The 144179-nt window shown below is 42.8% G+C and overlaps 4 protein-coding genes across 4 annotated transcripts; 1 reads left to right on the top strand and 3 right to left on the bottom strand.

Moving 5' to 3' along the window:
* Positions 1–5430: 5430 nt before the first annotated feature.
* Positions 5431–35056, bottom strand: LOC120031096 (mitogen-activated protein kinase kinase kinase 5-like). The gene is made up of 28 exons (XM_038976674.1): positions 34608–35056; positions 34297–34436; positions 33356–33543; positions 32899–33067; positions 29743–29849; positions 29260–29430; positions 28708–28820; positions 28000–28159; positions 23302–23452; positions 22798–22902; positions 22342–22394; positions 20455–20550; positions 19688–19772; positions 18861–18994; positions 18020–18147; positions 12149–12285; positions 11731–11836; positions 11405–11562; positions 10935–11127; positions 10402–10561; positions 9884–10055; positions 9156–9341; positions 8531–8636; positions 8082–8325; positions 7665–7777; positions 6800–6897; positions 6410–6486; positions 5431–6141 (listed from the first exon to the last, which is right to left on the bottom strand). Exons 1-28 carry the CDS (start codon positions 34936–34938, stop codon positions 6033–6035), a joined length of 3990 nt encoding a protein of 1329 aa, XP_038832602.1. The 5' UTR covers positions 34939–35056; the 3' UTR covers positions 5431–6032.
* Positions 35057–38486: 3430 nt separating this feature from the next.
* Positions 38487–44846, bottom strand: LOC120031391 (smad nuclear-interacting protein 1-like). The gene is made up of 4 exons (XM_038977118.1): positions 44560–44846; positions 40787–40910; positions 39985–40613; positions 38487–39724 (listed from the first exon to the last, which is right to left on the bottom strand). Exons 1-4 carry the CDS (start codon positions 44724–44726, stop codon positions 39472–39474), a joined length of 1173 nt encoding a protein of 390 aa, XP_038833046.1. The 5' UTR covers positions 44727–44846; the 3' UTR covers positions 38487–39471.
* A 378-nt stretch (positions 44847–45224) lies between these two features.
* Positions 45225–50542, top strand: dnali1 (dynein, axonemal, light intermediate chain 1). The gene is made up of 6 exons (XM_038976221.1): positions 45225–45305; positions 45554–45690; positions 45834–46003; positions 46248–46426; positions 46949–47113; positions 50507–50542. The coding sequence occupies exons 1-6, from the start codon at positions 45225–45227 to the stop codon at positions 50540–50542; spliced, it is 768 nt and encodes a 255-aa protein (XP_038832149.1).
* A 2510-nt stretch (positions 50543–53052) lies between these two features.
* Positions 53053–91127, bottom strand: LOC120031419 (nucleolar GTP-binding protein 2-like). Its single transcript, XM_038977158.1, has 16 exons — positions 90969–91127; positions 90459–90549; positions 90142–90236; positions 89680–89819; positions 75738–75922; positions 75385–75451; positions 74588–74746; positions 69461–69574; positions 68679–68807; positions 63385–63489; positions 62476–62634; positions 61679–61786; positions 60633–61129; positions 54247–54323; positions 53589–53671; positions 53053–53406 (listed from the first exon to the last, which is right to left on the bottom strand). The coding sequence occupies exons 1-16, from the start codon at positions 91030–91032 to the stop codon at positions 53263–53265; spliced, it is 2217 nt and encodes a 738-aa protein (XP_038833086.1). The 5' UTR covers positions 91033–91127; the 3' UTR covers positions 53053–53262.
* Between the last annotated feature and the right edge of the window lie 53052 nt (positions 91128–144179).

Consider the following 144179-nt stretch of genomic DNA (forward strand, 5'->3'; position numbering starts at 1 on the left):
CACACAAAACATGAAACATGACATAATAAAGAACATTAATAGACAAAAACAGCTCAAGGACAGAACTACATACAATTTCTTTTAAAGGCACACGTAGCCTACAAATCAACACATTCAAACTATCTAAGTCAAATAGGGGAGAGGTGTGCCGTGAGGTTTTGAGCAATATGAGATGGAACGGAGTTCCATGCAATAATGGCTCTATGTAATACTGTACACTTTCTTGAATTTGAGGACTGTGAAAAGACCTCTGGTGGCATGTCTGGTGGGGTAATTGTGTGTTTCAGAGCTGTGTTTAAGTTGACTATGCAAACAATTTGGGATGAATGTTTCTTATAAAAAGAAGAAGTGATGCAGTCTGTCTCTCCTCAACTCTTAGCCAAGAGAGACTGGCATGCATAGTATTTATATCAGCCCTCTAATTACAATGAAGATCAAGACGTGCCGCTCTGTTCTGGGTCAGCTGCAGCTTAACTAGGTCTTTCCTTGCAGCACTCAACCACACGACTGGACAATAATCAAGATAAGACAAAACTAGAGCCTGCAGGACTTGCTTTTTGGAGTGTGGTGTCAAAAAAGCAGAGCATCTATTATGTACAGACCTCTCCCCATCTTTACAACTATTGAATCTATATGATTTGACCATGAGTTTACAATCTAAGATAACACCAAGTAATTTAGTCTCCTCAACTTGTTCATCAGCCATACCATTCATTACCAGATTCAGCTGAGGTCTATAACTTAGGGAATGCAATGCTCTTAGTTTTAGAGATGTTCAGGACCACCCATTCCAAAACAGACTGCAACTCTTGGTGATGGAAGATCCTTCCCATGGGAAACCGTCCAACATCATCAGGACATCTTCGGACTTTGGCTCCTCAAGCCTCTACTTAGAATTTGTATTCTGAGCTCCCATTGAGGTACAATAGGACACTGGAAATGAAAGAGACACTACCTGTATAGAGAGCATAATTTATAACTCTTACATTGGTCATCGTCAGTCATTGACTGAGAACACTTTGTTTACTCAAAAAATGATATGTTGGTTTGTATTACTAATATGGTTATTCACCGGACTCGAAACTTGATGTAAACCCTAGCAACAAACCCTAGAGACACTATTGACCTGGACCTATCAGAGAACAGAGGCACACATATTAATTATGCAATAACTTCTCAAATATACCGTGTGCAGTCCTTATCTACAGAACACTATTGGGTGACATTGTAAAAAAAACTCTGTGCTTATTGGGTTTGAGAATAGCCTCATTAGATGTGTTTGCTGAAGGCAAGAACAACTATTGGAATCCAACATACTTATTAGTTTTCCTGTCACCTGTAGTGCCAAAACAGTAAAAGCTATCAGTACCAAAACAACCTTAAAACATGAAGACGGACACTGGTGCTGTTGCTTGAAAGAAAGTCACACCCCGAGCACACTTCAAAATCCACAACGAAATGGTTAATTGGCCATAAAAATCAACATTTCCAATGGCCATCTCAGCCTCCAGACTTGAAACCCATTAAAAACCTGTGGTTTGAATTGAAGAGGGCATTCTATAAGTGCAGGCAAAGCATATCAAGGATCTGGAAAGATTCTGTATGGAGGAATGGTCTAAGATCCCTCCCTATGTGTTCTCCAATCTCATAAAACATTTTAGGGAAAGGCTCTGGCTGCTCAGAGCAGTTATCCTTGCAAGGTGAGGTATAGAAAGCTATTGAGGGGTGCTAATAATTTTGACGCCTATCTTTTAGAGAAGAAAGATTTGAGCATACATTATAGCTCATTATTTTGTATTATTTATTTTATACAGTGTTTTTTGCGCATCTTTATCAAGGGTGCCAATAGTTCTGGACCTGATTGTACATATTTAGACATTGGGTCAAATAATTGATGTCCCATGAAACCCCTGCGCCTTGTTTTCCAGTGATGAGTAATTCTATGTTCTTACTTCATTTCTTGAGTAAGACTTAGGCTATCATGGGGTTTGCCACTTAATTAGGAGGGAAGCCGAGGGTTAGATGTTGACATCTGAATAACCTGGGGAACCCCAAGTTGTGCACGGTGTACAATCCTAAACAATTCAGCACTATGGACTGTGACGCAACCATTTATCACTGATTCAGCTCCACGGTCGTAGGCAGACTTTATTGACACTGCTGCCAGTTCCCATTCCCCTTCCACCTAAACTTAGGTTGTAAAATGGCGACACGCATCTCTACGTGCCTGGCCGATATCTCAGCTTGGATGTTAGTCCATCACCTCAAGCTCAACCTCGACAAGACCGAGCTGCTTTTCCTCCCGGGGAAGGCCTGCCCACACAAAGACCTCTCCATTACGGTTGACAACTCCACAGGGTCGCCCTCCCAGAGTGCAAAGAACTTTGGTGTGACCCTGGACAACCTTCCCAAATTCTCCCATGTCACCCCGCTCCTCTGCACACTCCACTAGCTTCCAGTCTAAGCTCGCATCCACTACAAGACCACCTCTGGTCTCTTGGCCCTCCTACCCCTACAGGGGGGCAGCTCCCACTAAGCCCAGTCCAAGCTCTTCTCTGTCCTGGCACCCCAATGGTGGAACCAGCTTCCCCCTGAAGCGAGGACAGCGGAGTCCCTGCCCATCTTTCGAAAGCACATAAAACCCTACCTCTTCAAAGAGAATCTTAAATAATAACCCTCCTCACCTCAACCCCCCCCCCCCCCCCCCCCAAAAAAAACTACTTCCTAAACCAACACTTGAACTTGACTGCCCCCCTTTCTAGCTCTGACTTGGCTGACAATTACTTAGAGGAAAAGTGTACTTACTATGCCTGTGATATGTGGTTGTCCCACTTAGCTATCGTAAGATGAACTGTAAGTCGCTCTTAATAAGAGCGTCTGCTAAATGACTAAAATGTAAATGTACAATTTTTTATTCTGAACTAATTTCTCTGGATGTTTTTAATCATGTACCCATGTGCCCTCATGTGCTACATGCAATAGAAATATGAAGAAAAAAAAACACTCATATAGAGAAGAATAGAAAGGAAAAAAACATTTATCTAAATAAAAAACAGACAATACTGATATGCCTGTGTTGGTATTATTCATACATTAAAGTGAACCAAGCCCAATCCCTAAATGATTTAATATCCCTTATGACGCAGTGTTTGAGTAGACTTGTACTTCACTAGCCCTCTAATATTTCCATCACTTATTGTAGTTGTGAAAATAACTGACTTCATTGTCCCATCTCACCAATTGCATATAGGACCATAGAGAATACTGGGGAATAATTACACAACTAAATGGATGAAACACACACACACACAGTGTGTAGCCATATGGCCTGGGATAACAGGAAGGACCAAACACTTGTCTCCAAGGTGATGTCAACAGTATGAAAACAGATGGGGAAGCATGTGTGGAATTTTACAGTGTGGGCACCACTGCATCACTTCTTCCACCAGACTGTGTGTTTGGATCTCTCTCCATCTGTGTGTGTGTGTGTGTGTGTGTGTGTGTGTGTGTGTGTGAGAGAGAGATTGAGTGAGCAGGGGCGTGTGTACACTCACACGTACACAAATATGATCCTCTTTCCTTCTATTGATCTTTTAGCTTACAACAGTATTTTACAACAGAATTTTAGACCATTCCTCTTTACAAAACTGTTTCAGTTCAACAATATTCTTGGGATGTCTGGTGTGAACTGCTCTCTTGAGGTCATGCTACAGCATCTCAATCGGGTTGAGGTCAGGACTCTGACAGGGCCACTCCAGAAGGCGTATTTTCTTATTTTTGATGCCATTCTGTTGTTGATTTACTTCTGGGTCAATGTCCTGTTGCATCACCCAACTTCTGTTGAGCTTCAATTGGCAGACAGATAGCCTTACATTCTGCTGCAAAATGTCTTAATAAACATGGGAATTCATTTTTCTGTCGATGATAGCAAGCTGTCCAGGCCCTGAGGCATCAAAGCAGCCCTAAACCATGATGCTCCCTTCACCAAACTTTACAGTTGGAATGAGGTTTTGATGTTGGTGTGCTGTGTGTTCCTTTCAAACAACACAACTTTAGTTTCATCTGTCCACAGAATATTTTGCCAGTAGCACTGTGGAACATCCAGATGCTCTTTTGCGAACTTCAGATGTGCAGAAATGTTTTTTTTAGACAGCAGTGGCTTCTTCCGTGGTGTTCTCCTATGAACACCATTCTTGTTTAGGGTTTTACTTATCGTAGACTCATCAACAGAGATTTCTGTAAGTCTTTAGCTGATACTCTAGGATTCTTCTTAACCTCAGTGAGCATTCTGCACTGTGCTCTTGCGGTCATCTTTGCAAAGAGATCTTTGCAGGACGGCCACTCCTACGGAGTAGCAACAGCGCTGAATTTTCTCCATTTGTAGACAAATTTGTCTTACCGTGGACTGATGAACATCATGGCTTTTAGAGATACTTTTGTAAACCTTTCCAGCTTTACGGAAGTCAACAATTCTTAATCTTGGGTCTTCTGAGATCTCTTTTGTTCGAGGCATGGTTCACTTCAAGCAATGCTTCTTGTGAATAGCAAACTCAAAATTATGTATTCAATATAGACAAGAAAAATATAATAATTTGTGTGTTATTAGTTTAAGCAGCTTGTGATTGTCTGTTGTGACTTAGATGAAGATCAGATCAAAATCCAGATAATTCCAAAGGGTTCACATACTTTTTCTTGCCACTGTATGCATAGTTGTTTGATGCGCATTTGATGTCTAGCTGTTTAGTATATAAGGGGACATTATAGACCCATGGGGCGGTGCACAATTGGCCCAGCGTCGTCCGGGTTAGAGGAGGGTTTGCCCGGCAGGGATGTCCTTGTCCCATCGCACACTAGCGACTCCTGTGGCGCGCCAGGCGCAGTGCACGCTGACACGGTCGCCTGGTGTACGGTGTTTCCTCCGACACATTGGTATGGCTGGCTTCTGGGTTAAGCAGGCATTGTGTCAAGAAGCAGTGCGGCTTGGTTGGGTTGTGTTTCGGAGGACGCACGGCTCTTGACCTTCGCCTCTCCCAAGTCCGTACGGGAGTTGCAGCAATGAGACAATTGGATACCACGGAATCAGGAATGTTTAGCAGGGCTATAAATTATAGAAAAGTTGACTAAAGCACAAACAGACCTGGCTACTAGGCATGACAAAGAAACATGCAGTGTCCATATTTCATGTGACATTTTGAATTACATGTAGATGTTTTGTTGTTGCTAGGTGGTGTTATAGTCAGTATGCCTACCTAGACTTTTATTCCTGTAACTACCCATGTGAAACTGAAAGAAAAATCATATTTAAACATATGACATTTTTAACATGAACATTGGCCCCTTTCTTTATCGAAAGACCCATATACATATATTACAGAAACCACCAATATGTACACCACTATTCCCACTTATTTAAGTGACCAATCCAGAGTGCACATTCTCGCAAAAGTGTATATTTACCATCAATAACACACCTTTCCTTCAAGTCCGAGGCCCTGCGAAGATCTCAGAAATGGTGTACATTAAATAGGTTCATTTTGTTTTGTACTACACACCAAACAAACAAAGGAATATAAAGTATCATGGAGGCATGGAATGTCTGTTGAGGTAAAAATATGACAGCTGTTGGCACTAAATATTCCCCCTCCCTCCCTCCCTCCATATGCATTGTGAATATCAGGGAATTGTCAATGGTTTAGAACCCCATTTCAGCCAATCAGACTGCAGATTTCCCAGAACACGTTTTATAAGTATAGTTATTCACAATAAGAAATGACAGAAAAACACATCCTTTACTGTTCATCTATCTTTCTGTAACCATTTCAGTTTCAATATAACAACTTTGGGGAAATAGTAAGGTAGCTCCACTTTTTATGACATGATTATCTCGTTCTCAGAAAACCGCACATGCGCACACACACTGACACACACACTAATTCCTGCATCTTAACTATGAGACAAATTCACAGACTCAGTAAATGTGTACCATGTTGTGCTTATAGTGCCAGCCTATTAGTAGAACACGTGACGACCAATCAGAGAATGGTGTCCTCGCTCTCTTCAGAGTGTGTGCTGAGCTGAGATTTGAGCCGTGACTTCCTCCGTGTCGTGATGGCCGCCCAGACACGACACAGCATCCCTCCTCTGTGGAGAAACAGTAACAGTAAACAACCAACCATTACGGTACAGACCCTTTGTGTGTGGGTGGGTGTCACATCCGTACACCCTCCTACTGCACAGATCCCTAGTCACACACTGACACATCTCAGCGATTCACAGTACTTCCGCAGTCCTTTGAATAACGACACAACAACCATCCAGACAGAAAACAATGGGTTTTCCTCAATAGCGCAGATCAGTTTCCTGTTTCTGCTTTAAGGATGTGCAAACATGATTGGAGGAGGAAGTTCACCTTATGGCACAGTACATCAAATCATCCCTGCAGGCCATGGTGAGGAGACAGTCCAAGGTGAACTCGTGAGAGAGTAACTAGAAACAAAAGCACAGCGTGAATTCTACTTACGCAACATCAGTGAGAACAAGCCTCACGCAAACATTGACTGAAACTGAGCCACATTATAAAGAGAATTTTGTCATAATGGATTACTTCCTATTTTTTCAGATTTTTCGTGGTATAGACTTTTGTGACTCGTCATATTTTTATAATGTGAATAAGGCTCACTCTTTCACCAGTTAGATGGTTTATTCCATGCATGTAGTTACCCATCAATCAATAGTCACACCATATTTTGATAATCAATCCCACATCATTAAATCACAAAGTCGTTTTGAAGTTCCTTACCTTGTCTATGGTGTCCTGATCTACTGGGATAGCCTTCAGCCAGCAAACCAAGGACTTGACTTCTGGGTTCGAACTTATCTGCAGGGACAACTCTGTATCTACAGGAGGATGAGAAGACAAGTTGGTATGATCTGGTCACCAGTTTGCACCATCATGCTACTAGGCTGAACATTATGAGTATTTCAAATGCAGATTTTCAGTAATGGTTAAGGTGTTAGACTGACAGTCACAGGGACTGAGGTTTTGAGTCCCAGTCGGGGCTGTTCGCGACAGTATACGTTAACGGTAAAGGAAGTAAACCTGACAGATACTAAGCAAAAGCGTTAATTAGGGTCTTATAAACAAAAACAGGCCAACATTTTCCGATGCCAGTTTCTAATCATTATTATGTCTGACACATCTGGTTCGAAGTCTCAAATCTCCGCGGCAATGAGCTACACACCTGAAACTCAAACCAGTAGAGCAGAAACCCACTGTCTGAGGGTGAGGTGTGGAGAGAGATCTAGAAACACAGGGTGTGAATCACAAAGCCTACCAACTGTCTCAATGGCATTCCATCTCTCCATTTTAGGAACATTACAGTAGGCAAGCTGTGACTTGTTGGGCCACTGTCATACCACAAGCTACAACCTCCAGTGTCTACATGTATACAAAAACACGTCGGATTTAACGCCTGATATTCATTATTTATTAGGCAAAGAGTGTTCGGCCTTGCTACATACTAAGGTGTGGCAGAGTGACAGAATTTGGCTCACTAAGGTACTTCACCCAAACGTACAATGTTTACCAACACACCAGCCTTAAATGGGCTGAGATGAGCAACAGTCAGACCGCTTTGGGACGGAGTAGGAGCTGAAAACATTACCTGTGGGTTCTGATGTGTTCCTGGTAGTGTCGATCTGATCCTGTCTCCTCTGGACAGAGTTCCTCAGTAGCTTCTGGTATTCCCTCTCTTTCTCACTCAGCTGAGTCAGCAGTCTGAAACACACAATTAGTCATTATGGACCAGGCCTGAAGTAACAGTACATTTCCCTATTTACACATATCGATTCACTGTCCATATTGTAACTGGTTGCAATTTAATCCTTGGTGGTGGGCTGGCACTTTTCACTGAATCTGTAGGAATGACTTTATTTTCTTTAAATTTTAAAGCCCATTATACTAAAGTGGAAATAAAAGGAAACCCCAGGTTAAAAGGTGGAATAAAGAATAAAATTTTTGCATTTTTTTGTCCTGACAATAAAGCAATGTAATATAAACAGCTAAGTAAATGGCACTGAACCTGCGAGTCTCCAGCCGTAGATCTGTCAGTTCCTGACTGAGGGGACAGTTAGTGTTGTACTGGAGGCCATTGGGTAAGCAGGGGCTTTCTGAAACCCCCTCTGTGGTCTCGGTGTCGGCTGGCGCCGCCACCTGGTCATCTGAGAAAACTGCAGGCAAAAGCTTTACTAGCTCACTGGGCCGCTGCTCTCTCTCTGGGCTACTCTCCTCCGTCTCAAAGCAAGACTGCAGCTGGAGCTTGAGCTCTGAAAGACATTGAGGTGTGTGTGAGCAAGTGTGTGCGTGTGTGGGGGTTTGGGAGGTGGTGAGGTCTTTGAATGGCGGGGTTAGACTCAATTCCAAAACCCAGAGTCATATCATGAAATTGAACTGTAGTTCTATGAGGAATTTCTATGTCCAATACAACTGATAGAAGTTGAGATGGAATTAGGCCTGACTGCTGGTTCTTACCTGGTAATAGTACAGTGATGGCGTCCTGTACAGCCTGCCTCAGCAGGTTATCCAGAGCAAACATCCAGTGAGGTTTCACCTGCTGCTGCCTCAACACCTTTTTCACCTGCACACACACACACACACACACACACACACACACACACACACACACACACACACACACACACACACACACACACACACACACACACACACACACACACACACACACACACACACACACACACACGAGGGAGTGAGAAGAATGGGTTAGCACAATACTATTGGGTATGATGCAGAGCCTGTGGTAAAACTCCTGGCGATTTACACATATACGACTCCCCCTGTTCAATCCCACGTCCACCCTTGCCTTGTGATTACTATCTATCTAATACTTGAGGAACCGTGTGTGAAATATATGGCCAATCAATGACAGTACGCAATCTTTTACGTGCCAGGGAGAAATGGAAACTGGCAGGGCTACTGTCCTCAAGGACTGGCGATGCAACTCCTGGGTAATGTTCATTAAGTACCAACTGAAAAAGAACAGGGAGGGACTACTCCAATAAGATGTTGCAAGATGTTTTATAATGTTTTCCGTTGCATACCCGAATGAACACAACCGTGACCTTCAGTGACCTACCGCATCCTGGAAGCTGAAGAGCACCGCTTGCAGGTTTTTGAGGGGTACTGCAGTAGCAAGCAGTGTGGAGCGCAACTTCACCAATTTGTTGGTCAAGTGCCTTCTGTCTGGAGAGCGGATGTTCTCGCGCAGGCAGCCAATCAGCTCAGAGATGTGCTCGGAGGTCACGGACCCAACGTCTGTTTGCTTAGAGGCAAGGAGAGAGGAAACGTTCTAAAATAATTATAGGCAAAGACACCTACAAATGTAAAATGTAGACATAAACACTCATTCTTTCACACCTAACATGTACAGCAGACTCCTGATGAGGGTAAACACAGTTTAAGTGCCTTGTGGCCCTGTGTAGCTCAGTTGGTAGAGCATGGTGCTTGTAACACCAGGGTAGTGGGTTCACTTTCCCGGGACCAACCATACGTAAAAGTCTGCTAAGTAGTATATATTATTATTATATCACCATACATTGTCTTTAATTGCTCTGGATATATGCATGCTCCGATCGGTTGAGTGCATGCCCTCATAACCATCCTAAGCCATTGCATTTATCAGGAGTTGACTGTATTAGGGATAGATCCTTCTCTGGGCCCATATTCAAAAATTGTCAAAGAGCAGAAGTACCGATCTAAGATCAGGTCCATCCTGTCTTATTCATTATGATCTAAAAGGTAAAACAGATCCTAGATCAGCACTCCTACTCTGACACATACAGCCCAAGATCTCTCTCTCTCTACCTGAGGTAGTGTGTTCTGGATGTTGTGCACCACGTCGGTGATGTACTCAGTGAGGATCCCGTGCAGTGTGGCCCTCCTCTCGCTGTCCTTCCTCAGTAGGAACAGGCCCAGGTTCTCCCCTGACGTGGCTGGACTAGCCGTCATGTCCACAGCACTGGGCTCCTCTGACACCCTGGCCACCACAAGGTGGAGACGAGATACACCAATGTCACATAGATAAAACATTCTGCCATACAAATATGGTCTTGGCAATTTTTAGCATGGGCTCCATCTCAATTGTTTGAAAATCTGACCTCTCCTCTACTCCTCCCCTCTATCTGCAGTGACTGGAAAATAAGACAATATGGTGGAAGCTCATCATGGAGCAGCTGGCTTTTTCAGACAATTTAGAAAAAGCCATGGTCTATCTTGAGATGATCTATTGCATTAACAGTAAGGCAATGATCTACAATGAAGTTGTTTCACAAATCGGATGTAATCGAATGGGGAATCAGAGGGTATAGGATGTTTTTCCTTACGACAGGGAGCCTCTGGTGCTGGGTGGGCTCTTTGTAATGTCCTTTCCTCTGAGGGGGGAGATGGTCCTCCGGAGGTCCCAGGAGCACGACAGGTCCATCCTGTCTGTATCTGTCACTTGTATAGACACTGGGACAGACATACTGCGCTGGTAGATGTCACCTACAGGACACAAAGCAGGGCCGAGTCATTACCCCAATAATGGTGACGGAATGGCGATGAGCATAGTGTTTCTGAATTAGGAAGACTATACACAGACAAAGGCAATAACAATTCATATTTCAGACAATTATGAAAATAATGAGTGTGGTGATAGAAATTAGGATCCCTTTTGTATTTTTGAAAGAACAGGAGAGCGAGATTATATATATAGGAGTGGCCAAGAAAGGGCATGCGTTCCCATTGTCGGGGGGTAAGTGGTCAGGAGTAGGCAGTGTTGCCACAAGACCAGACTCTGGCACTGATGATGACTATAAAAATGATGACGCTAACTATGATGATGAAAATAACGCTACCTATGATTATGACGACTCACCAGCATCCGTAGGCAGTGTCTCAGGCTCTGGCTTGGCCTTCCTCCGGGGGGTGGACTTGAGGAAGGAGTCCTTGAGCAGCTCAGAGGCCGTGGCCCTATTGTCTGGGTCCGGTGTGAAGCAGCTCATGATGCAGCTTTTGGCCTCACCTGACATACACTCCGGCACCTCCGGGTGGATCTTGAACATACCAACCTAGAGGGAGACGGGAACAGAGTACGTACTCTTCAGGGTTGTGTTCAGTAGGGCACGCAACGTTTTGCAACGGAAACTGACAGTTTCTTATTGGACAAGTTCAGGTTGTCCCTCCCTGTTTCAGTACATCTTCAGTTTGATGCTTTATGAACACAACCCTGGATTCAGCTGGTAAAATGCTGTACAGTCCAGTATTCACCAGGTACTAACAAGGTATAGGCTACAATGTAATAACATACTAATTGTCAAACCTTTAGGTTTCTAAGAGAACGATTACCTTGAACATGGCTGCCTGTGGGCTGCCCAGCTCGTGGAAGGGTGGTTTCCCCGTGGCCATCTCTATGATGGTACAGCCCAAGGACCAGATGTCTGCAGGCTTCCCATAACCCCGCGGGCCCTGGTCGATGATCTCTGGAGCCATGTACTGCAGTGTCCCTAAAAACACCACACAGAGACATTTAGACACCTGCCTACACAAACATGTAGACAACACATGTAAATAATATTCATACCAACAAAGTCAAATACAGTGTTCATATGCAAAAAGCATGGCCACATACCCAACCACACTCATACAAAAGCACCAAACATACACCCACACACCTGTAAAGGTCTCTGTGCAAGGGTTGATTCCCGCCAGTCGTTTCGAGGTGCCAAAGTCAGAGATCTTGAGAACACCACTGTAGGTGTTAATCAACACGTTGTCACCCTGTGAGAAAATGACTTGTTTCTTACACTAGATACACTTTCCCCACAACACATTGTGACACATTGGTAGTTGAGTAAGCAACATACACCAGGTTCATGCTCAGTAGGCCACAACGTAGCAAAACGTTTTGAAATGGAAACCAAAAAGGAGCGTTTCTTAAGTCCAGGAAACGCCTTCCTGTTTCACTCCATTTTCCGTCGTTTAGTACCTAATGAACACAACTACCTCTGACCGTGAGAATTTAAATCCGCTGTGGCTTTGGTACTTATAAAAAAAAAAAAAATACATTTATTTAGCAACAACAAAACTCACCTTGATGTCTCTGTGGACTATCTGGTTGTCATGGAGATACTTAAGCCCTTCCAGGATCTGCCTGGTGTAGAAAATGACGGTGGCCTCGTTGTCTTTCAGGGGTCCCCATTTGGAACGCAGGAGAGAGGACAAGCTCCCTACATGGGAGAGATGACATTGGAATGGGTTACGGTTAGATATGTAAGCGATTCTATTTAGGATTTGCAACACCTGTGGGCCTCGTTTCCCAGTTGCGATGTAACTTAAGCGTTACGATGACGTACCAGACGCATCATTATATACGAGCCAACTTCTTAAGAGAGTGTTTCCCAAACAACCACCCGGTGAGAACGTTTGTTTAGTGCCTTGTTATACCACGTGTCGACACTGATAGGATCAAAAGAAAAGCAGCGCTTGCTTTCAGATCAGATTTCGCCATTCAAATCTTAACATTAAAATGATTTCACAATACTGACCAAGGATCAGCCCCTAGAGAGATATTACCACCTACGGCTGAAAATAGGCTATCGAGGCAGCTTATTATGCTTACCCAAAAACAATGCACTACATCACAGATTGGGCACATCATTGACCACGTTGTCACACATCATGAAAAACTTTGAAGCAAAAAGTACAGACAATAGCCTAGTCGAAAAATAGAACTCAATTGATGGAAATAGCCTGCGTAGACCCATGTAGGCTAAGCATCTTTTAATGCAGTTATCTCGGTTTTCATTCGAAGCATAATTTTATTCTTCACTTGTTTGTAACAATTTCAAACACTTTGGCAACTTTGTATTTGTAGTCAACTTAGTTCTGAAGGTAACGGTAGTCACAGTCAGACAGAAAAAAAAAAAATCGAGATGTTTATGCTGTTTAGCGAAGACCTGTGAATAAAGTGACGCGAAAGGACAAAAGAAATGCATATGATGATGCACCTTGGCTGCGCTACGAGTGGTCTGGATCACTAGATGTGCCACGTTACCAACGAAGGAACTGGGAATCACCTCGGCTACTAAAGATACATCGTAAGAAGGTTCTAACGGTGATCTTAACGCTACGAAGGCTCTGGGAAACAAGGCCCAGAATATTCACAATGATAAAATGTCGGAAGCTGAAATAAAACATGAATTTCTTAAGTATTGTCACTTTAACACGGGTACATCAGTGACTTAATTGCATTGTGAAATCCATTTTTCTCAATCGCTGTGATAATGGAAACACCCACACTTCCTGTGTCATATCCTGCCTGTAGCTATTGCACTGAATTAGACACACACACACACCAAAAAGACCTCCAGACTTCCTGGAAATTAAAATACGATCATTTTATAATATTCCAGTGGATTTCACTAAGCCTTCACAGCGCCAAGTCTGGGACCAAAAGGCTCCTGAACAGCTTCTACCCCCAAGCCATAAGACTGCTGAACAGTTCCTCAAATGGCTACCCGGACTATTTACATTGACCCCCATTTTTTTGTACTGATATTCTTGCACTGGCTCTATGCACCCTCACTGGACTCTACCCCCACACTCACTGGACTCTACTGACACGCCAACACACACACACTATTCTGTTTATTATCTATCCTGATTGCCTAGTCACTTTTACCCTTACCTACATGTACATATTACCTAAATTACCTCAACTACCTCATACCCCTGCACATTGACTCGGTACCGGTACTCATTGTATATAGCCTCGTTATTTTATTGTGTTAACATTTTCTTTTTTTCTATTTAGTTGTAATTTTTGTATTATTATTTTCTAACTCTGCATTGTTGGGAAAAGGTTTGTAAGTAAGCATTTCACGGTAAAGTCTACACGTTTTGTTTTCAGTCTGACTGAAACATGGCTTAAGCCTGATGAATTTACCGTGTTAAATGAGGCCTCACCTCCTGGTTACACTAGTGACCATATCCCCCACGCATCCCGCAAAGGCGGAGGTGTTGCTAACATTTACGATAGCAAATTTCAATATACAAGAAAAAAACGACAGCGTTTTCATCTTTTGAGCTTCTAGTCATGAAATCTATGCGGCCTACTCAATCACGTTTTATAGCAACTGTTTACAGGCCTCCTGGGCCATATACAGCATTCCTCACCGAGTTCCCTAAATTCCTATCAGACCTTGGAGTCATGGCAGATAATATTCAAATGTTTGGTGACTTTAATATTCACATGGAAAAGTCCACAGACCCACTCTAAAAGACTTTCGGAGCCATCATCAACTCAGTGGGTTTTGTCCAACATGTCTCCGGACCTACTCAGTGCCATACTCATACTCTAGACCTAGTTTTGTCCAGTGGAATAAATGTTGTGGATCTTAATGTTTTTCCTCATAATCCTGGACTATCGGACCACAATTTTATTACGTTTGCAATTGAAACAAATAATCTGCTCAGACCTGAACCAAGGATCATCAAAGGCCGTGCTATAAATTCTCAGACAACCCAAAGATTCCTAGATGCCCTTCCAGACTCCATCCACCTACCCAAGGACGTCAAAGTACAAAAATCTGTTAACCATCTAACTGAAGAACTCAATTTAACTTTGTGTAATACCCTAGACGCAGTCGCACCCCTAAAAACAAAAACATTTGTCACAAGAAACTAGCTCCCTGGTATATAGAAAATAAACTCACTAAAAGTGGCAGTAATAAAGCCTGTCTTGAAAAAGCCAAACCTTGACCCAGAAAATATAAAAACTACCGGCTTATATCGAATCTCCCATTCCTCTCAATTTTTTTTGAAAAAGCTGTTGCGCAGCAACTCACTGCCTTCCTGAAGACAAACAATGTATACGAAATGCTTCAGTCTGGTTTTAGACCCCATCATAGCACTGAGACTGCACTTGTGAAGGTGGTAAATTACCTTTTAATGGCGTCAGACCGAGGCTCTGCATCTGTCCTCGTGCTCCTAGACCTTAGTGCTGCTTTTGATACCATCGATCACCACATTCTTTTGGAGAGATTGGAAACCCAAATTGGTCTACACGGACAAATTCTGGCCTGGTTTAGATCTTATCTGTCGGAAAGATATCAGTTTGTCTCTGAGGATGGTTTGTCCTCTGACAAATCAACTGTTAATTTTGGTGTTCCTCAAGGCTCCGTTTTAGGACCACTATTCTCTTCACTATATATTTTACCTCCTGGTGATGTCATTCGGAAACATAAGGTTAACTTTCACTGCTATGCGGACAACACACAGCTGAACATTTTGATGAAACATGGTGAAGCCCCAAAATTGCCCTCACTGGAAGTCTGTGTTTCAGACATAAGGAAGTGGATGGTGGCAAATGTTCTACTTTTAAACTCAGACAAAACCGAGATGCTAGTTCTAGGTCCCAAGAAACAAAGAGATCTTCTGTTGAATCTGACAAGTAATCTTGATGGTTGTACAGTCATCTCAAATAAAACTGTGAAGGTCCTCAGCGTTACTCTGGACCCTAATCTCTCTTTTGACGAACATATCAAGACTGTTTCAAGGACAGCTTTTTTCCATCTTCGTAACATTGCAAAAATCAGAAACTTTGTCCCAAAATGATGCAGAAAAATTAATCCATGCTTTTGTCACTTCTAGGTTAGAGTACTGCAATACTCTACTTTCCGGCTACCCGGATAAAGCACTAAACCAACTTCAGTTAGTGCTAAACACGGCTGTTAGAACCTTGACTAGAACCCCAAAATGTGATCATATTACTCCAGTGCTAGCCTCTCTACACTGGCTTCCTGTTAAGGCAAGGGCTGATTTCAAGGTTTTACTGCTAACCTACAAAGCATTACATGGGCTCGCTCCTACCTATCTTTCCGATTTTGTTCTGCCGTACATACCTACACGTACGCTACGGTCACAAGATGCAGGCCTCCTTACTGTCCCTGGAATTTCTAAGCAAACAGTTGGAGGCAGGGCTTTCTCCTATAGAGCTCCATTTTTATGGAATGGTCTGCCTAACCATGCGAGAGATGCAGACTCGGACTTGACCTCTAAGTCTTTATTAAAGACTCATCTCTTCAGTAGGTCCTATGATTGAGTGTAGTCTGGCCCATGAGTGTGAAGGTGAACGGAAAGGCACTGGAGCATCGAACCGCCCTTGCTGTCTCTGCCTGGCCGGTTCCCCTCTCTCCACCGGGATTCTCTGCCTCTAACCCTATTACAGGGGCTGAGTCACTGGTTTACTGGTGCTCTTCCATGCCGTCCCTAGGAGGGGTGCGTCACTTGAGTGGATTGAGTCACTAACGTGATCTTCCTGTCTGGGTTGGCACCCCCCCCTTCGGTTGTGCTGTGGCGGAGATCTTTGTGAGCTATACTCGGCCTTGTATCAGAATGGTAAGTTGGTGGTTGAAGATATCCCTCTAGTGGTGTGGGGGCTGTGCTTTGGCAAACGTGGGTGGGGTTATATCCTGCCTGTTTGGCCCTGTCCGGGGGTATCGTCAGACGGGACCACATTGTCTCCCGACCCCTCCTTTCTCAGCCTCCACTATTTATGTTGCAAATAGTTTGTGTGTCAGGGGGCTAGGGTCAGTCTGTTATATCTGGAGTATTTCTCCTGTCTTATCCGGTGTCCTGTGTGAATTAAAGTTCTCTCTCTCTCTCTCTCTCTCTCTCTCTCTCTCTCTCTCTCTCTCTCTCTCTCTCTCTCTCTCTCTCTCTCTCTCTCTCTCTCTCTCTCTCTCTCTCTCTCTCTCTCTCTCTCTCTCTCTCTCTCTCTCTCTCTCTCTCTCTCTCTCTCTCTCTCTCTCTCTCTCTCTCTCTCTCTCTCTCTCTCTCTCTCTCTCTCTCTCTCTCTCTCTCTCTCTCTCTCTCTCTCTCTCTCTCTCTCTCTCTCTCTCTCTCTCTCTCTCTCTCTCTCTCTCTCTCTCTCTCTCTCTCTCTCTGAGGACCTGAGCCCTAGGACCATGGCTCAGGACTACCTGGCCTGATGACTCCTTGCTGTCCCCAGTTCACCTGGAAAGGCTAGAACCTCGTACTGCTGCTCCAGTTTCAACTGTTCTACCTGCGGCTATGGAACCCTGACCTGTTCACCGGACGTGCTACCTGTCCCAGACCTGCTGTTTTCAACTCTCTAGAGACAGCAGGAGCGGTAGAGTTACTCTGAATGATCGGCTATGAAAAGCCAACAGACATTTACTCCTGAGGTGCTGACATGTTGCACCGTCAAAAACCACTGTGATGATTATTATTTGACCCTGCTGGTCATCTATGAACATCTTGGCCATGTTCTGTTCTAATCTCCACCCGGCACAGCCATAAGAGAACTGGCCACCCCTCATAGCCTGTTCCTCTCTAGGTTTCTACCTAGGTTCTAGCCTTTCTAGGGGGTTTTTCCTAGCCACCGTGCTTCTACACCTGCATTGCTTGCTGTTTGGGGTTTTAGGCTGGGTTTCTGTACAGCACTTTGTGACATCAGCTGATGTAAGAAGGGCTTTATAAATACATTTGATTGATTGATGTGACAGTTTCATAATTAGGGGAGCAGAGAAAGATGAGTAGGACTGGAAGTATTGATGAGAGAATGAGTGAACACAGTACCAGAGTGTGAGTGGTGGGGAGAGATTGAAGGAAGGAGAATGAGTAGTAGAGAGACACACAACAACCGAGAAGTGAATACTGAAACCAGTAGCTATGTGGCAGTTTAAAAAGGTAAAGCAGGACAAGATTACCAAAACTTCCGTCAGTGAGAGAATGAATGAATACTGTACATACCAAGTGAAGGAATGATAGAAAGACTTGTCTAAAGACTACACATTTGTAGTAGAGAGGCACAAAAGTTGAAATCAGAAACACTGAATAAACTGGTTCTATTGTGACCTGGTTTATGGGACCATAGAAACAGAATGAGATTTAATATAGAATATAGAATGAAATAGATTCTATTTCTATGCACTGTACCTCCAGGAACCTCCTCCATAAAGATCTTGATGAAGCCGTCCTGACTCATAGAGCCCAGGTACTGAACGATGTTCCTGTGCTTCAGCCTCTTGTGCAGAGCCATCTCCTCGTGCAGAGGCTGGGAGTAACTGAGATTCACACACAGATGGGAGAGAACCAACAGTTAGCATTGGCACTAGATTAGCAATGCATTAGCAAATGGGACAGTGTTCATCTGCCGTTATAACAACATTGCTACAAAACATAAACAACATTAGTGCTAGCTGTGCCGTCATTGAAAAACAACATAAAATCCACTCCAATATTCCAGTTGTGCTGACATGGTGTAGCTGTGACCCACACGTACTGTATGAATTTGATGAGAGCTTTACAAGCACCCGTCATGTGCTGCTTTAACCTATGTGGCCATTAGTTCTACAGAGGAACTAAGTACTAACATTTCTTGAACTATGGGGCGAAGCTCTTAGTCGAGGTCGAAGGCTCGTAAACAAGGAATGGGGAAATCTAAATAGACATCCATCTCTTCAGGGAGTAGATTCCAGTGTAGCTATGGGGACACTGGGCAAACATGACACATTTGGCATGCTGAGGAAAACATCTGCGCATTCATTATTCTCATCATTAATCGTGAATCGTTTCGCTCACATTGTATAATATATTACACATATTAGGCTAAAATAATCATTCGGATTTATGGTATCATGTGCAAAGGAAAGTAGCCTGGTCCCAGATCTGTTTGTGCTGTCGTGTCAACAAGTATGGTCATTGTTTGACAATACAGCAAAACAGAACTGGGACCAGGCAACAAAAAAAGAAGAAGGGGGAAATGTGTTTTCCATACGCGCAGTCTTTCTCTGGGATCTCCTTGATGGCGATGCGGACTTGGTTGCTCAGGTCCCTCCCAGCATACACCACGCCATAGGTTCCTTTACCCAGAACCACCTTGTCTCTGTTTTCGCTGGTCTCATAGATAAACTGCAGGTTGTAAGGGAGGTTTAATTCAACAGGAAGACGGGTGTGAAACTAAATGTGCGTGTGTGTGTGTGTGTGCGTGTTTCATAAAAAATGTGTCTAAGAGAGTGTGGGTTAGAAATACTGTAAAGAATTTCACAAGCAACCACAACAGAAAAGGTTGAGTGAGAGCACAAAGCAATGGAAAAGGATGTTTATTTAGAAACCCTCTGCTGCTCTGAACTGCAGTGAACTGAAATACTATCTGAAATTATTTCAAATAGTATTTGAACCCAGGTTTGCTAGAGTGACATGCTGGACTGAATCCAATGTTCTGTGAATACCAGGAACTTGACACACACAAAAAAATGAGAGGTCGGGAATACGGTAACCATAGCACTACTTGGGCAACGGTTAAGGGAAACTTTTCGCCTATTGACCCCATCATGACAGGGCTTGTTTGTGTACTGGTAGGGTAGAAGGGGGGGGGGGGGTTGTCAAATGGAAAAGCAGCCTCGAGAGGGAGGACTCTGCGGCCCTATCGCAATTTGTGTCTCCACAACTCCTTGAATCCTTTCTCCTCACCTCCTTTTCAACCGTATTGAAGGAGAAGGTCCTATGTCTCTCCCCTCGAGCCCTGGTTTCCAAAGCGTTTTCAGAAGGAGGAAAGAAGAGAGGAAATCGAGGAAATATGGATTGAGAAAGAACCTAGCTGACCTCCAGTAATCCTCCAGTGAGCTCGCTGGGGTACTCCACTGGGGATTCTGCCTGGCTTAGAAGAGAGTTGACCATCTCACAGAACCTGATGGAGAAACGGCACACACAAGAAACTAAATCATCTGGAAAGACTGTTCAAATACATGGGAGCATGTCACATATCAGTCAGTCATGTATTCATGGACCTCACAGGCAAATCATAGATAAAACCTGCAGAAACTTACACAAACAAAGTCAGTACACAGCACTGTTATCAATCTTATATGTCATGAACTATTAAAGGGGACCTTTTGATTGCCAGTTACTCGCCTTTCACTGATTCCACAAATACTACTATGAAAACCACTTCCTACTTCCTTCCTTCCCAGAAAGTCTTGGATAACACCTGGGATTTACTGTATCCCAATACACAACACCTAGTTAATAATGTACTGTATTAGCACACAATGTAAAATGCACATCCATATCAATCCACACCGAAAGGGGAGAGAGAAGCAGGCTCTATTTTCACTAGGCCAGAGTAAAATAAACATTAACAGTTGTCATGTCAACACAATCAAATCATGCGATAATGGTTGAAAGAACAGGCCCAATCTGTACGTAGGTTTTGTGTGGAGAATGTGGGGAATGAATCAATGGTTGATATGGTTGGTTGTTACACCCCTTCCTGCAAGACAGCTGGGCTAAAAGCTCCCTTTTGATGTGCGTTTGTGCGTGAGCGTGTGTGTGTCTATGTACAAGTGTGTTTGTACGTGTGTGGGACTCACCCCTTACAGTGCAGCTCGCTGGGAAAGCAGAGTTGGAAGTCATCCGAGTTCTCCAGGACATACAGGAAGCAGCTACGCTCGTCAAACTTGGAAACACTGAGCAGGTCAAAAGGTTAGAGGGGCATTAAGAGCTACACAACCCTTCAGAGCTAACAGCAGCATCACAATGAAATAACAACAAGTATTCTCAAAATACCAATGCAGGCAAACAAAGGGAATTTGAATAAAGACAAGAAAAGCCAACAATAGTACATTCAATATGTGGCTCTCCAATTCAGAGAAGGACGTTTTCTTTCTTTCTTTCTCGTATAGATTGAAATAGTGATACGTTTGAAGCCACCAGGTGACAGTAGGGCTGGGCGATATGACGATATATATCGTGTGACGATAGAAAAACGTCTATCGTTTCATATTATGCTCTATCGTTTACTTCGTTGTGTCGCAAATCACACACTTCACGGCAATATTTTTCGTCAAACGTGCCGTGTGGAATTAAATTTGTAACACAAACAAACATGGAGGAGAGTGAACGTGACACAGAGCACGGAGACACGGAGCTCGTACCTAAATGAGGGGCTACTTCGGTCGCATGGACGTGGTTTGGGTATGAAAAGTCTGACACGGACCAGAAAACCGTCCTCTGCATAATATGCCGCAGGCCGGTCCCGACGACAGGCTCAAACACCACTAACCTCTTTTACCACCTACGTAAGAATCATGTGAAACAGTGCGGAGAGTCTACGGATGAGACCCCAAAAAGTACAGTCAAGTGCTCAAACAAACCCCCGACTCAGACGTTGCAAGAGGCTTTTGCCCGCGGCACACCATATGGAAAAGAATCACGACGATGGAAGGAGATAACAGCTGCCGTTACAACTTACATCTGCAAAGACATGGCCCCAATTTACACAGTCGAGAAACGGGGGTTTCGTGAATTGGTGCTAACCTCGACCCAAGGTACCAAATTGATATGTGACACGTATTAATGCCAAAATAACATGCAAAACAGGCAAGCCCCTAAAAATGTTTATTATATATTTTGTTTGCAACTACAGTTGAAATGTTTTCTATTTACCTTTTTAGATTATATACATCCATATTTTATATTTTGTTACATGCTTAATTGAAAATTTGCACAAAGGTTCTAAAGAAAAGGAGAAATAATCAAATATGAGTAAGTACCTTTTATTTGTTGCGTATAATTCTAAATGTAATAAGAAATAGGCCTCTACATGTGGTCATTTTATATCAACTATTTATTCATTGAATTTACAGAAAATGTGTATATCGTGATATGTATCGTTATCGGGATATGAAATGACCTATAAATCGGGATATGAGATTTTGGCCATATCGCCCAGCCCTGGGTGACAGTGTTGCAAATATAAACTGAAAGAAAATAAATCTATATCGCCCTGAAGGCAGTTCGGTAAGCAAAACAAGGGTAAAGTACACAGTGACCTCCACAGCCAAATAGACACGGACACACACACACATCCAGTCACAGTCTTTGAAAACAACACAGACAAAAACACCCTGTGTGGCCAGTGGCCAAGTCCACCAGACAGATAGTGTTTAGACTCAGTAAACCTCAACATGGCTTCAAATACTATTTGAAATCCTTTCAAATACTTTAGCTGGGCTTGATTGAGCTTGCCTTGGTTCAATGGAACCAATAGAGTAGTCGCAAACCTGCAAACTCTGCCCATCTGGAACTCCAGGCAGGCTAAAGGAAAAACTGAAATATTTCAAATAGTATTTGAACCTATGTCTGGTAGACTAGCCCTGGTGATGTGTAAGGGCTGCAGGCGTGAACACGACACACATCACAGGGCCAGGAACTTAGCCCAGAAATGTTAGCACACTCTGTACTGTCCGTTACCGTACCTCACTCCCCGGATTTGCGAGGCTGGGAAAGTCCACTGGGCTTTCTGGCCTTTCTAGGGAAGGGAAGACACGGCAGACTGTCAAAATGCTCACTCAACAGGCTAAACACACACACAAAGTATGCACGCGCCTGCACACACACACACAAAGTATGCACTCGCCTGCACACACACGCGGGTGCACACATCCTCATTAGGCAATTATAGGCATGTCTTCTTTCCCGTCACTGACGTGGTGTCGTTTTGAAAACACCCCACGCCTATTCTGGTTAAACACACCATTCCTGAACTACCATTTTCTATGTCTTAACAGGTTGAAAACTGTAGACGTGTACAGTATAACTCAGTAGTTCAATATCTACAAGGCGGTAGAGGGGTCTGTTTACCTGGTCCCAGATCTGCTTGTACTACATTAGCCAACTCTTATGGTCATTGTCATACCAAACATGGTCTGTACCTTCAGGGGTGTGATGTGGTTGAGCCGAACCGTGCAGCTGTCGTCCTCCTCACTCACACACACTATGGTGGGCTGGAGCACTTTGGTCTGCTCCAGGATCAGAACCTGAGGAACGGCAATGGTTAATGGTGATAACCGATTTTGGCGTTAAAAGGTTACTTTCCCAAATACTTTTGCTGCAGAAAGGTACTGTGCCTTGTCAACGTGACAAACTCTCCCGGCAGGGTGACGTCAAGTGCCAACATCATTAGCAATTATCTGACCATGACCGTGCAGTTAAATGCATGTAAAAGCAATTTTTTTTTTTTTTACTGCACTGCATTTGAATGGCCAGAACTGTTATATACTAGGCAGAGAGAATCTATTGAGGTCTCACAAAGCAATGTGGGTTTGAGGAACTGGGAGTACTTGGAGCGGTAGCGTCTGACTGAGTGACTTGGAAACATGCCGCTATGCTCTAACTAAATAAAGTTGAATGTACTGGGAGCTGTGGTGAGGTCTTACTGGGCAGCGGTCAGTGGAAACAGTGGGCTTGCAGATTTGCAGCATCAGCTCCATCCAGAAGTCCACAGTCTCCTGTTTAGACGGTTTCACCTCCGGGGGCTTGGTGAACTTATGGTACAAGATGAACGTCTCCATGATCGAGCCCACATACCTCAAAAGAAAGATGCGAAAAAGTGTTTGAAAATCAAAATAAAGGTTCAAAACATTGACCTTAAAAGAGGTCATACCAAACTTTTGCTTAGGGGAAAGGGGTCCTCTAAAATGGACAGTATCTTTAACATTAAAGATCCCACAGTCAAAATCATGTTTTTCATCAAATGGATTATAGTTGGATGAAACCAAATCAAAGTAGGATGAACAAATTAGGAAAAATTACTGTTGCTTATACATTGATCAAGTCTGATCATAAAGCTACTAGTCCCCTCCTCGTGTCAAAAACTTGAATTCAGGTGGCGGGAAAATGTAGGGTTACGTGTGACATCACATAAAGCCCTCCTTATAATACACCAATGGTAACGTGTTATTCTCTTGCCTAATTTAAATAAGTACCGACTCGTAACCATCAGCACAGAAGGTGTGTTTGCAGAGGGGTGTGGTTTACATAGCTAGCTAGTGTACTGGTGCAAAAATTTGACTGCAAGGTGACATCAAACAACAGGTTTCTCCTATTCATTTACGGCAAAGATAATTATAGGTTTCCCCTTTCATCTGTGTCTGGTGTTTGCTAGTTACTGGCTAGCTAGTTCTTCAGCCAGCATGGAACAAAAGGGGGGAGGGTCGTTCAAAACTCAGACGCAATTGTCATGTCAACATTCGAGCGTTGGACTAGTAACCGGAAGGTTGCAAGATCGAATCCCCGAGCTGGTAAGGAAAAATCTGTCGTTCTGCCCCTGAACAAGGCAGTTAACCCACTGTTCCGAGGCCGTCATTAAAAATAAGAATTTGTTCTTAACTGACTTGCCTAGTTAAATAAAGGTAAAATAAAAAAATATCTGTCAGTTCTGCTGCAAAATGCAACAGAAGAGACATGCCAAATGGGAGATCCTGACATCATTGATAGTCATGGTTTATGAATATGGTCTGGCAGTCAACATATACACATATATAGTTGAAGTCGGAAGTTTAAATACACTTAGGTTGGAGTCATTAAAACTCCTTTTTCAAATACTCCACACATTTATTGTTAACAAACTAAAGTTTTGGTAAGTCGGTTAGGACATCTACTTTGTGCATGACAAGTAATTTTTCCAACAATTGTTTACAGACAGATCATTTAACTTATAACACACTGTATCACAATTCCAGTGGGTCAGAAGTTTACATACACTAAGTTGACTGTGCCTTTAAAAAGCTTGGAAAATTCCAGAAAATGATGGCATGGCTTTAGAAGCTTCTGATAGGCTAATTGATATAATTTGAGTCAATTGGAGGTGTACCTGTGGACGGATTTCAAGGCCTACCTTCAAACTAACTGCCTCTTTGCTTGGTATCATGGGAAAAATCTAAAGAAGTCAGCCAAGACCTCAGAAAAAAAAAATTGTAGACCTTCACAAGTCTGGTTCATCCTTGGGAGCAATTTCCAAACGCCTGAAGGTACCACGTTCATCTATACAAACAATAGTACGCAAGTATAAACACCATGGGACCACGCAGCCGTCATACCGCTCATGAAGGAGACGTGTTCTGTTTCCTAGAGATGAACATACTTTGGTACGGTTTGCAACTGCACATGGGGACAAAGATTGTATTTTTTGGAGAAATGTCCTCTGGTCTGATGAAACAAAAATAGAACTGTTTGGCCATAATGATCATTGTTATGTTTGGAGGAAAAAGGGGGAGGCTTGCAAGCCGAAGAATACCATCCCAAACATTAAGCACGGGGGTGGCAGCATCATGTTGTGGGGGTGATTTGCTGCAGGAGGGACTGGTGCACTTCACAAAATAGATGGCATCATGAGGATGGAAAATTATGTGGATACATTGAAGCAACATCTCAAGCTATTAGTCAGAAAGTTAAAGCTTGGTCACAAATGGGTCTTCCAAGTGGACAATGACCCCAAGCATACTTCCAAAGTTGTGGCAAAATGGCTTAAGGACAACAAAGTCAAGGTATTGGAGTGGCCATCACAAAGCCCTGGCCTCAATCCTATAGAACATTTGTGGGCAGAACTGAAAAAGCGTGTGCGAGCAAGGAGGCCTACAAACCTGACTCAGTTACACCAGTTTTGTCAGGAGGAATGGGCCAAAATTCACCCAACTTATTGTGGAAAGCTTGTAGAAGGCTACCCAAAACGTTAGACCCAAGTTAAACAATTTAAAGGCAATGCTACCAAATACTAATTGAGTGTATGTAAACTTCTGGCACACTGGGAATGTGATGAAAGAAATAAAAGCTTAAATAAATCATTCTCTCTTCTATTATTCTGACATTTCACATTCATAAAATTAAGTGGTGATCCTAACTGACCTAAAACAGGGATTCTTTACCTGGATTAAATGTCAGGAATTGTGAAAAACTGAGTTTAAATGTATTTGGCTAAAGTGTATGTAAACTTCCGACTTCAACTGTATATACACTGCTCAAAAAAATAAAGGGAACACTTAAACAACACAACTCCAAGGCAATCACACTTCTGTGAAATCAAACTGTCCACTTAGGAAGCAACACTGATTGACAATAAATTTCACATGCTGTTGTGTAAATGGAATAGACAACAGGTGGAAATGATAGGCAATTAGCAAGACACCCCCAATAAAGGAGTGGTTCTGCAGGTGGTGACCACAGACCACTTCTCAGTTCCTATGCTTCCTGGCTGATGTTTTGGTAATTTTTGAATGCTGGCGGTGCTTTCACTCTAGTGGTAGCATGAGACGGAGTCTACAACCCACACAAGTGGCTCAGGTAGTGCAGCTCATCCAGGATGGCACATCAATGCGAGCTGTGGCAAGAAGGTTTGCTGTGTCTGTCAGCGTAGTGTCCAGAGCATGGAGGCGCTACCAGGAGACAGGCCAGTACATCAGGAGACGTGGAGGAGGCCGTAGGAGGGCAACAACCCAGCAGCAGGACCACTACCTCCGCCTTTGTGCAAGAAGGAGCACTGCCAGAGCCCTGCAAAATGACCTCCAGCAGGCCACAAATGTGCATGTGTCTGCTCAAATGGTCAGAAACAGACTCCATGAGGGTGGTATGAGGGCCCGACGTCCACAGGTGGGGGTTGTGCTTACAGCCCAACACCGTGCAGGACGTTTGGCATTTGCCAGAGAACACCAAGATTGGCAAATTCGACACTGGCGCCCTGTGCTCTTCACAGATGAAAGCAGGTTCACACTGAGCACGTGACAGTCTGGAGACGCCGTGGAGAACGTTCTGCTGCCTGCAACATCCTCCAGCATGACCGGTTTGGCGGTGGGTCAGTCATGGTGTGGGGTGGCATTTCTTTGGGGGGCCGCACAGCCCTCCATGGGCTCGCCAGAGGTAGCCTGACTGCCATTAGTTACCGAGATGAGATCCTCAGACCCCTTGTGAGACCATATGCTGGTGCGGTTGGCCCTGGGTTCCTCCTAATGCAAGACAATGCTAGACCTCATGTGGCTGGAGTGTGTCAGCAGTTCCTGCAAGAGGAAGGCATTGATGCTATGGACTGGCCCGCCCATTCCCCAGACCTGAATCCAATTGAGCACATCTGGGACATCATGTCTCGCTCCATCCACCAACGCCACGTTGCACCACAGACTGTCCAGGAGTTGGCGGATGCTTTAGTCCAGGTCTGGCAGGAGATCCCTCAGGAGACCATCCGCCACCTCATCACGAGCATGCCCAGGCATTGTAGGGAGGTCATACAGGCACGTGGAGGCCACACACACTACTGAGCCTCATTTTGACTTGTTTTAAGGACATTACATCAAAGTTGGATCAGCCTGTAGTGTGGTTTTCCACTTTAATTTTGAGTGTGACTCCAAATCCAGACCTCCATGGGTTGATAAATTTGATTTCCATTGATAATTTTTGTGTGATTTTGTTGTCAGCACATTCAACTATGTAAAGAAAAAAGTATTTAATAAGAATAGTTCATTCATTCAGATCTAGGATGTGTTATTTGAGTGTTCCCTTTAGTTTTTTGAGCAGTGTATTTTATGAGGCATACCCAGGCCTCACCCTGTCCAGTTTCAACTGAAATTGTCCAAGATGAACTAACTACAAGATGAACTAGCTAGCTATGATGATCGCACTGCAACACTGCTCATTACCTCCAAGTTGCTTGTCATAAGTATTTTAAAGAACTGTCAGTCAAGGCGAGCTCCCCCCCACTCAGCCTATTATCTCCCCGCCCACTCAGCCCGTCTTTTCAGCCTTACTGATAGTTAGACATGAGAGAAAAAGTGAATTTCCTCAAATTTTGATCATTTTTTAAATCGTGAAAAAATATAAAGGCTATTTTACATTTAATCCGGATGACTGTACTTGCCCTTTAACAGGATATGTTGAAATGTGCCCTCTCATCCTGGTTTCTAATCATCTCATTCTCAAAAACCAGGTTCATATAAACATCAGTGTTATTGAGGAATCTGTTAGAATGATATGCTCATATATTTCACATCAAGAATGCCTGCCTGGTCCCAGATCTGTTTGTGCTGTCTTGAATGTTTGCAGTGACAATGACCATAGGATCTAACAAGATGAACTGTGACTCCTCTCACCACATGGGTGCATTGAGCCGGTAGAGTTTCTCTGAAGCCTCGATGACCTTCCTTTGTTCGCTGGCCAGGATGCTGGCTCCCAGGTAGAAGCCTACATCCCAGTAGTCCTGCATCTTCTCCAAGCTGCCCTTCCTCCCTAGCAGGCTGCTCAGGGACACGCCTGGAAACACACACAACAAACACAAAGACGGGCGCAGACAGACACAGAGGTTAGATAGTGAGAATATGATAGGAGAGAATCATCTGTTGATTGAATGATTAGAATATTCCACCCTGAAACATATAACTGTATGGAATTGATTAGAATGTATAAAATCATAATCAATAAATGTGTAGTCCTAGTCAGAATTAGGGTAAAGACAATATGTCTTTATGGTATTTTAAACACGGACTGTCTGAGCTTGGTGCCGACCTGACTAGAGATTTGGGAGAGAACGGGGAGTACGTGTCAAGGACAAGGTCACTAATCTCTGTCGGCTGGGTAGCAGGACAATTGTGTGCGTATGGTTGTGTGGGCGTGAGAAGTCAGTATAAAATGAATTGTTTTGTATTCTTGACTTCAGAACGTTCCCGTGAATAAACCTTTTTGACTATTTTAGCTGGGCCAAATTCTGGTTTGCAGACTGAGGAATGTAATTAAATTGGGTTATGTACCTTGAGAACAAGGTACTGATTAAGGGCAGTGGAGTGTCGGTGAGAACAATGTACCTATTTTGCGCAGCTCGATGGAGGTGTCAAATTCGTGGCCGGCAGCCATCAAGAGGACAACGTTGTTGATGCCGGAGTGAAGGGTTTGCTCTGTCTCGAAGGCTTTGCCGTACCTGGGGGAGAATCCATGAAGGGAGATTCAAATGGATTAATTAATTAACACATATTGCTGCCTAGTCAATGAGCTGACCTAACCAATGATTTGTTTAATAACAGCGTATCATATAGTATCAGGTGTGTCAGCTGTCATAAGCCTGACACCAGGTGTCATGACTGTTTATGCCATCTGCTATGTCTTAATTCTAACAGTGTTATGCAGCCTTTATGACAGAGGACTCAAGTGTAACTGAAAAGGATGGAGGGAACTCAAAGGAATAACATAACATAGACTGATGTAGAGCCCTAGTAAGGAGGACTTGACTGGAGTGAGTGAAGGGATGCTGTGCGTACGGCGTGGATATTAGGACGAACGACAAGTCCGAGTGGCTTTGACACCAACTCCTTGTGACTCTAAGGCTGTACTAATATGGACACCGTAATGGTAGGTCTCACCAGTAGCAGGCCTGGTCTCGACTGCGATGGTCTTTAAAGCCAGAGCTCATGAACATGTCTTTGTAGATACGGCCGCAGAGGCAGTGCACGTCCGACGCCACCCTGTCACCTGACTCCACAATGGGCAGAATCAACTCCAGGGCCTTGGCACGGTCACCTGGACGATTCCTCCTGAAGGTCAAAGATTAGGAAACATTATGACAGATGGAATCCTCAGAATCAACAGCCTGTGTCGTGCTGAAAGTTAAAGTGTCGGGTAAATTTCTTGAAGAAAATCTGTGTTCTTGATTCAGTCGTCTAAAATAATAAAGATAGGGGAAAAACAGTACTGTGCTTTCAGCAAGCCCCCTAATTATGTGTTAAAATGGGGGTTGGCTCTCACCCATTTAGTGTTGTATACACATTATTTCCTTTTATGATATCATGTGAAAGACTATCGTCAAACAGAATATGTGAGCAAGACAAGTGGAGGAACAGTGGTACCTGTTTAAAGCAAATATGTAGTGAAAATTGATACTCTGCTGGGCAGCCACCAAGCACGTGGGCAAGTTGTTTAGGCTCTCTACCAGTTTGATAATGGCATCGTAGTCCTGAAGTCAGAAAGAGGACTGGATTACAGAAAACCCTTTATCAACATTATAATAACATCTCTGATTTCAAAGCATTATAAATTAGGCATAGCTGCAGACACCTTTAATATTTTTAAATAGACATACAAAGTGAAGATCCTCCCTCAAATTGATTTACTTTAACCCCTGCAGTACTTGTTATACATGCATGTAGGGTTGGGCGATGTCAACCTTTGTTCAAACGTGATTAAGTAGCCGTAACAAATGGTAATATAAAATTAATATCCCCCTTTATTTGCCAAGCCAAAAATATATACAGTACCAATCAAAGGTTGACAACTACTCATTCAAGGGTTTTTCTTTATTTCTACATTGTAGAATAATAGTGAAGACATCAAAACTATGAAATAACACAAATGGAATCATGTAGTAACCAAAAATGTATTAAACAAATCAAAATATATTTGAGATTGTTGAAAGTAGCCACCCTTTGCCTTGATGACAGTTTTGCACACTCTTGGCATTCTCTCAACCAGCTTCACCTGGAATGCTTTTCCAACAGTCTTGAAGGAGTTCCCACATATGCTGAGCACTTGTTGGCTGCTTTTCCTTCACTCTGCAATCAAACTCATCCCAAACCATCTCAATTGGGTTGAGCTCAGGTGATTGTGGAGGCCAGGTCATCTGATGTAGCACTCCATCACTCTCCTTCTTGGTCAAATAGCCCTTACAGTCTGGAGTTGTGTTGGGTCATTGTTCTGTTGAAAAACAAATGATAGTCCCACTAAGCGCAAAGCAGATGGGATTGCGATGGTTTTTAAGACTGCACTTGAAGAAACGTTCAAAATTCTTGAAATTTTCCGGATTGACTGACCTTAATGTCTTAAAGTAATGGACTGTCAATTCTCTTTGCTTATTTGAGCTGTTCTTGCCATAATATGGACTTGGTCTTTCACCAAATAGGGCTATATTCTGTAAACTAACCCTACCTTGTCACAACACAACTGATTGATGCAAACGCATTAAGAAGGAAAGAAATTCCACAAATTAACTTTTAACAAAGGCACACCTGTTAACTGATATGCATTCCAGATGACTACCTCACGAAGCTGTTTGAGAGAATGCCAAGAGTGTACAAAGCTGTCATCAAGGCAAAGGATGGCTACTTTGAAGAATCTCAAATATAAAATATATTTGGATTTGTTTAACACTTTTTTGGTTACTACATGATTCCATATGCGTTTTGACTGGTACTGTATATTTGTTTACATTTACAATAATACATAGTTATAAAATGGACACTAAAAAGCCTGCTAAAACATATTTTAGTAGCCTATTCCTCTCTGTTGGAGCTGTGGCATAAAATAAGTGTGTGTCTGTGTGTGCCGACATATATTATGGGTTGTAAATCATAAAGGGCCCGGCTGCAGAGCACGCAACTCTGATGTCCCCAGAACTGGATAATTATTCAATGATTTGCATTTTTGCCTAATCTTCCTCTCTTATTAGGCCTAGGTTTCTATACGTTGTAGGTAGGTTCTGTACATTGTTAATAATAGGCTATTGAAGTAGGCCTACTCTACACATCATTTCTTTCATAAGCTTTGCTCAGCGGCCTACTTGGGAAATATCTTTTATAACTTTAACTTGTCTTAATGCTTTTGATAGGCTATTTTAATTAGTAGGATTTGGCTTTTGGCCGTTTGGTTCGCAACGGCATGTAGGAGGGATGAATAACTTATTTTAGACTAAGGTTTGTTGAAACTACTCATTCTATTTTTCTATCTTGCTCTCGTATGTTCTACCTCTCATTATTACCTTAGGACTATCATGTTAAGTTATTCAAAAACAACTTGAAACTGTCTGAGAACTCTGTATTTGATCATGAAGTAGTACGACGGGAGGAGACAGGAGAAAGCCAGCATGCATAAAAACGGATGTCATATTCAAGTCAAATGGAGAGAAAATACAAAATTTGGATTTAAAAATAATTAGACACCAGATTGTCCGCTATAAAAAAAATGTATAGGCTTCGGCTATATGCCCATTGAGAAAGAAAAAATATGTTTCTGAAAGGACATTTTGCGCTGCTTTGGTGAAAATCTTAACTGTCTACATCGTTCTTTTGCATTCTGTAAATTCTTTGTAACATATTTATTGAAATAGGTTATGCAGGCTATAGCAAAGAAAAAGCCCACTTGGCACGGCCCTGCTGTGGGCTGCCCTGTCAGCTCTTTGCTGCGTGGAGCCAATCAAGTTGAAACAGGCTATACATTGTCAGTCACATCACGATGTCATCACCATCAGCGAGAACTTTCAATCGTCTTCGATATCCGATACTATCATAATATCACCCAACCCTAAAAGTTCTTGCCTATAACTGAGACCCCTGATAAGATGAGTTTATTTTTACTTAGAATGACCTTGGAGGGCTGCTATCTAATCATTGTTAGCATTCAATCCCCTTTATATTGGTCTTTGTGTACACAGAGAAAGAGCATTAATGTTTCAATGAAGGTAGTCAACCAAACACAGGCAAACATCATGCAGACTGTAGATCCGCAACACTAACACACAGGTTTTAAAGGTAGATTCGGCGATGCATGAAGTAAACTGCAGAGTTGGGCCAATTTCCACACCAACTAAAAGTACGAGGCACGGGGCTAAAATGCTCAGCTATTTTGGTCCCGCAGCTATCACATTGCAGCAGTTACTCTGCGAGTGAACTGTCTTGCGTCACGCTTGTCTGCAATATGTGTGGTTCAGTCTTCTGCTCGTGGTCATATCGGCGATTCTCACAAAAGCATTCCACAGTCATAAAAGTGAGCCCATGCCAAAAAATCTACTGCCCAAACACAACAGCCACCATAACATAAACAAGGCCAGTCTTGACACTGGCAAGCACAGAACCACTGAGCCCTGGGTCGTGTTCATTAGGCACCAAATGGTAGGGACTACCTGGACTTGTCCGATAAGAAGCGCTCGTTTTCATATTCCATTACACAAAGCTTTGCTACAGTGTAACCTAATAAACATGATCCAGGTCCCTTGCTCCCATAGCTAAGCCCACCTGGACATCCCGGTACGACAGCAGTAGGTTCATGATGATGTCTGGGCTGAGCAGCTCCACCGTGTCAAGGCGCTTCTGGATGCGGCCCAGCTCCTGACTCAAGTCCTGGCCACTGAAGCGCTCCCGGGCCGTGCGGATCTCATGCCGGATGGACTCCCGGAAGTACTCACTAATAAGAGAGTCAGTTTTACACTTACACTTAACCCCTGAAAATGCTTGTGATCCAGGGGCATATATTGTATATAACACAAATGACTGATAATAGCTCATGTCTAACTGAAAGACATTTGCAGTTGGGCAGTCTAGACATTTCCAAGCTTAACCATGTACTTTATTTGCTGCTATTCTCCCACCCAACCAAGCAGATTGGTTGGGCAAAAAAAATAAGTGAAAGACACAATGAGGGAGTCATAAGGGAATAACTAGACATGCAGCGTGGGTAGCATGACATGCTGACCTGGCATGAACGTGCACATTATCCAGCAGTTGAATGAGCCTCTCTACCAGTGGGGTGAGGAGGGGTTCCAGTTGGAAGCTTGGCTGCATCAGTTCTTTGATGCCGCTTAAGAGGGTCGCGTCGCAGGCAAACACCTTGCCCTGTGGCAACACTACATACGGGATGAACGTGTAGCTCCCACACTGCTCCTGAGGGAAGACACACATACGGGCATTAACATACAAGCTCTCACACACACAAGCGTTATCTGTATGCAGCACACATAAACATATGATGACCAAACCCCGGCACACTACTAGCAAACAGAAACATATACAATATTCACCTTGGAACCACTGTATTAACGTGTGTTAAAATATTAGGAAATGTTTTTGCTTAATCCCATCTCTGCAAAAGCTTTATAAATATAAATGAGGTGATGAACATTGTTCCATTGTCATATGCCTGCTTGAGGATTTATGACAATGGAGTACTCATCTTGCTACCTTATCCATTCCAGAGTGGTATCATGCGCTAATAGTGGCGCTGCTTTAAACACACATATCTACTAAACACACACATCCGCTTGATAGGCCTAAGGAAATCCATTTCCCTATAAACCGATAAAAGACTGCAATTCGACCTTTGTTCAACAATGCAGAGAAAACAACCTTAGGATCAACCTATATCAGAGACATCTGGGCTAAAAAAGTCACAAATCCTTAAAAAAAAAAAAAAAAAGTACAGCAGTAGTTATTGGCAATATTATGCAACTGGTGGTGGGATTGTTGTGGCAATGGAAGGGACATTTTTATGGCACTGTGGCCTACTTCTTCCAAAATGTCACACCCTAAAATCTGTTTACAACCCAATTTGCCCCCAAAGTGAGCTGGAAAAAGGCCCACTTGGTCCCTTCTTCAATCATTTAATTATTGTAAACTCTCACGATGCCCTGCGTGTACCTTGAGTGCTTGCAGGTCACTGTCCTGCTTGTAACAATACAGGATGATGTTATTGGTCATGCTGAAGCTCTCTCTTACGCCCAGGTGATAGAAGAGTGACTGCTGGCAGCAAGTGTCACTAATTTCCACCACTGCCACATCTGTCAAAAGAGAAGGGTCAAAATTCGAAAACACCCGTGCAGCGCAGATACACACTTAAAATACCTGTGTGTGCAGAACACACAGTAACTTTTTGGCCAACAACAGTTTAGAATAATTTAGTAGTGTGGTGTCGCAAATGCCTTGCTGACAGTCGACATGACTATACTTGCCTGCATTGTAGAAGATATCAAGAACGTCAGTCGTCCCAAGCGATATCCTCTCGAAAGGAATGGTTTTGAACACCGCGTGCGTATCCGCGCAGGCTTCTTTCACACACTTCAGTGACAGATTATCTTCTGTCTGTGGCAGGGATGCATCCTCAACGATAATGTATGCAACAGCAACAGCCCTAGTCCGACTCCGGGGTGAAATAATGTGCTTATTCGAGGTGGTGAGATCAATAGCCAAGGGGTCCTGCCATAAACTTCCAGCTGATACCCAAACAGGATCCTTTCTCTTGACCTCGTGCAGGCTCATACGCCTGCGTTCGGTGGTATACATTTTCCCAAATATTCAAGAACGCATATTCCAGTGTGTCATAGACAGTGGAGCTCTGTTCCTGTAAATTCCCCAGGTGCATCTCGTCTCGACCCGTCTCCAGTGACATTCCGCGAACTGTTCCCTTACACGCCTTCAACCCCTCCCATATCCCCGGCTACGAACTCGCCCAATGTCTACACGCAAACTTCAAACACAGGACACGTTACAATATGGATATAAACAAACTTATTTGTCATTGGTGTAGCAAGTGTTCATGTGCACCTGAACATCGCATCCCCTTTGGTATTTTATTAGGATCCCCATTAGCTGCTGCTACTCTTATTGGGGTCCACACAAAACATAATACAGAACATCAATAGACAAGAACAGCTCAAGGACAGAACCACATAAAACATTTTTAAACGGCATATGTAGCCTACATATCAATGCATACACACAAACTATCTAGGTCAAATTAACTGTTGGATTTACAGCGGCTCCTCTACGACCTCTGCTGGCGTACCCAGAAATTCGTTGGGTGGGCCTGCAGAAATGTTGCTATTTAGATACATTTTGTCGTTTTATAGCTAATCTCATGCTATTCTACACATTTTGCTATGATGCTGATAGAAAATATTGCTATTTTAAAGCTAATTTCCTGTAATTCTACACATTTTTCCAAGGGAGAAAGAAGTGTGTTTATTTCCATATTGTAATGTGTCCTGTGTTTTTTAGTTTGTGTGTCTCAGAGCTCCGTGTCTTATCTGTCACGTCCGTGCGTAATGGGAGCACGGGCGACTCCATAAGTAATACTTTTGCCACCTATTGGTCTGTAGAACTATTGTTATTAAACATGTATTCATTAAACTGGTACCGGGGGACCTTCAGATAAGTCTTGTGAGGCGTGTTTGCCTCTTGAGCAAAACAACCGACATGTATGTAGCCCCAACTGTTCGGCTGCTACAGACAGAAGTCCCGTTGAAACTTCTGGGGGAGGGGGTAGATTGAGACACATCCCATGCAGAAATAGATCTGTTTTAAACAGAAGGATTTTTTAATTATGTTAAATTGATTTCCGCAGGGCAGTGGAAATTGTATAGGGTTAATATGCCATATTTGATATTTGGGCAAAGAGCTCCATGTTTAATAATGGTATGGTCCATAGGGAGGTGCCATAGGTATACAGGTACCTGTTTCACCTATGAGCTGGAGTTATGTTCTAGCATGTGAGATGTGTGGGAGGCTGTCCATAGCATGGTATACCCCAACCTGGTTTAGTAGTGTAGGCCTGGTTACGGCTTAAGTTTCCTATTTAGATTAAACTCTGTATTTTTGAGAGTCTGTTCATTTTGTAAATATGTAGATTATGTAAATATTCATTCATTGGATTTCGTCATTCACCAGGAACCACCTTTCACTGCTAAAAAAAGTGGACACTATTTTGCACCTGCTCCTGCTGCTTACTGCCTATAAGGCTGCTTCAACATTGAGTCTCTACGACAGCATCAGACAAAATTTGGCATTTTTCAAGCTAATTTCCTGCAATTCTACACATTTTGTAATGGGGCAGAGACTTTTTGTTGTTGCAGCGTTAAAGCTAATATCCTGCAATTCTACACATTTTGTAATGGGGCAGAGACTTTTTGTTGTTGCAGCGTTAAAGCTAATATCCTGCAATTCTACACATTTTGTAATGGGGCAGAGACTTTTTGTTGTTGCAGCGTTAAAGCTAATATCCTGCAATTCTACACATTTTGTAATGGGGCAGAGACTTTTTGTTGTTGCAGTGTTAAAGCTAATATCCTGCAATTCTACACATTTTGCCATGAGGCAGAAAACCAGAACTGTGTTATGTTCCAAAAACATTTCAAGGGGAATACAAGAAGTATTGATGGAGTACTATGGAGCCTCCAAGACCCATGTTGCCCAGCGTTAAGAACATACACTGTAGAAAAGGAGCTAGGCTATAAGTTATTTTTGTTCTTAATATCGACATTAATAGTAGAATGATAGTGTTTCACAATATTCTTTCCCCAAAAATGTATTAGGTTCACACAAAATTGCATTTAAGGGTAGAGCTTTCTTATTGGTCAACAAAAGACAACCAGTTCGTGGTCACATTGACTGAGTTTCCTTTCGCTTCAGTACAGGTTAGCTGACGTCACAAAAACAATGCGCACGCTTAAAGGTCAGCAGCCCGTGTATTATGGTTCTGGATGGCCAGATAGCTAGCAACAATGACAAGAAACTGACATGTGGTGAATCCTTAGTGGCTCGTTTCAGCTCAGTTGATCTTAATACCACGTCTTATTTGTAGGTGTTTTGACTGATGTCACATCTATGATAATATGGCAAAAAAATTGGTATCTAGCCAACAACCTATGGATGTATTGAGAAAGAAACAAGTGCTCATTGTGCAACTTTGTGTTTTCAATAAACATTGGAGATAGACTATGTTGAAAAATGCTGTCAAAAATCTATGCCAACCCCGTGTTTTGCCCCATAGTTGCGCACTTGTTGGTTTGTTGCTAAACAATCAATCCCTTCTATATCCCCAAAATAAGATTCCACAGCCACAAAGTCAAAATTGGCTCCAAAAAAAATAGGCTAGGGTTTAATTTAAGGTTAGCATTGCGGTTGTTACGGTTAAATTAAAATGTTAAGAGAAATTGTAGAACTGGGCGGGGTTTATGACTCTGTGGTTATAGAAACGAGTGACGACCAATTGACCAGGGCCAGCAAATCTCGTTTTGTGAAATTGACTGGGGCCAGCAAATCTCATAGTCAAATTGACTGGGGCTGTGCGATTTCTACACGTTTGACGTTTGTTGGCCCCAGTCAATTTGACAAGAGACAGTTCGTCCTTTGTTGACCAATAAGGCTGCACCATTAGAATGCAGTTGTGTGAGCCCCCAATAAAAAAAATTTTTTTGAAAATATATCACTATATATTAAAGGACATTTAAGGACTTTCTTGAAATTACAATGCAAAAACGTTACATTAGTTAAAAAAAATATTACATTGTATTGCATTACACCCTCTAAACTTATTTGATAGATACCAGTCTTTGGTGAAAATATGTTCAATTTGTTGTGGTTAGCAATATTCATGCAATATTTATCTGGCAGTACCTCTGTGGCCCACACTTTGAGAACCGCCAGGGGTACTCAACTCTTAACCTACGAGGTCCGGAGCCTGATGGTTTTCTGTTCTACCTATAATTAATTGCACACACCTGGTGTCCCAGGTCTAAATCAGTCCCTGAAAAGAAAATGCAGTGTAACTGGCTTTGAGGTCCAGAGTTAAGTTTGAGGGGTCTACGTGATAATATTACTGATGATATGACAAATGAGAAAATGTTACTCACACAAAGCAGCGCGGCATAGGACTGCAGGCGAGGCTAATAAAACTGAAAACCGTGGTTATCAGAATTTTGGGTACATTAGTCTGTAGAGCTTGCGAAATTTACATGTGGTTTATAACTTGACGTGGCTTACTGTGTGGTTACGATGGTTTACTTGAACATACATCAACCATCAAAGTTATGGCAAACAAATATCAACAAAACTAAGTCTTTCACAACCTTTATGTACAATACATAACACCTAAAATGGAACTACAATGTAGATGGTGTTCAAAAATGTAAAAAACAAAATTGTCTTTGTAGTGGGAATAGTCACGCTGTACAGTGTGGTATGATCTTTGTCCAGAAACCTCCATAGCCTAGTCAATTCGGTGGTAAAGACTGGGTAGACGAGAATACACTGCGACACACACGTTTTTCTCTACGTCACAAGCAGCACACATTTAAAGCAGATACATACACACATATGCTTTCTTTACTCCTGGTTGCAACGCTCAAACCCAAATACAGTACACTACATAATGAATCCAGCGTTCACATTCAATACATCCAGTGTATTTACAATTAAGGTCTGGACATAGGCTAGCCTTCAGCAATATACTAATTTATATTCAATGTTCTATTCCAAAAATATAATAACAAAATAATTTTTTGTAAAGTAACTTCTTTCTGGCATTGAGCACTTGTGTTGAACGTAAGCAGTCAGATATGGGAGGGGGAAGAAATCAACCACACTACTGATCTTAAGTTAATGTCCTGAGAATAGAGAGTACTGAGACCTGTTACTGCAGGTTAAAGCAGGTTTTTATGACCGCCAAAGAGACCACAAAGACTTCTCCTACCACTTTTTTTATTTGTTCCGTTAACACTGAAAGCTGCTTAACCCAACACGCCATCTGTGCAGTTCATTGTTCCATCCGTGTTAAGGAGATGGCCAACAGGTGGTAGGCATCAGTGAGAATATTATTTTCCAAAAATACACTTGACTGGATAATCCGTGGCCCTGTCAGAATACTTGAAAGCACGCACATTTCCTTCCGTGTTTCCCTGAGGTAAGCACATATTTACTAAGCAAAATCCTACTATTTTCAACAATCTAACCAATTAAGCTCTGTAATTACTTCAAGAAGGAAAGTAGGACGGAAGGACGCATGTCGCAACTATTCAAAAAGGCTCAGAGGTCTTGCATTCACTTGTCCAGGCCCTCGTCATCTTCCTCCGCCCTGGCGTCCACCTCGGCTGTGTCGGAGAACTCATGCAGCAGGACGTACTCGCGGCTACTGAAGCCAAACTTGAGCACGTCCTTCTCCTTGAGCTCGTAGTAGCGCTGCGCCTCGATGCGCTGGTTGTTCAGGTAGGTGCCATTGCCCGAACCTAGGTCAATGATGTAGGGCTTCACCCGCCGCCCGCCAGTTCCATCCGAACGCGTGAACTCCACCAACCTGGAAATCAGCAGACACAGAAAGAACTACATTACCCAGATGTTGAAAGTGTCCTGACCTAGAGATTGAAATCACATAAACCCAACAGAACTACATTAACCAGATGTCCTAAGTGTCAGACCTCAACAAAATGTTGGGAAATTATGTAAGTGGGAAAATGGCATAATTTCAAAACAGAGACCATTTTCAAAGGATTAGCAGCTAAACTAATGTCATCCCGAGGGCCTGATTTGAGCAACCAAGTGATTGTCAGATCTCACCTGTACTGGAACACAGCGTGCTGTTTGGAGCAGGAGGGGTGGTCGATGGGAATATCAGCAATCTTCCTCTGCCGCCCCATCAGGTAGGCACTCTGCCTGTGGACGTACATGACCGGAAGCTGCTCATCGTTCTTGAAGGGGTACAGTCGCCACCTGCGCTTGGGGATGCGAGCCTCGGGGGGCTCGTTGTACTTGATCACTTCCCCCCTGAACGTGTTGGTATCTTCCGTGAGCGCACCAGACAGTTCAAAGTTGGGCTTCTCTTTATCGACTGGGGGGCTTTCATTGCCCTCGCCCCCCTCTTGGGTACCGTGTCCGAAAGCTTGTCCCTCGTCATTGTTCTCCTCAAACCGGTGCCGGTTGTCCCGTCGTTGATTGTCGTGCTGCTGTCTCTCTGCCTGCTGCTCCTGGAAGGAGCGGGACTCTCGCTCTCTGGGCCTGTCCCCACCTCCACCCCGCTCTCTCTCTCCTCGTTTTCTCTCCCTGGGTCTGTCAGAATCTCCGGGTCCGTCAGCCTGCTCCCACCTACTTCGCCGCACTGGTGGCTCCGAGGGCTCTGGCTTGTCGTTGCGGTCGCGCCTTCTATGGTCATCGGCACCTCGGTCAGCACCGCGGTGGTCACCCTGCTCCTGTTGGGGAGACAGTGGGACAGGAATATTAGCATAACTCCCAAGTCAAGCACCGGGTCAAAATTAGTTGGAAAAGTGTTATTTTTTAAAGAACATATTTGCTGCATTGAAAGTTTTACATGAATGCATTTCCCCCAATTGTTACATTTACTCATAAGTAGTGACAGAATCACCCGCTTTATTTTGACATCGGCACCGCGGGGAGGGCTTCGGCTCCTGCCGGTGTTTTTGGGCGATCTGTCTCGTCTTCCCAATGCCCTTCTACCTGGCGAATGACCTTTTGCCCTGGGTGGCGATCTAGTCAATCAAATCAACAAGGAAAGGCTTTAAAACCAATAGCTAATTTAACACCACGGCTAACTAGCTACAACGGACAGCTCCTATTGGATTCTTCTCTCATCAACATCTGACAAATAATTCGTAATACGGGGTTCGACATACAGGATGGCCGCTGGCCTAGGGAGTCAATCATCCGTGTCAGTGGTCTGCTTGGGCCAGTGAAAAAAAATATTGTAATAATGCTATTTTCAATCTGGGACATAGATTTGATGAAAAACTGAAATTCACAAAGCTGTTACTTCTTTATGCACATTATTTATAACACGCACCGCACACATAGCCGTTGAGAAGAAAATAATCTGTCGGGCAGCAAGAGGATGCAGCTTTCAACTGGTTGTCACAGAAGACGTTTCAACTTATGCCAACTACCAGTAAAAGCTAAGGCAACAATGGGTATGCAAACCGGGTATTTAAAAAGTTTGGTCCGATGTCATGGTTAAATCTTTGTGATGCGCAATTCAGTCATCAGGCTCTGAATGAACATTTCTAAATGCTTTCCTAAAAAACCTTCCCAATTTGTTTTGCAAACTCTGGCATCACATTTAGGCCAAATGGTACAGTACAGAAACACCATTAGCCGAACTGTCTCTTGCTAGGTGCGCAATTTAATTGAAAGGCAACTACACCCTCCTCCAACATACATTTTTTTCCTGACCTCAAAAGCGGTCTCCTGATGTGGTTTAAGCATTGTTTGGGATTTAGAACATCACATTTTTATAATTTTCTATATATAAAAAGTGTGATTTTGAGGGTGAAACCCAGACAAAAATAGGAAAACCCAGAAACTGGGAAAATTGAATTTAGCAAAAGATATGATTTTATAGGGCCCTGCTGACTGTTAAAAATCACAAATAACACCCTTTGAGATTACGTTAAGGTTTTATAAACAATCAATGTAAATATTATATTGTCAAGTTAAAATGAAATTATTAGTGTATGGAGGGTAGGTTATTATAGGCTACTTGCTCAGCCTGCAAAATATGTATATAATCAACTGATATTTAAATTATGCGCGCATTATCCTTTTTCCTGTGAGATCTTGGCCCGGGACGGTGTATAATTTCTTCCATTTGGTCCAGTAGCTTTCAGTTGGCACTGGGCCGGTGTGCCACTGGCAAATTTACCATTTATAGCTCGTCTGATTAATCAGGCTGTAATACAGAATTGGTATATACAGCCTGAAACTAATGACCGCAAAATCATGTAAATGTTCCTTAAAAATGTTCCTTAAATCGAACCATATACCTACCGGCTCTCTAAAAAGTTGGGTAAAGAATACTTTGCTGTGGATATTTTCTCAAATTTGGAGAAGATGAAGGACAAACCACTCAGACAACCAGTAATGTTTAAATGTAATTTTATTCAACATTCTGGAGGCATGAGTTTCGGGCTGCGTACCAATTAACTGTGTATTACTGCCTGATTAATAAGACTAAACACATACAAGGCCCTCCCTCGTCCTTCGTTGGGCAAATCCGACCATGACTCCCTTCTCCTGCTTCCTGTTAACAAACCAAAGCTCAAAACAGGAAGTACCAGTGATGTGCTCAATATGGAGGTGGTCGGAAGCAGACGCGAGGCTACAAGACTGTTTTGCTAGTACAGACACTCGTGATATGTGGCAGGGCTTGCAGATGATAAGGGATTAAAGGGAAACCCAGAGTTGCCCAGCGATGCAGAACTCCTAAACAAGCTAAATGCCTTTCATGCTCGCTTCAAGGAATAGAACACTGTGCCTTGCTTGAAAGCCCATTTTTCCGGATGACTGATATCCAATTCACATACCGCCCCAACAGATCCACAGATGATGCAATCAATTGCACTTCACAATGCCCTCTCCCACCTGGACAAGAGCAGAAATAACTATGCAAGAATGCTTTTCAGACTACAGCTCATCACCAAGCTAGGGGACCCCAGTGACTGAACCCTTAACTCTGCAACTGGATCCTGGGTAGGCAACAACAATTGCCACGCTGACCATCAACACAGGTGCCACTCAAGGGTGTTTGCTTAGTCCCCTCCTGTACTCCCTGTTCACCCACGCAGCTGCATGACCACACGCGACTGCGCCCTCTGACCCTCAAAGTTCTACAACTGTACCATCGAGAGCATGACAGGCTTCATCACCGCTTGGTATGGCAAATGCACCGCCCTTGACCGCAAAGCACTTCAGAGGGTGGTGCGGACAGCCCAGTACATCAGTCAGAGGAAGGCTCGAAAAATTGCGAAAGACTCAAGCCAGACTATTCATTCTGCTGCCGGCCGGAACATCGGCTCTCAGACCAACAGGCTCCGATACAGGCTCCAAGCCATAAGACTGCTCAATAGCCAGTTAATGGTACCAGAACTATCTGCATTGACCCTAAGTACACTCACTAGACTACATACACTATACTGACACTCCCACACAGACAATACAAACTACACATGCATAAACATTTACATTCATCATTTGCTGCTGCTCCTCTTTATTTTACTCATTATCTATCCTGATGCCTAGCGAAGTCACCGTCTTCATGTGCATATCTACCTCAAATAGCTCGTACCGATGCACATTGACATGGTACTTGCTGTATATACTGTCAAATCAAAATCAAATAAAATGTTGTCACACGTGCTAAATACAACAGGTATATAGACCTTACCGTGAAATGCTTAATTACAAGCCCATAACCAACAATGCAGTTAAGAAAACAGAGTTAAGAAAATATTTCCTAAATAAACTAAATATATATATATAAAAAAAAAATGTAATTAACAAAACTCTGCATAATTGGGAAGGGCTCGTAAGTAAGCATTTCACGGTAAAGTCTCCAGTGCTTGTGACAATTTTATTTGAATTCTAGCTAGCTTAAATGAGGGAAAACTAGGCTGTATTCAGTCATTTACTTTGCCCACTACCACCTCATAAGAACTAGGTACAATCCTGACACCGTGTTATTGACGTTTAGAAACGTCAAATCATCACTTCCATAAGTCTTTCAAGACATGTGGAACTTATCAGCGAGAAGAAAAAAAAATACACTCAAACAGTTTTGCAGATCCATTCAGCTATGGTTACCTCCACCAGATGAAACCACACTCAGCTACACTTAACGAATTATGCTTACACAGGTGTTGGGATGGAGCATGCTAGCTAGATAGCTAATTAGCACAGGTGGTCGGTCGCCTCGTCTTCAGAAACAAGCGCTTTAACGTGGAGATATTTCAGTGTGGGAACACTAACCTTAATCCAATCAAGGCGTGTATCAATTTAGGCTTTTGTTTTTTGAAAATTATTATTTATATTAAAAATAAGTACCGCCAGCGACGCGTGTTAATGTTCAGATTGAGCGTCGGTGCTCATAACAAAACTCCCCGTACAGAAGACAACGTTGTTCAATGACTTGTTTAATGTAATGGAACAAGAGTCGTGATCAAGGGCTAATTGAGGGTTAACGTTACACGACTAAAGCATAACAATAACGGCTACTAGTTAGCTAGCTAAATCGTTAGCTTAGTGGCTAGTTAGTTGCTATTATTGATGTGTAACATCATGGCCTTGCAACCCTACGGTGTAATTTGTGTTCGCTAACTACAATACCATACACCCATGAAATCAGGGTACCTGCTCGTTCGTCTCCTCTGCGGCGGTGGGCTTGGGCTGCCGTTGGACCCCGAACTCGAGCGCCGTGATCTCTGGGGCCTAGCAGGGCTGAGTTTCTCTTGTTTGATTTTCGGTTTTGAGTCCCGCACCGGGGATTCCACTCTTTTATGCCGTCTCTCTTTATCCATTATGAAACTTAACCAATAGTTGTAAATCGACTAAATAAAGTTCATAGCGAATACATATGTTTAAAAAGTGAACAACAAACCCCACTGTAAACGCTGAGAAAGTTCTCTATTGTGCGCAAGGAAACGAGTTTCCGCTTCCGGCAGAACGCTTTAAATATTTTTCACCGTGACTATGGACTAGTTCACTTTAGTTCCGTTGTAATATTGCAGACCTATTCTATCATCTTTTCAATAAGGTCATACACCTACACAATGTTATACTTAAATGTATGTACTTAATTTTCCTTCCCCATTTCATAGCGTCAAATGTTTGAAACAACTCTGAATCATGCCTTCGAGCAGCTCGGATAGGTTAGTGAGTAGCGCATGGAATTAAGTTGCCATGGTAAAAATAAACAATTAAACGTCTTCAATTCACATTTCAACAACACACATTCCTTGAGACATTACCTGCTACAACAAAACACTTTTTATGTGTAGTGTAATCAAAGTATCACAATGATTCCTCCGGCTGATTCTCTGCTGAAATATGACAACCCAGTCTTGGTGAGCAGAAACACAGAAAAGAAGTCTCCAAAGGTAGGATAACGTTAACAAAACACGTTTTTAATGCTGGCTGCTAACGTTAGTTACAGTAGCTAAATGTATCCATATAGTGGTATCTAACATACATTAATTATGTCCACTGTCATTATTTTGAAATCAATGTCATGGCAATGTGCCTAGTGAGCTGTGAGAGATGTCAATCAATTGTATTATTTTTTTTTCAACAAATTGGCTGAAGATTGATGTTCTTCTAATCTAAATGATGTGTACTGCAAATTCAGGCACGGCCCCTGAAAGTGGCTCCACAACAGCCTGCCATGACTGGCCCTGTGCCACCTCCACCCAAATCCAAGACCCCCTCAGCTGATACAAACAAACAGCAAACCGAGGAGATCCTCAATGCCATCCTACCACCCAGGTATGACATGACACGGACACATCTTTACTGATAACACCCTTCTCCCTATTTTTTCCTCTTAGGGAAATTAACCAATATTCCCGGTTTCGCAAAACCTGAAATTTGGCAACCCTGTGTTAATCTCAGCTCTACCACTGTTACAGGGAATGGATGGAGACCAACCAGCTGTGGGTGCAGCAGGTGTCCAGCACGCCGTGTACCCGCATGGATGTGGTGCACCTACAGGAGCAGCTTGATCTGAAGCTGCAGCAGAGACAGGCCAGGGAGACGGGCATCTGCCCAGTCCGCAGGGAGCTCTACTCCCAGTGCTTCGGTAAGGAGAGAGGGGAAGGCAAGACGAGATGAGATGCATGGACGGTAGTAATAGTAGAAAAGTGTGTTGGATACAAATCCTAAAAGCCGGGCCAGTTTCCAAGAGGACCTAGATTAGGCTAGCCTCAAGCTGGTTCTGAACTAAAAAGCAATTTCACTGGGTTTAATCTGTGTCCGGGAAACTAGTCCTAAAGAATGTTGCATTGTGAGTTTGTGTTCAACTTTAAGCCATTGATTGCCTGTAGATGAGTTGATCAGACAGGTAACCATCAACTGTGCTGAGAGAGGACTGCTGTTGTTGCGTGTGAGAGACGAAATCCGTATGACCATTGCTGCTTACCAGACACTGTACGAGAGCAGTGTGGCCTTTGGCATGAGAAAAGCCCTGCAGGCTGAGCAGGGCAAGTCTGACATGGAGAAGAGGGTAAGGAAATGGTTCACACACAAACATTTTACACTTTTCTAAAAATAAATTTGCATTTTCCAACCTTTGCATCATTGTAGATTGACCTCTACATTTAGAATGCTTGACCTGTCTGCAGTGTCACTGGAAAACTTTTCAAGCAACCAAGCTAGTGTAGACCAGCAGAGGGAGCCATCTTCCTAGCCCTCATGGCTGCATTTACACAGGTAGACTAATTCTGATCTTTTTTCCACTAATTGCGTCTTTTGATCAATCACATATAATCCTTTCACAGATCTTTTTCAGAGTTGATCTGATTGGTTAAAAGATCAAATTAGTGAAAAGAAATATTAGAATTAGGCTGCCTGTCTAAACCCAGCCCATGACGTCAGAGAACGCTCAGCTTTTACCACTTCATCTTACAGATAAAGCTAAAGATAGTGAATGAGGAGAAACAATCCAAGTGAATGGACTGCTGCACCATTGAATGATTAAAAACCTTTATTACCCCAAAGAGAATTTGATTTGCATCTACTTGTGTAGATCTCCGATTTGGAGAACGAGAAGCGGGACCTGGAGAGACAGGTTAACGAGCAGAAGGCCAAGTGTGAGGCCATTGAGAAGAGGGAGACTGAGAGACGGCAGGTGGAGGAGAAGAAACACACAGAGGAGATTCAGTTCCTGAAGAGAACCAACCAGCAGCTCAAGGTAAAGGTGCTCAGTCATCATCGCTGTGCGGTCTTGCCAACTCCTATGGGCATTGTCGTGCCAAATAAGGAAGGCAGGATTTTCCTGAAGTCTTTGAAATGAAATCAATCATTTGATGTCATTTGAAATATACATGCAACATCAAAAGTGTTGGTACCAGCTGAAATTATCCCAGAAACTTTTCACATGCACAAAAATATTACATCCCTGTTAGTTTGCCAAGATAATCCATGCACGTGACAGGTGTGGCATATCAAGAAGCTGATTAAACAGCATAATTTAAACAGGTGCACCTTGTGCTCGGGACAATAAAAGACCACAAGCTCCCTCAACATTTTTGAGAGAGCGTGCAATTGGCATGCTGACTGCAAGAATGTCCACCAGAGCTGTTGCCAGATAATTTAATGTATATTTCTCTACCATAAGCCACCTCCAACAATTTAGAGAACTTGGCAGTATGTCCAACCGGCCTCACAACCGTAGACCACGTGTAACCACGCCAGCCCAGGACCTCCACATCCGGCTTCTTCACCTGCGGGATCTTCTGAATCCAGCAAACCGGACAGCTGATGAAACTGTGGGTTTGCACAACTTTAGAATTTCTGCACAAACAGTCAGTTTATCTGCGTGTTCATTGTCCTCACCAAGGTCTTGACCTGACTGCAGTTCGGCGTCGTAACGGACTTCAGGGGGAAAATGCTCACCTTTGATGGCCACTGGCACGCTGGAGAAGGGTGTGCTTCACGGATGAATCCCAGTTTCAAACTGTACCACAGGCATTGAAGAGTGGGACAACATTCCACAGGCCACAGTCAACAGCCTGATCATCTCTACGCGAAGGAGATGTCGTGCTGCATAAGTCCAATGGTGGTCACACCAGATACTGACTGGTTTTCTGATCCACGCCCCTACCTTTAAAAAAATATATATCTGTGACCAACAGATGCATATCTGTTTTCCCAGTCATGTGAAATCCATAGATTAGGTCCTAATGAATTTATTTAGACTGACTGATTTAAAAAAAAAAATATACTGTATATTAAACCTTTATCAGGTAAGCTAGTTGAGAACAAGTTTTCATTTACAACTGCGACCTGGCCAAGATAAAGCAAAGCAGTGCGACAGAAACAACAGAGTTACACATGGAATAAACATGCGTACAGTCAATAACACAATAGAAAAAAAAGAACGTCTATATACAGTGTGTGCAAATGGCATGAGGAGGTAAGGCAATAAATAGGCCATAGTAGCAAAGTAATTACAATTTAGCAGATTAACACTGGAGTGATAGATGAGCAGATGGTGTGTAAGTAGTGATACTGGTGTGCAAAAGAGCAACAAAACAATATGGGGGATGAGGTAGGTAGATTGGGTGGGCTATTTACAGATGGACTATGCACAGCTGCAGCGATCGGTTAGCTGATGTTTAAAGTTAGTGAGGGAAATGTAAGTCTCCAGCTTCAGCGATTTTTGCAATTCGTTCCAGTCACTGGCAGCAGAGAACTGGAAGGAAAGGCGGCCAAAGGAGGTGTTGGCTTTGGGGTTGACCAGTAAGGTATACCTGCTGGAGCGCGTGCTACGGGTGGGTGTTGTTATCGTGACCAGTGAGCTAAGGCAGCTTTACCTAGCATAGACTTATAGATGACCTGGAGCCAGTGGGTCTGGCGACGAATATGTAGCGAGGGCCAGGTGACTAGAGCATACAGGTCGCAGTGATGGGTGGTATAAGGCGCTTTGGTAACAAAACGGATGGCACTGTGATAGACTACATCCAATTTGCTGAGTAGAGTATTGGAAGCTGTTTTGTAGATGACGTCGCCGAAGTCGAGGATCGGTAGGTTAGTCAGTTTTACTAGGGTAAGTTTGGTGGCGTGAGTGAAAGAGGCTTTGTTGCGAAATAGAAAGCCGATTCTAGATTTGATTTTGGTTTGGAGATGTTTGATATGAGTCTGGAAGGAGAGTTTACAGTCTAGCCAGACACCTAGGTATTTGTAGTTGTCCACGTATTCTAGGTCAGAACCGTCCAGAGTAGTGATGCTAGTCGGGCGGGCGGGTGCGGGCAGCGAATGGTTGAAAAGCATGCATTTGGTTGTACTAGCGTTAAAGAGCAGTTGGAGGCCACGGAAGGAGTGTTGTATGGCATTGAAGCTCGTTTGGAGGTTAGTTAAGTGTCCAAAGAAGGGCCAGATGTATACAGAATGGTGTCGTCTGCGTAGAGGTGGATCAGGGAATCACCTGCAGCAAGAGAGACATCGTTGATATATACAGAGAAAAGAGTCGGCCCGAGAATTGAACCCTGTGGTACCCCCATAGAGACTGCCAACAATATTTGAAATTGTTGAATATTGCGTTTATACTTTTGTTTAGTGTCTTTCGGAAAGTATTCAGAACCCTTGACTTTTTCCACATTTTGTTAGGTTACAGCCTTATTCTAAAATCGTTTCCCCCCCTCAATCTACACACAATACCCCATAATGACAAAGCAAAAAAACAGATTTTTAGAAATGTTTGCTAATTTATATAAACAAATTATAACATTTACTTCAGTATTCAGACCCTTTATGCAGTACTTTGTTGAAGCACCTTTGGCAGCGATTACAGCCTCAAGTCTTCTTGGGTATGACGCTACAAGCTAGGCACATTTTTATTTGGGGAGTTTCTCCCATTCTTATCTGGAGATTCTCTCAAGCTCTGTCAGGTTGGATGGGGAGCGTTGCTGCACAACTATTTTCAGGTCTCTCCAGAGATGTTCGATCGGCTGGGCCACTCAAGGACATTGAGACTTGTTTGGCATTCGCCAAATCCAGGTTTGTCTGTTGAAGTGTGATTCATCACTCCAGAGAACGCTTTTCCACTGCTTGAGAGCCCAATGGCGGCGAGCTTTACACCACTCCAGCCGATGCTGCTTGGCCATGGAAACACATTTCATGAAGCTCCCGTTGAACAGTTCTTGTGCTGACGTTGCTTCCAGAGGCAGTTTGGAACTCGGTAGGGAGTTCCAAACTACGCGCGTCAGCACTCGGCGGTCCCGTTCTGTGAGCTTGTGTGTCCTACCACTTCGTGCTGAACCGTTGTTGCTCCTGGACGTTTCCACTTCACAACAACAGCACTTACAGTTGGCTCTAGCAGGGCAAAAATTTGACAAATTGACTTCTTGGAAAGGTGGTATCCTATGACGGTGCCACATTGAAAGTCACTGAGCTCTTCAGTAAGGGCATTCTACTGCCAATGTTTGTGTATGGAGATTGCATGGCTGTGTACTCAAATGTATATACCTGCCAGCAACGGGTATGGCTGAACTAGCCAAATACAAAAGTATGTGGACATCCCTTCAAATTGGTGTATGTATATTTGATAGATATTTTTAACATTTCAATTTCTTATCCTTTACAGGCCCAGCTGGAGGGGATCATTGCCCCCAAAAAGTGACTCCTTCATTCCACAAGTGATCTATATCCAGCAGATTTCAGATGGTCCAACACAGCATTATGTAATAAAAGTCTACTTCATAACCATAAAGCCTTGCATTACTATAGCAGAATAAAATAAAATAAAATGAAATCATTTGTTCATATTCTTTATTTTATGGTATGACATGTATATTTGGATAAAAATTGTTACTTGATGTTTTTTTTATTCAAAAGTGCAGTACATAACCTGGGTGCCAGTGTTTCTGCTCTCTAGCCAACTCCTTATGGAATTGTCATGCCAAATTTGACAGTTAGCAAAATAATGAAAACAGACGGGCACCCAGGCTATGCAGTACAAGTGTACTTTTTTGGGGGAGATGACAGACCCATCCTTTCACTTCGCAGTGAAGCTCCATATGAGTTTAAGTAATAGTTTGACGAAAGTGATCATTGTCACTTCGCTGAAGGTCACTCAGGATCAGGTTAATGCATCAAGCGATTCACTTGATTAAGAGGTTAATTCTTGCCACTATAGGGGGTGCTGTTTCGCATTAGCATAATTTGCTCTCCAGATTAAACTGCCTAGTACTCAATTCTTGCTCGTACAATATGCATATTATTGTTATTATTGGATAGAAAACACTCTCTAGTTTCTATAGCCGTTTGAATTATGTCTCTGAGTGGAACAGAACTCATTCTACAGCACTTTTCCTGATAGGGAGTGAGATTTCAGAAATGTTGGCCTCTGGTCCCAGGTCAGTTTTAAAGTCCCTGTAAATCCTATGAGGATACAAACACTGCCCACGCCTTCCTCTAGATGTCAGTAAGTGGTGACAATTTGAATGGAGTCGATTGCGCAATCAGGGCCTGTATAAAACACCAAAGACCTATTGATCTCTGTAATTGCAAACAAAGGTTTCTGTACCAAATATTAAGTTCTGCTTTTCTGATGTATCAAATACTTATGTCATGCAATAAAATGGCAATTAATTACTTAAAAATCACAATGTGATTATCTGGATTTTTGTCCCAGACTCCGTCTCTCACAGCCGAAGTGCACCCACGACAAAAACGACAGACCTATAGAAAGACCAATAGAATTACTATTGCAACAACACATCATCAGTAAGGTAAAACTAACCTGTCTCACCGTTCTTTTGCTCCCTGCGCCTGACGCACGATGGACGTCGGACCTGCTTCTTTCCAAGCTGTTGTTTAGCCAGTAATATATCGCCGGTCATGTTTTTACTCGTTATAGGTGTTAAAAACATCATAAGGTAGTTAATTTAAACCGTTTTATAGCAATTTATATCCGTTTAGTGCGATTTTGAGGCATTTCTATGTGATGCACTTTGAAGCGCCGGGCACGTTTCGGGGTCCCGGTCGAACGTTAGTGGGCATTTCGACGGACAAGAGGACATCTTTCGACCAAAAGAAGATTAGACCCAAGAAAGGATACATTGCCCAAGATTCTGATGGAAGATCACCTCATAGTAAGAAATATTTAAGATGATAAATCGTTGTTCTGTCGAAAAATGTTAAATGCATATTCCGCCATTTTGTTTGGTATAGCTTCGCTTGGCGAACCCTGTATTGCACAGTAAGGATAATTTTAGAAATGTAATTCAGCGATTGCATTAAGAACTAATTTGTCTTTCGATAGCTGTCCAACTTATATTTTTTTAGTCAAGTTTATGAATAGTTATCCATGAGACAAGATCACTGTGAAAGATGGCGCCCGACATTTTCAGGCTAGTTTTGCTAGTATTGTCATTGTATAACCACGGTTTTTTGTGGCTAAATATGCACATTTTCGAACAAACTCTATATGTATGTTGTAATATGATGTTACAGGAGTGTCATCGGAAGAATTCTGAGAAGGTTAGTGGAAAAATTAATATATTTTGGCGATGATAACGATATCGCTCTCTTTGGCTTGAATCAATGCTCGGGTAACGTTTGCATATGTGGTATGCTAATATAACGATTTATTGTGTTTTCGCTGTAAAACACTTAGAAAATCTGAAATATTGTCTGAATTCACAAGATCTGTGTCTTTCCATTGCTGTGAGCTGTGTATTTTTAAGAAATGTTTTATGATTAGTAATTAGGTAATACACGTTGCTCTCTGTATTTATTCTAGTCGAGTTGTGATGGTGGGTGCAATTGTAAACTATGATTTCTACCTGAAATATGCACATTTTTCTAACAAAACCTATCCTATACAATAAATATGTTATCAGACTGTCATCTGATGAGGTTTTTTCTTGGTTAGTGGCTATCAATATCTTTATTTGGCCGAATTGGTGATAGCACCTGATGGAGTAAGAAACTGATGGAGTTAGAAAAGTGGTGTCTTTTGCTAACGGGGTTAGCTAATAGATTTACATATTTTGTCTTCCCTGTAAAACATTTTAAAAATCTGAAATGGTGGCTTTATTCACAAGAACTGTATCTTTCATTTGGTGTCTTGGACTTGTGATTTAATGATATTTAGATGCTACTATTTAATTGTGACGCTATGCTAGCGATGCTAATCAGTGTGGGGGGGGTGGGGGGTGATCCCGGATCCGGGGTTGAGGTTCGGTAAAAGTGAATCAAAACCTAATTCACTCAATGCCCCTTACCCAAATCACTTTCCATCAAGATACCAAGGGTAGGTACCAAGACACCATAAAACAATTCATTACAATGACAGGGTCATTAAAATAAATAATTATTAGTCTCTTGGACCCCAGACTAGCGCTTCAATCTCTTGGCTTTCTTGCCCTCACTGGGCGCCGTAGGCATCTTTCTGTTCTTGTTCTTGTTCTTGATGTTGTGTGTTTCGTAATAGCGCGTTCCAACTTTCTTCACCTTCTGAGCACGATCCGCTGCTCTCCTCTGCAGAGGAGGGAGGGGGGGGGAGAAAGACAAATGAGGGAGATTTAAGCCTGAGGAAGAACAGTGCTTTCCTTCATTCCATTAACAATAGCGGTAGGGGAGCAGCCATCCATCGGAGGCATCCAGTCTAGATAGATAGGCCTGTTTGATGTCAAACAGTGGGGTAAGTGAACACGCAGTACCTGCTTGGATGTTAGACTTCTGTTTGGACGCGTGGGCTCCTCTGCCTCATCGGTTTTCCTCTTCTTGCCAATCTGTGTTACAGCTGAGGAACAAAAGGTTGGCCAGTAAGTGGATGAGCCGTAGGCATGGAATTCCTAAAAAAATTAATAGGACATTCCCATTCTATTTATATGGTTTGATTGCTTGTTTGGTTTCAGTTTGACAGTGGTCTTTGGCCAAATACCTACTCTAATTATACATTTTATCTGCTGCTATCCATGAAGACTTGTATAAAGTCTGTACTTTGTGTAAAGGGAAGTGCATATTTTGCTAGAAGGCCCTTGTATTCTTTGATGGAATACATTTGCCGGGTTAAAAAAAAAAAAAAATCCCATGACTGAAACTTAAGTTGATCTCAGATCAAATGTCTGCGGAGAGAAGTGAACCTCCCCTTTCATGTAAAAAAAAAAAGAATAATAATCATGACCATTATGCTTTTAGGGAAAGAGGATCATTTTCTACAAGTATTAAACTGCAAGTTTGACCAATTCCAGTCCTTTTCAATTGGAAAAAGAATCCATATGGCAGAAATACATGACAGAACTTTAACCCCTGCATTTGGGATGTCAGATAAGCCCACAAAGGAAAATCACAAATAAGTTGAAATTAAGTTGTTACCTTTAGGTTGAGGTTTATTCGCCGCCTGCTTCACTTTCATGTCTGTGAGCACTTTGTCAGAGAGTGCCTTCGGAATCCTGTCCAAAAAAAGAACAGTAGAAAGAGTCGTCACATACAACCTCATTACTCCCTACACATCCAGACAGTTTAGTCCTGTTGGAATTCGCTGAGCCGACAATGGAAAGCATATTGGCCGCAGACAACTCTTTTCTCTCCATATACCTGGATTTCTACCGCAAGCTCTGGACATTTACACCTGGATCTTGCAGCTAACTAGCTGCTATCCGAGTGACTATTGGCTAACATCGATTCCGGAGCAAACACCAATTATCCCGGAGCTAGCCAGCTGAAGAGTTCCATCAGCCACTCCTGGGCTACAATCACCTATCCGGACCCGTTTTACTGCCGATGCGGAGCCCCACCGGGCCTTCACGACTGGAATACCGACGTTATCTGCCCGAGGGAGTTATTCAACTGGCCCCTCCATCGCGACGTAACCTGAACGCCCATCTCCTAACTGCGGTCCGCTAATCGTTAGCTGTCTTGAGCATATCGGCTGCTATCTGAACAGGTCTATCGAACAATCTTCCTGGGCCACTATAACTATTTTGACAATTGGATTGGTCCCCTCTACCACACGGAACCCCACTAATCTACCGACGGAAACGCACGGGGTGGCTAAAAACAGACCTCCATCTTCTGCTAGCTTGCTACCCATGGCTCGGCTAGCTTTCTGAATCACCGTGACCCCAACCAACCTCACTACTCACTGGACCCTTATGATCACTCGGCTAAGCATGCCTCTCCTTAATGTCAATATGCCTTGTCCATTGCTGTTCTGGTTAGTGTTTATTGGCTTATTTCACTGTAGAGCCTCTAGCGCTGCTCATTATACCTTTTCCAACCCTTCAGTTCACCCACCCACACATGCGATGACATCACCTGGTTTCAATGATGTTTCTAGAAACAATATCTCTTTCATCATCACTCAATACCTAGGTTTACCTCCACTGTTTTCACATCCTACCATACCTTTGTCTGTACACTATACCTTGAATATTTTTTATCGCCTCATAGCTTTTAGCCGTACCCTTATCCTACTCCTCCTCTGTTCCACTGGTGATGTAGAGGTGAATCCAGGCCCTGCAGTGCCTAGCTCCACTCCCATTCCCCAGGTGCTCTCATTTGATGACTGAAGTAACCGTAAAAGCCTTGGTTTAATGCATGTTAACATTAGAAGCCCCCTCCCTAAGTTTGTTTTATTCACTGCTTTAGCACACTCTGCCAACCCGGATGTCTTAGCCGTGTCTGAATCCTGGCTTAGGAAGACCACCAATAACTCTGAAATCTCCATCCCTAACTACAACATTTTCAGACAAGATAGAACGGCCAAAGGGGGCGGTGTTGCAATCTACTGCAGAGATAGCCTGCAGAGTTCTGTCCTACTATCCAGGTCTATACCCAAACAATTTGAACTTATACTTTTAAAAATCCACCTCTCTAAAAACAAGTCTCTCACCGTTGCCGCCTGCTATAGACCACCCTCTGCCCCCAGCTGTGCTCTGGACACCATATGTGAACTGATTGCCCCCCATCTATCTTCAGAGCTCGTACTGCAAGGTGATCTAAACTGTGACATGCTTAACACCCCGGCCATTCTACAATCTAAGCTTGATGCCCTCAATCTCACACAAATTATCAATGAACCTACCAGGTACAACCCCAAAGCCGTAAACACGGGCACCCTCATAGATATCATCCTAACCAACTTGCCCCCTAAATTCACCTCTGCTGTTTTCAACCAAGATCTCAGCGATCACTGCCTCATTGCCTGCATCCGTAATGGGTCAGCGGTCAAACGACCTCCACTCATCACTGTCAAACGCTCCCTGAAACACTTCAGCGAGCAGGCCTTTCTAATCGACCTGGCCCGGGTATCCTGGAAGGATATTGACCTCATCCCGTCAGTAGAGGATGCCTGGTTATTCTTTAAAAATGCCTTCCTCACCATCTTAAATAAGCATGCCCCATTCAAGAAATGTAGAACCAGGAACAGATACAGCCCTTGGTTCTCTCCAGACCTGACTGCCCTTAACCAACACAAAAACATCCTGTGGCGTTCTGCATTAGCATCGAACAGCCCCTGTGAAATGCAACTTTTCAGGGAAGTTAGAAACCAATATACACAGGCAGTTAGAAAAGCCAAGGCTATCTTTTTCAAGCAGAAATTTGCTTCCTGCAACACAAACTCAAAAAAGTTCTGGGACATTGTAAAGTCCATGGAGAATAAGAGCACCTCCTCCCAGTTGCCCACTGCACTGAGGATAGGAAACTCTGTCACCACTGATAAATCCACTATAATTGAGAATTTCAATAAGCATTTTTCTACGGCTGGCCATGCTTTCCACCTGGCTACCCCTACCCCGGTCAACAGCACTGCATCCCCCACAGAAACTTGCCCAAGCCTTCCCCATTTCTCCTCCCAATTCCAGTCAGCTGATGTTCTGAAAGAGCTGCAAAATCTGGACCCCCACAAATCAGCCGGGCTAGACAATCTGGACCCTTTCTAAAATTATCTGCCGAAATTGTTGCAACCCCTATTAATAGCCTGTTCAACCTCTCTTTCGTGTCGTCTGAGATTCCCAAAGATCGGAAAGCAGCTGCGGTCATCCCCCTCTTCAAAAGGGGGGAAACTCTTGACCCAAACTGCTACAGACCTATATCTATCCTACCCTGCCTTTCTAAGGTCTTCGAACGCCAAGTTAACAAACAGATCACCGACCATTTCGAATCCCACCGTACCTTCTCCGCTATGCAATCTGGTTTCAGAGCTGGTCATGGGTGCACCTCAGCCACGCTCAAGGTCCTAAACGATATCTTAACCGCCATCGATAAGAAACAATACTGTGCAGCCGTATTCATTGACATGGCCAAGGCTTTCGACTCTGTCAATCACCACATCCTCATCGGCAGACTCAACAGCCTTGGTTTTTCAAATGATTGCCTCGCCTGGTTCACCAACTACTTCTCCGACAGAGTTCAGTGTGTCAAATCTGAGGGCCTGTTGTCCAGGCCTCTGGCAGTCTCTATGGGGGTGCCACAGGGTTCAATTCTTGGGCCGACTCTCTTCTCTGTATACATCAATGATGTTGCTCTTGCTGCTGGTGAGTCTCTGATCCACCTCTATGCAGACAACACCATTCTGTATACTTCTGGCCCTTCTTTGGACACTGTGTTAACCCTCCAGACGAGCTTCAATGCCATACAACTCTCGTTCCGTGGCCTCCAACTGCTCTTAAATACAAGTAAGACTAAATGCATGCTCTTCAACCGATCGCTGCCTGCACCTGCCCGCCCGTCCAGCATCACTACTCTGGACGGTTCTGACAACTACAAATACCTAGGTGTCTGGTTAGACTGTAAACTCTCCTTCCAGACTCACATAAAACATCTCCAATCCAAAGTTAAATCTAGAATTGGCTTCCTATTTCGCAACAAAGCATCCTTCACCCATGCTGCCAAACATACCCTCGTAAAACTGACCATCTTCCGATCCTCGACTTCGGCGATGTCATTTACAAAATAGCCTCCAACACCCTACTCAACAAATTGGATGCAGTCTATCACAGTGCCATCCGTTTTGTCACCAAAGCCCCATATACTACCCACCACTGCGACCTGTACGCTCTCGTTGGTTGGCCCTCGCTTCATACTCGTCGCCAGACCCACTGGCTCCAGGTCATCTACAAGACCCTGCTAGGTAAAGTCCCGCCTTATCTCTGCTCGCTGGTCACCATAGCAGCACCCACCTGTAGCACGCGCTCCAGCAGGTATATCTCTCTTGTCACCCCCAAAACCAATTCTTCCTTTGGCCACCTCTCCTTCCAGTTCTCTGCTGCCAATAACTGGAATGAACTACAAAAATCTCTGAAACTGGAAACACTTATCTCCCTCACTAGCTTTAAGCACCAGCTGTCAGAGCAGCTCACAGATCACTGCACCTGTACATAGCCCATCTATAAATAGCCCAAAAAACTACCTCTACCCCTACTGTATTTATTTATTTAGCTCCATTGCACCCCAGTATTTCTACTTTGCACACTCATCTACTGTCAAATCTACCATTCCAGTGTTTTAATTGCTATATTGTACACTGCTCAAAAAAATAAAGGGAACACTAAAATAACACATCCTAGATCTGAATGAATGAAATATTCTTATTAAATACTTTTTTCTTTACATAGTTGAATGTGCTGACAACAAAATCACACAAAAATGATCAATGGAAATCAAATTTATCAACCCATGGAGGTCTGGATTTGGAGTCACACTCAAAATTAAAGTGGAAAACCACACTACTGGCTGATCCAACTTTGATGTAATGTCCTTAAAACAAGTCAAAATGAGGCTCAGTAGTGTGTGTGGCCTCCACGTGCCTGTATGACGCCTGGGCATGCTCCTGATGAGGTGGCGGATGGTCTCCTGAGGGATCTCCTCCCAGACCTGGACTAAAGCATCCGCCAACTCCTGGACAGTCTGTGGTGCAACGTGGCATTGGTGGATGGAGCGAGACATGATGTCCCAGATGTGCTCAATTGGATTCAGGTCTGGGGAACGGGCGGGCCAGTTCATAGCATCAATGCCTTCCTCTTGCAGGAACTGCTGACACACTCCAGCCACATGAGGTCTAGCATTGTCTTGCATTAGGAGGAACCCAGGGCCAACCGCACCAGCATATGGTCTCACAAGGGGTCTGAGGATCTCATCTCGGTACCTAATGGCAGTCAGGCTACCTCTGGCGAGCACATGGAGGGCTGTGCGGCCCCCCAAAGAAATGCCACCCCACACCATGACTGACCCACCGCCAAACCGGTCATGCTGGAGGATGTTGCAGGCAGCAGAACGTTCTCCACGGCATCTCCAGACTGTCACGTGCTCAGTGTGAACCTGCTTTCATCTGTGAAGAGCACAGGGCGCCAGTGGCGAATTTGCCAATCTTGGTGTTCTCTGGCAAATGCCAAACGTCCTGCACGGTGTTGGGCTGTAAGCACAACCCCCACCTGTGGACGTCGGGCCCTCATACCACCCTCATGGAGTCTGTTTCTGACCGTTTGAGCAGACACATGCACATTTGTGGCCTGCTGGAGGTCATTTTGCAGGGCTCTGGCAGTGCTCTTCCTGCTCCTCCTTGCACAAAGGCGGAGGTAACGGTCCTGCTGCTGGGTTGTTGCCCTCCTACGGCCTCCTCCACGTCTCCTGATGTACTGGCCTGTCTCCTGGTAGCGCCTCCATGCTCTGGACACTACGCTGACAGACACAGCAAACCTTCTTGCCACAGCTCGCATTGATGTGTCATCCTGGATGAGCTGCACTACCTGAGCCACTTGTGTGGGTTGTAGACTCCGTCTCATGCTACCACTAGAGTGAAAGCACCGCCAGCATTCAAAAGTGACCAAAACATCAGCCAGGAAGCATAGGAACTGAGAAGTGGTCTGTGGTCACCACCTGCAGAACCACTCCTTTATTGGGGGTGTCTTGCTAATTGCCTATAATTTCCACCTGTTGTCTATTCCATTTGCACAACAGCATGTGAAATTTATTGTCAATCAGTGTTGCTTCCTAAGTGGACAGTTTGATTTCACAGAAGTGTGATTGACTTGGAGTTACATTGTGTTGTTTAAGTGTTCCCTTTATTTTTTTGAGCAGTGTATTTACTTTGCCACCATGGCCTATTTATTGCCTTTACCTCCCTTACCTCATTTGCTCACATTGTATATACTTATTTTTCTACTGTATTATTGACTGTATGTTTGTTTTACTCCATGTGTAACTCTGTTGTTATATGTGTCGAACTGCTTTGCTTTATCTTGGCCAGGTCGCAGTTGTAAATGAGAACTTGTTCTCAAACTTGCCTCAAACTTGCCTGGTTAAATAAAGGTTAAATAAAAATTTAAAAATATTTTAAAAATTGACGTTGTTGAGCGAGGGCGTGAGCTGACGTTCACCAGCGAGAGAGACAGTTGGTGAGTGCACGGAACATGACATAAATGGTGATCGAAAACCCCATCTATCAGACAGAACGGTATGAGCAGCTGCCAATCCCCAGGTGCCTGGACAGTGAAAAACAGGGCATGTTTCACCTCAAAGGACCCAGGCACCCTTCATCTCTCTATGGCTTCATCCCAAATGGCATCCTATTTCCTACATGGAGCACTACTTTTGTAGTTCACTATCTAGGGAATAGGGTGCCACTTGGGACAGAGCTATGCCGGTCTTTTGGACAAGAACCGGGGTTGATGTGGGTTTATTAGAAAATAATAAAGCACATCTTCAGAACAAGACTGAAATGATAAGTGGTGGGGAGAACGGAGAAGAATAAGACAAACCGGATGGCGGAGAAGCGCTTGAGTCTGGCCCGGTCCAGGAACTGCTTGTACTTTGCAATCTTCCCATCCAGCTCGCGGATCGTCTCACGCGAACTCTTTTTTTCCTCTACCTTGGCAGGCTGACCGGCTGGGGTGGTGGCGGCACCCTCAGCATCTCCAGCTGCTGTCTCCCCATCCCCCTTCTCTTCATCTCCATTTTCATCTTCCTCCTCATCCAAGTCTGAGCCGGACAGGTCCGAGAAAACGAGGTAGGCGGTCTGCACGGGTGCCAGGTCTTCATCGTTGAACTCGGGCGCCACATTGATCTTGCCGAAGTTCTGCCGGACGTTGGAGAGAATCTTCTGCACCTGCTCATGTTTGTGTTTCTGCTGCTGCTGGGCCTCCTGCTCGGCCGACACGGCAGCCACCACCTCCTCGCTCTGCTCCTCTGTTGCTCCTTCTTCCTGTACACGCTCTGTAGCTTCTGGTGCCCCCTCCACTGGCAGTATATCCTTGCCCTGAAAACAACACACCAGTCAGTACAACTTTCATAATCATGGCTAGGGTCCGATTCTCCTGAAGTGTGAACTTGCACACTCATTCGACGTGGATTTAAAAATGATGGAAACTCCCTCCAGCCAATGCTTACACCGATCCAATGGGGAGTGTGCAAGTGCACACTGCAGGAGAAAGGGAGAGAATTGGGATGCATGCAGACCATGTGTACATTTCAGATTGAGTAGACAATATTGCTCACCTGAGAGGACCACAACAAAAATACGACTTTGGGTTTTAGCCTCAATCATTTTAATGTATGCATCGTTGTCCCCGGCTGGAGCAGCTTTATCGATTTTTACTTGTCAAATAAATCTAATAAAAAAGATAGCTTGAGCAAAGTCAATGTGACCATGCATGCACTCTTGGCAAGGCCTGTGATGATATTTTATGTTTAGGCAGAGGGTGGCAGACTACAACCAGAATATGTGCTAACATTACTGTTGAGAATGTCTCTTTATTTTCGTATGCGAGGAAGAGAGTTTTATTCCAGCCGTTCGTCCACCTCTCACCTCATGCTCTCCCTCACAGCCAGGGGGTTTTACGAAGAAGGGGATGCGTCCTCTCTGCCAGTCGTTCAGCACCATTTTGGAGACACAGGTAAGGTCTGGCTCACCACCCTGCAACAGATAATGCATTAGGGAAACATGAGAAGGAAATAAAGTAAGAATAAATGGAGTGTCCTTATATAGACCTTATATTCCACTCGGGGTTTATGGGTTCTAAATAAGCTAAGTAAGCTTTAGGGTCAAGTGTTGAATTTCAAACTGATCCAAAAAATGGCCCATACAAAAACAGAGTGTATATTTAGGGAAGATAATTTGTACCACTGACCTACAGCTTGTCAAATACACAAAAGATAAATCCTGAATATAACACACCTTTCAGGACTAAAGTATATTGTGACATTCAAATTCCCTTAACCACAAAGAGTTATAAAAGATCATTCAGGTAGATGAAAGATGGTCAGAAATGAAGACAAGCAGCCCAGGCTATGTAGCCTGGTGGTCTCAGATCTGTGTTGTCTTGCCAATCCATATGGTCATTAGCATGCCAAACAACAACCATAAGAGCTGGCGATGAAGCACAAATGGATCTGGGGGCGACCAACAGCCTACGGACAATTACCCTGTACCGTGACTTCAGCCCCCATTGATACACTCCAGGGTTATGTTAATTAAGTACCAAACGAGACAACTGACTGAAACAGGGAGGGACTATCCGGTCGTGTCCAATAAGAAACACTTGTTGTTTTCCGTTAAAATGTTTTCCTACAGTGTGCGCTAATTAATATGACCCAGGCAGTGACCTTGTGGAGTTTGCCCATGCGCATCGCCAGTTTCTCCAGGAAGTCCTCTGGAGAGCTCCAGGTGGGGATGCGGTACGTCTTCTGGATGTACTCTGGTTTGGCCCGCTCTAGCACTGCCGGGATATGCTCCTCCGGGTTACGGATCTTCTCCACTTGCACCTGGGAAACAGCAGTGAAGCATACAATGACAATGCTACAGGTTTAGACATGGAAGTATAAAAAAAATGATCAGGGAGAAAGTTAGATGCACAAATATCATACCCCCAAGACATGCTAATCTCTCACCATTAGGGGAGGTTAGCATTTTTGGGAGTTGGGGGGGGGGGGGGGGGGGGAGTATGATATTTGTTCATCTAACTTTCTCACCCATCATTATTCACTATTCATTCAGGAATATCTGTAATCATGGTAGCATCCACATTAATATACAAGTGTTCAGAAACATTCTATTCACCATGAAAGTGACTCCAAAATGATCCATTATTTACCTTTTATTTCTATTGGGGACAAAATGATCTGAAACGCAACTTAAACAAACAGAAAAGGCATCCAACAAGTTTAGTGTCCCAAGCTTGATGAAATCATTGCATGCTGGGAATATGGGACCAAATACTCACCTTTTGACGACCTTAATACACAAGTGAATTTGTCCCAATATTTTTAGTCCCCTAAAAGTAATTTCCAAACAGATTACCCAACATGGATGAAAATACCCTCAAATTAAAGCTGACCATCTGCACTTTAACCATTTCAAATCCAAAGTGCTGGAGTACAGAACCAAAACTATTTCCCACTGTCCCAATACTTTGAGCTCACTGTATAACCCTGCCTGCTCAAATAAAATAATAAAAAATGGTTTACTACAAACAAAACAACCATATAGATTATTGATGGAGAAAAATAACATACCACTCCTTTCAACACGATGTCGCTCTCGCTGTCTTCAGAGGGGTAAACTACACCAGGGCAGTCGATGAGGAAGATGCGTCGCATCAGGGTGATGTACTGCCACACCTGGAAGAAGAGACCGGGCCCAAGATCAGCTAAATCACAGGGTCTAATGACTTTCTACTCAGAACCTATTCACAAGAACTCACCGGTTTGGGACAATTTCATTTCATTTGATAATGTAGCAGAAATGAAGACCCTACTGCATCAACATAAACAAAACAGATCTTAAAAAGAGGACAGACCCTTCAGAGCACACCGCAGAACTGTCCACATTTACTTTTCGTCAGCCAACAAGGTGAGTAGGACTAGCGACCAGCAAAAGCACTAGCTTTTGTCAATCTACTATCCCCCATAGTACAAAAGTTGAATTATTGTATTCTGCCATTAGCGGGAAAACACCATTATCAAAAGGGACCGCAAATGCGATTATGCATGTAATGCTTTTATTATAAAGGTGCATTTTTATGGTGAAAATTATCTTCCTCAAACTTGAAACTCAGTTCTATAGCTGCACCATCGAGAGCATCCTGACCGGTTGCATCACCGCCTGGTATGGCAACTGCTTGGCATCTGACCGTAAGGCACTACAGAGGGTAGTGCGTACGGCCCAGTACATCACTGGGCCAAGATTCCTGCCATCCAGGATCTATATAATAGGCGGTGAAGTGGAAAGCCCAAAATATTGTCAGAGACTCCAGTCACCCAAGTCATAGCCTGTTTTCTCTGCTACCGCACGGCAAGCGGTACCAGAGCGCCAAGTCTAGGATCAAAAGGCTCCTCAACAGCTTCTACCCCCAAGCCATAAGACTTCTGAACAATTAATCAAATGGCCACCGGACTATTACATTGACACCGCCCCTCCATTTGTTTTGTACACTGCTGCTACTCGTTGTTGATTATCTATGCATAGTCACTTCACCCCTACCTACATGTACAAATTACCTCAACTAACCTGTACCCTCACACACTGACTCAGTACCAGTACCCCCGTATATAGCCTCGTTATTGTTATGTTATTGTGTTACTTTTTACTTCATTTGGTAAATATTTTCTTAACCAACAGTGCAGTTCAAGAAGAGTTAAGGGCTTGTAAGGAAGCATTTCACGGTAAGGTCTACACTTGTATTTGGCGCATGTGACAAATAATGTTTGATTTGAAGTCGCCAAAAAAGGTATGCATCGTTTCTTGCCTTACACTGGGCATCATTCACAAGTGATAGGCTAATATTGTAACTCAAACTATTCTTGATTTAAATATTCTTTACATATACAAAATAAAATCTGAAATTTATTTTGATTTACAATGGACCATTACAATGCACCTGTCTCGAAACAGGGGAAGGGGGAAAAAAATACATGTCATCTATGCTTAAATAGCAAATGGAGGATGCTTTTCCCGTGGTTCATTTTCATGCCTGCCAGGTAGGCTATACTCCTGTTGCAAAGACAAACAATGTGCTTAATACTAGGAAAGTTGAGGTATAAATATAGTAGACCTAGCCTATAGAAAGCTGATGGGATCCTCTTATTTTTAATAGAAGCCATCACTCTGTTTTCTCACGCAATTGCATAGCCTATAGAAATGTTGCGCAACATGAGCTCTCATGAAGGTTTTGATTATATTTTTGATGACATTTGCATTGTCAGAGTGATTAGAAGGACAGAGTGCAGAGTACCTGGCAGTTAACGAGTTTGGTAGGCTACTAATAATCATCAGCCGTATCAGAGCTTGGAGAAGCCTAATTAGCATGACTAAACGATCACGTAGAATTTGACTACCTTCAAGACTCGTGACCACTGGTGTGGCGGTAACACGGTCACCGTAACAGCCCTAATCAGGTCTACCACCGTCGTGTCGTCGGCAAACTTAATGTGTTGGAGTCGTGCGTGGCTAGGCAGTTGTGGGTGATTTGGGAGTACAGGAGGGGACTAAGCACGCACCCAGAGGGGTCCCCATGTGGAGGGTCAGCGAGGCAGATGGGGCAGCCCATCAGGATCTAATTTAGGTCTGATTTAGGTTGTTTATCTACTTGCCCAGAGTCAGACGAACTCATGATTACCATTTTTATATATCTCTGCGTGCAGTTTGAAGTTAGCTTAGCGCAATTGCTGGAAACCTCCCGGTACAGTAGCCAGCTCCTCTTAAAGGCAGGGGAATAAACCTAACTACACCAAAACTGGGTGGTTGGTCATTTATAGTCTTACAAATCTATACATAGTAATCAATATTTTATACATTTGTTAATTTCAATGATCATCAATCATACAAAACTAGATTCCATCCACTTCCTCATTCTCTGACCAGTTGTTGCATAGAGATTTAGAGCTCGCAATGTTGTATCGGTCTCAATGGCGCTGCCCGTGTGCTTACAGACGCTATAATGGGACAGATAAAACATTACTAGCTCTATAAATCTCTATGCAACAACAGGGAAATAATGAGGAAGTGGATAGAGTCTCAGATCTTATGATTATCAGTGAAATTAACTAGATTGTTTTATCAATGCTAGTTAAGGATACCATAGTTATCACGTTTCACATTGAATTTATAAAACTACAAGATGGTAAGACCTGTTTTTAATTCAAATGTTGGTGCCACTCTGCACACAAGCTTGTTAGCTAGCTCTGGTCTAGCTTTCAAAATCCAGGCGGCATTATGTGTAATGTACTGGAACAGTGTCATGACTAAGGGCTGGCTCTGGTCCAACGTTAGTTAAGCCAAATCTCTGAAATTCAAAGACATTAAAGTAGGTATAATTCTGTAGGCCTAATTCAGATAATGCATGTCATAAGAACAAGATGCCCAGTGCTCTCGTTACCCACAAAATATCAGACCCTACACTACAAGCACAATTATTAGGCAAGTGAGTATTCTGATCGTATCATTATTTCTATGCACATTTTCCAACTTGAATGCTTATTGGATTTAAATCATTTTCAGGTGATATGTATTGTGTAATGAGGGAGGGTGTGGCGAAAGTGAATAACACATATCAAGGTGTGCATAATTATTAGGTAGCTTCATTACCTCAGGTAAAATGGGCCAAAAAAAAGATTTAACTGACACTGAAAAGTCAAACATTTTAAAATACCTTTCAGACGGATGCAACACTCTTGAAATAGCTAAACTATTGAGGGGTGACCACCGGACAATCAAACGCTTTGATGCCAATAGTCAAAACGCATGGAGAAGAAAAGGCAAATTAACTGCAAAAGACTTGAGAGGAATTAAACGTCAAGCTACCAGGAACCCATTATCCTCCAGCGCCACCATATTCCAGAACTGTAACCTACCTGGAGTGTCCAGAAGTACAAGGTATCAAGTGCTCAGAGACATGGCCAAGGTCAAGAAGGCTGAAACACTACCACTACTGAATAAGATTCACAAGTTGAAGCGTCAAAATTGAAAGATCTGTCTTCAGGTATGTTTTTTTTGCCCAAAGGTTTTATGGACAGATGAAATGAGAGTGACTCTTGATGGACGGGCCCGTGGCTGGATCAGTAATGGACACAGGGCACCACTTCGAGTCAGGCGCCAGCGAGGTGGAGGACGGGTACTGGTATGGCCTGCTATCATTAAGGATGAGGTAGTTGAACCTTTTCGGGTTGAAGATGGACTGAAACTCAACTCCCAAACCTACTACCAGTTTCTGGAAGATTCTTCCTTCAAGCAGTGGTACAGGAAGAAGTTGTCAGCATTCAAGAAGGCCATGATCTTCATCCATCACATGCATCCAAGTACTCCACTGCTTGGCTAGCCAGCAAGGGCCTCAAAGATGCCCGAATAATGACCTGGCCCCCTTCCTCACCTGACTTAAATCCTATTGAGAACTTCTGGGCCCTTCTCAAACCTGAGGGAAGACAATACACCTCTTTGAACAGCATTTGGGAGGCTGAGGTTGCTGCTTCAGCAAAAGTTGATCGTGAACAGACAGACTTCATGGATGGAAGGCTCATGGCAGTTATTGAATATTTTTGAAAGGCCAACATTTTTATTAATTGTCATTTTGTGTTACTTATCTGTTACACTTACTCTAAAAATGTAGAATAAACAAGTGAGTTGGGGGAAATTATTTTTGTAATTTAGTTTCTTAATAATTGTGCACACATATATTCCCCTGAGAAAGACAAAACTCACTTTTCCTTTGTTAAACACTCAGGTTTGAGGTAAATAACATTTGATTGATCAACAATAAAATGAATCCTGAGGAATACAATTTGCCTAATAATTGTGCACGCAGTGTACACTTGTCTGTCCAATGCATGTACATAGCTTGCCCGCTCCATAGCAAGCGGCTCTCTATCCATTGGTGAAGTAATTTAATGTTGAGGTAAATTTGAAAAAGTATCGATTTCGAGGAACACAAAATAACGGACGAAATTGGAAAATTATTTCAGTTCCAACCCCTGGTAAGAAGGTCTCCTGCTTTTGAGAGGAGCTTGCTACTGTACTGAGAATCACATTGCTTTCTCTTCTGCCTGAAAACCAATACTCATATCCCCATTTGGACGACGGAAGGAAATATTTTACAAGCTTCTTTTTTTTTTTTTAAACACAGAAACAAACGCATTGCACATCCATTCAAACAACCGGGGTGTGAGAGAGTTAGAGACAGGAGGGCCAGCCTAATGCTGAACAACCTTGTTTGGCCACAGACAGGCAGACAGACGCTAGCAGCCTCTGGCGAGAGCCACCTTGCATTGGGCGATAAACTCTCGCTGGTTACGCGCCGATCTGATAGATCCCAAAGGGGAGAAAGAAAAAAAACTTGGATCTCGTTTGCACGCTCACAGCTCTGGCAACAGACGGCCAACTCCGATAGCATCACCCTCAGTGGGGTTTCCAGACCTCCAGATCCACCGTTTGGTTCCAAACAGGATGAACAGGTCCAGAGAGAGGAAATGAAGGATGAGGGTTACTGTTTTTTGCTTTTTGGGCATGTCTCTGCCAGGTATCAGACGTGTATAATCGAGGCGGAGGGTTTAAATACATATACTTCAGCGCATCGTTGGGAAGTTACTTAGGATATAAGTAGCACACTGATACACAAACAATGCAGCCTGCAACATTCTATTCTGTGCTCTCTCTTAGCAATCAAGGGAATTGCGTGAGATCGTCCCCCCCTGCATTGGCCATTATTGAGATTACATGGACGTATGTACATTGCTCATCATGACACCCCAAGTATCAATATGGGCTTATGTTCAAGTGTTATTTTAAAAAGGTATTTTTGAGGGGAACAATACCATACCTTGGTCTCACCGGCGAGGGGTGCCACGTTGCAGACCTTCTTGGAGCGTAGCGTGTTGATGACAGAGCTCTTTCCCACGTTGGGGTAGCCGATGAACCCAACGCTGATCTGCTTCTTGTCTGTGTGGAGCTGAAGAGGCAAAACAAGTTAAAATAGCAGTTTCCTGAACAACAGTCTATACTTAACCTGTCTTCAATTCCGGACAGCAACAACTCCAGACCACACTTTGATGTAGGCCAATACTAATAAAACATGTGATCACGTAATCTAAAAAAGCTTGTTTTCACCAGCAGAAAATAGCTACTGGAAGCAGATAAGTCTACACCATGGATCAAAAATCTGTCAAAACCAAGAGGTAGGCATAAATATTAGTCTCTAAACTTTTTCCCCAAAAGGTAAAATTCTAACAGCCATTGGTTTTTGTACAACCCGATCATGGCAACATTGGTATGTTTCCTACTCAACACAGTTATCTTAAACCCAACAGAGAAAATGTCAGCGATATACCTTTCAACTTGATTTATGTTAACTAAGCCTGTGCTCTCCTCTGAGCATCCAAGGCCCTGTTTTATGGCTCGTGCGTACCAAAAATAGCTCGGCAGCAGATGTGAGGACCCCGAGCGGAGCCGTATGCTCATAAGGGTGTTTAGAGTCGGGTGCCATGACAAAAGTTGGCCATTTGTACCAACCTCTGCTCCTTAGGGACCTACTTTTGACCAAATGGGGAGTTTAGTTCGGTCCGTGTCGAGTGGGGGACTCGTGTGTGAGAAGGCGGTGCCTACCTTGCCAAACTGCCTGAGGAGTTGGATGAGGGAGCCCTTGCCAAACGAGTTGGTGAGGCTGGCATGGAAGGCCAGGGTGGGGTACTCTGCAGAGAGCACGGCTACCCAGCGTTTCTGGTTTGAAGACAAAACAGACAGACCTAAGTCAGACAGACATGGACATACATTTACTCTATGTGAAATGTTAGTTTGCACAGCACGTGTGTCAGTATGAAAGTAAAGCATGTCGATAGTAGTCTACAAACCAGGCGAATGTCAAACACATCAAATATCCTGCAAGTACGCACAATTCAGTTGGCCATTGAACCATTTATGTCTAGAAATGTATCATTACTCTAGGGGTCGGGCAGCATCTTCTCTGATAGTGATGGAGTAAATAATATATGAGGGGTGGTTACACAAGATTAGCACTGAAGAATAACCCATTTAACACAGGCACAAACAATGTGTCATTCCAATGTAAGTCTGACATTCATTCATAATGTGTGCTGAACAGTGCATCTCTAGTGTATTCTACTGACACGACAGCAAAATCCCGCAGCACATCATGAAAACAGTTGGCGTGGACACCATCCTTCCTGTTTTGGTGACCCCCGAATCCACACACATGTTATTTGAGGCCACAAGCTATCCTTTGTCAAGGTAGAGCAAGCATGATACGGGATTGAAAAAAAAAAGAGTTGTGGATAACTACTTACATAAAACTCTGGAGAACATCAACTCACTCCAGAAAACAATTGGCATAGAAGGCATTGCCAGTCTTTGATCAAACACTACTGAGCCAAACCAAACTGAGCTGGTTTATTTTCCATCCGCCATAGTTGCTGGAACCGTGTTGAAAAAGACAATGTGAAAAGAAACTCAGCTGAGTACAGTTTGGGCCGGCACAACAGAGTGAACGGGGTACATGTGTAGGCTTGGCCAGAGGCGTGGACTCGAGTCACACGACTTGGACTCGAGACGGACCCAAATCACAATGATGACTTGAGACGCGACTTGATAGAAAATAAAACTTGAGACTTGGAGCCTTAAGACTCTGGACTCGACTTAGACTTGGAAATTATCTGGGCAGGTTTTTGTCACTACTCACCATGCAGCCAGACAGCATCGCACTTGAAATAAAAACTGATTGGCTAGTGAAACGCACACTCGGCCCTCTGATTGGACCAGCAAGCTCTCAATCAACACAGGTCGGGTGGGGGCGGAGCATCAAGCAACAATTACTAGCATAGCTGGTCTTACGGCAAGTCAAAATTGCTTGGAATTGATAATTGAGTTACGAAGCTTGCATTAGGAATTTGTTGCTAAATTAATTATTACATAAACAAAATAATGAAAATGGCTGTCTGGTAGCCTCAATGGTCACAAAATCGTGATCGGACTATAAAAAGGTTCTATCTGCACAAAGCATAGTTCTGAGATATTGGGCATCAGATTTCACATACTAGATATCAGAACTGTTTTGTAGTGAATAATAATTTTTAAAACCCATTAAAAAGGTCCTCACCATAAAAAGTATCAAAATCCTGCCACATTAGAAAATTATTGACCATCTGCAATTGCAGATAGATCTTCATGACTCAGAAATGTCAATCTTTGTTCAGCCATAAGTTTGACACTTCACCTATGTTCAGTTTTTAAGAAGCCTTTAGCAATTTGAATACATTAATTATAGAATAGCACCATTTTACCAAAATATAAAACATACATTTCTTTATTTTTATTTTTTATTTATCCATTATTTTACCAGGTAAGTTGACTGAGAACACATTCTCATTTACAGCAATGACCTGGGGAATAGTTACAGGGGAGAGGAGGGGGATAAATGAGCCAATCGTAAACTGGGGATTATTAGGTGACTGATGGTTTGAGGGCCAGATTGGGAATTTAGCCAGGACACTGGGGTTAACACCCCTACCCTTACAATAAGTGCCATGGGATCTTGAATGACCTCAGAGAGTCAGGACACCCGTTTAACGTCCCATCCGAAAGACGGCACCCTACACAGGGCAGTGTCCCCAATCACTGCCCTGGGGCATTGGGATATTTTTCTTTTTAGACCAGAGGAAAGAGTGCCTCCTACTGGCCCTCCAACACCACTTCCAGCAGCATCTGGTCTCCAATCCAGGGACTGACCAGGACCAACGCTGCTTAGCTTCAGAAGCAAGCCAGCAATGGTATGCAGGGTGGTATGCTGCTGGCAAATGTATTATGATCAGACGAATTACTGTTATCACTGAACAACGATGTGACATACTTGATAATTTTTTTTTAACCTTTATTTAACTAGGCAAGTCAGTTAAGAACAAATTCTTATTTTCAATGACGGCCTAGGAACAGTGGGTTAACTGCCTCGTTCAGGGGCAGATTTTTACCTTGTCAGCTCGGGGATTCGATCTTGCAACCTTTCGGTTACTAGTCCAACGCTCTAACCACTAAGCTACCTGCCACCCCTTTAAAGATTTCTGACACCGTTTTTTGCTTGTGTGCCATTATTGCTGGTTAGACTAGCCTAAAACATACAGTGCCTTGCAAAAGTATTCACCCCCCTTGGGGTTTTTCCTATTTTGTTGCATTACAACCTGTAATTTAAATAGATTTTTATTTGGATTTCATGTAATGGACATACACAAAATAGTCCAAACTGGTGAAGCAAAAAGTATTATTACCTGTTAAAAAAATATATATATGAAAAGTGGTACGTGCATATGCATTCACCCCCTTGCTATGAAGCTCCTAAATAAGATCTGGTGCAACCAATTACCTTCAGAAGTCACATAATTAGTTAAATAAAGCCCACCTGTGTGCAATCTAAGTGTCCCATGATCTCAGTATATATACACACACCTGTTCTGAAAGGCCCCACAGTCTGCAACACCACTAGCAAGTGGCACCATGAAGACCAAGGAGCTCTCCAAACAGGTCAGGGACAAAGTTGTAGAGAAGTACAGATCAGGGTTGAGTTATAAAAAAAAATCCAAAACTTTGAACATCCCACGGAGCACCATTAAATGCATTATTACATTTTTTTTAAAGAATATGTCACCACAACAAACCTGCCAAGAGGGCCGCCCACCAAAACTCACAGACCAGGCAAGGAGGGCATTAATCAGAGAGAAACCAAGAGACCAAAGATAACCCTGAAGGAGCTGCAAAGCTCCACAGCGGAGATTGGAGTATCTGTCCATAGGACTAGTTTAAGCCGTACACTCCACAGAGCTGGGCTTTAAGGAAGAGTGGCCAGAAAAAAGCCATTGCTTAAAGAAAAAAATAAGCAAACACATTTGGTGTTTGCCACAAGGCATGCGGGAGACTCCCCAAACATATGGAAGAAGGTACTCTGGTCAGATGAGACTAAAATTGAGCTTTTTGGCGATCACGGAAAACGCTGTCTGGCGCAAACCCAACACCTCTCATCACCCCGAGAATAACATTCCCACAGTGAAGCATGGTGGTTGCAGGATCATGCTGTGGGGATGTTTTTCCATCGGCAGGGACTGGGAAACTGGATCAAAAAGTGTGTAGACTTCTGCCTGAAGCCCATACACGCCGCAGTGTACATGTTGGACCCCAAGCATCCTGGCAAGAGCATCCTGTCGGGTGCAGCGATCAACAAGGCCTATGGTGTCATCACTACTGTGTCTCGCCACCTTGGCCTGGATGACAGCAAGGTTCTTGGCAGTCTGGCAAAGTACACTTCCAAGCAAGGGCTTTGGGATGGAGATGCAATATGGCAGTCGTCCCAACATATCTCATCAGCCACCTGGTGGAAGGAACTTTGTTGATCTGAGGCTCTTTCCGCTGTTGCCTCCATCATCCTCCAAATCCCACCAACATCAGCCACCTCAGAGCGCAACTGGTCCTTGTTTGGGAACACACACCAAAGCACGCAACAGGCTGACCAATACAAGGGTTGAAAAATTGGTCGCCATCCAGGCAATTTTTGGGCTTTTTGAGCCTGACAATGAGCCATCCTTAACAAGGTTGGAATGTGACGTTGAAGAATAGGCCTCAGAGTCTGATGTTCAAGAGGTGGACATTGAGGAGGTCCAGAGAGAAGACATGGAAGCCTGAGAGAAAGCCACCAAAGCTTTAGTCTCTAGACTATCACTGACTATCACTATCACTATTCTAGACTGTTAACCTACAAAGCGTTACATGGGCTTGCTCCTACCTATCTTTCCGAGTTGGTCCTGCCGTAGATACCTATACGTACGCTACGGTCACAAGCCGCAGGCCTCCTAATTGTCCCTAGAATTTCTAAGCAAACAGCTGGAGGCAGGGCTTTCTCCTATAGATCTCCATTTTTATGAGAGCACACTTCTCCGGCATGCCAGTGGCCATTGAAGCTGAGCATTTGCCCACTGAAGTCGGTTACAACACCGAAAAGCAGTCAAGACCCTGGTGAGGACGACGAGCACGCAGAGGAGCTTCCCTGAGACGGTTTCTGACAGTTTGTGCAGAAATTCTTTGGTTGTGCAAACCCAGTTTCATCAGCTGTCCGGGTGTCTCAGACGATCCCGCAGTTGAAAAAGCCAGATGTGGAGGTCCTGGGCTGGCGTGGTTAAGCGTGGTCTGCAGTCGTGAGGCTGGTAGGACGTACTGCCACATTCTCTAAAACGACGTTGGATGCGGCTTATGGTAGATAATTTCATGTTAATTTATCTGGTAACAGCTCTGATGGACATTCCTGCAGTCAGCATGCCAATTGCACACTCCCTCAAAATTGGAGATGTGTGGCATTGTGTTGTGTGACAAAACCGCACATTTGGCCTTTGAAAAAGTGTGCAGGCCTTCTTGTTCTTTACTGGCTTTGTATTGTCCCCAGCACAAGGTGCACTGTGTAATGATCATGCCGTTTAATCAGCTTCTTGATATGCCACACCTGTCAGGTGGATGGATTATCTTGGCAAAGGAGAAATGCTCACTATCAGGGATGTAAACACATTTGTGCACAACATTTGAGCATATGGAACATTTCTGGGATCTTTTATTTCAGCTCACGAAACATGGGACCAACACGTTACATGTTGCATTGATATTTTTGTCAGTGTAATACGCATACACAATAATTATTACCCCCCTACACGTGCATTTGTCTCAGGATAGAGTAAAGGGATCTCTTACCGTGACCCAGGTAGGGATAAGGTCACACTTGTTGAGCACGAAGATCAGATGCTTCCAAGGCTTCTCCTTCCTCATGTAGGTCTCGATGCTCTGCGAGCGCGTACCCATGGGGTCGCGGGCATCCAGCACCTGTATGATGACGTCTGACGAGTCTATCACCTGTGGGTTAAGGAGTGATATTGAGAGAGGAAGACAGAGTCAGGGTTTGGGCATAACCAGGAGTGAGAGTTCGTAGTTGATCTAAACTCATTTCAAATCACTATATTTCAGAAGAAAAAAATTCAGTGATGTAAAGGCGCAAGCATGACTGTCACTGTGGTCCATTTTTCCTCTATGGCAGTGACTGAGGCTGCATGACTGCAAAGCCTAGTCAGACTGGCCTGCTTGTTCTTACAGGTGATACGCTCGCGTATTCAACCTCATCACTGCCTGCACACCCCAGCTCGCCATCACGGCTAAATAACATTTTAAAACTGATAGAGGTGCACAGAAAGAATGGAGAGAGAAAAGCAGCTGTGTAGACTAATGGCTTGTTAGGGGATGCGGATGGCTGCTCACAGCTGTCACACGTGGTACTATTGGATGACGCATTCTGCTCTGACATATCGGACATCACGCTCTGAACATTGATATTCTATTTGTAGGAAGCGTAGGGATGCATTCTGTCATTCATTTCGATATGAGAAACATAGTGGCAAGTTTGCATCCCTGATACCTGCACCGTATGCAGTATCTATTAGGAAATATCAAGGTGAACTAAAATAAACATTCCTAGATCAGATAGAAAGATGCTGTACCTTGTAGAGTTCTCCCCAAATCCTCTTCGACTGGCCCTTCTTGAAGATCTCCTCACGAGCGACCTCTCTGTGTGTAGATTACATACAGTGCAACAGGTGCCACACCCCAACATTAACCACAGACTGGAACTGCTCATGTGGTCCAACATACAGTCTAAAGCTAGGCTATATTATCAAAACAAAGAAAATGGAGTATCTATCATGGAATTGGGGTAGTAGTAAATAGAAAATGGTTAGTAGTTATTGGTATACCTGAAGAAGCCCAGTACGTTTGGAAGGCATTGTCACTGTCAGTCAAAGTGACATCAGTGACAGTAGCCAGTGACAAAATTAACAGGCGCTACTGCACTCACCTGACCCCATCGTCCTCTGTGACCAAGTCGCGGTCCTTCTCAGTGCTGTAGGTCTGTGCCAAGACCTCAGCCTGTTCTGCCAGGTCCTTCACGTCTCCCACCATCAGGTTGGGTCGTTTACGCTGCGCCTTGGGCCCGAACGTGGTCTCAAAGCCCTCGGTGTCCAGGATGTGTACCTTAGAGTTCTGCAGAAGACGGTGGCCAAGGGGATGAGACGGGGGGAGATAATTTAGACAAAATTGTTTGACAGACTGCACTGGTTAGATAAGAGGAGGAGAAACAGGGGCTTTTGCAATCTATTTGAGAGGCCATTCTATCACAGCTGCTTCCTGAGAGAAGCAGCAGGAGGGAGACATTAGGAAGACAGACAGGGGGAAGACTTTACGATAGATGTGAAAGATGGATGTGGAAATGTGGGACGATAGATGCGATTATGTCTGTGCTGTACTCTCTTATTATGGTCTTCAAATGGGTGTCTGAGCTCTATAACCATAAGTGTCCTCAAAATGTCTGCAAGTTGTTCAGCTGCCTTACAGACAAACCACAACCCAGGGGGCTGGAGAGGAGCAGTTCTGTGCTCGCCCAACAGATTTACGGCCGCCTGCGTTGTATCACAGAGTGTGGCTTTGTAATGCTGCATGCAATGCAAAATAAATGCTTCCGCTAAAGCAACAGTTTCTTTCTCTCCCTCTCTCTCGTTGCGAAGAAACAAGCAGAGTAAAAACCCAACGGCTTGGAGGGGGTAACAGTTGGAACACAACTCTTGTGTGGAACAGTAGTAGAGAGAAAGAACAGTGATGTAGAATTCCATGTGTGTTCCGTGTGAGGTATAGGTTAGGTTATAACTAGTTGGAGCAAACTGCAAAGCTTTATGCGACGGAGCTGGTGGCCATGTTCCAGGGGTTCTACCAATAAACAACGGTGGAGAACAAACACAGCACACAGAACCTCAAGTATGCAGTGAAACTGTCAATAAACTGCATTGTCTGAGCCAGATCTGATTAGGAGTTAAATTATCCTCCGACACAACCGTAAAAGGTAGCCTTAGTCCTATTGCAACACGGAGAGAGAGAGAGAAAACAAACAGTTTTACGGATCTTGTCAAAAGCAACGATGTTTAAGATTTCAGCTTCACCTTGACCATCCGCCAGGATGTTTTAGAGGTTGTTCTTTCTAAAACGATGTGTCCATCACCTCCAGTTTCATTCTTCCACCCCTTCTGGTCTTGTTTTGAAGTATTCTAATGCTAAGCCTGGCTTTTTAAATTAAAATCTAACAGTAAATTACCTTTTTTTCCTTCCCCTTGGGGGGGGGGGGGGGGGGGGGGGCAAAAACTCCAAATACGTGCTACTGACTGAAGACAGAAACTATGGTGAAAACATCACCATAAAATAGAATAAGAGACCTGACAAAGACCTTGGCGAGAATACTCTGCCAACAAACAGTGAAGATCAGGAACAGATCAGAAGACGGAGAGAGAACCAAAATTGACATCCAATTAAAAATTATTTATGCAACGTATCTGGACTTGCTCACATTGCTTTGGCATGGGGTTCAATTCCCTAAATGGCGTAAGACATAAAATGGCAAGAGGAAGGAGGAGTGGGGAAAGGAGGGAGAGTAAAAAAGGAAAAGGCCATTCATTTCCAACAGCTTTGAGCGTCTTGAAAGGTCTTGCACGCATATGGAGCTATTTAGAAGGGAAAGAACACAGAAAAACTCAGTCAACAACAATGTTCAGAGAGAACATGAAGAACTGGACAGAAGTATTGTTTGTAGTCTTTTGGGGTGTTTTTTTTTAGCTGGGCGAAATGGACAATAAGTCATATTGTGATACATTTGACCATGTTGCTCGATAACAAATACAAGAACATTCACTGCACATTAGTGGGCTCTGGACAATTACCCAGTAAGACAGAGATGGCAGCCTATGATTAAAAGAGCTATTATTTCACGGAGCATATACAGGGAATGCATGACTAATATTTTGATATGAAACCTGTCAAAATAAGATCCAGAATGATCTGATTTATTTTTGGCTCTTCAGAGAATTTGATGACATCTTTGTTCATATTGGCTTATAAACTAAATTATTCAAATCCCGAGGAAGTGCAAACTCAAAACATTTTGCTAGATTGATAACTCAAAATATTTTAGTGTTTATATATAGCCATGTAGGATCATTTATTAATCCATCAGTAAAAATGTAGGCTAATGTCCTACAACAACAACTTTCCAGTGCCAGGCGTAGGCTACTTAATGTTTCTAAAACAGTAGTAGCTTAAAAAACTGTAATTTGCCTGCAGTAGCATTTGTCAACGGTCATATGCTTGTGCTTCTCAGAATGCATCTCTCCCTCCACCATGCGCACAGCTCACACAGCAGCAGGCCGCGAAACAGGGACAGGCAGCAGGAATCAACATAATGCATAGGCTATTACGGTTGAGAAAATAATGGTTTTAGAGTAATCTACAGGAACATTGTGTAGCAAAATCACCCGGGGGCGCAAAGTTGGCCAACTGCATCGAACTCTCTCTTGCAAAACACAACTCGATACAGGCAGGTTGGTTCATTGTGAAGCGGATCAAAACGAGCGGGAATAGGCCAGTTGGAGAAGAAGATCCCACCTGACCTGTCAACCCGTGCATTTTTCACCTCACAAATACAGCCTGGTTAAACCGGAATGAACGCTCAGTCTGGTGTATCCAGGCTCTAAGAAATAGGCTACCTGAAGAAAACAGAGTAATGATTTTACAATAAGTTAACTTTCAGCATAAATAAAGAGAAGGGCACTCAACTTGTACAGCACTGACTCAGATGACTGATGATTGGTTAAAATAAAAGAATAAGATGATAGTTGGAGTTGGAGTTGTATTGTTAGATTTCAGTGAAGCCTTTAATTTTATTGATCATAAATTGTTATTGAGAAAAAACTCACTTGCTATGGCTTTACATCACCAGTCATCACATGATTGCAGAGTTATTTATCCAACAGAACCTAGAGAGTGTTCTAACATCAGATACAGTATATATACAAAAGTATATGTGGACACCCCTTGAAATGAGTGGATTCGGCTATTTCAGCCACACCGTTGCTGACAGGTTATAAAATACGAGCACACAGCCTCCCAGGTGGCGCAGTGGTCTAGGGCACTGCATCGCATCGCAGCGCTAGCTATGCCACCAGAGACTCTGGGTTCGCGCCCAGGCTCTGTCGCAGCCGGCCGCGACCGGGAGGTCCGTGGGGCGACGCACAATTGGGCTAGCGTCGTCCGGGTTAGGGAGGGTTTGGCCGGTAGGGATATCCTTGTCTCATCGCGCACCAGCGACTCCTGTGGCGGGCCGGGGCCAGTGCGCGCTAACCAAGGTAGCCAGGTGCACGGTGTTTCCTCCGACACATTGGTGTGGCTGGCTTCCGGGTTGGAGGCGCGCTGTGTTAAGAAGCAGTGCGGCTTGGTTGGGTTGTGCTTCGGAGGACGCGTGGCTTTCGACCTTCGTCTCTCCCGAGCCCGTACGGGAGTTGTAGCGATGAGACAAGATAGTAATTACTAACAATTGTATACCACGAAAATTGGGGAGAAAAGGGGAGAAAATTAAAAAAATAATAATAATAATAATAATAATGCAAAAACAGCATTGGAGAAGTAAAAGTGCAATATGTGCCATGTAAAAAAGCTAACGTTGAAGTTCCTTGCTCAGAACATGAGAACATATGAAAGCTGGTGGTTCCTTTTAACATGAGTCTTCAATATTCCCAGTTAATATGTTGTAGGTTGTAGTTATAGGAATTATGACACATTGACTATTTCTCTCTATACCACTTGTATTTCATATACCTTTGACTATTGGATGTTCTTATAGGCACTTTCGTATTGCCATCACCCACTTGAAGTCATAAACAGCTCTGTGTATCAAGCATTGCTAAGAGCTGCTGGCAAACGCAGTAAAGTGCTGTTTGAATTAAGCCTGCTGCTGCCTACCACCGCTCAGTCAGACTGCTCTATCAAATCATAGACTTATTGATAATAAACACACAGAAATACAATCCTTGGTCATTAATATGGTCAAATCCGGAAACGATCATTTAGAAAACAAAAAGTTTATTCTTTCAGTGAAATACGGAACCGTTCCGTATTTTATCGAAGGGGTGGCAACACTACGTCTAAATATTGCTGTTACATTGAAGGTTGTGCAATGTTATGTCATAATTATGTAAAATTCTGGCAAATTAATTATGGTCCTTGTTGGGAAAAAATGGTCTTCCCACAGTTCACAACGAGCCAGGTGGCCCAAACTGATACATATACCCTGACTCTGCTTATACTGAACGCAAGAGAAGTGACACAATTTCCCTAGTTAATATTGCCTGCTAACATGAATGTCTAACTGTTGTTGGAATTAAGGCTACCCCCCCCCCCCCCTCCTTTTTCAATTTCAGCCTGAAGACATAACCAAATCTATCTGCCTGTAGCTCAGGCACAGAAGCAAGGATATGCATATTCTTGCTATCATTTGAAAGAAAACACTCTGAAGTTTGTGTAAATGTGAATTGAATGTAGGAGAATATAACACAATAGATCTGGTTTAGATAATACAATGAAAAAACCATACGTTTTTCTTTTTTATTGTTGCATCATCATCTTTAAAATGAACAAGGAAAAACAAACATTCAGATAGGATGATGGGGACAATTTCAGTGAAAAACATAAGCCAACAGTACTTGTGCAAAGTTTCAGAATGATAACTTCAGGATTGAGTGTGCTACATGACATTTATCATGAAGTCACCCAGGTGTCCCACACAAGTAGCCCAAATGTACCCAAGTAGCCAAATTGGTGAAGTTATACATTTTGAAACAAATAACTATATACAAAATACCAAAATGGTATTCTAACACCCCCCCCCAAAAAAAATGGAGAAATAAATAAATGTACAAAATAACAAGGGTGACCATTTACACACTTTCAATATTTGGAAGAGCCTCAGTCCTCTACACAATATTGTGCTGCTGATGCCAGGTGCCATAGCAGTCTCTTTCTGCTGTAAAGCAGAGGGTCACCAAGCATGTGGTGCAGGTGATGGGGGACTTCATTTTGCAAAGAACACAGCGACGCCTCCATGCTGTACCCTTTTGGCCCCGAGGCACATCCATTCCTGCAGAAATACATTTGGGCAGACGAACACCACTTGTGGCAGGAGCAGAAGGGACAGAGGTAGAGGGGCCAGAACGTGGTGCAGTGGTGCTGTAGCCAGCAAGCTCCCTGATGAGCAGCTCTCTGAATGCTAGCTGTGAGATGAAGGGCTTTCCACAGCTCTTAGCCATTTCCTTGTGTAGGATGAATGCATTCACCACAGCAATGTCGATGAAATAATAGAAGAATGTCTTGTACCATTTCATCGTCTTATGGAGAACATTGTAATAGCCTATCAGCACATCTGACAGGTCCACACCTCCCATGCTCTTGTTGTAGTCCTTCACTGCAGCTGGAATGGGGAAATGTTTTGTGGTCCATGCCCCAGTAGCGCCCTTCACACGCCTGACGACGTGATCGCCACTGAAGGATTTGTGGATTGTTGTGCACATCACCACCTTTCTGGTATCCATCCACTTTACAAACAGCAGGCCATCTTCACGGATCCATCGCATGGTCCCCCGCTCAGCCTGCTTAGGCATGTCGTTCACCTTCGTCTTCGGAAAGCCCACCCTGTTGGTACGAATGGTGCCACAAGCCCACACATCCCGCTTCCTAAGGTCTGCAAACAGGGTAGGGCTTGTGTAGAAGTTATCCACAAACAGTTTGTAGCCCTTCCCTAGCAGTTGAAAATCCAATAACTCCATTACAGAGTCATAGCTAAGTCCCTTACCGGTAGCAAAACTGTTCTTCCCCTCAGACAAAAAAATTGCATGTGTAAGCACACACAGAATCAGCCAACACAAACAGCTTGTAACCCCACTTGGTTGGTTTGTTTCTTCTAGGACAGTGTGCCAACGCCCTTCTGTCCCTTTGTTAGCAGGTTGCACACTTCCCCTCCTCCACTTCTTTGTCAGTGCCTTCACACCTCTAGATGGACCGGGAGGTGTGGAGCCGGAGACAGCAGGGTTCCGGCTGGATGAACCAGCTTCAGTGGGGGATGGACACCTTGGCACAGGGGGCTCCCATTCGGAGTCAGTGTCACTGTGAAAGAAAATGTTCAGTTAGAATAGTTTCACATATGAGCCCTGTATCAACAGGTCTAATAAACATATATATATATATATATAGAGTACAGGGAACATTAGGTTGAAGTGCTGTTCCATTTCACCTTGGCCATTGTTGTGGGCCTGCCTCAATTTCATGTGGGGGTGGGGTGGAGCGGCAGACACACGCATCTCGACCATGCTCCCTCTAATCCACAATATGTTGACTGAGTGGAGGAAGCATGGTCGCTGTGTTGAGATGTGTGGGTTTGTTGGTGGATGGAGCGAGACATGATGTCCCAGATGTGCTCAATTGGATTCAGGTCTGGGGAACGGGCGGGCCAGTCCATAGCATCAATGCCTTCCTCTTGCAGGAACTGCTGACACACTCCAGCCACATGAGGTCTAGCATTGTCTTGCATTAGGAGGAACCCAGGGCCAACCGCACCAGCATATGGTCTCACAAGGGGTCTGAGGATCTCATCTCGGTACCTAATGGCAGTCAGGCTACCTCATGGAGGGCTGTGCGGCCCCCCAAAGAAATGCCACCCCACACCATGACTGACCCACCACCAAACCAGTCATGCTGGAGGATGTTGCAGGCAGCAGAACATTCTCCACGGCGTCGCCAGACTCTGTCACGTCTGTCACATGTGCTCATGTGCTCAGTGTGAACCTGCTTTCATCTGTGAAGAGCACAGGGCGCCAGTGGCGAATTTGCCAATCTTGGTGTTCTCTGGCAAATGCCAAACGTCCTGCACGGTGTTGGGCTGTAAGCACAACCCCCACCTGTGGACGTCGGGCCATCATACCACCCTCATGGAGTCTGTTTCTGACCGTTTGAGCAGACACATGCACATTTGTGGCCTGCTGGAGGTCATTTTGCAGGGCTCTGGCAGTGCACCTCCTTGCACAAAGGCGGAGGTAGCGGTCCTGCTGCTGGGTTGTTGCCCTCCTACGGCCTCCTCCACGTCTCCTGATGTACTGGCCTGTCTCCTGGTAGCGCCTCCATGCTCTGGACACTACGCTGACAGACACAGCAAACCTTCTTGCCACAGCTCGCATTGATGTGCCATCCTGGATGAGCTGCACTACCTGAGCCACTTGTGTGGGTTGTAGACTCCGTCTCATGCTACCACTAGAGTGAAAGCACCGCCAGCATTCAAAAGTGACCAAAACATCAGCCAGGAAGCATAGGAACTGAGAAGTGGTCTGTGGTCACCACCTGCAGAACCACTCCTTTATTGGGGGTGTCTTGCTAATTGCCTATAATTTCCACCTGTTGTCTATTCCATTTGCACAACAGCATGTGAAATGTATTGTCAATCAGTGTTGCTTCCTAAGTGGACAGTTTGATTTCACAGAAGTGTGATTGACTTGGAGTTACATTGTGTTGTTTAAGTGTTCCCTTTATTTTTTTGAGCATTGTATACAATGCTCAAAAAAATAAAGGGAACACTTAAACAACACAATGTAACTCCAAGTCAATCACACTTCTGTGAAATCAAACTGTCCACTTAGGAAGCAACACTGATTGACAATACATTTCACATGCTGTTGTATATACATACACATATATATACATATATATATACACATATATATATACACACACACACAAACATAGGCTATGGGTCATACACATACATACCCATGTGTACTTTACACATTTCATTACATTTTTATATATTGCAAATAAAAAATAAAATAATATTTGATATTATTAATTTCAAACAACGGCATTAGCATGAGGAGAACTTACCAGTCCAAAACGATGTCCTCTCCGTTCAAAAAGTATTCTTCCATTTGGGAGTCATAGGTATGCTCGCTAACTGAATCGTCCTCCATGAGCCTCTGTCTCACTTTCCCTATCAATGTCTTCTATAATTTTGTGTACATCTGTATATCTAGACTTAGATTTAGCTTTCCCTGACTTAGTCGCCATAATGTTTGATATATAAACAGCTGAAGATGCGCTTTACCAAAATAGTGCTGTGCGTAACACACGTGGCTCCTTCCAGTATGAATCTTCAATGGCGAATGACCCTCTTTACGCCGGAGTTTACTACATGGGCTGGTCTTCCAACACATATCCATTACATATTGCCGTTTACCTCAGCTCATTGGCTATCTACCAAGTAAGATTTCAAGACGATCAGTGGTCATTGGGTTAAAATACAGTCAATCAACGAAACAGCGGTCATATAATTGGTGCACAATGAGGTTATTACTTGTCTTCAAATCGGTTTCTTTCGGTCAATACGTCCCGTGAAGAGACCCATCATGTTTGGTTGTGTTACACACAACCAGTTGATTGCAATGAAATCAAACATGACTGGATAAAGGCACGTTTAGTGTGTGTATTTACATTGAATGTTTCGTCAAAAATTGAATGAGACGGAATTCACGACACAAGCGGTTCACAAAATGTTTTGTGTTAGGCTATAAAAATAGATTTTATCAAACAAAAGACCATTCATTGTGTAACAATGAGCCTTGGGATCGCAAACAGAGGAAGATCTTCAAAAGGTAAATTATTTATTTTATTGCAATTTGGTTATGCCTGTGCTGGTTGAAATAGTATTTTGGTATGGGGCTCTGTCCTCAGATAATCGCATGGTATTCTTTCGCAGTAAATCCTTTTTTAAATCTGACAACGCAGTTGGATTAGCAAGATTCTAGGCTTTTGAACCATGTGAGACACTTGTATTTTCAGGAATGTTTAATATGACTATTTATGTAGCGCTCACTGTATGTTGTCAAATTTAATCCCGCTAACGGGATCTGTGCGCAGAGAAGTTAAATGAATGATTAGAATACTCCACCCTGAAACCATATAATTGTATGAAATTGACTAGAATCATAAAGTTATAATTAATGATGTGTGTAGTTTCAGTCAGTAAAACAATATGTCTCTACAGTATCTTAAATACAGACTGTCTGAGCAAGATTCGGTGCCGACCTTGGCTGGGGGCCACAGAGTACTTCCCAGGGTCTCCCTATCTTGAGGGAGGATGGGGAGTGATTCTCACGGACTCCCTAATCTTTGTCGGCTGGGTAGCAGGACAGTATGTGCGTAGGACAACTACCGTTTGTGTGCAAATGTATGTGCGTATGAATTCTGTTTGTGTGCAAGAGTATGTGCGTAAGGAGCTAGTATAAAATGAATGGTTTTGTACAACTAACCAGCGCGCCCGTGAATAAACATTGACTATCATAGCTGGGGCCTCCGTCTGTTTCATTTCAACCAGTATCTTACAAATTCTGGGTCGCAGACGGAGTAGTTAATTGAATTGGGTTTATGAACATTGAGAACATAATTCTCGTGACAGTAAATATGCAGGTAAAAAAATAATAATACTTCTGTGTATTGATTTTAAAAAGGCATTATGGATAGGTACATTTGTGCAACGAATGTGCTTTTTTCGCAATTGCGCTTTTGATAAATTGTCATCTGTTTGGCAAAGTTGAAGTAGGCTGTGATTCGTTGATAAATTAACAGGCACCGCATTGATTATATGCAATGCAGGACAAGCTAGTTAACCTAGTAATATCAACCATGTGTGGTTAACTAGTGATTATGTGAAGAATGATTGTTTTTTCTAATATAAGTTTAATGCTAGCTAGCAACTTACCTTGGCTCCTTGCAGCCACAAGGTCATTTTGATGCTGCACTCTCGTAACAGGTGGTCAGCCTACCACGCAGTCACCTCGTGGATTGCAATGTAAATCGGCCATAATCGGCATCCAAAAAGGCTGATTACCGATTGTTATTAATAATTGGCATGGCGATTCAAGTTATCGGTCGACCTCTAGTCTATATAATCAAATAACATTCAGCTCAGACACCCATACATTCCCCACAAGACATGCCAACAGGAGTTTCTTCAAAAAGTTCAAAAACAAATTCACTGCAACGCACAGTTTTATACAGAGCCATGATCGCATGGAACTCCCATCTCCAATTATTCAAGCAAAACTACCTTTAAAAACAGATTAAAAAGCAACTCATGGAACAGCGGGGACAATGAGGAGCCATATTTTTTTTTTTATAGCTGTATTGTTTGTTTCATGTTGTATTTAAAATGTGTGTGACTTGTCCATCAGTGTTTTGAGTTTGTGGACTCCAGGAAGAGTAGCTGCTGCTTCTGCAAAAGCTAATAGGGATCCAAATAAATAAAAATTCATGTTCATATCACACAAGATAGACAGACCGCTACAGCTTTGCCAGATGGGACAATATTGAATTGCGTGGGATCGAACACAATTGACACTCCCTGTAGTCAAAAACATCACCACCACAAATATGAAAGCACAGTGGGGAGAGTGCCGTCTGCTCAGCATCAAGTAGCCAACTCCACCCCAGTGCTGAGTCACTTGGTGTCCTAATTTGACCGGGCTCGTATTCATTAGGCACCAAACAGAAGACTAAAAGTTCTGAACCACTTTTAATTTTCAGTCGCAAAACATTTTGCTACAGTGGGCTAATGTAGCATGGTCTACCGAAGCGTTGGTACTTTTCGATACTAAAAACATGAAAAACGGTTTGATACTAGAATTTGTTACTTTCGGCACTTGTGTCAAATGTTTCTCAAGTCACATACGGATTGAGAGGAGCTAGTCCATCTAGTAATTTGTCTGAATCTTTTCAAGGGGCACAGTAGTAAGATAGCCAGGCTACTTGCGCATGCAGCAGACACAGCGCAAGCCACATTTGAGAAGCAAGCAAGAGAGAGAAAATGCCGACAGCATGGCTTCTTCAAACTAAAACATCATATCTCCACGCCCCCAGGTTGTTGACAAAATGATATCCAGAAGTGAACTATGGGAATACTTTGCGTACAGAGCAGACGAGGGCCGGCCAACAGAAACATCTAAGCACAAGGTGCTACAAAGCAGTGCAGTGCAAGGAAGGTTGATTCCAAAACGACAAAAAAAAAATAGTGGAGAAAAAGTATGTGAACCCTTTAGAATTACCTGGATTTCTGCAGAAATTGGTCATAAAACGTGATCTTCATCTAAGTCACAACAATAGACAAACACAGTCTGCTTAAAGTAAAAACACAAACAATTATAATTTGTCATGTCTTTATTGAACACACCGTATAAACATTCATAGTACAGGTTGGGGAAAGTATGTGAACCCTTGGATTTAATAACAGTTGACCCTCCTTTGGCAGAAATAAACTCAAAAGTTTTCCGTAGTTGCGGATCAGACCTGCACAACGGTCAGGAGGAATTTTAAACCATTCCTTTTCACAAAACTGTTTCAGTTCAGCAATATTCTTAGGATGTCTGGCGTGAACCGCTCTCAAGGTCATGCCACAGCATCTCAATTGGGTTGAGGTCAGAACTGACTGGGCCACTTCAGAAGGCATATTGTTGATCTGTTGTTGATTTACTTCTGTATTTTGGGTTGTTGTCCTGTTGCATCACCTAACTTCTGTTGAGCTTCAATTGGCAGACAGATAGCCTCCTGCAAAATGTCTTAATAAAATTGGGAATTCATTTTTCTGTCGATGATAGCAAGCTGTCCAGGACCTGAGGCATCAAACCAGCCCCAAACCATGATGCTCCCTCCACCATATTTTACAGTGGGATGAGGTTTTGATGTTAGTGTGCTGTGCCTTTTTTTCTCCACACAGTGTTGTGTGTTCCTTCCAAACAACACAACTTTAGTTTCATCTCTCCACAGAATATATTTCCAGTAGCGCTGTGGAACATCCAGGTGCTCTTTTCCGAACTTCAGAAGTGCAGCAATGTTTTTTTGGACAGCAGTGGCTTCTTCCATGGTGTCCTCCCATGAAAACCATTCTTGTTCAGTGTTTTACCTACTGTAGCCTCGTCAACAGAGATGTTAGCATTTCTGTAAGTCTTTAGCTGACACTCTAGGATTCTTCCTAACCTCACTGAGCATTCTGCGCTGTGCTCTTGCAATCATCTTTGCAGGACGGCCACTCCTAGGAAGAGTAGCAACAGTGCTGAAATTTGTCCATTTACAGACAATTTGTCTTACCGTGGACTTTCTTTCAGAGATACTTTTGTAACCCTTTCCAGCGTTATGGAAGGCAGCAATTCTTAATCTTAGGTCTTCTGAGTTATTTTGTCCGAGGCATGGTTCACATCAGGCAATGCTTCTCGTGAATAGCAAATTCAAATTATGTGGACTTTTTTTTTTTTTTAAATGGGGCAGGGCAGCTCTAACCAAAATCTCCAATCTCGTCTCATTGATTCGACTCCAAGTTCATTGACTCCAATTAGCTTTTGGAGAAGTCATTAGCCTAGGGATTCACATTTTTTCCCAACCTACACTATGAATGTTTAAATTCAATATAGACCAGAAAAATACAATTTGTGTGTTATTAGTTTAAGCACACTGAGTTTGTCTATTGTGACTTAGATGAAGATCAGATCAAATTTATGCAGAAATCCAGGGTTCATACTTTTTCTTGCCACTGTACACAGAACATTTGCATTGTAACGTTATTCTACTAGCAACTAAATTTGAATGACGAACATACAGTACCAGTCAAAAGTTGACACCCCTACTCATTCAAGGGTTTATCTTTATTTTTACCATTTTCTACATCAAAACTATGAAATAACATACGGAATCATTTAGTAACCAAAATATATTTTATATTTCAGATTCTTCAAAGTAGCCACCCTTTGCACTCTTGGCATTCTCTCAAAGAGCTTCATGAGGTAGTCACCTGAAATGCATTTAAATTAAAGGGTGTGCCTTGTTAAAAGTTAATTTGTGGATTTTTTTCCCTTCTTAATGCATTTGAGCCAATCAGTTGGGTTGTGACAAGGTAAGTGGGTATACAGAAGATGGCCCTATTTGGTAAAAGACCAAGTCCATATTATGGCAAGAACAGCTCAAATAAGCAAAGAGAAATGAAATCATTACTTTTAGACATGAAGATAAGTCAATCCAGAAAATTTCAAGAACTTTGAAAGTTTCTTCAAGTGCAGTCTCAAAAACCATCAAGTGCTGATGAAACTGTCTCTCATGAGGACCGTCATGACTGCTGCAGAGGATAAGGTCATTAGAGAGTTACCAGCCTCATAAATTGCAGACCAAATAAATGCTTACTGAGTTCAAGTAACATCAACTGTTCACTGGCTAATTGACCAAGGAGTGATGGAGTGCTGCATCAGATGAACTGGCCTTCACAATCACCCGACCTGAACCCAATTGAGATGGTTTGGGATGAGTTGGACCACAAAGTGACGGAAAAGCAGTGCTCAGCATATGTGGGAACTCCTTCAAGATTGTTGGAAAAGCATTCCTCATGAAACTGATTGAGAGAATGCCAAGAGTGTGCAAAGCTGTCATCAAGGCAAAGGGTGGCTACTTTGAAGAATCTAAAATATATTTTGATTTGTTTAACACTTTTTTGGTTACTACATCATTCCATGTGTTATTTCATAGTTTTGATGTCTTCACTATTATTCTACAATGTAGAAAATAGTAAAACATAACTATAGGTGGTAATTAATATGGAGTTTTATTTTTTGAAAGTAATTGAATATATTATTTTAGATGTTGTACTAAATATGGGTTAAATAAAAATAAAAACTAGTTAAACATATTGTTCAATGTTTAAAAAAAATAAAGGCCAGTGGTTATTCTGTGACATTTTTTGCAACGGTATTGTTTCAGTGTCCTGATACTAAACCTGGTATCGATGTCAAAATGTTGGTATCGTGACAACACCACAGTGTGCGCAAATGAATGCGCCCCTGCTTGGTACCCACATGTGCCTTGACTCTGTCGTGCAGGAGGGACATGGGCAGCCTGCTCTGTTTCATCACCACGCGGTATGGGTCCTTCTTCACCGCACCCATCTCATCCTGGAACTTCTGTAGGGATGACTGCTTGATGACCCGAGTGTTTGCTGAGACGGCAGAGACCAGAGGGGAAGAATTAACCAGTGTGTGTGTGTGTGTGTGTGTGAGTTGAGGCTGCCATCTTATCTCTCCATACACAGATATTTAAAAATACATAAAACAGATTTATTCTTACAAATCAAGGGTTTGCTAGTCATTATTGACAATAACTCCACCATTCTGTATACAGTTTCAACTTGCTTTAACTAGCCAATCAATTGTTAGACAAATTGCCATTATACCTGTCCAATCAATAATAAAAACAGACCCAAGAGAATTTGTGGATTAACCTGAGACAGTGTGGCAATTGCAGTTAACAGCACTACTCACCAAACCATTTGATGTTGGGCTCCACTCTGGCCTGTGTCCCATCAGCCACAGTGGACTGGTACGACAAACGCTTGATCACCTGGCCTCTGTTGTTGCTAATGGCAGAGGAAATAGTCAGTGGTCACAAAAGCAGGTGCATGGAAATTATATTAGTCAAATATATTACAACACAATCATTAAAAAAAAGAAATGAAGAGGAGCAACATATAGAATACCAGGAACTGGTGTCAACCCCTGACCTGAGAGTTACACTAGCATTAAAGGAAAGAGTTCATATGGAAGTAAGTGTCACATGTTTTTTTCTCTCCATCATTTACCATCTCTGCTTTTGTCTGTACATATTCAGACGCCTGACAGTTGCCCGGTCCCTCATGCTGTTGCCTGAACCTGCAGGAGTCTTTGGTCGGTCTGTAAAAGGTAGAGTCGTAAGGTTATGGTGATAACATTATATGCCACACAGTGTTAGAGATTATAGGTGTGTGTGGTGGTATTTTGGGTTAATTCATTGTCAGTGTCAGAACAATATTGGAAATCCATATAAAAAGTGTAGTTCTCAATTTTGTTATGAAAGTTACGTTGTGTTTTTGGCATAAAGTTAAACAGAATGTGTAGCTAAATTAGCTAGTTACTGAACTAATTATGTCAGTGCCAAACATATTGTATACGTTTTTATTTGTAGCTAACACGAATGTCACATATGGACCAAATGTGTCTGTGTAGTTAGACGAAACAGACAGATCTATCAGAGAGAAAGTCTATCGCGTTAGCTAGCTAACATTAACTGTAAACAAACAGTAACGTTACATAGAGCATGGACTGTAACTTACCAGGATTACTGCTGGCCGCCGATGTGTTTATCGTGCTTTTCCCCTTGAACCGTGGCTTCACCATCTTGACAGGTTATCTGACACAAGTAGAAAACACTCAAAATGTCAAGTTATAGCTTCAACTTCTTCTATGTACCCGAACCACGTGTCCTAAATCAGTCCCGCACATTCCGGAAGGACGTCATCAGAGAGCGACAATACATGTGTTCTTTATTATCTTTTTAATGTTTCTTTTTTAGTTTATATATATATATATGTATACAAACAGGCAATGATACCATATGCTAGGGGGTAAAACAAATTACAGATTATACAAAGACCTTAAAATATACACACATATTGATTGTTTTAACAGCTTTCTTATTAGAAGAATGCAGAATGGTCTTAATGTACTGTTCAAATTCCTTACAGAAAACATGGAAGTGTTTTTTTATTAGTGAATTTAAATTTATGAATATGAAATTTTGCCATTAGCACAATTAGATTTATGAGGTAAAATTGTGAATGTCTTTTTTGAGTTTCTTCAGGTAATGATTCGCAGGGTAATACTTATGGATCATTCTGAAAGAGACCTCTTTGACCTTGTTAACAAGCAGGTATTTGTGTGGTAATAACCAGACTTTTCCCCAACAGATATTTTAGACAGATGTATTCCAGTAAGTTGTGACATAAGGAATGGATACAATATCCCTTTGAAATAAAGCACGTATAGATCTGTTCTGAGGGAACAAGGAGAAAAACATTTTTCCTACTGAAGAGTCAACTGGATTAAGCGAGGGTAGGTCAAGAAGTTGAGGTCTGGTTACAGCTCTAAACAACATGAGAGTTCCAGATGGAAGAGCATCAAAGACTATGGCAAACTCTCTAGGTGTAACAGGGATATTGTAACGAGATATAAATTCCTCATAATTGAGTAACAATCCTTCTGCATTAAAAAGTTGACTCACCAGCAGGATATGATTATTAAACCAGTTCTTAAAAAATACTTTTTTCTATACAAAATATCCTTCAAAATGAAATACCTATGCAGGGGAAAAAATCATGTTTATATATTAACGACCACGCCAAGAATACTTGTCTATGAAAAGCAGATAATTTTGTAGGAATCTTATCAATGTTATCCAGGCTGCATCACATCTGGCCGTGATTGGGAGTCCCATAGGGCGGCACACAATTGGCCCAGCGTCGTCCGGGTTTGGCCAGGGTAGGCCGTCATTGTAAATAAGAATTTGTTCTTTACTGGCTTGCCTAGTTAAATAAAGGTTCAATTAAAAAAAAAAAAAAAAATAGTTACAAAGTAACATCAAATTGAAGCCACCAAAACGGGAGAAGATATAATGAGGGATGAAATTCCAAATTGAAGTTGGATTCTATAAGAAATGTTTAGCCCAATTTATCTTAAGATCTTAAGATATAATAAGGGATGAAATTCCAAATGGAAGTTGGATTCTTTAAGAAATGTTTAGCCCAAGTTATCTTAAAGTAGGAAAATCCCCAAAATTGAGACCACCATATTCATATGTGTTCATAACGACAGATTTCCTAATATAATGTGTATGATTTTTCCAGATGAAGTTGAAAAGCATCTGGCCGACCGCTTTACCTATTTTTTTGTCAAGATGTAGGGACTGGGCTGCATAAGTAAGTCTGGAGATACCTTCAGCTTTAGAAAGCAATGCTCAACCTTTCAAGGATAAATCACTTTGCAACCAATGGTTCAACTACTTTTTGTTTTTTTCAATAATATGAAATTTAATGAGCATCTTTCCTGTTGATCCTTAGATATGGTAATGCCAAGGTATGTTACTTTTTCCCTGACTGGAATATTGCATATTGAGGGTATCTCACTTTAGCAGCAAACAATTCACACTTATAGGCAAAGACCAGATGCTTTGGAAAAAAATATTTATCAGCTGCTCTAGGAATCTGGTCAGCATCTTTCAAAAAGTGGGTGGTGTCATCTGCAAGCTGACTTATGATAATATCTCTGTCAGCAATAGAGATCCCTTTTATATCGCTGGATTTAACAAAACTTGTAAGAAGTTGGGTTGCAAGCAGGAAGAGGTAAGGCGAAATTGGCCAACCTTGCCTAATTCCTCTTTTCAAATAAAATCTAGGAGAAATGCCATGCTTTAATTTAATGGAACTGTTCCCATTTATATAAATAGTTTTAATAGTACTACAAAATAATTCCCCAAAGAGAAATTTCTCAAGGGAGAGAAATAGAAACTCATGTTCCACTGTATCAAATGCTTTATAAAAGTCTAAGAAGACAATAAAACTCTCTTCGAAGATTAGATCAGAATAGTCAATAAGGTGTAACACAAGTCGGATATTATTAGATATATGTCTATTCCTCATGAAGCCAGATTGGGTCTCTTCTATAATTTAGTCCAATACTGCCTTCATTCTTTTTGCAACTGTACAGGCTAATATTTTGTAGTCATTATTGAGCAGACAGATTGGACGCCAATTATCGAGGAGAAGCAAGTCTTCTTGGGCTTAGGGATTCTGGTAATCAGACCTTGAGTCAAACTGGGAGGGAGAGCATTATTTTCAATGCTTTCAGAAAAGACCTCCAACAGAAATGGGGCCAACTGTTGAGGAAACGTTTGGTAAAACTCACAAGATATACCATCAGGAGACGTATTATTTTTAAGGTGTTCAGCCTCCCCAATTGATTTCACATCCCCCAGAGAGTAAAAAAAAGAGTTGAGGACATCTCACAATACTTAGAACTATATAAATTCCTGTAGAAGTTGCAACTAAAGTTAGAGATTAATTTGGGATCATCTGTGATGAGACCATTAGTATTTAATTGTTGAATTGTATTATTTTTTGAGTGGTATTTTTCTAAACTGAAAAAATAAGATGACTTTTGTTCACCCTCCTCTAGCCACTTTTTCCTAGATCCGACAAAGGCTCCCTCTGCTTTCAGTTCATACATATCATCCAACTTGTGTTGTAGCTCAAAAATAACAGATTTGTCCTCCTCTGAGAGAGTTTCAACAGGCTTTTGAACAAGAAAGGTAATCTTTGTAATTACACTTTCTTCTTCAGCTCGTCTTGGCAAGAATACTCCCATATTTTCTGAAATATTTTACAACCTCATGTTTAAAAAGCTCCCAGTTATTACTGTATGAATTGTCATTTATAGCTTTGTTCCAGAAGTGTGTAATTAAATTGTTTATCTCCATCTTGACCAACTCGTGTTTTAATATAGAGCTATTAAGCTTCCAGTAGGATTCTCTGCCAAGGCCATCATCAGAGATAAAAGGTTTAATGCCAATATAAATAGCTATATGATCAGTAACGGGAGTGGCCAGGATGTTAACAGAAATACCCTGTTTATCAAAACATTTAGACACCAGCCAAACATCTATGCGTGATTGTCTGGAGCATGCCGTATTACTCCAAGTGAAAGACTTGTCATTAGGAAACTTTACTCTCCAAATATCTATAATATTCAACCTTTCCAAAAACTGCCTCAAACTTGTATTCATAGAAGTGGACTGTCCCGGAGGCCATCTATCAATTAAATGATTCATAGAAATATTAAAATCCCTACCTACTATAAGTAAAGCATTAGGGAACTTGGTTAGCCAATGGAGAAAACGCTTTTCCAAAGATTCAAGTAACTGATCATTTTCAAGTTTGGAATTGTACCCGTAAATGTTGGTAATAGTAATAATGATGTTGTTACAGTTGATAACAAGACAAAGAATGTGACCAAAAGGGTCACATTGACAATACATGTACCAAAACACTGATCTGTATACAATGACGAAACGCATTAGGCTTATGCCACATTCAAAACAACTGGGAACTTTGAAATCTCTGACTTCCAACTTCAGTGCATTCAAAACAAACAAAAAATTAAAAAAGAGCTCCGAATGGGAAAACTAAATTCCAACTCGGGAAATCTGGCCTCTTCTAGAGTTCCGACTTTCCCACCTGAAGATCACTGATGTCATGATTTGACCTTGTATTTTCCGAGTTCCCTGTTGTTTTGAACGTGGCACAAGCTAACTGGGATCTCGGAAAACAACGAGGTCAAATCATGACGTCAGTGATCTTCAGGTGGGAAAGTTGGAGCTCTAGAAAGATGAAAGCGTTTCCGACTTGGAACTCCGAGTTGGATGCTGTTCAAAACTATTTTTTCCAGTCGGAGCTCGTTTTTACTCAAAGTTCCCAGTTGTCTTGAACGCACTGATGTCGGAAATCTGAGATTTCCAAGTTCCGAGCTCCCAGTGACTTTGAACGTTGCATTATTTGGACAGATTTTAGTGATAGGTATGGTGCGTTCAAGACAACTGGGAACTCTAAAAAAAAACAAGGTGAAATCATGATGTCAGTGATCTTCAGGCCAGAAATTCGGAGCTCTAGAAAGATGGCAGAGTTTACGACTTGGAATTCTGAGTTGGAGGACCGCTCAAAATTATTTTTCCCAGTCGGAGCTCGTTTTTTCCCAGAGTTCCCAGTTGTCTTGAACACACTGAAGTCGGAAGTCGGAGATTTCCGAGTTCCCAGTTGTTTTGAACGCTACATGAAATCTCTGACCATGTGATGCTCAAGTAAGGGTCAGTGCTATCCGGGATCATTAGGACTTCTCCACCCTTACCTTAAACATAACTCTTAACCCATAGCCATATAGTTTCACTATTAAAGGACTATTAAAAGCGCAGTGCACTAAATCAAATTTTTTAATTCAGATTTCTCAGGGGATGCTGTAGCGCCCTCCCATCTATAGGGTTAGGGTTACTGTTCCCACACAGCCATACATCCATGTTACAGCATGTATTTACAGAAGACAGAGGGACCACCTGTGCTAATTAGTTATCTAGCATGCTAATGGATTAAGGCCGCCTGAAATATGTTGTCAGTGACCATGTTTACATGCACACCAATATCATGGTATTATTCAGGATACTCAAGTATTCTGTTTTTGAGTTGACACATACTGTATAAACCTCATATCTCGTTTACAATAACCCGAAAAAGCTTGTATCCCGGTGTTAAAAAACCCGGATAAGATGCCTGGAATATGCTGATCTAAAACAGGATACTGTTGCATGTAAACATCTTATCCTGTTTACTGTTGTATTGCGGTCTGTGCAGGATCAGTTTCACATATTATGGATGTTGTGTGATGATGTTTTCATCTGATTGTCAAACAAATCACTTCAAAAAGCAGGTTACCTGCGCAGTTCAATCCAACATAATAATTTAGCCTACTATAATTAATTTACTATAATTTACTACTGGCTACTTTCACCCCTAATTTAGACAACTTTCTGCTTATAATTTCCAACATTTGGGAGGCCATTTGTTTGTCAACTATAGTTTGATACACGCAGCTTCTCTTCTATCAATACGTGTTCCCCCAGAAGACTAAATAATGTAGTGCTCACCTGAATAATGTCTTACATCGATAGAATTAATGCATTAGTAATCGATACTGAAGAAAAATATAAACGCAACAATTTCAAAGATTTTACTGAGTTACTGTTCATATAAGGAAATCAGTCAATTGAAAAAAACGTGTTAGGCCCTAATCTATGGATTCCACATGACTGGGCAGGGGTGCAGCCATGGGTACCTTGGAGGGCATAGGCCCACCCACTTGTCAGCCAGGGCCCACCCACTGGCGAGCCAGGCCCAGCCAAGAATGAATCCCCCCCAGACTATCCCGCAGGTGAAGAAGCCGGATGTGGAGGTCCTGGGCTGGCGTGGTCACATGTGGTCTGTGGTTGTGAGGCCGGTTGGACGTACTGCCAAGTTCTCTAAATTGTTGGAGGTGGCTTAGGGTAGAGAAATGAACATTAAATTATCTGGCAACAGCTCTGGTGAACATTCCTGCAGTCAGCATGCCAATTGCGCACTCCCTCAAAACCTACGAGATACAGTATGTGGCATTTTATTGTCTCCAGCATAAGGTGAATCTGTGTAATCATGCTGTTTAATCAGCTTCTTGATATGCCACACCTGTCAGGTGGATGGATTATCTTGGCAAAGGAGAAATGCTCACTAACAGGGATATAAACAAATGTGTGCACAAAATTTGAGAGAAATAAGCTTTTTGTATTTAAGGAACATTTCAGAGATTTTTTTTCTTCCGCTTATGAAACATGGGACCAACACTTGACATGTTGTGTTCATATTTTTGTTCAGTGTATTTAACACTGGTTAAGGTTTCTGTTTCATTTAAGGAGCAGGGAGAAAACACAATAACTCCAAAACAGTGCAAAGATTGGTCCTGTGCAAAATGGCAATGTCTCATCAGTTTGAACAGTTTTAAGGAAATGAAAAGCTGAGGAAACGATGAAACACGTATGGGTGCATATTTTATGTGGTTGAAATACTGTCTGCTTGCTTAACAGTGTCAAAGACAACACATTAAACGCGCATTTGCATTTTCTCAAGCGATGCTAAAAAAATATATTTATATTTCTTCACTCCTGTTCCTGAAACAAAATGAACATTTGTTGTATAATTTTGTTGCAATAAATGCATAATTCTGCAGGAATTAATATTATACTATACAAAAATATAAATGCAACATGTAACAGTTTCAAAGACTTTACTGAATTACAGTTTATTTCAGGAAATCAGTCAATTTAAATAAATTCATTAGACCCTAATCTATGGATTTCACAGATATGCATCTGTTGGTCACAGATACCATAAAAAAATGGGCCTCAAAATGGGCCTCAGGATCTCGTCACACTATCTCTGTGCATTCAAATTTCCATCGATAAAATGCAATTGTGTTTGTTGTCCGTAGCTTATGCCTGCCCATACCATAACCCACAGCCACAATGGGGCACTCTGTTCACAACGTTGACATCAGCAAACCGCTTGCACACAAGACGCCATGCACACAAGACGCCATGCACGTGGTCTACGGTTGTGAGGCCGGTGGACGTACTGCTATATTTTCTAAAACAACGTTGGATGCGGCTTATGGTAGAGAAATTAACATTAAATTCTCTGGCAACAGTTCTGCTGGACATTCCTGCAGTCACTATGCCAATTGCACACTCTCTCAAAACTTGAGACATCTGTGGCATTGTGTTCTGTGACAAACTGCATATTTCAGAATGGCTTTTTATTGTCCTCGGCACAAGGTGCACCAGTGTAATGATCACACTCTTTAATCAGCTTCTTGATATGCCACAACTGTCAGGTGGATGGATTATCTTGGCAAAGGAGAAATGCTCACTAACAGGGATGTAAACAAATGTGTGCACAAAATTTGAGAGAAATAAGCTTTTTGTGCGCATGGAACATTTCTGGGATCTTTTCTTTCAGCTCATGAAACATGGACCAACACTTTACATGTTTCGTTCAGTGTATATTACACTACAGGTGAGAGATTAAAGGCCTACAGTCAGCGTTCATATTTCAGTTACTATCCATTTAACCCATATATTTACATGAGGTAAATTCTGTTTATTCATAGATATAGGGATACTCATGAGCGGGATATCAAAGGTGCATGTAAACAGCTTATCCCGAATAACACCTTAAGCGGGATATGAGCTACTATCATGAATACTGTGCGCATGTAAACTTGATCATTGAAAAATACTGTCTGCTGCAACTGTGATGAAGCCAGTTAAAACACTGCATAGTAAGTGTATATTTTTGCATTTGTGAAATAATTTTAATGTGACATGAAAGGAAAGGGCTTTATGTTTTGAGAACCGTATAGCAATTGAGAATCAATTCACATTTAGATGGAGCTTTTGGCTGTTTTGACTGGCAGAGCCAGTTACCTATGAAAATAATATATAACATCCTTGGATCTTAAGGAGTAGCGGTAGGCTCCTTAAGAGTAGACCTACATCCTGGGCTATGTCCTATGCAGTTTTGTCCAAAAATCGTTTAGCTGGTGTTCTAAGGTCTTCTGCTTATTTTATATTCCCAAACAAATTCCCAAACGGGTGCTGTTTAGCCAAGCGAAATACTAACAATGCAAACCACGTACCAAAACGACCAATAAAATACATGTTCTGTCTTTTTCGAGGTGACCTCCCCCTCCCCAAACTAAATGTTCTGCTCTTTCACTTTTTTGTAGATTTTTTTAATTTTTTTATCACCAATTGAGAAAGCAGTTTTTTTTTATGTAGACCCTATTTATATAGTAGCTTGTACTGGTGATACTAGCTACTAAATGCTATAATTCTGCACATTGCTGCTTTTTCCAGAAGAGGGTGCAATACAGTTGTATTGGTTTGCTTGCCTGGGTCATAGAGGATTGTGCACAAAAGTGTACATTAAGCCTTTTACTGTCAATCCTATACATCTATTCCTATTGCAACTGTTCTTTCAGGTTATAAATTGGGATTATAAATAGCCTTCCCATTTTAGTTTTACAGTTGCACTTTATTTAACCACATAACAATTTATTTTATACCCTACCCATGTGTGCCATCGATTTATATAGGCCTAACTACCAACTTTGGACTGTTTGTCATACATCGTACCTGTCTTTTTGCTGTTGTTTCCATTCTTAACTGAAAACACTGTCATTCTGATTACTTATCCACTAACTTATTAAAAAGTTAGCCTAAATGCATCAGTTTAAGCTCAAATGCAAATGTTGGTTAGATTACATTGTTATTCTGCAACAATCTGTGCTCATAGTAGATAAGTTTATGAAAATGTGGTCTTCAAGGTATTTTTGTGTGTGACGGTACAGCCCTGACAAATATATGTGTTTTGCCTACAGTCTATAGGCTAATACACTTGAAACCTGTGCAGATACCTTGTGGAATGCATAGATAATGGCATCAAAGGCCTTGCACGTTGCCAATAAGGAACAGGCATACCCAGCTTAATAATGGTCCTCTATATCCATTTTATATGACGTTTAAAGGAATTTAAAAGTGTTTTACCTTCACTGTGTGTTTAGAGGTATTTTACCCTGTCGGAAGAGACTTGTAAGGTTCCACTTTAACAGCCTACTGAGTATTTTTTACTTTCGTCATCAAGGTACACTACCGGTAAAAAGTTTTAGAACACCTACTCATTCAAGGGTTTTTCTTTATTTTTACTATTTTCTACATTGTAGAATAATAGTGAAGACCTCAAAACTATGAAATAACACATATGGAATCATGTAGTAACCAAAAAAGTGTTAAACAAATCAAAATATATTTTATATTTGAGATTCTTCAAATAGCCACCCTTTGCCTTGATGACAGCTTTGCACACTCTTGGCATTCCCTCAACCAGCTTCACCTGGAATGCTTTTCCAACAGTCTTGAAGGAGTTCCTACATATGCTGAGCACTTGTTGGCTGCTTTTCCTTCACTGTGCAGTCCGACTCATCCCAAACCATCTCAATTTGGTTGAGGTTGGGGGATTGTGGAGGCCAGGTCATTAGATGCAACACTCCATCACTCTCTCTCTTGGTAAAATAGCCCTTACACAGCCTGGAGGTGTGATGGGTCATTGTTCAGTTGAAAAACAAATGATAGTCCCACTAAGCGCAAACCAGATGGGATGGTGTATCACTGCCGAATGCTGTGGTAGCCATGCTGGTTAAGTGTGCCTTGAATTGTAAATAAATCACAGACAGTGTCACCAGCAAAGCACGCCCACACCATAACACCTCCTCCTCCATGCTTTACGGTGGGAAATACACATGCGGAGATCATCCCTTCACCCACACATCGTCTCACAAAGACACTGCGGTTGGAACCAAAAATCTCCAATTTGGACTCCAGAACAAAGGACAAATTTCCACCGGTCTAATGTCCATTGCTCGTGTTTCTTGGCCCAAGCAAGTCTCTTCTTATTATTGGTGTCCTTAAGTACTGGTTTCTTTGCAGCAATTCGACCATGAAGGCCTGATTCACACAGTCTCCTCTGAACAGTTGATGTTGAGATGTGTCTGTTACTTGAACTCTGTGAAGCATTTATTTGGGCTGCAATTTCTGAGGCTGGTAATTCTAATGAACGTATCCTCTGCAGCAGAGGTAACTCTGGGTCTTCCATTCCTGTGGCGGTCCTCATGAGAGCCAGTTTCATCATAATGCTTGATGGTTTTTGCGACTGCACTTGAAGAAACTTTCAAAGTTCTTGAAATTTTCTGGATTGACTGACCTTCATGTCTTAAAGTAATGATGGACTGTCGTTTCTCTTTGAGTATTTGAGCTGTTCTTGCCATTATATGGACTTGGTATTTTACCAAATAGGGCTATCTTCTGTTTACCACCCCTACCTTGTCACAACACAACTGATTGTCTCAAATGCATTAAGAAGGAAAGAAATTCCACAAGGCACACCTGTTAATTTAAATGCATTCCAGGTGACTACCTCATGAAGCTGGTTGAGAGATTGCTAAGAGTGTGCAAAGCTGTCATCAAGGCAAAGGTTGGCTACTCTGAAGAACCTAAAATATATTTTGATTTGTTTAATGTTTGATTTGATTTGGAGGTGGATGGTTGTCGACAACTGCTGCTGAAAAACAGCAAGTGAGAGAACATGAGTAAGTTGACAAAAATACCTCCCAAGATTTATACCCCTTGGTTGAGAGAGTTGGTGATAATTGCAAGAGTGAGCCCATAGGTTGAACAGCAAGCATGAGGAATGTGCATTACTGTGCCTTGCTTATAGGCTATGAGGTAAATAGGTGAATGACATTCCGCAAAGGAAAGAGGAGAAGAAGCGAGACGCTATGCTGATGATGATATGTTTGCATTCATTCCCACTATGCCCATTTAATAGGAAACACAGTCAATTATGTTCTGAATACTTGATGAATTTAACAAGCATTCAGACCAGCCTTCTTGATTCAACTTTCGTAAACTATGTACTATGTCACTTTGTATCATAGGGGTTTTGCAAAGTATTTTACATTTTCAGTAGGTTGACTTTAAACAGACAAAGGGTACGTCCCAAATGAAACCCTGTTGCCTAGTTAGTGCTCTGCTTTTAACCAGGCCCCATAGGGCTTTGGTCAAAAGGAGTGTACTATTTAGGGAGTAGGGTGCCATTTGGGACGCACCCAAAGTGATCCTGTTGATGTTTGCCATGTGAGATGGGTCTATATTCTCCTCCACTTGTGTGGTAAGGTTATTTATGCCCTACTCTTCAGGCAGGTTTACAAAAGCATGTATCAGTGCTCCCAGACTCTGGAGCGTCTAAGCCGTGTCTTGGAGGGAGAGTGAGGTCACAGTGCTCTCGTGCAGACAGAGCAAGCGGCGGCAGACACAGCTAAATTACACCACTGCAATAAATTGCAGATTTAGCAAGCAATCTTGTATTAAATTACAGGATTCTGCGTGTATTAGTTTTTATAGAACTATATAACAAAGTGGGCTAGCAAGTAGGGGAGCCCCATGTGCTCTGGCCACTCATCCAGGAGCCAGTGTGAGAAATATTTGACAGATGACTTGCAGAGTGCTTCTCTTCCCTTTCTTCTTCTTGGGTCCTCTTCTGGAGCCTCATGGGAAGGAGAACTTGTTTATTTAGTCTCTGCCTCTGCCCAGGGCCAACGAGCGAGGTCATGGCATCCCTCTTGCGGGTTGGTATTGACTCAATCAAGTTCTTGGATGGATGCGGACTCCTCCGTGGAGCGTGTTCGTGACTGACGTCACAGAAGTAGGACGTGAGTTCCAGACAACACCGTTTCCCAGCAGAGCTATCAGAGCTGATCATATGTTTTATAAATAAACACAACACTGGACCTCGTATTGTGCTAAGAGTCAAGGCGTCTCATAGTAAACTGTATTGTTGGGTAACACTTTACGTTAAGTTGCTCTTACACCTGTGGATACTGTAAACGTTGTCGTTAGGCCATCATTGCTTTGCTTTGAGATTATTCAGTTATGTCTTAAGTAACACGGCAGGGCTAATGATGTATTCACCTCTGATGTTGCTACACTTAGGCTACCATATAGAACAAGGTTCAGAGACTGCAGAGGTGGTGTCTTCAAGCTAACCTAAGTATACGAGGGTTCAGAAAGGCTGGTGCAGTTTAATGAATGAGAACCAATTCCCCTTGATGGCTTACCTGTACCTGGCAACATAGATGATATAAGACAGAGAAACCTGAGCTGCTCTATTGCTGTTCTATGGCTGTTAATAGAATGCAGGTCAAACTCAGGTCAGCGTTGTTTAGGTGTTCATCACAGGAACATGTAGTGTGTGGCCTCTGTCTTCATTTTGTCAGAGCAAAACAAATCACATAACTTCTTCAGAATCTGTAACTGAGGACAGATTTTGGCCTACAGGAAAATGTAATTCCAAAACACAAAGGCAGGCGTTAAAAGCCCCCCTTCTGTACAGTGAAGCCCTGAAAAATCTCAAAAGGCCACAGCAGCATCAAATTAAAGCTGGTATAAAACCGCAGTGACCGAAAAGCACAATGATTCGTCATAAGCAATGCAATTAGGCAATTCCTCCCTCGCTATTGTTTGGCTGGGCACTAATACGCTGTGGCAGGAATTATAAACATTTTCTTTTCGTTGAAAACATTTGTTCTCTCTATGCACTAGCTAGACAAATGCCAGATGCAGAGGATACAACGAGGCTAAAAGGTACAATTGCCTTTTTTAAATCGACAGCATGCAGCGAGAGGGGATGATCAAAACAGGCTAGGCCTAGTGAGTTATTCCACTTCGGCTCGCCGTGGCGTCGCATTGAAGTAAGCTCCTAATTGACTGAGTATGTACATTTGTAGATAATATCTCAGTGTGGTTAATTAGAAGGGTCTCGAAGCAGCTCTGCTTTGAGTCAAAATGGGATACGTGGCCCTGGTGAGGGAGTACAGCCTTCGACCGGCCTGACTAAACAAAAAGAGATTAATTGCTGATGGTCTAAGCTCTCTCTCGCACTCTGAGCGCTGTGCTGTGGAGACCCTGCTGTAGAATACCTGCTCTCATGACAAGGGGGTTTCAGAGCTGGACTGAAGTGCTTCCGAAGTGCTGACGGAGCCACTGCTGCTTTGAGCCATTTCATCGAAATAATCCAGACGTTTGCCACCACATTCGAATGGGATCACCCATCGATGGAGAGAAGGTGTAGATGCAGTTGTGGGTTGGAAACGCAGAGAAACGAGATTCCATCTACTTTGGGTGGTAGCATGTTCAGCAGAGCTAAACCCAATTGTTAAGGCAGTTCCAACATTCCCACTTTGTGTCATTATATATCATTTGAAGATCCTCTTGAGGGCTTGTGGTTTTTGCTATGAGGCAGCGGCTATCTCAGCTCCTCGATCTCCATCTACCCACACTCGGCTAACAGGCCAAAGCAGTTACCCAGCAGCACTGTCTGCAGATCACTCATACCCGCCTACACCTCATTAAATATGTGGACAGACTATTGCCAGTTTAATGTGGGATTAGACCGGTTTGGAATTCACGGTAGGGGATCGAACGAGAGAAAGATGGAAAGACGGGAACAAACGGTGAATCACTAAAACTAATGAAAACAATGTTGGAAAAACCCAGCTGGAATGGAATTACGGCACTTCTTGTATTTTCTTCTTTAAGGAGATATGTTTTACTAATGGGTTTTATCCTCTGTTTATTTTTGCCCCACTTCCCCAGCTTGCCGTGGCCACAATTTTCACACCACATAAATCATGGCATTATATGCTGGCAGGGGCTTTGGGAGGCATTCTCTGCGCCCACTCTTTTAATGAATGGTGTTTATGGGGCCTAATCTACGGCATATAAACTACTGTTTGGGCTATATGTCTCCGTCAATAGGGTTAGGCCGAGTGTATGTAGTACATTAGCTGAACCTTTGCCTAGATTGTTGGTAGGATCCAATCTGCTAACCTGGCTAGAATCCAAACTGATATACTCTGTTTCACCATTGTTTAACTTCATCAGTTAATTCCATGCTACCAATTTACAGTCAGTCATTCAGTGACTTTTCCTCTGCATTGGAATCATATTGGGAGCAACCCACTGGGCAAAAACTGGATGAATCAACTTTGTTTCCACGTCATATCAACAAAAACATTTAATGTGACGACGCTGAATAAATGGGGAAAACTGATTGGATTTGAAAAAAGTTCAACACAAGGGAATTTCGTATTTTTTCCTTTTTTCCTTTTCTTTGAACCTAAATCCAGTTAAAGGGTGATAGTTCGTTGAACTGACGTCTGTGCCCAATGGGAAGTGATGTAGGCCTCACAGTAGTGAGGAATACCCGCCATCATACTGACTCATAATGGGCGCTAATTCGCCACCTACATAGTCTCTCTTTGCCACAAATCACAAGTGAGCATCACAGTTAGTGGAAATTTGTGCATGGCCACTGAGAATAAAACAGCCTCTGTTGTCACCTTTGTCACCTCTGAAGGAAGAAATTTTCTTCGCATTGAGCCTGTGATTGAAAGTGTTTTATAGCGAGTCAGGGGTTTTACAAGTCATTTTCTACATTGAAAGGCATTTATTAGTTAGCCTGAAAATAGTTTTCCACTTTTGTTTAGTGTTTTATCTGATCAGATAGCGATCTCCAATGAAACATGTGGGAGCAATTACGAGCAAAGCCCAAAAAGTCGAAATAACTATACTTTCAAGAGTCTTTTGATGAAACAATATCAAGGACTACAAAATCTGTAAAACAGGGTGCATGACTGAACTAACAGAGAGAGACTTGTGTCTTGGAACAACCAAGGCAACAGGACATCAAGGAAACTGCTCTCCCACAGCCCTTTATGACCAAAAAGACTCAAAGCTTGCTCTCCTTTTTTATTCTACACCGCTTGTTTCTTTATGTGACTGAAAACACACTCATCTGTTTCTTACGGGCCTAGTATTTCAAATGAAACACACTAAGGAAGGCAAGTATGCAAACTATCCCAGAGTGTTTAAAGTAACAATAAAAGAATGACCTTCTGATAAGAAAAATATGTGCAGCCGAGGTTTTCTCGGAAACCCGACGCTAATCTGAAGTGAAACGCGAAAACGATTCCCCGCCCGCAATCTCAGTTTCCCGAGCCATTTGCTTTCTGCCAGAGCACTTGCTCAGAGAAGCTGGCAGATGTAGGTCTGTCTATAGTCGGTCCAAAACAAACACGCTTGGACGCTCCTCACTCTCCAAAGTCCAACGATGAGCTCTCATGGAGTTCAGGCCTCTCCTTCGCAACACGTCTGTGCATCTGGGGTGTTCGTGCAAATGTAAAGAGCTTGGACTGCGGGCTATAGTTTGAATGTCAGTAACTGGATTGCGGACATGCTGTGATGTAAAACTGGAGGGGAAGGCTAAAAATATGTTTTGCACAGTAAGTTTAAAGAGGGCATTAAGCCATGCTTGCTCCCTGCCAATAATTCTCTCCAGTTGAATCGAAACAGTGCTGTGTTCCCCAGTGGGCACCTCCACTCTCTCCTACTCCTCTAGTTTTTCTGTGGCGGGCGCTACCCACTGTGCCACCTTGTCTCCACTGTTTATCTGGTGCCCTTTGCATTAGATAGAGACAACAGAGAAGACCATTGTGCCCAAGGTTCGTGGCACCCTTAAACTTTGAGGGGGAACCACTGAGGTCATGCAGTGAGATGTATCTACAGCACAGATGATTACAACGACTCTCTGCCCTCTCCAAAGAGTCATGGTCCGGTGTGGATCAAAGAGAACCAAGAAACTACTTCTTCTCACTTTTCTTGCCAGGAGAGAGGGCCTGGGGAGGAAGGGAAATGGTTTGGGACTCTGGGCAGAGGGACTATGGCACCATACATCACATTTCCATCTTGAACTTTGTGAGAAAAGTGAAACGCCTGTGATACTAAAAACCACAAGATGCTTCAATTAGGGTCTCTTTACTTTGTTTATCTTGTGCCTTTTACCCAGTAAAACAAATGGTTGGCTGATAACCTCAATCTATGAGGTAAAATATTAAAAATATTTTTAAAATACCTCTCCTGCTCAAGCACATTTGCAGAACTTTCTATGCGATACAGAGACCTTTCAGTAACTACCTACTGGGCACAAGCTGTGTAAATCAATGTTGTTTTAACATAATTTGTCAATGTATTGTGTTGTGGAATCTATGTAGAAAATACATTGGATTTGAAAAAGTCAGCAACTGTTGTTTTGAGGGTAAAATTTAAACCACAAGATTATGTCATCATGATAACCAATTTTCTATGGGATAATGATAACGGAAGCCCATGAGTTTGTATTTTGAATTTTGTGGTCACACATTGAGATTCGTGGTTGCAAATACAATTCGCAAATGTGTCATTTAATTTCGCAAGCTTGTATCATGATGTGTGAAAAATGTAACAATCGTCGCAAACTTGTAACTTGACATTTAAATACATTCAATAGGATTTTTGGTCCATTTAAGACTATAAATATTCTGCTGTGAATCAAAAAATACACCTGCAGTGTCACGTTCTGACCTTAGTTCCTTTGTTTTGTCTTTTGTTTTAGTATGGTCAGGGCGTGAGTTGGGTGGGTTGTCTATGTTAGTTTTTCTATGATTTTCTATTTCTGTGTTTGGCCTGATATGGTTCTCAATCAGAGGCAGCTGTCAATCGTTGTCCCTGATTGGGAACCATATTTAGGTAGCCTGTTTTCTGTTGGGTTTTGTGGGTGGTTATTTTCAGTCTTTGTGTGTCTGCACCAGACAGAACTGTTTTCGGTTGTTTCTTTGTTATTTTGTTATTCAGTGTTCTGTTTTGATGATTATTGAACACTTACCACGCTGCACCTTGGTCCTCACCTTCTTCCACCGACGACAGCCGTTACATGCAGATTTTGAATCTGTGCACGCTCAGAGTTCTATCACTTTACTAAAAGATTCGTAAGCTTGTTGAACGTTTTTTAAGTTTGTAGAAAGAGATTTGCAATTAAAAACGAGGTTTGAGCTGCTCTAGGGGTAGGACCTTTTACTCCTGACCATTCAGCCAAAAACACAGCTGCCTATTACTGCAACTATTGCTAGATTGATCCATCAATCAAATTTCAGGAAGTATCTTGAAGAGGAGAACATCAGTAATTTCTACAAAGTAATGCTATGAATGTTACTCCTCGGCCTGAAGTACTAGAATAAAATGATCTACTTGACGGTAATATTCTCTTTTATATGTGTACATCGATTTTTGGTGTAGTTTGTTTATCATGTGAAATATAATGGTACATTTCAGATGAACTCCATTGACAGCAGCTAACGTTAGCTAGCTACTGTAGCTGACACCTGACATTCATCATAGCTTTACTATCAACTGGCTAGCTTAATCAGCCAGGTTTAGTTGCGAGTGGAAAACATATATAATATTTGCTTGTTAACCGTCTGATTGATAAACGTCGATATGAATGCCATTTTTTTGTATTTGTTTATTTGGATCCCCATGAGCTTTTGCAGAAGCAGCAGCTACTCTTCCTGGGGTCCACAAAAAAACACAATACAAGTAACACAAAACAAGTAACAAACCACTGATAAAATACGATATACAAATAATACAACAGATAATAATACAAACAATACAACAACACAAAATAATGTGTGTGTTAGTGTGTCCCCTCACAGTCCCCACCGTTCAATGAGTTGTTGTTTAATCTGTTTTTAAAGGTCATTTTGCTGGAGATGGAAGGGAGTTCCATGTGATCAGGGCTCTGTATAATACTGTGCATTGCCGTACATTTGTTTTGGACTTGGGGACTGTGAAGAGACCCCTGGTGGCATGTCTTGTAGGGTATGTATGAGTGTCTGAGGTAAATGTTATTTGATTATGCAGACAACCTGGAATTTTCATCACAGTAATATTTCTCGAAGAGAAGCAGATAATCTCTCGTCAACTCTCAACCCGGAAAGACTGGCATGCATGTTGTTGATGTTAGTTCTGTATGTGTAATTAAGGGCAAGGCGTGCTGCTCTGTTTTGAGCCAGCTGCAGCTTTGCTAGGTCTCTCTTTGCTGCACTTGACCATATTATGGGGCAGTAATCAAAATGGGACAAGACCAGAGCATGAACAACCACTACAGTTGATTTTTGTGTAAAAAACGCAGAACATCTTTTTTATAACATAAACACCCCTCCCCATCTTCACAACAACTTTGTTAATATGACTTGACCATGATAATTGACCATCCAATGTTATACCTAAAGTTTAGCTTCCTCAACTTGCTCAATGGTCACACTCTTTATTCATAACTCCTATTGAGGTTTAGGTCTTACAGAATGGTTTGAACCAAATACAATGCTTTAAGTTTCAGATGTATAAAACTAAAATATAAACGCAACATGTAGTATATAAACGCAACTAGTATTTCTCTCAAATTTTCTGCATAAATTAGTTTACATCCCTGTTAGTGAGTATTTCTCCATTGCCAAGATAATCCATCCACCTGAAAGGTGTGGCATATCAAGAAGCTGATTAAACAGTATGATCATTTCACAGGTGCACCTTGTTCTGGGGACAATAAAAGGCCGAAAATGTGCAGTTTTGTCACACAATGCAGCAGATGTGTCAAATTTTGAGGGAGTGTGCAATTGGCATGCTGACTGCAGGAATGTCCACCAGAGCTGTTACCAGAAACTGTTATGTTAATTTCTCTACCATAAGCCGCATCCAACGTTGTTTTAGAGAATGTGGCAGTACGTCCAACCAACCCAACAACTGCAGACCAAGCTTAACTACGGCAGCCCAGGACCTCCACATCCGGCTTCTTCACCTGCGGGATCGTCTGAGGCCAGCCACCCAGACAGCTGATGATACTGTGCGTTTGCACAACCAAAGAATTTCTGCACAAACTGTAAGAAACCGTCTCAGGGAGCTCATCTGCATGCTCATCGTCCTCACCAAGGTCTTGACCTGACTGCAGTTCGGCGTCGTAACCGACATCAGTGGGCAACAGCTGTTGTTTAAATTCAGCCCAGGATTCAACAAAAAATACACAATACATATACAGTAGGGGGGCGTCGCTGGGAGGTGACCAAGAACCCGATGATCACTCTGACAGAGCTGCAGAGTTCCTTTGTGGAGATGGTTGTCCTTCTGGGAGGTTCTTCCATCTCTGCAGCACTCCACCAACCAGGCCCTTATAGTAGAGTGGCCAGACGGAAGCCTCTCCTCAGTAAAAGGCACATGACATCCCGCTTGGAGTTTACCAAAAGGATTTTCAGACCATGAGAAATAAGATTCTCTGGTCTGATGAAACCAAGATTTAAATCTTTGGCCTGAATGCCAAGCGTCATGTCTGGAGGAAACCTGGCACCATCTCTACGGTGAAGCATGGTGGCAGCATCATGCTGTTGGCATGTTTTTCAGCGGCAGGGACTGGGAGACTAGTCACGATCGAGGCAAAGATAACAGAGCAAATTACAGAGAGATTCTTGATGAAAACCTGCTCCAGAGCACTCAGGACCTCAGACTGGGGCGAAGGTTCACCTTCCAACAGGACAACGACCCTAAGCCCGCAGCCAAGAGAATGCAGGAGTGGCTTCGGGACATGTCTCTGAATGTTCTTGAGTGGCCCAGCCAGAGCCCAGACTTTAACACAATCTAACATCTCTGGAGAGACCTGATAATAGCTGTGCAGCGACGCTCCCCATTCAACCAAACAGAGCTTGAGAGGATCTGCAGAGTAGAATGGGAGAAACTCCCCAAATACAGATGTGCCAAGCTTGTAGTGTCATACCCAAGAAGACTCAAGGCTGTAATCGTTGCCAAAGGTGCTTCAACAAAGTACTGAGTAAAGGGTCTGAATACTTATGTAAATGTGATATTCCATAAAAAATGTATTTAAAAAATGTCTAACAACCTGTTTTTGCTTTGTCATTATGGGGTATTGTGCGTAGATTGGTGAGTATTTGATGAGTATAATTTTTTTAATCCATTTTTAGAATAAGGCTGTAATTGTCACGCCCTGACCATAGTTTGCTTTGTATGTTTCTATGTTTTATTTGGTCAGGGTGTGATCTGAGTGGGCATTCTATGTTATATGTCTAGTTTGTCTGTTTCTGTGTTTGGCCTGATATGGTTCTCAATCAGAGGCAGGTGTTAGTCGTTGTCTCTGATTGGAAACCATATTTAGGTAGCCTGTTTTGTCATTGTGGGTTGTGGGTGATTGTCTATGTTAGTTGCTTGTGTCAGCACATTTCTTATATAGCTTCACGTGCGTTGTTCGTTTATTGTTTTGTATAGTTTGTTCAGTGTTCTCTGTTTATTAAATTCATGATGAACACATACCACGCTGCATTTTGGTCCTCCAATCCTTCCAACTACTCCTACTCAGACGAGGAGGACGATGAGCGTGACAGAATCACCCACCACAACCGGACCAAGCAGCGTGGTATCGGGCAGCAGCGAGTTCTGGACTCGTGGACATGGGAGGAGATTTTGGATGGTAAAGGACCCTGGGCACAGGCTGGGGAATATCGCCGCCCCAAGGCAGAGCTGGAGGCAGCGAAAGCTGAGCGGCGGCGATATGAGGAGGCAGCACGGCAGCGCGACAGGTACGAGAGGCAGCCCCCAAATTTTTTGGGGGGTCACACGGGGAGTGTGGCAGAGTCAGGTTGGAGACCTGAGCTCACTCCTCGTGCTTATTATAAGCAGCGCGTTACTGGTCAGGCACCGTGTTATGCGGTTAAGCGCACGGTGTCGCCAGTACGTGCCCATAGCCCGGTGCGCTATAGGGCAGCCCCCCGAAAGTGTCATGCGAGTGCGGGTATCCAGCCAGGGCGTATTGTGCCTGCTCAGCGTGTCTGGTCTCCGGTACGCCGTTTCCGTCCAGGGTATCCTGCGCCGGCTCTGCGTGCTGTGTCTCCGGGGCGCTGGGAGGGTGCAGTGCGTCCTATGCCTGCACTCCGCTCGTGCCGTGCGAATGTGGGAGTGGAGCCCAAGGGATAGGTGCGCGTAGTAGGCACTAGATCTCCAGTGCTCACCCACATCCCGGTTCAACCTGTGCCTGCACTCTGGAGGGTCCGGGCTAGAGTAGTTATCGAGCCTGGGGGAGTGGTGCCAAGGCTGCGCACCAGAGCTCCAGTGCTCCCCCACAGCCCGGTCCTTCCGGTGCCTCCTCCAAACACCAGTCCTCCTGTAGGTCTCCCCAGTCTGGTGGGTCCTGTGGCAGCCCCACGCACCAGGCAGTCTCTCCGTCTCCTCCCTACAGGTGCGCCTGTCTGTCCAGCGCCGCCTGAGCCGCCCGTCTGTCCAGCGCCGCCTGAGCCGCCCGTCTGTCCAGCGCCGCCTGAGCCGCCCGTCTGTCCAGCGCCGCCTGAGCCGCCCGTCTGTCCAGCGCCGCCTGAGCCGCCTGTCTGTCCAGCGCCGCCTGAGCCGCCCGTCTGTCCAGCGCCGTCTGAGCCGCCCGTCTGTCCAGCGCCGTCAGAGCCGCCCGTCTGTCCTGAGCCGCTAGAGCCGTCCGTCAGTCAGGAGCCGCCAGAGCCGTCCGTCAGCCAGGAGCCGCCAGAGCCGTCCGTCAGCCAGGAGCCGCCAGAGCCGTCCGTCAGCCAGGAGCCGACCAGAGCCGTCCGTCAGCCAGGAGCCGACCAGAGCCGTCCGTCAGCCAGGAGCCGCCAGAGCCGTCCGTCAGCCAGTAGCCGCCAGAGCGGTCCGTCAGCCAGGAGCTGCCAGAGCCGTCCGTCAGCCAGGAGCCGCCAGAGCCGTCCGTCAGCCAGGAGCCGCAAGAGCCGTCCATCAGCCAGGAGCCGCCAGAGCCGTCTGTCAGCCAGGAGCCGCCAGAGCCGTCCGTCAGCCAGGAGCCGCCAAAGCCGTCCGTCAGCCAGGAGCCGCCAGAGCCGTCCGTCAGCCAGGAGCCGCCAGAGCCGTCCGTCAGTCAGGAGCCGCCAGAGCCGTCCGTCAGCCAGGAGCCGCCAGAGCCGTCCGTCAGCCAGGAGCCGCCAGAGCCGTCCGTCAGCCAGGAGCCGCCAGAGCCGTCCGTCAGCCAGGAGCCGCCAGAGCCGTCCGTCAGCCAGGAGCCGCCAGAGCCGTCCGTCAGCCAGGAGCCGCCAGAGCCACCCTTCAGTCCGGAGCTGTCCCTCAGTCCTGAGCTACCCCTCAGTCCTGAGCTGCCCCTCAGTCCTGAGCTGCCCCTCAGTCCTGAGCTGCCCCTCAGTCCTGAGCTGCCCCTCAGTCCGGAGCTGCCCTTCAGTCCGGAGCTGCCCCTCAGTCCGGAGCTGCACCTCAGTCCGGAGCTGCCCCTCAGTCCGGAGCTGCCCCTCAGTCCGGAGCTGCCCCTCAGTCCGGAGCTGCCCCTCAGTCCGGAGCTGCCCCTCCGTCCAGAGCTGCCCCTCAGTCCAGTGGAGCCCTTTAGTAGGGTTGCCAGTCCTAGGTCGGCGGCAAGGGTCGCCGCTCAAAGGACGCTACTAAAGTTGACTAAGACTATGGTGGAGTGGGGTCCACGTCCAGCGCCAGAGCCGCCACCGCGGACAGATGCCCACCCAGACCCTACCCTATAGGTTCAGATTTTGCGGCCGGAGTCCGCACCTTGGGGGGGGGGGGGGGGGGGGGGGGGGGTACTGTCACGCCCTGACCATAGTTTGCCTTGTATGTTTCTATGTTTTGTTTGGTCAGGGTGTGATCTGAGTGGGCATTCTATGTTGTATGTCTAGTTTGTCTGTTTCTGTGTTTGGCCTGATATGGTTCTCAATCAGAGGCAGGTGTTAGTCGTTGTGTCTGATTGGGAACCATATTTAGGTAGCCTGTTTTGTCATTGTGGGTTGTGGGTTGTGGGTGATTGTCTATGTTAGTTGCTTGTGTCAGCACATTTCTTATATAGCTTCACGTTCGTTGTTCGTTTATTGTTTTGTATAGTTTGTTCAGTGTTTTCTGTTTATTAAATTCATGATGAACACATACCACGCTACATTTTGGTCCTCCGATCCTTCCAACTACTCCTCCTCAGACGAGGAGGACGACGAGCGTGACAGTAATGTAACAATGTGGAAAAAGTGAAGGGATCTGAATACTTTCCCAATGCACTGTACATCTCCTTTAAATGTTGATATTTGCTTGCATTGTTCAATATTACTTTTGTAAGACAATAAATCGTGTAATGTTAAGGCTATCTTAAAAACTAATGTAACAGCATTTATTCAAATTAGTAACACATCCACGGCCACATGTTGAGGTTACTGTATACAATACATGTATTCTTATGTAATCATAGAAAGAGTGCATGTTCGGGTTCACAGGTCTGTGGAAATCTTCACAATTGCTATAATAATAATAAGTGCACCATGCACTTTATTGTAAACTCAACTGCAATCCAGGTCATTTGGTTGTGCTATTAGATGAAGCATGGTGATAACACATTGTATTCCCATTTGAACTGTGTTGTGCTTTTTTAAATGTTTTTTTTAAATGGTTGAAAGCATAGTGATAACACATTGGGAATTCAACAAACTTCAAATCAAATGTTATTTGTCACATGCACCGAATACAATAGTGAAGTGCTTACTTACAAGCCCTTTAACCAACAACGCAATTCTAAGAAAAATAAGTGTTAAGTAAAAAATAGATAAGTAAAAAATAAAAGGAACATATATGTGTTATACCGGTACAGAGTCAATGTGTGGGGGCACCGGTTAGTTGAGGTAATTTAGGTAATATGTACAGTACATGTAGGTAGAGTTAAAGTGACTATGCATAGATAATAAACAGATAGTAGCAGCAGCATAAAAGAGGGGGGGGGGGGTAAAGCAAATAGTCTGGGTAGCCATTTGATTAGCTGTCTTATGTCTTAAGTCTTATGGCTTGGGGGTAGAAGCTGTTAAGAAGCCTTTTGGACCTTGACTTGGTGCTCCGGTACCTCTTGCAGTGTGGTAGCAGAGAGAACAGTCTATGACTAGGGTGGCTGGAGTCTTTGACAATTTTCAGGGCCTTCCTCTGACAGTGCCTGGTATAGAGGTCCTGGATGACATGAAGCTTGGCCCCAGTGATGTACTGGGCCGTACGCACTACCCTCTGTAGTGTCTTGTGGTCGGAGGCCGTGCAGTTGCCATACCAGGCAGTGATCCAACCAGTCAGGATGCTCTCGATGATGCAGTTATAGAACGTTTTGAGGATCTGAGGACCCATGCCAAATCTTTTCAGTCTCCTGAGGGGGAATAGGCTTTGTTGTGTCCTCTTCACGACTGTTTTGGTGTGTTTGGACCACAATAGTTTGTTGGTGATATGGACACCAAGGAACTTGAAGCTCTCAACCTGGTCCACTACAGCCCCGTCGATGAGAATGGGTGTGTGCTCGGTCCTCCTTTTCCTGTAGTCCACAATCATATCCTTTGTCTTGATCACGTTGAGGGAGAGGTTTTTGTCCTGGCACCACACGGCCAGGTCTCGGACCTCCTCCCTATAGGCTGTCTCATCGTTGTCGGCAAACTTAATGATGGTGTTGGAGTCGTGCATGACCATGCAGTCATGAGTGAACAGGGAGTACAGGAAGGGACTGAGCACGCACCCCCGAGGGGACCCCGTGTTGAGGATCAGTGTGGCGGATGTGTTGTTACCTACCCTTACCACCTGGGGGCAGCCCGTCAGGAAGTCCAGGATCCAATTGCAGAGGGATGTGTTTAGTCCCAGGGTCCTTAGCTTAGTGATGAGCTTTGAGGGCACTATGGTGTTGAATGCTGAGCTGTAGTTAATGAATAACATTATCACATCTGTGTTCCTTTTGTCCAGGTGGGAAAGGGCAGTGTGGAGTGCAATAGAGATTGCATCATCCAGCCAACTTTTGGCTGTCTTTTTGAGTCGGTGAAAATAGGTTGGAATCTCATTGATCAACGTATCTACCAAATATTACCCAATTCTCCACATTGAAATGACATGGGACTGGCCTTGGTAAGCCACATATTTCTTCTGTAACAACGTGGTAGAGGATGTCAGGTGAAGAGGGGAAGCGCAGAAGGAAACAATCCCTTGTCCGACTCCCAGCATGCCTCTGCTGTTTGTCCTGACCCTCCCTGTGTAAAGCTGTCTGTCTGACAGGGCCAGTCACAGCAAGGGCACCAGTCAGACACCACACAGAGAACAACTCTCACAGAGACACAGAAGTGTCCTTTCCTTTATATTCTTCCGAGGCAGTCGTTTAAACGTTTGGTGTATTAGTAACATGGTTCCATACATTTTGAAATGCACTCTTAGAAAAAAGGGTTCTAAAAGGGTTATTCGGCTGTCCCAATAGGAGAACCCTTTTTGGTTCGAGGTAAAAACCCATTTCGGTTCCATGTAGAACCAGTTCCACAGATAGTTCTCTGAAACGAAAAGGGTTCTACCTGGAATCAAAAAGGGTTCCTCAAAGGGTTCTCGTATGGGGACAGCTGAATAACCCTTTTAGCCCGGGGTCTGAAAATACTCTATACATGACCGGGAAAAATCTATGTTGTGTGTCATACAGGGGTCGTATCAAACCGCCAAACTACATACTGCATGTGTATCATAATGGTGCTTTTATAATGTGGGTTGCTGTTTCACTTCAATATAATGGAGAATGGCTTGAGTTTTGCATCCTTTTGACCTGAGCTCCAATTCAACCAGAATTGCTAGAAGGGCCCCATGAGAGGTCTTTATTCTTTGTGCCCGTATGCACAAGTCTCACAGTAGATTTGCTGATACAGGATACATTTTGCCTTTTAGATCATAATCAAAAACATCATATGGACAGCGGGGACCTGATCCTCGGTCAGCAGTACCACTCTGAAGCGCTTTTTGAATTCGGCTAGAGGACAATGCCGGATAGAAACCTTTTAGAGATCACAGTAAATAGGGAAATTTGATTGGACAATTCTGCAACAGGCCTGTAATGACTCAAGCGAGATCAGTCTGGGAAGATTGCGGGCACACATCCAGGAAATGTTCATTAAACACAAATCTCATCAGACCGTTCTGACCTCCTGCGTTTGTTAGCTTCTGTTTTCATCAAGCTCATGAGACTATGTTGGTGTTCATCCAGACCACTTATGACGACCTCCTAGGTGGCCAGGTGAAGCTATCGTATCCGTCTCACTTTAAATATTTGCGGAAGTGAACGCTTACAGCGCCTTTAAGTGGATCTCTGGAAGGGACAAATGGAAGAAATCATTTTCTTTCTAGGTATCGTGATACAACCTTTTGGGTGCTTACAGGATGGGGACCATCGCAACTATGTGTCGCAGGGGAGCAACAACAGAATATCACTATGGTGCTAGTGTTACCTTTAAAGGACAGAGATAGAGACATTGACACCCCTGGCAGCCGTGTGTGTTTCTTTGTGTCTGTGTTTCCACCCAACCTCTTCCAGACACTGGTCTCCACATCTAACCTGCAACGACCTCCGCCAGAGAACATAAAAAACAGCTCTGGTTTAACGGCGCCCTTCTATTTTGCTTCAAGACATGTTTACCTAAGGTCTGTCACGGTCCCCGCAAACCACAATGCTTCTGGCTTCTTTTAATGACCCCGGCAAAGGTGGTTATAAAATAGGTGAAAATCATCCCCTTGTCCTGCTCTCCTATGTGGAGTGCATTTCCTTTTTTCTTCTCTAATGCTACTGGAGTGCCTCTTCTCCCCTCTTCATCCAGCTGATCAAATAACAAGATTTATAGTAGAAGTTGTTATTCCCCTCCACACACAAACACACTTTGACCTCTCTATGTCTATTTTCTCCCTTTTCGTTTTGGCCAGATGTGTAACATGTGGAATGAGCATGGATTGCTTTGTCAGGGAAAGGCTGGAAGACCAAATACAGCACAGAATTGTGGAATGGTAGTCTATCAATAACCAGTATTCAGTGTGCACATACTGGAGTGTGAAGACTAAGGACACACACAGACACCGGTTGTGGAATGTTAATCTCTGTTGAAACATCTTGCTGTCACATAGAGAGAAACAGAGCTTTTAAGGAGCTTTATTTACGTAAAATGCTGACTGAGGCAAAGTAGTCTAGGGGGAAACGCGAGGGAATAGAGGTGTGGGCTGCAGCTGCTCTCCAGGCCTGATGGGGATCTCTCGCTCTCTCTCTGTATGTCCAATGAAACAGAAGCATCGCTGTAAATTAAGTTTCACTTTGCCATGATGGAATTCACATCACCCCTGTCTAGCACTAGCTGTGGAATGGCTGCTAAAGCTTGATGCTGTCCGGCCTAGAGTCAGGGATGCCACAGCTACTCCCCAGCCTCCTCTCTTCTTTACAGACCATGATGGGAGCGGGAGGGGTGACTTGTAATATATAACAATCGCTCCGCATGCTTCAGCTAGTGCTCCAAGTATGTCCACAAATATGCAAAAACAATGATTTATATGATTTGCATATCTTTGAATTGGATCCAGGATCAAAAAAGTATTCTGGCAGAGTGACAAAGGTTGGGAGGGCTGTAACAAGACAGAGTAGTATGATTGACCTGCCATGGCACATGTTACTGTATATGCCTATGTGACATTTTGCACTCCATAGAGAGAGATTATGGACTAAAATGAATCAGTAGTCAAAGACAAATCAAATGGATTTTCTGTAACAATTCTTTAAGTTGTGTAACTATTACAGTGATGCAGAGTCTGACCTTGATACTTAAAAAGCTATTACAAAGAGGCATGAAGGGTATGAGTCAGACGTTTTTCCCTCCGACCCCCAACCTTGTGCTATATGGACCCGGGGAAAGATCAGAGATATTGGCTTCTACGGGGGAGTGGGAAAAAGACCCAACGTGAGTGCCGTTTCCCGGAGGAACTAAACCTGGGTCGGGAAGAATGTGCGGGACCAGGGAGAGCCACCATGGTGCGGATCAGAACCTTCATGCCTGGGGCCATTGTGTATGGATTATTAGTTCCCAGATGATTAGTTCCCATGTAGTCCGTCTGCACTCCTCCTTCTCTCTTCTCTCCATTTTCTCTTTCTGTCTCATGCTGTCTCTCCTCTTGTCTTTTTACCCCTTGTCTGCTCGCTTGGCTTCCCCGAGGTGGGAAATTATTCAGTGTTCAAGAAAAGCCACATCATACAGCCACATGACTCAGCACCTATAGGTTTAGTGACTGGGAGCTTGCTAATGTCAGAGACATAGAGTTCTATATATTTTCCATTTCTTTGTGTCAGCAACTTTCAGGTTGTTTTTCTTATTCAATCTTTTTCTGAGGGCAGCTCTGCCACGAGGGCAGAAACAAATTTGATTGGTGAAGTTTAGGGAAGATTGGTTAAAGACATCCTCCAGCAATATTTTTTACTTTTACTGTTGAAAAGCGACATCCCAAGTATAAATACAGTAAAGTACACACACTAAAAGGTAAAAAACAAAAACTGTTTTGCAAACATCAAGGAGTTCAGTAGGGCATTCAAGGAGTTGGTCTGATGGGAATCCGTGACGTCAACGGCCTCCCCCTGTGCTTGAGGAACATTAGAAGAGCAATAGAGAACAATAGAGAACTTGTGCTATGTTATGACTAACCTGAACCACCTATTGAGATGTGCCTTTTGTTCAGTAAATCAGCTGTTAAATGAGGTGAAAAGGAGACTGGAGTGCCACATTAAATTTAGGGAAGTAATCCTAATTGTTTAGGGATTGGGCTAAATATAGGCAAGACGTGATTGGTTAAGTTCAGGGTAAGGTGTTGGGGGTGGGAATCGAATCAGCGACCTTGTGTATGGCAACCTGCTTGTTACCGTTTTACACAATACATAGCACATTCATATTCTGTAGTCATACATATGAAGTGCCACGATATCATCTTGTCTAAACAGCACAATCCTCATTTTATTACTTTCATTACCACGTTTCTAGTCCATAAAAAGAAACTGGTAACATTCTACTAAAAGCCTTCGGGTATAATGCTTTATAAACTTCTTATAAGCATGTACTGTATGTGCCTTTATAACAACCCTTTGCCCGTCTCCTTTAATGGTTTCTCTCTGACCTGACTGACTCGAGAACTAGATCTGGAGCAGTAGCACTGGCATCCTTGGGCAACCACAACACTCCCTTCGTGGTGGACCCGAGGACCTGTAAATTAGAACCAAGGTTCCCCCAAGATCCCTTTTAATAAATGGGTTTGCGGCGGCTAACGGTGTTTTTCAACCAGGCAGTGCAGAGCGTTTGGCATCACCACGACTGTCTCGCAGTGCTGAACCCCATTAATTTAGCTTCGCAAGGCATTTTGGTGTTAGTGTGGCCGTTCAGCCCTGGTTCTCTCCCTGTCTGTCTGGAGAAGAACAGAGAGAACGAGAGAGAGGGAAGAGAAGAGAGGCAGAGGGAGAGGGATGCCCTGCTTCACCCTGAGTTGTGTTTATCAGACCTGGGTTCAAGTACTATTTGAAATCTTTGAAATACTTTTGAGCATTTGCTTTGGTCTGCTAGGAGTGCCAGGTGGGCGTGGTCTGCACCTTGGGGACAGGCAAGCAGGCAAGCACAATCAAGCACAGCTGAAGTATTTTAAAATATTTAAAATAGTATTTCAACCCAGGTCTGGTGCTTATTTTACAGAACGTTGTGACAGAGCCATATTGTGTTGAACTTCAGCAAAGCCCAGGGCCTGGTAGCCTATTCATGGGCTTTTTCATGCCTCACCTACTTTCTCAAACATTCCATCATTTTTGCACCATTAACTTTGGTGGTTCCAGTCGCTCAATCTTGGACACCATTTTGACACGTTTAAACGTTTCTGCTTCCCTGTCATGTGATTGAAGAGTAAAAAGCAAGATCAGCAAGATATGGTAGATGATGTCGATTTGGAGGTACATTTCGATATCAGGACATACAGTGCATTCGGAAAGTAGTCAGACCCCTTGACTTTTTACACATTTTGTTACGCTACAGCCTTATTGTAAAATGGATAAAATATTTTTTTCCCTCATCAATCTACACACAATACCCCATAATGACAAAGTGAAAACAAGTTTTTAGAAATTTTGCAAAAAAAATCTATATAAAATAAATATACCTTATTTAAATAAGTATTCAGACTCTTTGCCACGAGACTCGGAATTGAGCTCAGGTTCATCCTGTTCCATTGATAATCCTTGAGATGTTTCTACAACTTGATTGGAGTCCACCTGTGGTAAATTCAATTGACTGGACATGATTTGGAAAGGCACACACCAGTCTATATAAGGTCTGTCACACCCTGATCTGTTTCACCTGTCCTTGTGCTTGTCTCCACACCCCCTCCAGGTTTTGCCCATCTTCCCCATTATCCCCAGTATATTTATACCTGTGTTTTCTGTCTGTCTGTGCCAGTTTGTCTTGTTTGCCAAGTCAACCAGCATTTTTATCCTAGCTCCTGTTTTTTTCCCAGTCTCTGTTTTTCTCATCCTCCTGGTTCTGACCCTTGCCTGTCCTGACTCTGAGCTCGCCTGCCTGACCCTTCTGCCTGGCCTTGACCTCGAGCCTGCCTGCTGCCCTGTACTGTTTTGGACTCTGACCTGGTTATTGACTCTTGCCTGTCCCCGACCTGCCTTTTGCCTACCCCTTTGATTATAATAAATATCAGAGCTCAAACCATCTGCTTTCCATGTCTGTATCTGGGTCATGCCTTGTGTCGTTATAGTACGAACTGACCACGACTGACCCAGCAGACTTGGACCAGCTCCGTCACGCTGTCTCCCTGTATGGAGCTACCATTAAGAGACAGGAGGAGCTACTTCAGAACCTGATGGAGGGGTTCTGATCTCTGGCGGAACACCACAACCAGGTGATCAAGGCGTTAATGGAGGAATTCCGTGAATTAGCTCGCAGACAGCACGCCACATCTGAGACCTTCCAGCCACTCAGTAACTTCCCTACTAGTGGTGGGTTTGTTCAGCCTACCCTGGCTCCCCGAGAACCCCGCTTACCTCCTCCGGAGCGATATGCTGGCAATCCTAGAACCTGCCGGGTGTTTTTTTCCCAGTACTCCCTCATTTTTGAGCTTCAGCCATCTTCATTCCCTTCGGCTCAATCGAAGATAGTTTATCTAATTACGCTAATGTCCAGAAGGGCGCTCTCCTGGGTGACGGCTGTTCGGGAGCAATAATCCACCGTTTGCCATAACCTGGAAGATTTCATGGTGGAGGTGAGGAAGGTATTCAATTCTCCGATGCCCAGGAGAGAGGCGGCCCGAAAACGACTGAAGGGACGTCAGAACTCCTGTAGTGTGGCAGACTACGCGGTAGATTTTCGCACATTGGCCGCCGAGAGTGCCTGGAATCCAGAGCCTCTGTTCGATACCTTCCTTCACGGACTATCGGAGGAAATAAAAGACGAGCTCGCAGCTCAGGAGTTACCATTGGAGCTCGATTCCCTCATCGCCCTTACAATTAGGATTGATGGACATCTACGAGAACGCAGGAGAGAGAGGTCGGGTCTCGGGAACATTCGTCCATCCGCTGCTGCTTGCTCACCTCCGAAGGAATCCGGAAATCCCTGAAGTGTGCATTTCCGTGAAAAACCGAAGCCACCCGAGTTCCCTCAAGAATCATCGGCGACAGGGGAGTCGGATACTCCTGAGCCTTTGCAACTGGGCAGAGCTAGATTATCGCCTTGGGAATGTTCACCTAGGGTGAGCTCCAACTGTTGTCTGTACTGGACATTATATAGCCACCTGCCCTGTTAAGAGACCTATTTCTTTAGTAGGTACAAGTACTCTGGCGAGCCAGACTGGGAATCCTCTAATTCCCATCACCCGCATACTGCTGTGGGGTCTCTCTGGGTGCTCATTGATTCTGGGGCAGATTAAAGTTTTATGGATTGCTACCCTAGTTTCTGAATTAGGTATCCCCACTCAACTCCTCTCTGTTCCCATGGATGCTAGAGCACTGGACGGCTGCTCCATTGGAAGAGTTACCCACAGCACTGTTTCCATTCATCTGTGGGTTTCAGGAAATCACAGTGAGTCAATAGAGCTTCTCCTCATTGATTCCCCCATGTTCCTGTTGTTTTGAGATTTTCTTGGCTCCAAAAACACAACACCGTTATTGACTGGACCACAAGTTCAATCCTGGGTTGGAGCCCATTCTGTCATTCCTATTGCCATAAAGCGGCGCAGCCTTCCCCAAGACGTCCTCCTCTGGGCTTAAGGAAAGCCTCGGATTTCTCTGAGGTTCCCGCAGAGTACCATGACCTCCTGGAGGTCTTCAGCAAGGCATGGGCTACTTCTCTTCCCCCTCATCGTCCCTACGATTGTGCCATTGACTTTCTCCCAGGCACCACACCGCCTTTGTAGTCGGCTATATTCCCTATCCGGCCCGGAGACCAAGGCCATGGAGGAGTATATTGAGGACTCTCTGGCTGCTGGAAGCATCCGTCATTCTGCATCCCCTGCCGGCGCAGGGTTTTTCTTTGTGGAAAAGAAGGACAAGACCCTGCGTCAATGCATTGACTACCGGGATCTTAATGACATAAAGATCAAGATTTGTTACCCACTACCACTCCTCTCCTCGGCTTTGGAACCTCTCCAGGGGGCTACCATCTTTTCCAAGCTGGACCTTCGGAATGCCTACCACCTGGTTAGGATATGTGAAGGAGATGAGTGGAAGACCGCTTTCAACACTGCCAGTGGACATTATGAGTACTTGGTCATGTCGTTTGGTCTCACCAACGTCTTCCAGGCTCCGGGACATGTGAAATCGTTTAGTGTTCGTCAACCTCAACGATATCCAGTTTTTTCCCCGTTCTACCCAAGAACACGTCCTCCATGTTCGACAAGTCCTTCAGCGCCTCCTGGAGAACCAGCTATTTGTGAAAGCGGACAGTGAGATTCCACCGTTCTACAATCTCCTTTCTGGGATATGTCATCACTGAGAGAAATGTCCAGATGGACCCTGAAAATGTGAAAGCAGTAGTGGATTGGCCCCAACCTATGTCCAAGGTGCAGCTACAACGTTTCTTGGGGTTTACCAATTTCTACCGCTGTTTCATTCGAGGCTACAGCACCCTGGCGGCCCCCCTCTCTGCACTCACCTCTCCCAAGGTACCATTCATCTGGTCCCCAGCTGTTGACAGAGACTTTGTTGACCTGAAGCATCGGTTCACTACAGCCGCCATCCTCGTCCATCCGGACCCATCCCGTCAGTTTGTGGTTGAGGTCGATGTTTCTGACATTGGAGTGAGGGCTATCCTGTCCCAGCGGTCTGCTCAGGACCAAAAAGCTCCATCCCTGTGCCTTCCTGTCCCATCGTCTCAATTCTGCAGAAAGAAACTACGACGTAGACTACCTTTCAAAAGTTTGGGGTCACTTAGAAATGTCCTTGTTTTTGAAAGAAAAGCTAATTTTTTGTCCATTAAAATAAAATAAAATTGATCATAAATACAGTGTAGACATTGTTAATGTTGTAAATGATTATTGTAGCTGGAAACGAATGATTTTTAATGAATATCTACATAGGCGTACAGAGGCCCATTATCAGCAACTATCACTCCTGTGTTCCAATGGCATGTTGTGTTAGCTAATCCAAGTTGATCATTTTAAAAGTCTAATTGATCATTAGAAAACCCTTTTGCAATTATGTTAGCACAGCTGAAAACTGTTGTTCTGATTAAAGAAGCAATAAAACTGGCCATCTTTAGACTAGTTGAGTATCTGGAGCATCAGCATTTGTGGGTTCGATTACAGGCTCAAAATGGCCAGAAACAAATAACTCTTTTCTGAAACTCATCAGTCTATTCTTGTTCTGAGAAATTAAGGCTATTCCATGCAAGAAATTGCCAAGAAACTGAAGATCTCGTACAACGCTGTGTACTACTCCCTTCACAGAACAGCGCAAACTGGCTCTAACCAGAATAGAAAGAGGAGTGGGAGGCCCCGGTGCACAACTGAGCAAGAGGACAAGTACATTAGAGTGTCTAGTTTGAGAAACAGACGTCTCACAAGTCCTCAACTGGCAGCTTCATTAAATAGTACCCGCAAAACACCAGTCTCAACGTCAAATGGCCGCCCAATGAAAACAACTCTAGATTTATTTGAAGCCCATGTGTGTGTAGCTGCTGTGTAGCTGCTGGTTCTCAACTTCTTACCATACCCTCTACACAAATAGGGCCCCTCGGAAGACCATTTGGAATAAATGTTTTTCTAACTCTGTTCTGGATTAGCCTGGTCTTTTTTTGTGATTGGTCCAGATATGGCATGTCTGCATTTGTCCTGACAGTGATTGGCCCAACAGTCTGCGGTTAATTGCTTGATGTAAGAAACATTTTCTTATTTCCATTTTGTGCTTTTTAATCAAGTTTATCTACGACTCCCACAAAATTATGAGGAAAACATTTGACATCAACAAAGCGATCTACCCACAGCAAAATAACATCTCAATTCAAATTCTTGAGTTGTTTTTTTCCATTTCCCACAACCATGCAATGTTTTCTTGTAATGCCTGTTATCCATTGGAAATACTTATGACAGTTACCTGACTCAACATAAAACAAGATCAATTACAGCAGAAAAAAAAGAGAAAAGAAAAGGTCAGATGAAGCCTGTGAGCTTTTGTTTGTTGGTGTGCGTGTGTGTGTGTGTTTAAATTATAGTGATTAAATGATACCGAGAGAAAGAGAAAGAGAGACACAGAAGGAGAGAGAGAAAGAGAGACAGAGAGAGAGACACTCACCTCACAGATGAACCACATCTGGAATGGATCATCTGGGAGGGCTGAAGACTGTAAAAAATTAAGAAGCACTTTAAACACAGCAAAATATTTAAATTGAGCGGGCAGATAGGATGTGTGAACTACACCTCCTTGCACTACAGGAATGCAGCATTGGAGAGTGTCTGGAATATACCTCCCTCTTCCCCATTTCTCCCTTTCTGTCCTCCTCCTCTTCCTTGATGGCTTGGTTTATGTGTCTTGCTATGTAGGCTGCTGGGTGTCCCATATATTTTCTATAGGTTTCACTGTTCATCTTCCAATACAGCTTAGCCCTGTGAAAATCAATTTATCTTCAATTGGCCAACATATTAAGGAAAAATATCAATAAAATCAACAGATCAAATATATTTGTAATAAATTCCATAAGAGTGAAGGTCGATATAAGTTCACAATTTGATCAGAAGACTACGGAGATCCAGACCAGGGCTTATGATATTCAACAGGAATAGGTAAACGAGCAAGCTTTCTTCCCATGCTTATTTTAAAACACGTCATGCACACGCACACACATAAACACATACAGATCAGTGGTGGTTGGTGCCCTTTTTATAATGAGCACGACCTTAATTCTATTAAAGCATAATGGATGACTGTCATTCAAATTCCATTAACTCAGCTCAATGTAACATTGCTAGGTTCAGGCGACTACATGATACTCAAATTTTCCCTATACCCATCATCAGTGAAACATTCAATACCGTCTTGGACACTCTTGCCTGCATCTAGCTGATCTAGGATGTAATCATTAGTCCAATAGTTGCAAACTAGAATTTCTATTGGACAAATTCAGGTATGTTTATCCTCATTTCATTCCGTTTGCTTCCGTTTATGATTTTTTTTTCAATGGAATCGGCAGAATGAATACACTCCTGATCACACGCAAACACTGTTCACTTTCATAGCAGCCACATACAAACAGCATGATCACTTTGCTCGTTGTATAATCCCTTCTCGCATCTACGCGCTCTCCTCCTCTCACCTTTTCCCTTCACTTGTGGACCTGTGGTCCCGTGGTCCCGTGTGGCTCAATTGGTAGAGCATGGCGCTTGCAACGCCAGGGTTGTGGGTTCAATTCCCACGGGGGGACCAGGGTTCAATTCCCACGGGGGGACCAGGATGAATATGTATGAACTTTCCAATTTGTAAGTCGCTCTGGATAAGAGCGTCTGCTAAATGACTTAAATGTAAATGTAAATGGACGGCAGTGCACAACAAATCAGCTGTCTGTAACCAGGCGAAAAAACCTTTCCAAGCTAAACCTTCAAATCATAACCGATAACCGCTACACACAGTCTACAGCGTTGTCACCATATTAGCTAATGTCATAATCAACATGCTGCAGCTACTAAAACTAATGCGTTAGTAAACCCGCTACAATAATGCAGTACAGTGTACAGTCAGCAAGCAGTTTAGCAGTTACACCGGCGGGCCACGGTGGAAATAAATGAATAAAACCAAAAGCTTACCTTGACTTAGAAAAGTTCCAGTGTTGGATAGCCGTAGCCAGCTAGCTGACATAGCATCTCTCTCTGTTTGAGCCGGGTGTTTGAGTGGGCTAAACTAGCTAAGTGAATGTGAAAATAAATAATATATATATATATATTATATATATAGCTAGCTCTCTCTCTTGTTTCTCCTTCATTTTTCAAGAAATAAATTTTTTCAAAACTGTTCAACTACTGTCTTTCTCTCTCTTTGAGTCAACTACTCACCACATTTTATTCACTGCAGTGCTAGCTAGCTGTAGCTTATGCTTTCAGTACTAGATTCATTCTTTGATCCTTTGATTGGGTTGACAACATTTAAGATCTCTGATAGGTTGGAGGATGTCCTCTGGAAGTTGTCATAATTACTGTGTAAGTCTATGGAAGGGGGTAGGGGAAGGTTTGGCCGGGGAGCTTTACAAGTAGGCCGTCATTGTAAATAACAATTTGTTCTTAACTGACTTGCCTAGTTAAATAAAGGTTAACATTTTTTTTCCCAAAAATATTATACAGATGTAGGATCCTAATTTGAGCCGGTTTGCTACAGCAGGAAAATAACCTTGCAGCAACAGAAAATGTGTATTATAGTTATTGGACATTTTTGTAGGGGTCTATACATTTTTTGTTATGGCAAATCATGTTCGAAGCATTTTGAAAACTCAAATAAATTAAAATGTTACATTTGTTAATTCCCATTAACAAAAGAGTGATCAAATTAAGATCCTACATCTGTACAGGCTAAACTGTCTCAATTCTCTCCACCACATATCTCTCACACACACTCAACCGTGCACACACACACAAATACGCACACAGCCCTATCAATTTACTTGTTTCCAGACTAGGAACTTAGGGGTCCTCTAAAATCTATATAATAGCCATCTATAGCAAGAATGCATAATACATCTCACTTTATAGCTGTCAATTAGTTTATAGGTCCAAAGAGGAAGGGCCTTTGAATTAGTCAAAGTGGACATTAAGGAGTTTACAAACATGACCCGAGCCAGACCACCCATCATTTAAATGCAACAGAAAACACAGAGCCAACACTTTCTTTGGGCTGTATCTTAATGTAAGAATGCATTTGCTGTCTATCAAAATCATATAACAGTGGATTAAATATCGTCGTCTTTCGAAACAAAACCTTGCTGTAATTGAGACAGCTGGGATGAATTTGGAGGAGAGGGGGCAAGATCACAGCCTTATTTGTTGTTCTTCCTTTGTGTGCAGATCTTGTTTTTTCTGTGACATGGCTGTTGCTGGTTACCAGTCTGCTTCGTTTACTGCATTGGGTTCAAATGCTATTTGAAATCATTTTGAATACTTTATTTGTGCCTAGTTGTGATTGCCTGGCATAATGGAGCCAATAGAATAGTCCCAAAATGGCAAGCCCCTGCCCATCTGGCACTTCAGGCAGACGAAAGCAAATGCTCAAAGTATTTGAAAGATTCAAATAGTATTTGAAGCCATGTCTACTGTATTGGCTAATTGGCTAGATGGAGCTTGTCTTCTCCCCTCCATGACACAGAGTGAATTAAAATGCCCTCTATAGTCCTCAGATGCAAATCAAAGGCATTTGTTTGTGCATGAGAATTCTAATCTCTGGGAAAATATGCCCTCTCCAGCGGAAACTTTTCAGGGGATTTTATTTGATGCAAATCTTTCCATTCTGGACTGCATTTTCAACCGCCATAGTTTGGCTGTACTGCTTTGCTTGCATTGCTGAACTCTTCTTGACTTGGTATGGATGGGTTTATTCTGTAGGCTTACATTGTGGTTGTAATGATCACATTTAAATGATCACATTTAAGTTCATACTCAATGTCTACTGACTCTATTGTGATTTTATTACAGAAGTAATATCCTACACACCGTTAGTGGATGTCAGTATAATGTGGGGGAAAAGAGCTTATCGCAACTTTTGATCCCCTTTTGATCTGTTGGTAAGATCCAGTAACTGACAAAAAAATGACGAGAAAGTCGAAATGTCAGAATAAGACAAAAAAACGGCAACATAAAGTTTAGAGAAACTGCTCTTTGCTCTGAGTTTTGATTGGGGCAAGTCATTGACATCATCCCTGTCTTTTCGAAGACTTTCCTCTTATTAAATATTTAACCTCAACAGAGACGGTCTCCCACTGGAGCACTCCGAGATGAACTCAATGTTTGGGCTGTGAGCAACATGCCAGGAGCTCAACTGACATTTACACTCCCAGTGGTAATTTACTTTGGTGTGTGTGTGTGATTGTGTGTGTGTGTGTCTGTGTGTGTGTGTGAGTGGGCGCATATGCACACAGACTACATATGACCATCAGTATGTACATGAGTATTAGAAGAGGGTTAAAGGCTTCAATATTATCAAACCCTCTTGATGAGTACTGTTTTATCACGTTTATTGTTCTAACAGTGTCATCCAAAACACCAGTTATAGTATTTTATTGCATAACAAAAACAATCAATGGCCAAATACAACTTCTGTGCTCTCTGTCCCTTTGAACTCCAATCAGATGGAGTTTGAGTCTCTGTATATTGATACTGGCCTGCCTTTAGTTTCAACAAGAAGTATATGACATATGTGTACATCACCCTTGCCTAGAGTGTGTACATCAACATTTGTGATCACTCCTGATTTTTTAGATGGCAAGAAGCCATATTTCTTGTCGCATACTGAGCAGCACTACTGGGGCTGGGAAGCTCGATTTGACTCATGATGTTTATCACACAGTGACAGACTAATCACAAGCACATTCACGTTTCCAATACATGGTCTCTCTCGTGTTTGATTTCTGCAGATGTGATACTTCTCTCGTAATCCGCAGCCTCCACCAAAGGACACACATGTATGTTCAAAGGGTTTGTCTTCGCAACATGGGTGATTGACTTTATTTGAGAACACACACGCTTGTAACGCAGGTATGCAACCAATGCAAGCACACACCTACTGCATGTATTTAAACACATGCACTCACGAACGCACACACACACCTACGCATTCAAATACACAAATGCACACACACACACACACATCACACAAACCTGAAGATACATAGTAAAAAGGATAGCATGCAAAGGAAGGAAATTCTATCATTCATGTTCCTCTTTGATGGCAACATTTCGCATAAAATAAATAAATGACCCAGTTACCAGATACACAATCTTGCATACTACTTTTCTTTTATCTGTAGTTGTCTAGTTTATCTTTATTTGAGGTAGAGCTTAAATAAATCTAGCATAACATTAATAACTGCTCTCACTCTTGACATGTCCAATTCAGCTCCAGATAGAACTTTCCTGATCTATGGTCTGAATGTGCAATGTCACACTGGTTGGAGAGGGAATGACATGTGAATGTCAGAGTGCCTAATGTAAATAGTTTAAAGCCACTGGTCGCCAAACATTAATTTTAAACCACAAATAGAGTTAGGCCACCAGGGATGGACGGCAGCATTTGTCTGTTTGACGCCTCTGTTTGACACCTACATGGCGGAGAGGGTGCGAGACCGTGAGTGAAAAACTCCACATAGTGAGATATGATGCAAATAAAAGAGAGAAGATCTCAATTCTTGTAAAACTCTTCCTTCTGTGAGGAAACACAGCCCCAAGCCTCTCTTTGTTGAACTGCTTGTGAGGAAATAGCTCCTCTGGATGCCACCTTGGCCATCAGGGCCCCATGGCATGGATCTTTGTGTGGAGAAGTGGATCTGCGTTAATAATGTGGGACAAAAATAGGGCCAACTATGTAAATGGGATTTGTGGCAATATAAAAAAATATATATTGTGAAATCAAGTGAATACAACTGTTGACTGTTATGGTGAAACCTGTGAAACCTTTATGGAATTATAAAAAACTTATGGCAAACATACTTACCCTCTCCCTCAGATTCAGGGCCTGTAATCATAAAGTGTCTCAAAGTTGGAGTGCTGATATAGGATCAGGTCCCTCGTCTATTCATTATAATCTAAAAAGCTGATCCTAGATCGGCACTCCTACTCTGAGACACTTTGTGAATATAGACCCTGATCTCAGTAGCCTACCTGTGACTCAGCCCCATGACAGCGCTGCTCTGTAACAGGTTACATTGGAAAACCTGTTTCTTCTTCTTCACCTTTTTCACTAAACGTGTTGAAAGATATATTTATTGAAGTTAGACTGTGAGAGTTGATTCAGATGGTTTCAATTCATCAGCCAGATCGGACATCTGTTCCTGGCTCTCAGACAAGAGAGAGGGAGAAAAAAGAGGCTTAACTTGCAACAAAAAAGTGTTTATTTTGGATAACTTTTTCAATGGCTTCTCCAAGCCTAACAAGTTGTCAAGTATGTCCAACAGGCAGGTAGGCTACATTATATAGGGCTGCCTGTGACATCACCATTTATTATAAAATTAAATGAAATGATAAAATGATTTTTGCATTTCAAATCGTTTCAGATTGTGGAGAAGAGTGATTAGAGAATATAAGCCTTGGTTTTATATAAAAGTTTGTTTAATATAAAAAATATAAAGTTTTTTCGATCTGGGTTTCGATCTGACCAGGTTGTCTGCGTGATTACTTTGCATTAGGCATTAGCTTGTGAAGCAAACACTGTTCTTCAGGTTGCTTTTGTAGTTTGCTGAACCATCTCTGTTACACTTCGTCCGCCATTGAACTTGATTATTCTGCTGTCAGGACCATTAATGCATCACATGCAGTGGTGTAGAGGAGGGTAAATGCACGTAAACCCCGTTCACCTACTTTATTCACCGCGAATGGAGATCAGCGCTTACCCACCTATTTTTTTCACCACTATATAACCGATTACATGAGTATAGTTCACCAAACCAAACCACCTCATTGATGTGCTACAAAGGTCTTTAATTCATTTGAATCACATAATGATCATATCTAAGGGTGACTGAAAGACAGATGTATTGCTTTTGTCATTACCAGACAAGAAAGAAAACCTGGGCACAATTTGGCTTTTGCTAAAGCACCAATTTTCTGCTTGTCCAGAGCTGAAAACTGTTGTTCCGTGCAATAATTGACAGCCCTTTTTAAATTCCACTATTATTCATTCCTGAGCCCGCCATTAGTGACCAGGGGAGTACGGGGGAAGTTATTTCAATGATTAACGGCTTAGTTTACAAATGAATAAAAATGCTCTGGTTTCCCTTTTCCCAAAAACCCTGTTCCAATTTTCCTTGAAGCCTGAAATATAAATGAAAATTCATCCAAGTGAACATTTTCCAAAAGGTAAAAGGTGTTATGGATATTACACTTAATAGAAATGTCAAGTAAACAGTGAAAAATGTTGAATGATCGGGATGCGTCCCATATTCCATTTTTGAAATCCCATATTATTTCTTGAGCAGACAAATGATTGAATCTGTGGCACAGGATTGGGGATATATTGCACTGGATATGAGAAACAGCAAACAGTTGTAAATTCTCATCATCATGGGTGACCCTTCACTGCGCTTTAATGAACCTTGTCTGAAGAGACAATATGTCTGGGGCTGCATTCTCTCATATTGGATGAGTTTTTGCTTTTATTGTTTTTGGTTCAGATTTAGAAATTAGGATCATAAATGCCCTGTGAATTGGAGGCAGACATCTCAAACAGTCTGCATATTATTTGACTACAATGGTATCTGATTTCAGAATCGATTCATGGTGCAGACTCTGCTCTTAAGAAAATTATGACAATTATAACTCTTGACAACATGTTTTTGATACCTGGGTGTTGAAAGGTGAACTTCAAGAAACTGTTTGGTGAGAAACATTTTAGCTTCGAAGATCATTCCTGCCACAACCAAAATAAGCCCAAGGCCCCTGCCATGGTTGATTTTCTATTACAATGCACAACAAGCTAAGTACTACAGCTTAAGAGGGCTCCAGTCCCCTTCTGTAGTTACTTACTGTGTGGGATGCAAACAAAATGTGGGACATTTGGTACATTTCTGTGTACCCAGACTATTTTCTTAGGGTCATACTTGAGAAAGGGGGTCGCTTAAGGATAGATCTCAGTGGGGAAGTCATGAAGTTCAGAATCTCCTATTGGCTCTGAATTACTGCACTCCTTTGACATCCCTAGAGCAGGAGAGCAGTCCAAGTTTTCTTCCTCAATGTGGTGCGTACTGGAGTGATTCTACCCATGAGTTTTCCCTAGCAGAGGCAGTTCTAAATGCAGTCAGTATCAAATAGAACCTCAAGAAAATCCAACTTTATCCTTCATTTGGACCCCAATAGCTGACGCCTTAGTGACCACTAATCTTCATGGAGTCTTCCAACTCCTGTTCTCTATCAGATATCACAGACATGAAGAAAGTTACATATGCCATTTGAGAGGCAGGATTACTATTGGGCAGGATTAGGCAGGAATGCGATTGTAATGAGGTCTGTGTGTAGCTGGTGTATAGGAGTCAGGCACAGGACAGCAGATATGAGTAAATAAACGTACTTTACTCAACATAATACAAATGCACTACAAAAGAGAGCCCACATAAACGGACCTTACTACATACAAACAATAACTCACAAACAAACATGGGGAACAGAGGGTTAAATAATAAACAAGTAATTGGGTGAGTGAAGCCAGGTGTGTAATACAAAGACAAAACAAATGGAAAATGAAAAGTGGATCGGCGGTGGCTAGAAGGCAGGTGACGTCGACCGCCGCCCGAACAAGGAGAGGGACCGACTTCGGCGGAAGTCGTGACAGCGATTATGGTGAACAGTCTTTAATTGAGACTGTGGATATCTTTATAAGGTATTTTATCTGAAATGTTTGGATGTAGGCAAAGGTGTTCACTGACCTAAACATTCTCAAAACTTTCTGACGCTGGTCAGTTAAGGACAAATCGTAATTTGAGATCTGCATGCCTAACTCAAATTGTCGTGCAAATATCACATTTTGAATCTGACCTTCATTATGAGCATTGCAGAATAACAGAATGAGTGATAGTCATTGAAATCTGTTTGGTTGAGATCTTTTCCAAATTGACACTCCGGGTGATATCGTCATAGTTTCACAAGTTTGTTCAATGACTAGCAGAACTGTGTTTTTTGGGGAAACGCGTTTTGTAGCCAGCTGTCTAGCTTTTGAAGACGTGCATTTGCTCATTTTACATAGTGTGATCTATCAGGAATGGATAGCTTCTGATTGAGTCTCGGAGCAGGTGTGATATTGCCATTGTGTGATTGTGCAGACATCAGGGCTTTGATAGTGAATGGTCACGTTCTATCCCTATGTGGATGAGCTACTAATGAGTTATTGAGTGTCAACAGCTTTTAAAGGATTTGATGATAAGTGTAAATGTGCGAAACATGCTCCGCAGCTGACTTCAAAGCACTGCATGCCTTCAGAGTTCATCTTTGAGAACAATAAACAGCGTTAATAGCTGTGAAATAACACAGCTCATTGTCTGCGTGCTACAAAATTGTAAACTCTGGCTGGAACCTCTCTGGACTGCAATTAGTCAACATCTGGTAAAATTATGCCACCATTTAACACAGAACAAACAAGTGTCACACTCTTCTTTGAAACGGCTGAAATATTGCAGAACATTTGAGGAATCACATGTGATGATATTACTGTCAACATAACAGTCTGCTCAGATAGACATGTGCTTTTTTACATTCAGAGACCAGCATAGCAACACGTGTACTGTATAATGCGTTTTATTGAGAGTTTAAATGGATAGTTCACCCAAATTACTAAATGGCAGTCTATGGACAAGGTCATTTAGGTGATCAACCACCTTTAAGCAATTTTAAGAGGATTATAATTTTATGGCAGCCAATTCAATCAGTTTACCAAGTGGATTCTCACATTTCTTCAAGCACATGGTAAGGCACGTTAACTTTCAAAAATATAAATAAATTGTATGATTGTTATAAAGTCAGAAGGATCAAAGAAACAAAATATGGTGACGTTATCTTGGAGTACGTCCAGATTCTTCAAATGTCAAAATATTTTGAAACATCGGTATTACTTAGACCCTCTTGAACATACTCTGGGAGAGACAACCAAACAACGACCATAAATGGAAGAAAAGCTGATTTTAATAAAATTTCCTTCGTAATATGGTGTTTTGATTTCATAACGGGATGTCTCCTTTCATGTCTGTCACAGTCAAAGATCACTTTTGAATCCAGCGTTTCTCGTCTAAAGCGTTGGCAGCTGAGGGTGTCTTCCAACAAATCAGAAACCAAATCTGACATCTGAGTTCTGGCCTCAATGTTTCCAAACTCACGGTTCAAACCCAATCAGAACATCTCTCCCTGAAATGCCTCCCCAAAAACCCATGGAGAGCATCAAACCTGTGGCTTTTGGTTGCCATTCAAGCTAACAGACAGCTGGGAGCTTATATAATTTAAGACAATTTCACAAAGTCACGCGAAGCAATCTAATGTCCTTGCTCTAACATTGCCGGGGCCAGGCCGAAATCAGATTTTCAAACAAAATCTGTTTCCCCTTCCCTTCTCGTTTTTGTCCCTCTTCCGTTTTTGTCCTGCCTCTGCTTCTAAGTTTGTCTGTGTTTATCTCTAGTCAAAACAATGTTTTGTAAGTATTAAAGGTAGACTCAGCATTATGCGATGAGCGCGATGCAAGACTTTTCTCTCACACAGTACAGAGTATCTGGGGCATGTGCACAGGTTTGGGGTCACGTTGCTACAACGTGGTAGCTACAGGACCAAAACAGCAGAGAAGTTTAGCCTCACTCTTAGTTGTTGTAGAAATTGACCTGTTGTTGTTACTGCTGTTTACTTTGTGCATCTACGTCATCTTGCTGAGTCTACCTTTAAGATCTGTCCATATTACCACAGCAGCAGGTGTCTTTTAGGGATGGAATTGTCTTTTAAATAGCCTGAACAGAATCCCTGACCATTTACCTAGAATCTCTAAGGTGCTGAGATAACTGCCCTTGGTTATATTCCCCAAATGTCTCAGAGGACATGCAGCCTACTGTACATCCTGAGAAGTGACACAATGGGGATATAGTGTAGTAGTGTGTGACAGCCATAAGGTTAGCCTAGTCGCTATGACTGACAGATCAAGAGCTCAGGGAGTTGAACTTTTCCTTGCCTCCCTGTACTGTGATAAGTGCTTGGTTTTTTATTGGATATACTTGCTATTATTTGCAGTTGTTTACGGGGGATTTGCTGTGTGGTTTCATAATTAAATTAGGTTGAAGAACGAGGGTAAACGCAGCAACAACTCTGACCTTTAGTTTGCCCAATCATTTCTTCCTGGATAGATACCATGGTATTTAAGAGGGGAGAAGATGAGCAATGCGCTCCCTTGGAGTTTTCCCGTAATAACACAATTACCCATGGCTTTATTGAGGCACATTATCGAAATAGAATACCACAAAATACTCAATTTTCTATTAACATATCAATCTTTAAAAAAAATATGAAATATTATAGTGAAGGACCACACATAATACCTGCCTTGATGTAAGTTCAGAGTATGATTTTTCATTTAAAATGTAAACAAGTACCATATGTTTATTCAAAAGCAGATAAAGCTCACACAATGACATGGTATGGTTACTTTAGAGCCAAAGAGATTGTGAGCAATATTTATGGCTCGGTGCTACTAATGATTCTGCAAAATTCACAAATAATCATGTGTAATTATCTAAATTTGTCTAAGGAACTGCAGACTTCTACAGGCTACAGCCATGCCATTAAAAGCCAATATCATCCAACAAACCCAGGCATACATTTTAGGCTGTGTATGTGAGAAAACAGTCATATTCAATATGTGTGAAAGATGTTAGGGATCAAGATATAAAATGTAGACAGACACTGCACACACATGATTTACATATATATAGATAGACTAGTAACAACTGGCACTTCTATTGAAAGAGTAGCCTTGTACAGTGTAAGAACCAAATCATTACAAATCTGTGAACAAAGTGAATGGAAAGCATGATGAAAACATGTTCTTGAAACCATGGAAACATGACCCATACAATTAGCGTGTGGAGTTAATTTGGTAGCTACGCCTAAAATGAGACGACAATAAAAATATAATTGAAAAAACTCACCAAGAATGTAAATTACAAGACCAGGAGATCTGCCTAAATACAGGGATTTGACAGGTTCATCATGAACACCTGTCGTGTTCAAATCATGCAACATTCCCGCAAACAGGTGTCAGAAAAAACTAATTGTTATTATTGCCACTTCTTATTTAAATGAATGGCAAAAACTATATGGCAAAAATAACAAATGACCAGCCATAACTAATATGTCATTTTAGTGACATACAGTGGGGCAAAAAAGTATTTAGTCAGCCATAATTTGCAAATAAATTCATTAAAAATCCTACAATGTGATTTTCTGGATTTTTTTTCTCATTTTGTCTGTCATAGTTGAAGTGTACCTGTGATGAAAATTACAGGCCTCTCTCATATTTTTAAGTGGGAGAACTTGCACAATTGGTGGCTGACTAAATACTTTTTTGCCCCACTGTATATGTAATATGTCACCAGAAGTGACATACTGTATTACTAATATGTCAGCTTGGGTGACATTTAACTACAATGGTTAAAATGTGACTATTTTGACATGAGACCGTTGCTAACACTAAGGTAAATATATGCAGACTAAGTTTCCTTACCAGGATATTCTCAGTTTGGAAGGCCACAATACAGAGAAAATAGTATACCAGACAATTAATCCCAGATACATGTTTTAATAGTTCACGCAAAAATATGAATTGAGAAGCTAAGTGCCCATCCAAACGTTGAGCACAGTCAGCATCGTTGCTTGAGGGCTCCTGTCTGTGCTCTAAGCAGTAAGTGTTGATGAACTCACTAGCCTTCCTATGAGAAAAGCACAAGAGCCATTGCTCCAGAGAAGGGAGGGCGAGAGGGAAGGGAGAATGGGAAAGATTGAAAAGAGGGTCAGGGCTACTTTACACCATGGAGGACATTACCTGTGATTAACACCCAGAACAGTTCCAGAACATCTGTGTGGGATGAGAATTCTGCTCAGGCAAAACATAAACAACGTTGGTCAGAGGAGAGGAGCATGGGCTGGCCGTTGTCGAATCCATGCACCATGCGGGGCGAGGGAGAAGGTTTGTTTTTTAAAAGATGTCTCGTACAATTGAGATCTGAATATTTTCAACTTTAATTAATCACTCCCCCTTATGTGTCTCGGTTGGCCGTTAAAATATAGCCGTGGAAGACGATTGTCAACTTCTCAAAATCCTATACAAAGAGTGAAATAATTATCCACAGATGGCTTACAGTTGTTTGGACAGCAGGTTAATTTACACGTTAATGGATAAAATATTAATGCTGGTGACTCCTCGCATAGCTTCTGGGTCCCTGAGCTGAAGCAATTTGAGGACTTTTTGCAACGTTGGGGATGCAAGCTATCAAACTTACAGTACTAGTTTGTCAGGGTTGTTAAACCAACATTATTTGGGGCGTAGAATCCATGATGAGGTTGCTACAGGTGATTGAGTTCCTGCTATGCAGTGTTTACCTAGTACACTTACTCTTTTATACTTGTCCCATAAGTAATAGCCACCTGTAATCAATCCATTGGCCTTTCATTTTTCTAAAATGGAGGGCAGTTAAAGTTATTTCCCAGTGACTGATACGCTGTTGTTTGCAACTCCCATTTTAAACTACTTTAGTTTGAAGCTGGCAGACCATACCGTTGTAATAACGGTACTTTGGAAATGTTAAGTAGTCCATAACTTAATCATTGCAGCACTATCCATGTATCATAGCCAATCAAAATATGTTTATAGAACAATGTCTTGTTACTGCCTGTCTTGATGATAGGGAACATAATACAGTATGTAATGATCGTCTAAGGGAGGAGACCAAAACGCAGCGTGGTAAGTGTTCATGCCTTTATTAGAAAAGTGAACACTATAACAAAAATAACAAAGAGATAAACGAAAATCGAACTACACGAAACAGTTCTGTCTGGTACAGACACAAAGACAGAAAACAACTACCCACAAAACATAGGTGGGAAAAGGCTACCTTAGTATGGTTCTCAATCAGAGACAACGATAGACAGCTGCCTCTGATTGAGAACCACACCCGGCCAAACACACAGAAATAAAAAACATAGAACACAAAACATAGAATGCCCACCCCAACTCACGCCCTGACCAAACCAAAATAGAGACATAAAAAGGATCTCTAAGGTCAGGGCATGACACAGTATGAGAGTGGAAAACGAAGTTATTTTTGAAGTATCAAAAACATTTATTTCTGCAATATGTGGTTCACATGGACTATTTCAAATCCCTTCTCATGTTGACCTAATTATCGAATAATTATCGAATAATAATGTGATGAAATTAGCACATTTGCGCTATTTTATCACTCCCCCCTTTTACACAACCTCTTCCTCCATTGAGTTTCTTTATTTTTTTCAGTCAGTCTTCTCTTAATACCTCTGAGTTTGCTGTGGATCCCGTAATAATGAAATGGCTTAGATACAGATGACATGAACTATACCCTTGGGGGATTGCCATGGGTGTAGTTTATGTGAACATAAAAGCACACACAGTGTTTCTCTCTTAGAGGGAATCAGAGTAGGGAGATGCTAGACAGTCAATATATGAGATCAGGGCACATAGTGGAGAGATGTCGCTTGCCAGGGTAAATTCTATTTCAATTCCAATGCCAGTACATGAATTAAAAACTGGTTGAGGGAATAAACAGTTCATAAACAAATTGTATAAAGGCAATAACTATTTGGAGAACATCGGTTCTGCGGGATACTGACTACTAGCAAAGTTGACTAGGATCTAAGTGTAGGGGGTCTTGCTTAAATTAGTCAAAAGGTCTTATCAAATCTCTTGATGAAAAGGTCAAATCTCTTGATGAAAAGGTCAAATCGATCATTCTAAAATGTATCTTAAGTGTTTCAAATGTCAAGGGTTGTATCACTGTTATTCTGTATCTGCCATTTCCTTGGGCTACAGTAACTGTGACAAAGACAGGTGTATACGGTGTCCATATTAGGACATAGTAACACATTCATAGAAGTTGAGTCCTAATATGGACACCCTGCTCATGGAATACACCTTAAAAACAATCATTTAAAAAAGAACATTTTGTCTTTCACTGTTTCTGCTTTACTCTATTTTTTCTCCCTCTGGCATTCAGATTCCATGCCACATTGGTTTAGCCCTATAAATATTTATCAGACCAGAGCTGTTTTCAGACACACTTGACAAGTGTTAAGATTCTCAGTCTGATCCTCTGAAAAGCCCTCTCTCAGACATCTCCTGTGTGGTGAAGAGTTCAAATAGAGCCACGCATGAGGGGAAGTCCAACTAACCTGGGCCCGTGTTGACATTGCACAGACACTACAACCTGGTCCAATGGGCTTAACTCATCTACTTTTTTGGCTCATTTTCAGTGGTGTGTCCAGAAAATGTTTTATGGAGTGGCCAAGGTGTGGCACAGATGCAGTTTAGGGGTGCCATAACATGTTTTACCTTAACTGATGCAAGGTGGATCTTTTTCAATATTCAGTAATTATGATGGTTCCACGCATTTAATGCTTCAGCATAGGTTTAGTACATTTCCCTTTTAAAATCATAAATCATAAATCAAATCCAAAAGCCTAAGGGTATTAGCATATAGCAGTAAATTCATTTGAAAGTGCCATCATAAATGTGAATTATACCGTGACATTCGGGGGGTCAGATTTTCTTTTACGGGACTTCCCCCAGAAATTTGGGGGGCATTTATAGTAAAGATATGTAATTTAACTGTAAAAATGTATTACCTTTTAACCTGTCATGAACACAACCAGTCATATTGTTTTCATCTGATTGTCAAACTGATCACTTCAAAAAGTAGGTTAAAGTTGCACTATGCAGAAATCGCTCCTGGTTGCTAAAATGCTAATAGTTTGCCTAATTTCAGTTTATGTGACAAAATAAGATAGTACAATGATTCTCTACAGTATACTATCTAAACCACTGTGAAATATATTTTCCAATATCAAAAACATTGTTGTTTCAGCTGTTTGAAGCTGGTGTAAAAAACCAAAAGTAAAAGATGCAAAAACAAAACTTAAGAACGTAATAGAACAGATTTACCGCTTCTTAGACTTGCTGTCAAGTATAATGATAGATCTATAACACACATTTCTATGTGAATTTGGTCGTGTCGCCCAAAAAGTTACATATTGCCACTTTATGTCTGTTAACTGCGCACATTCGTCTACTCCAAAATAAGTCAAAAATCCAAACAGTGCACTGTCCACCTGCTATTTGAATGTAATGATATTCATCCAACAAAGTGGTGCGTATTCATGGATGCCAAGGGAAGCCAGGCTTCCCCAAAACAATTTCCAAATAAAAAATGAACAAACGTATCAAATATTTCTCATTCGTGTCAATCCGTGTTTCATAACTTTCCTTCAATTTGCAAGAGGTTGAATCTACTTCACCAGAGAAAGCAACCGAGCAAGGCAAACAGCACCCCTCTGTCTTAGTATCTGTAGCCCATGTATCTGATCATGTCTCTTTTTGGCCAGACAGCATCATATACTGTACATGGCCTATAGATACTAAGACAGAGGAGCGTTGTTTGCCTCGCTCGGATGCTCTCTCTGGTGAGATTGATGAGTCTTGCTGTCGGTGCGCATCTTGTCAAACGTATCAATATATTCAGAGACGACCTATCAGATCTCAGAATTCCTGGGTGCGGGGGGCACTGGGGTGGCCAATCAGATTTCAAGGGGGGGCGTGGCCGCTGTTCATTGTCTCAATGAAATGAGGGATAGTTCCTTGCATCCTTATAGGATGGTTAAAATTATCTGACGCTATGTTGGGGAAAATAAAACATCTGACAACCTCCGATATTCGGATGGATGTCATAATTATTGGATGTCATAAGCACCATAACATTTTAGTAGGATCTTGAGGATTCATGGCAAAGCATACAATAAAATAAACAAATTCATAAAACATATTTTTGGAAAGTTTTACTGCACTGCTTTTCTGGAGGGTATCTGAAAATTAAACGGGATTTACAGATATGAGACCATCTTGGAATCTCGGCAGCGGCCAACTTGTTAGTTCACCAGCCCTATGCGTGTGTCTGTCTATGATCAATGAGGTCTTGCTGTTATGGTTGTCTGCGCCTTCATCAAATTGGCATAAAACCCCTGAGAAGTATTTTTTTATGTTCCACCAACTAATATAGATCATCCGCTTGTACCTCTGCCAAGCACTATTGCAGGTTTATGGTACTGGTTTTCATGGCCGGCTTCACCTTAGGATGCCTTTGCCCTCACGATGGAGGCACTGGTGCAGTGAAATGAGGGCAAACACTGCACTACCAGTGCTTCATACCATGTGAGGTAATACATCTTCCTCCTTTACTAAATATGTGAATGTGTCAGAAAAGAGAGTCAAGACCAACGATCTTACAAACAAATTCATTAACTTAGAGGCTGAAGTTATGAATCTAACAACACCGTTTAAGGAAAGAACCTCAACCACAATCCTTCATGTGAATTGTCACGTCAGAACCACAAAAACCTGCAGCAGTGCTTGGCTTCTCTGTCTCATATGTTCGCTAGCCTTTTATACCTTCTGGCTCCGACACTTGCTCCAATATCATGGCTTATTTCTTTGCTGCACTGTACTGTCTTTCACCTGGTCTGGGCTGTAACCTTGGCCTTGGAATCCGAAAATACCACTTAAGCTTTAACTCAATTAAAATGATGTAAATTGAAATTGCTGAAAGGTATGGAGAATATTGAATTTGTACCTAATTGCTTTGAGGTTTTTCAGTCAAAATTGTTTTCCTAAGTTTTGAAACCTTGGAGCATTTCACTCACCTGTTTGAAATTGTCGGGGAATAAAACAGAAAATGTCTCAACATTTCCAAACATAAACACCAAGAAGAATTTAAAAGAAATCCCACTATGTTCTACTGCATTATAAAACAGAGGATTTATTCTTTACAAGACATCAGATAACAAAGCATTCACTGTCCTCACTTTCAAAAGGGCATCTTAAATCACTCCCCATCTCTAGCTGCCCTCAAGAGTAAAATGTTATACTGTGTACTTTGCTGTACTTTGAGTCATCTTTTGCACAGTCTGGGATGCCATATATTCAGAAAATACCGTAATTCCTAAAACCAGTTACAATAAGACAACTAAGTGATACCTGACATAATTAAGCAATAAGGCACGAGGGCTAAGGGCTGTTCTTATGTACGACGAATCCCAGAGATGCCTTTGCTATTATAAACTGGTTACTAAAGTCAATAGAGCAGTAAAAATAAATGTTTTGTCATACCCGCGGTAAACGGTCTGATATACCACGGCAGTCAGCCAATCAGCATTCAGGGCTCAAACCACCCAGTTTATAATTCAGTTTATACCATGGCATTGAATACTTGTTTCTGATTGGCTTGAAGGGAATTCTAGAGCGTGCATTATTTCCCTATAATGCACGGTATATTTGCAGTGTAGAATTCAATGGCTATAGTTCATTCTTACATGTTCTATGTTTGAGCTGCGTTTGAAAGCAAAATCGAAAACATTATTGGCACTGTTGATTTTGAATTTCATAATAGCAAGCTACGACTGATGGTTTGGTTAGCTAAACTGGCAAGTCTGTTTGTTTGATTACCACAGCAACAGCAATCTAGTAAACTTGCTAGCAACTTCAGTGCATGTTAAATACATTTCTACCAGTAAATGAACACATTTCTTGCGGCAAATGTGTTAAATTATAGCCATGGTATAAAAGGGATAATCAACTCGGGGCTGTATGCATTCTCTGTTAATGATGCAACTCCGTGGAAGGTCGTTCATTTTTTCCCAAAGAACGCATAACCCCTCGTTGATTATCCCAATGCATGTCTTGTCTGTCTCTTGTTAAGGAGAAGAGTGACAGTATACATCACAATAACACAAAGATGACATTTTCCCATGCTGGGGATTTTATGAGACAAAGAGAACTCAGGTGATTAGTGTGAGAGATAGATCACATACTTTTTGGCAGAGAAGAGGGTGGTGTTTGCCAAAACCTATTGAACTGAATTGATTACCTGTGAGAGACTGTAGATCTCTGTAGAAGGTGTCATACCTATTTAGCGTCTCTGGCACAATTTTGTCTGTGGGTGGTATAGGATAGTCCGCTTGCTACATCCTTATGATGAAACTACTGGCACAGATGCATGAAATTAAGGTGATATTCTGCCTGTTCTTTTGAGGACCAATATGGCAAACACATGTTGGC

This window comes from Salvelinus namaycush, chromosome 37 (assembly GCF_016432855.1).
Source record: "Salvelinus namaycush isolate Seneca chromosome 37, SaNama_1.0, whole genome shotgun sequence".
Taxonomy (NCBI): Eukaryota; Metazoa; Chordata; class Actinopteri; order Salmoniformes; family Salmonidae; genus Salvelinus; species Salvelinus namaycush.

What these genes read in the sequence shown, in the direction of transcription:
- LOC120031419 (XM_038977158.1), bottom strand. Translation starts at nt 91,032, where the DNA reads ATGGTGAAGCCACGGTTCAAGGGGAAAAGCACGATAAACACATCGGCG. An exon ending in TTTGGGGAGAACTCTACAAG is followed by an intron (nt 74,747 to 75,384) that starts GTACAGCATCTT and finishes CTTAACCCACAG; the next exon opens with GTGATAGACTCGTCAGACGT. An exon ending in GAAGTCTAACATCCAAGCAG is followed by an intron (nt 53,407 to 53,588) that starts GTACTGCGTGTT and finishes CCTCCTCTGCAG; the next exon opens with AGGAGAGCAGCGGATCGTGC.
- dnali1 (XM_038976221.1), top strand. Translation starts at nt 45,225, where the DNA reads ATGATTCCTCCGGCTGATTCTCTGCTGAAATATGACAACCCAGTCTTG. An exon ending in CAGAAAAGAAGTCTCCAAAG is followed by an intron (nt 45,306 to 45,553) that starts GTAGGATAACGT and finishes CTGCAAATTCAG; the next exon opens with GCACGGCCCCTGAAAGTGGC. An exon ending in AGTCTGACATGGAGAAGAGG is followed by an intron (nt 46,427 to 46,948) that starts GTAAGGAAATGG and finishes CTACTTGTGTAG; the next exon opens with ATCTCCGATTTGGAGAACGA.
- LOC120031096 (XM_038976674.1), bottom strand. Translation starts at nt 34,938, where the DNA reads ATGTATACCACCGAACGCAGGCGTATGAGCCTGCACGAGGTCAAGAGA. An exon ending in TTTCCACTGACCGCTGCCCA is followed by an intron (nt 22,903 to 23,301) that starts GTAAGACCTCAC and finishes GCCGTTCCTCAG; the next exon opens with GTTCTGATCCTGGAGCAGAC. An exon ending in AGCGAGCTGCACTGTAAGGG is followed by an intron (nt 19,773 to 20,454) that starts GTGAGTCCCACA and finishes TTTCTCCATCAG; the next exon opens with GTTCTGTGAGATGGTCAACT.
- LOC120031391 (XM_038977118.1), bottom strand. Translation starts at nt 44,726, where the DNA reads ATGGATAAAGAGAGACGGCATAAAAGAGTGGAATCCCCGGTGCGGGAC. An exon ending in CAGAGGAGACGAACGAGCAG is followed by an intron (nt 40,911 to 44,559) that starts GTACCCTGATTT and finishes TTGATTGACTAG; the next exon opens with ATCGCCACCCAGGGCAAAAG. An exon ending in CCGATGTCAAAATAAAGCGG is followed by an intron (nt 40,614 to 40,786) that starts GTGATTCTGTCA and finishes TCTCCCCAACAG; the next exon opens with GAGCAGGGTGACCACCGCGG.